Raw genomic sequence first — 144179 nt, forward strand, 5'->3', positions numbered from 1 at the left:
GTTTGATCGTGGCGTATGATTTTTTGGATGAATTGTTGAAGTCGATTGGCCAAAATTTTGTTGAGAAGTTTTGCATCAATGTTCATCAAAGATATGGGTCTATAGTTCTCTTTCTTTGATGAGTCCCTGCCTGGTTTTGGGATGAGGGTTATGATGGCTTCATAGATGTGTTCGGTAGTGAACTTTCTCTTTCAATTTCATTGAAGAGTTGGAGGAGTATTGATGTGAGCTCTGCTTTGAAGGCCTTGTAAAATTCCGCTGTAAAACCATCTGGTCCTGGACTTTTCTTAGCTGGGAGGTCTCTTATTGCTGTTTCTATTTCAATGCTTGATATGGGCCTGTTAAGATGGTTTAACTCATCTTGGTTTAGTTTTGGCATGTCAATATTTGCTAGGAAAAGGTCCATTTCTGTCAAGTTCTCAAACTTATTAGCATAAAGTTTTGAGAAGAATTCCCTTATAATGTTCTGAATCTTGGTTGTTTCCATGGTGATGTTTCCATTCTCATCTCTGAGTTTATTTATTTGGGTGTGTTCTCTTCTTTTTCTGATAAGATTTGCTAAGGGTCTGTCAATTTTGTTAATTTTTTCGAAGAATCAACTCTTTGTTTTGTTGATTCTTTCTATAGTTTTTTTTGAATTCTAATTCATTTAATTCTGATTTAATTTTAATTATTTCTTTCCGTCTACTGGATTGGGGTTTATCTTGCTGCTCTTTTTCAAGGAGGTTTAGATGTGTCATTAAATTGTTGGTTTCAGATCTCTCCAATTTGTTGATGTAGGAGCTCAGAGCTATAAACTTGCCTCTGAGTACTGCTTTTGCTGTGTCCCAGAGGAGCTGGTAATTTGTGTGTTCATTTTTGTTGAATAGCATGAACATTTGAATTTCCTTTTAATCTCTTCCATGACCCACTCGTGATTCAGCAGTGTGTTGTTCAGCCTCCATGTGTTACCGACTTTCTTTGGTGGCTTTTGGTGTTGAGTTCTAATTTTATTCCCTTGTGGTCAGAGAGAATGCAAGGTATAACTTCAATGTTTCTGAATTTAGACAAGTTTGCTTTGTGGCCTAAAATGTGGTCTATTTTAGAAACTTTCCATGTGCTGCTGAGAAAAACGTGTATTCTGATGCTGCTGGGTGAAATGTTCGGTAGATGTCTGTTAAATCTAGTTGATCTATGCAGCTGTTTAGATCTGTGGTTTCTCTGTTGAGTTTTTGCTGAGTTGATCTATCTAGTGGGGAGAGTGGTGTGTTAAAATCCCCAACAATTAATGTCTTTGGATCTATGTGGGATTTGAGGGAAAGTAGTGTTTCTTGGATAAATTTGGGTGCTCCATTGTTTGGCAAAAAATCAATAATTTTTTTTTTGGTTGGTTGTGGGGCTTGAACTCTGGGCCTGGGCGCTGTCCCTCAGGTCTTCAGCTCAAGGCGAGCGCTTTACCACTTGAGCTACAGTACCACTTCCGAACTGGAAGTGGTGCTGTGTCTTTTTTTTTTTAATCAAGAATTTTATTGCTAACCTTCCCCAAAACTACAGAGTATAGATCCTTTAGAAATGGAGAGTCTTAGACTGCAAAACAAGGAATGTAATGAGTCACCTTTGTTTTGTGTCACTCACCTCAGCTAAAATATTGACCCATCTAGGACCATCATGAGAGACAGACCCAGATCTCTTGGTATGTATCCAGCGACTAGGACCTAAAATTTTTGGTGTGTGCAGCACAGCTGAGAGGCCAGAAGTAGTTGTGGTGGCAGGAGAAGGGTGGATCAGTAGGACGCACAAGAACAATTTGGAGAGCAAGGAGCTGGTTGTGTTCTGATGTCTCTAGGTATTCATGCCACCTGTATCTGTACTATGAAGGAACAGAATGGGAATGAAAGAGGAGAGAATAGAAGGATGAGGCAGAGGAGAGGCATAGGGAGAGGCAGAGAGGGGGCACAACAAATAACCAGAGAAGGGAGGGGAAGAAGCAGTTACCGGAATGTAGGGTGAAGCTCACCACTCTGGGTTGATTTCATTCGAGTCTTCATTAGCAATATTCTAAATCACCAGCAGATGGCAATATTACCCCAGAAGAGGAAAGATTTTGTAGCTTTTTCCCTTCCCCCTACTTGATTTCCTTCTTGGAAAAAATGATGCTAAAATAACTCAGGATTTCTTTGATTTTTTTTTTTTTTGTCGGTCGTGAGGCCTGAACTCTGGGCCTGGGCACTGTCCCTAGCTCTTCAGCTCAAGGCTAGCACTCTACCACTTGAGTCACAGCAACACTTCCGGCTTTTTCTGCTTATGTGGTACCGAGGAATCGAATCCAGGGCCTCATGCATGCAAGGCAAGCACTCTACCACTGAGCCACCTTCCTAGCCCGAGAAGTAAAAGTTTTATGGTAAATTATGCCTGCGATTATCCAGAAGAAGCCACTGTGGATTTTTGCCTTTGAGTGACTAAGGCTCCTTCCATCTTGTACCATCAGTTACATGCTCATGAATGTATATGTACACTGTGGGGGTGTTTCAAATCACTGTTAAATAATTCTACAACGTTGATTTATATTATAACCTTCTTCCAGCTGTCTCTGCATTAATACTTCCTTCCCTAGATAGAATCTCCATCACTTGGAATCCTTGCCTGTGGTGATTCTGGGATTCTTACTCTCCACAGATATTTGGTACTCTTCATTCTTCCCTTCAGCTACAAAGCAGCTAGTCCAGAGAACTTTCAGGGATTATGTATGACAAAGACATGCCTTAAGAGGAAATCATGTAGGCACAACAGAACTTCTCAAGGTCCAAGTTCACCTAAATCACTAAGAACCCCAATTTGATAGGTCTGGAGATACCACATAACTTCTCAGGTAATATTGATGCTGTTGTTTCCATGTCTGTAGTTTAATTCTAAAACTACTGTTAATCTCAAGTAAGTTTAGGGAGGGAAATATCAATGTGAGAAGCAAATAATATGTAATTAGACAAGCCCTTTTCCTTTTCTAAACATTTCAGTAAAAGCCACTAGTTGGAGCCAAACAAGGTAGCTTTCCAATCAAAGTATTATGACAGCTAAATTCAACACACAATCTCCCCGCCCCCTTCGTGCTGGAGATCAAACTCAGGAACTTGCACATGCTAGGCAAGTAGTCTATCAATGTTAATTTCAATATTCTAATGGTTGTAGTTTCGTTGTTGGTGGTATTTTGTTCATAGGGCTTGAACTCTGGGCTTGGGCACTGTCCCTCAACAATTCAGCTCAAGGCTAGCGCTCTATCACTTGAGCCACAGCGCCACCTCCGGTTTTCTGGTGGTTTATTGGAGATAAGAGTCTCACGGACTTTCCTTCCCCAGCTGGCTTTGAACTGCGATCCTCAGATACTCAGCCTGCTGGGTATTGAGATTGAAGGATGGAGTCTTGAAAAGCAGCAACTTGGAGAACGGAGATGAATCTTGGCTAACTGGGCTCCGGCTTGCATCCATACTCACAGACCCTTGCTTTGCGCTCCCTCACTCTGATAACTCCCCATGAAGAAAAAGAATTGCTGAGTCCATCATCTAGGATTTCTTCCTTGTAGCCCACTTCAGAAGTCCCTGATCATGCTTGGCAAGCCTCTCCCAGTGGTCCATCTTCCCAACGTTGACTAGACCACAGATGCGTGCACAACCAAGAACTGTGCACGGGTCCAGACAAAGCCTGGAAGTAGAACTCTGCGGAGAAGCGGATCTCCAGCTGCCACCTTCTCTTGGACTTCGAGGAGTTCCTGGCAGAGGATTCTAAATTTTGACTTTGCTTTTTTCAGAACTTGTGAATACTGAAAGATGATGCTCCATTTAAAATGGGCTAAACACGACCACACCAAACTTAGAGCTTGTTTCTACACTGGGGGCCAAGGCTAAGCGCTGGGCCAATCAGGTGATGCGCCTCGCGGGGGGCGGGTCGAGGAGGGGGTGTGGCGACGTGTGGGCGGAGCCCTCACCGGCCGAACTGAGCAGGTGGGCGGGGAAGTGGGCGTGGAAAGCGTGCCTTCGCGCGTAGGGGGCGGGGCCTGCGCTTCACGTGTCCTGGGCGGGGCCGGGGTGGTGGTGGGGAGGCCTTGTCACTTCCGGCCGGTAGTTCTCGCCGGGTTCTCGCGTGCCAGCCAAGGCTCTGGAGTCTTCCCTCCTCTCTCCCAGCTTGGCGGCCGGACCGGTGAGATGACGGCGGAGGTGTTGCCAACTGCGAGGTGGCAGTACTGTGGAGAGCCCGAAGCGAGACGTAAAGCTGTACTGGGTAAAGATTGCGGAGCGGGTGCAGAGTTCCCCGAAACCCTTTTCCTCTTGATCTGCTGGGCACCTCGGCATTTCTCCCGCCCGGGGACAGCTGCCTTCTGCGGCCCAATCTAGGCCAGGACCCCTCCACCCCCCATGCCACCCTCACCCTTCAGTCCCAGCCTGAGGTGGGCCCTCCCCCCCCCCCCTCCCCCGGTCATCTCGCCGTCTTTCTGTCGCTACCTCCCAGCTGCCCAAGGACATCCCAGCCATCCCCTCATCCCCTCCTCCAAGCTGGGCCCAGGTCTCCCCCACCTGCCCATTTCTCTCTTCCCACTAAGCAGATTTCCTCTGCCTCCTTAGACCTAGACCAGATCTCTTCATTTGTTTAGACCAGCTCTTCCCCCGAATCCCTCCAACCCCCACCCTGTCTTCCCAACGGAACTAGACGTCAGGACCCGAGCTCCTTACCTTTCCAGCCTAAGCAATGATAGTCAAGTTACCCCCTGTGCTCTCTGGCTTCATCCTCTCTCATTTCACTGTCCGGCCGCACTCTTCCAGTCCGGTTCTCCAATGGGAAGCTGCAGAACCCAGGCAACATGCGCTTTACCTTGTACAACAACAACGATTCCGAAAACCCCAGAAAGAAGAATCAGCGGATTCTGGTAAGTGCTATTGCACTTACAGGTTGCCCTCACTCCTTAGGCCCCTGGGTGTGGATAGATGTGGGAGAACGTGAGTAGCTTAAAGGGACTTTGAAGAGCAGCAGTTTGGAATGTGGGGATAGGCCTCTTTGTGGTTCAGGATTCCTGGTGTAGTGATGACTTTCTCATTCATTTTTCACCATGCATTTATTGAAGAACCACTGTATACCTCTGCAGGAGGCTGCTAGAGGAACAAATGAGACCTGGCCTGGCTCTGGGAACTTCTACTGTAGAGTGGGGTTTATTAGCCTGGACACTATTGATGTTTTTAGTTGGATAACTCATTACTGTAGATGGCAGGCCTGTGCAATCTAGGATGTTTAGTAGCAGTTTTGGTCTCTAGCCACTAGATTCCAGTAGCACTGGAGTGGATTTTCATGGATTTGAGAACTCTTGCTTTTGAGAGGTGCATACTGGCTGCAAGTGACACTCATACAATACACAAAGCCCAGGGTCCTAGGAGATAAGAGTGCAGCAGCAAATGAGCTCAGTTGGAAGGAAAATCTCTGGTTGCCAGAAAACCTGCCTAGGAGAAGATACATTGGAGCTGAGCCCTGAAGGATGGGACAGGGTTTAAGAAATGAGGTTTGATGTTTTAAGTAAAGATAGTAAGGACAAATATAAGGGAAAATGTAAGCTCAGCTGTGGTTGGGCAGTGAGTCTGTCATTTTCACTGGTCCTGTGGATGTATGAAGAGCAGCCATGGGTGAGATCAAGAAGGGCTTGGACTTTGAGCCAAGAATATTGCCTGCAGAGTTTCTTTGTTGCATACCTGTAAGTGCTGAGAATGCAAGGCCTCTATCCAGTCCTGTGGTGCAGCCTTCCCCACCCCTATCCCCCAAGAACTTTGCATGCCAGTTAGAAGTGATCACTCTGTAGGACTTCCCTTTCACAGATTCTCTTGCCTTTCCCCAGAGATACCTCCCTGAGACTGTCTAGTGCTAATCCACTGTGGTCCTAAAGCTTCTGCAGATGGACAAAGGAGTACTTTTCAACATTGGTTGTAAATGGCATTGTCCTCCCTCTGCATTTTAGGCAGCTGAAACAGATAGACTTTCCTACGTTGGAAACAATTTTGGGACAGGAGCCCTCAAATGCAACACTCTGTGCAGGTAATGGTAGGGGAAGGGCCATGAAAAGAGTGATGGGAGGGGTAATAATGGAGGCATTGACATAACTGTTTTCAGTTAGGGGCAGTTGGAGAAGTCTAGGGAGGTTTACCAAGTCCCTGTGTTTCTAGACACAGAGGCTTTTTGACCAGCTTGTGAACGTGCCTAGAAAGTTTTACTTACTGAATTTTCTCATGACCTCATTTATTTGTAACATTATTCATTTGTTTTTTTACTTTTGCCAGTCCTAGGGCTTGAACTCAGAATCTGGGCACTGTCCTTGAGCTTTTGTGTTCAAGGCTAATCCTCTATCACTTTAGTTACAGCGCCACTTCCAGCTTTTTTTGTTATTGTTGTTGGTCGTGGGGCCTGAACTCAGCCTGGGCATTGTCCCTTAGCTCTTTAGCTCAAGGCTAGCACTCTATCACTTGAGCCACAGTGCCACTTCTGGCTTTTTCTGCTTATGTGGTGCTAAGGAATCGAACCCAGGGTCTCATGCATGCAAGGCAAGCACTCTACCACTGAGCCACTTCCCAGCCTGCTTCCAGCTTTTTTGAGTTGTTTATTAGAGATAAGAGTCTCACAGGGACTTTTCTGCCCTGGCTGGCTTTGAATGGTGATCCTCACATCTCAGCCTCCTGAGCAGCTAGGATTATAGGCGTGAGCTACCAGCACCCAGCCTCCATTATTTATTTATAGCTTATTCCCAAAAACAACTTTCTCCACTAATTTGAAATATACAATCTAATTGGTTAAAGCTTTCTTAAAGTTTGCCTTGGCACCAGCTATAAGAAAAGGAGTTGGAGCCAGGAGCCAGTGGCTCACCTCTGTAATCCTAGCTACTCAGGAGGCTGAGGTCTGAGCATCGTGGTTCAAAGCTAGCTAGCCGGGGCAGGAAAGTCCATGAGACTCTTATCTCCAATAAACCACTTGAAAACCGGAACTGGCGCTGTGGCTCAAGCAGTAGAGCGCTCGCCTTGAGCTGAAGAGCTCGCCTTGAGCTGAAGAGCTCGCCTTGAGCTGAAGAGCGCAAGGACAGTACCCAAGCCCAGAGTTCGAGCCCCATGACCGACAAAAACAAAACAAAAAACAAAAAAAAACAGAAAGAAAGAAAAGGAGTTGGTAGCATCAAAGGTTCTAGGTTAGGGAAGAGGATTCTAAAGTTTGTATCTAGCAGTGTCACTGATAATTACCACTTAGGGCAGCTCTACTCTTCACTGACCTGGTTTCCTCTGACCATGAAGACTGTACATTCTGAACAGTGTGTAACTCTGGGACTGATAAAATGTAGACAGGCAGAGAACTGATTAAGAGAGTTATTGTTATTTACAAACAAGTTGATGCATTCTTCAGGTGTATTGGGGCAGAAAGAAGGTAAACAGGAAAAAAGAAGATGTGAAAACAATATGTTTTCAATAATCTCTTGTGGAATTATTCCTTTTTAAAAATTTTTTTATTTAGACACTTTGTGGGAATTTTGAATAAGACCTCTGGCCAAATGGAAGTCTATGATGCTGAGTTGTTCAACATGCAGCCGCTTTTTGAAGGTATGTTCGAAGACTCACAGTCATATTGCATAGTTTGGGATGCTGGATAAGTTCACCTGAGTTTTTGATTTCTAAAACACATTTTGTGAGTATTATCTTTTGGCAAGTTTTTTTTTTTTTAAATTTTAGACTTTTTAAATTCAGCAAGCATTTATTGATGCTCTTCTATGTCCTGGCACCAAGCGCTAGGGGCTGTGAATGAAAAGTAAGCAAGATTGAAACAGATCCTGTCCTCACAGTGTTTGTAGATGTGGGATCAGAAACCAGCCTTTCCAGCAAGTTGAGCAGTGATCTGTGCAGAATGTTAGAGGGCATGTTTCATAAATTCTTTTCCATCAAAGGCCTTTTTTTGTGGGGGAAGGGGAGCTGCTGCAGTTTGAACTTAGGACCTTGCACTGGTTAGGCAGGGTCTCTACCACTTGAGCCATTCCCCATCCCTTTCTGCTTTAATTATTTGTTGAATAAGTTCCTGCAGTTTTGCTTAGACTGAACTGGAGATCCTATTTACACCTTTCACAGTGGTTTTCTACTGTGCCCAGTTTATATGTGGAAATGTAATCCCAAACCACAATCCTCCCAATCTCCATCTCTGAGCCACCATATATCTGCCCTCAAAAGCCTTCCTTAATTTTATTTATTTATTTATTGTCAGTCATGGGGCTTGAACTCTGAGCCTGAGCACTGTCCCTCAGTTCTTCAGCTCAAGGCTAGGGCTCTACCACTTGAACCACAGTGCCACTTCAGGTTTTCTGGTGGTTTATTGGAGATAAGAGTCTCACAGTCTTTATTGCCTAGGCTGGCTTTGAACCGCAATCCTTAGATCTCAGCCTCCTGAGCAGCTAGGATTACAGGCATGAGCCACTGATGGCCCGGCAGCCTTCCTTAATCTTTAACTGTTTTATTGGTAGAAGTTTTAGAATCTCTCCTAGGTTAAAGAAATGGTTGGTGAGAAGTTGTGTCTAATTTGGGGAAGGATCTATATTTTCTCTAATCCATTGGAAAAGGTTATATTGTTTTTGTTTTGTTATCCTAAAATGCTGAGGACTAGAAATCTTCTAAAAATGGTTTAAGTGTGAGGGTCATATTCAAGGGGCTCCTGTTTTCTAAATCTCTAAACTCAAACCCTTAATGATGCCCTCAGCCATTGAGAACCTTAGCAGGTAGGATGTGAGAGGAGGAAAGTTCACGATGATTGCTGCGAATCTGCTTTGTACGTTTAGAGACATCAGTTCAGACTTCATTCTCTCTAAGCAGTGATTTCCATACTTTTTGAGAATCTGATCAAAGCTTGGACATACTTCACCAAAACAGTATACATAGCTGGGCGCTGGTGGCTCAATCCTGTAATCCTAGCTACTCAGGAGGCTGAGATCTGAGGATCACAGTTCAAAGCCAACCCTAGCAGGAAAGTCTGTGAGACTCTTATCTCCAATAAACCACTAGAAAACTGGAAGTGGTGCTGTGGCTCAAGAGATAGAGCACAAGGACAGTGCCCAAGCCCAGAGTTCAAGCCCCACAACCAACCAAAAACAACAAAAAGAAAACAGTATACATGTCATATAAAAATAAATATTAAAGCTGTGTGCCAGTGGCTTATGGCTGTATACTAGCTACTCAGGAAATCTGAGGTTTGTGGTTTGAAGCCAGCCCACATATGAAAGTCTGTGAAACTCTTAGCTCCAATAAGCTACTCAAAATAGCTGGAAGTATTGCTGTGGCTCAAGTGGTAGAGCACTAGCCTTAAGCAAAAGAAGCTCAGGGATAGTGCTCAGGCCTAGAGTTCAAGCCCAGTGAAGGCCCCCCCCCCAAAAAAAAAAAAAAATTTTTTTTTTAAGCCAGGTACCAGTGACTCACACCTGTAATCCTAACTGCTCAGGAGGCTGAGATCTGAGGATCATGGTTTAAAGCCAGTCCAGGCAGGAAGGTCCATGGGACTTACTCTTTTTTTGTTTTGTTTATTTTTTATTTATTTATTTTTAATTTTTTTGGATCCGGTCGTGGGGCCTGAACTCTGGGCCTGTGCGCTGTCCCTCAGCGATTCAGCTCAAGGCTAGCGCTCTACCACTTGAGCCACAGCGCCACTTCCGGCTTTTTTCTTTTTGCTTATGTGGTGCTGAGGAATCGAACCCAGGGCCTCGAGCATGCAAGGCAAGCGCTCTACCACTGAGCCACCTTCCCAGCCCCAGGACTTACTCTTATCTCCAATAAACTATTTAGAAAAAGCTAGATGTGGCACTGTGGCTCAAGTGGTAGAGCACTAGCCTTGAACACAAGAAGACAGCTTCCAGACCCCAAGTTCAAGCCCCAGGACTGGCAAAAAAGAGAGAGAGACTTTACATGTATATTTAGAGAGCTCTTGAGTCTTGATGCCCAACTGTAAATTTCCAAGGGGTGTGTAGGCTCAAAGTTAATAATTCTCTGCTTTGAAATGTAGGAAGTGGGTTTCATATATTTATATACAGAAACAACAGAGAAGCTGGACACTGGTGACACACCTGTAAACCTTAGGAGACCAAGACTTGAGAATCAAGTTTGAAGTTAGCCCAGTCAGGAAAGCCCAGTCTGCTTCCTTCTGGGGAGTAGATAATGCCTTGGTAAATTCAGAGTGTATATTTACTTACCTTAGGCTCAGGGAAGTCCTGGAATAAAGAAATTGGTTTTTCTTAGACTAGCTGTTAAAACAGATGGAATGTTAAGCACTGTTAATAACATTTACAGACCTTACAGAGCTGGGCATAGTCCCAGCTACTTAAGAGGTAGAGGCAAGAGGATTAGTTGAGCCCAGGTCTTCAAAACTGGCCTGGACAACAGTGAGACCCCCATTTCAAAAAAAGAAAAAAAATGTAGGCTTTACAAACTTTTGCTATTTTTTTCTCTTTGTTTTTGTGTTCTGTGTTTCTATAGATGAATCATTTGAGAGTGTACCAGCTCTGGAGAGTCAGACCAGAAGTTTCAGAGAAAAGGTGAGTGTGACAGAATTAAGATGTGTGTTGAACCCAGGTCTCCCTAGCTGTTCTGGCTTAAGTGTGTGACCGTGGACAGTGCCGACTTGCAGGGGTCTCTGGAGAGGGCAGAGAGCAGCCCTGGTGCTCCTGGGCAGCCAAACGCAGCTGTGTGTCAGTGTCTGGAACCTATCCTCTTGGCTGCTGGAGATGTAGTCTACTGGTTTTTAGGATTTGGTCCAAATTTCAGGAAATACTGGTTTTGTCTGGAAGCTTGCATATTAAAACAAACTATACTGTATGTAGAAGGTTCTTCACAATGGTCATCTCACCCCAGGATGACAAATTGGTTAACTCTTCATTCATTGCTGCCTCAGGCACCATGGTAGAGAGGGGTGTGAGGGTGTTCTGGCTCCGAGGGAAAGCCAGTATCTATTGGCAATAATCTGTTTCAAGTATAGGATGGGAAGAGTACAGGTATAGGCACAGGATGGTAAGTTATGTGCCACAGATTTACTAACCCTAATTGTAGTCAGTTCTTCTCCTTTACTGCTGGAAAAGTTGTTGATACTGTCTATAAAGTAAGTTCATCAAATCTGTTACTGCCATCACCTGTGCTATGAGGTAGACTTGCGTGCCGTGTCTGATGGACAGGAGAGGTGATGGCCTCAGTGACTGTAACCAGGTTTGTGCCTTACACAGATGGATTCTTGCATTGAAGCCTTTGGAACCACCAAACAGAAGCGATCTCTAAACTCTAGGAGAATGAACAAAGTTGGTAGTGAATCTTTGAATCGTGCAGTAGCTAAAGCTGCAGAGAACATCATTGATACAAAGGGTGTGGATGGTAAGCAGCTGGAACTTGGGGTAAGAATGTGCCTAGGAAAAACAGCTTTGTCTTCCCTTGAGATTTTTTTTTTCCTATTTCACAGTTGGAAATGATGGGAGTTATAGCTGCCTGTAACTGCCCGAGGCAGGAGGATCAGTTGAGCCCAGGAGTTTAAGACCTTCTCGCAGAAGCATAAGAAATATCCAATAGGGTCCTGCCATCAGTGGCTTTATCATCAAGATGGGGAGACAGGCATGGGAACAGATATGTACAAACCTGTTCTCAGTGCAGGGTTACAGTCACAGGTCACAGAAGGCCTCACGTGTCTCTCAGTCCAAAGAGGCTTTGGTCAGAAAAGATTGCCCTGATAGTAATGGACCTGAGTGAGCCCCCAGAGGTGGCACTTCACTTTTGGGGCTGGTAGATATTTTCTTGGTTCTCAGCAGCTTGAGTACTTAATTGTGTTGTTTAAATGTGCTTTAAATCAAACATATTATAAAACCATTAGGAAAAGTTCATCTATTAAGAATGGAATTCTAGAAATTTTAAGGAAATCTTTCCATTTCTGATTACTATATTATTCCTGTTGGGTCTTTTAATACTTTGATAGTTTTGTGGGGGGTGGATGGGTACAGAATAATTATGTGAATAATTAGTTTATCCAATTTCTCTCAAAAATCTATTAAAAGTAAGGTGCTGGTGGCTCCTATCTGTACTACTAGCTGAGATCTGGAGGATCAAGGTTCGAAGCTGGCCTAAGTAGAAAAAGTTCGTGATACCCCATCTTTAATTAATCAGCTAACAGTGGGCTGGAGGTGTAGCTTAAGTGGTACAGGGCCAGGCAAGCAATCTGAGCCAGAGTACAAGGCTCTGAATTCAAACCTTAGTACAGGGGGGAAAACTTGGGATTAGTTTGGGGAGAACCTGTATCTTTACAATGTTGTGTGTTTCTCTCTGGGAACATAGAGATATGTCTTCCTATTTGTTTAGACATTTTTCTTCTTGAGACAAGGTGTCATTATGTAACCCAGCCTAGCCTTAGACTCCATCCTCTTGCCTCAGCCTCGCTGAGTACTAGTGTTGTTGGTATGTGCCATCACATGAAGCCAAACACATACTTCATGCCTAAGAAAATTTAAAACTCTTTGTTGAGTTTACTCTTAGGGACTAAAAGATAGATAAAGGCTATGGATGTAACTGATTGGTAGAGTGCTCACCTATACTGCACAAGGCCCTGGGTTGGATCTTCAGCACTCTTCCACCTCCTCTCCCCAAAAGAAAATTAATTGAGCTATATCACCAATCAACATTGGAACTTTCCTTTTTTCTTCTCCAATCCTGTGTATATTCATACTTATTACCTGGCTCTTCTTATAGAAAATATTATAGTTTTGTTGTGTTTCTTTTTTTTTTGGGGGGGGGGGGGGTCTGGTCATGGGGCCTGAACTCTGGGCCTGGGCGCTGTCCCTCAGCTCTTCAGCTAAGGCTAGCGCTCTACCACTTGAGCCACAGCGCCACTTCTGGCTTTTTTCTTTTGCTTATGTAGTGCTGAGGAATCAAACCCAGGCCTCAGGCATGCAAGGCAAGCGCTCTACCACTGAGCCACCTTCCCAGCCCCTAGTTTTTTTGTGTTTTTAAGACTCAGAATATGTGCAAAGGCTCTTGTAAGTTAAACCTTTAAAGGCTATTTTGAACATCTCTCTCTTGATTTTTTTTTTTTTTTTTTTGTGGTGCTAGGGATCAAACCCAGGGCTGCATACATATTAGGCAATCACTGAGTGACTATCTCTCACTATTTCTTTTTTTTCGGTGCGTCGTGGGGCCTGAACTCTGGGCCTGGGCGCTGTCCCTCAGCTCTTCAGCTCAAGGCTAGCGCTCTACCACTTGAGCCACAGTGCCACTTCCAGCTTTTTCTGCTTATGTGTTGCTGAGGAATCAAATCCAGGGCCTCATGCATGCAAGGCAAGCACTCTATCACTGAGCCAACTTCCCAGTTCCCTATCTTTCACTTTTAACTTGTCTGATGTTATACTGTAAATATCATCAGCACGTCTCTCTCTCTCTCCCAACTCTTATCGCAAGCTCCCAAGGAGAAGCATGCTCCTACCTTCTGTGCCTAGTAGTCTTAGAACAGTCGGCCTGACTAGCAGTTTAGGTCCCCTTGGCAGAAGTATTCAATCTTGAGGGGGTTCTGAACCATGTGTGATCTAACTGCCTTGGTTGCAAAGAATGTTGGGAAACCAGATACAACACACCATGACACTGACACAGTCTTCTCTTTATCGGAAGCTCTTGTTAGTGATGCCATTCAGGATGACTTACAAGATACCTCTGTGTACCTTCCTCCCTGCCATGAGGATGCAACCAAGCCTGAAGACGTGTATAAATTTGAAGACAGTATCCTTGTGCAGAAAAATCTGCCTTCATTCATAAGCTGTGGTGTGATCGTTAGCACCGCCAGACTCTGTGAAGGGGGGGAGGGGTCTGTGTCCTGTGGCCATCATAGAAATTTGTAAGCCTTTTGGGGCTGTTGCCAGGAGGCGGGTGAACAAGACCTCTTCACCAGCTGAGGGACATGCCCCTAGCATTCAAAGCCAGTGCATAGCCATGTGCCCAGTGAGGGTGTCTTAGCCTTGGAAGGGTCACTCTCCACAAATTATCAAATAAGACTTCTGACATAGCCAGTGCCCCAAGGTCTAGGGGAGGCTGAAGAATTGGAGCATAGAGCTTTATGCCTAACAGGTCTGGTTGGATAGAAAATGCCAGCAGCGGCTCTGATAAGGAAGGAGAGGCAAAACAGTTTAGGTAGGCAATGAGCTTTGGGCTAGGATCTAAAATTATTAGGGGCTTAGGGCCTCAGAGCTCTGTCTTGCTGAACTGTGCTCCCTCTCCTCTGCGAGCCTTAGCTCTCCTGTCTGCCACAAGGCCACCGCAAGGTGAGGTTTGGCTAGCTGGATATTTCCATTGTGCTTGAATTATGTTCTTGACCTGCAACTAGTTCTGTCCCCTGCGGAATATGAAGCTCTCAAGATCCCGTCAGAAACTTTCAGGAAAGTCACATCAGAGGAAATCCTGAAGATGATTGAAGACAACAGGTACTCCTATTTCAGCAGATGGCTACCTGCCACTGACTGCCACTGGGAAGGGAGGCTGGAAAATAGGAGTCAAATGTGAAGTAGGACCTTGGGTGGTAGGCAGTAAGGTTTGAACTCAGGGCCTCCTGCTTGTTAGGGAGGTACTCTGCCACTTGAGTTACAACCCTAGCCTTCTGTTCAGCCCTTAAAAATGAAGAAGCCAGTATTTTCTTGACCCTGGACTTTCAGGAGCTGTGGGTGGATTTAAGGGAGGGAGTTGGCTGGGTTCATGGAACCTGTAACTGGGCAGAGGGTAGAAAGGTCCTGTAGTTGAGCTGGGACCAGAGTTAGCTCTTGACCTCAGTGTCCTGTCCATGCTGATGCTCACCAGCAGTGCCCGAATGCTGGCCTGGGAAGACTGCCAGACACAGGGATTGCTTCTCTGTAGCAGTGTGCTAGGCAAGCTTTTCAGGTAATTTGTGTATTTTAAGAAATTCAGAGGGGCTGGGAAGGTGGCTCATTGGTAGAGCGCTTGCCTTGCATGTCTGAGGCCCTGGGTTAGATTCCTCAGCACCACATAAGCAAAGCGAAAAAAGCCGGAAGTGGCGCTGTGGCTCCAGTGGTAGGGCACTAGCCTTGAGCTGAAGAGCTGAGGGACAGTGCTCAGGCCCAGAGTTCAGGCCCCATGACCGGACCCCAAAAAAAAAAAAAAAAATTCAGAGCTGAACACCAGTGGCTCATGTCTATAATCCTAGCTACTCAGAAAGCTGAGATCTGAGTAAGGATCACAGTTCAAAGTCAGCCCAGGCAGGAAGGTCATGAGATCCAATTAATCACCAAAAAGCTGGAAGTGGAGCTTTGACTCAGGCAATAGAGCACTATCCTTGAGGAAAAAAAAAAAAAAACTGGTGCATGTGAGTATACAAACACACACATACAAAATCACAGATGATTCCCTTCTGCCCTCATTTACCCCTCCCACCCCCACTCTGGGCCTGGGCCCTGCCCCTGAGCTGCTTTTGCTCAAGGCTAGTGCTCTACTACTTGAGCCATAGCACTACTTCCTGCTTTTCTTGAGTAGTTCATTGGAGATTAGAGTCTCACAGATTTTCCAGGCCAGGCTAGCTTTGAACCACAATTTGAATTCTCAAATCTTAGCCTCCTGAGTATCTAGGATTACAGGCGTGAGCCACCAGCTCCCAACTCTAATTATTTTTTTGCCACTAAACCCTCTAAAACTCAAATGATGATGGGCTTTTTCTTTTTTGCTTCTGAATTTTGTTTTTGCTTTTGTTTTTAGTAAGTCCATTTGGGATAAAAAATGATCAACCCTAGATGGGCGCCTCAGTTTTTGTCTTGAAAGTTACTGATCAGTGATATCTAAAGTCTTAACAAAATCTTTCTAAAAATAAAATCTTTCTGGGCTGGGAAGGTGGCTCAATGGTAGAGTGCTTGCCTTGCATGCATGAGGCCCTGGGTTCGATTCCTCAGCACCACCTAAGCAGAAAAGCAGAAGTGGCGATGGGGCTCAAGTGGTAGAACGCTAGCCTTGAGCTGAAGAGCTGAGAGACAGCCCCCAGGCCCAGAGTTCAAGCCCCACAATTGACCAAAAAACAAAACAAAAAAAAAAAACAACCTTCCTTCCTTCCTTCCTTCCATCCTTTCTTCCTTTCTTCTCTCTCTCTCACCCTTGCTCCTTCTATCTCCCCTCCCCTCCCCCCCTTCCCTTCATCCTCCTCTCCCCCCTTTCCTTCTTTCTGCTATAAAATGGAGTTCACAGCTGGGCCTTGTTTAGTGTAGCTGTTGACTTAGGTTAAAGTACAGGAATGAGCTCTGGGTTGGGCATCTCAGAACTGAGTCCTCAAGCTCTGCCCTGGTGTACTGTGTACTGTTCCCCATCGGGGCCTCAGTTTTCCTGCCTGTAAAATGAGCTCATTAACAGATTTTTTTTTCTTGTGTGGCTAGGGGTTAATCGCAAGGGCCTCTTGCATGCTAGGCAAGCACTATACCACTAAGCTGCATACCCAGCCTATAAGATAATCTTGCAGAGACATTTTATCTCTTGAGTCCAGGACCTGATGGTAGAGAACAGTATATATAATAACACCAAACTGAGTGTCGGTGGCTCACACCTGTAATCCTAGCTACTCAGAGGCTGAGATCTGAGGATCGTGCTTCAAAGCTAGCCTGGGCAGGAAAGTCCAAGAGACTCTTATCTCCAATAAACCAATAGAACAAAACCGGAAGTTGCGCTGTGGCTCAAGCGGTAGAACACTCACCTTGAGCTGAAAAGCACAGGGACAGAGTTCAAGCCCCACAGTGATATAAAATAAATATATATCACCAAGCACTGGTGGCTCACACCTGTAAACCTAGCTGCTCAGGAAGCTGAGACCTGAGGATCTCCATTCAAAGCCAAAGGTCTTATTTCTAGTTAACTAGCAACTAGCAGAAGTGGACCTGTGGCTTAAATGGTAGAGTGCCATCCTTGAGCAAAAAAGCTAAGGGACAATGCTGAGGCCCTGAGTTTTAGCACTAGTCCAACACACAAAAAAATAGTAATAGCCAACACAGACTGAGCTGTCACTCTGTGCCCTCACTTGCACTATTCCAGATGCTTTACTTTCAATCTTTCAGTATCTTTTTTTGTGGGGGGAGAAGGAGGACTAATCCTAGAGTTTGAACTCAGGGCTTTGAGATTACTCAGTCTGTTTGCTGGCACTCTCTCACTTGAGCCATAGCTCCACTTCCAGTTTTTTGGTAGTTAATTGGAGATGAAATCTAGGACTTTTCTGCCTTGGGCTGGCTTTGAACTTTCATCCTGCAGATCTTAGCCTCCTGTGTAGCTAGGATTACAGGTGTGAGCCTGTAAAAAATGCTTACTGGCCCCAATTTATAGATGAAACCAGGGTATAGAGTTGTAAAGGAGGTTGTCCTAACCATTAAGTGGCAGAGAGGGGATTCAAATCCACATAGTCTGACTTTTAGAGACTGTTTTCCTCTACTGCAGAGGTCAGTAAATGAGCTCACGTGCTAAGTCTGGCCTGCTGCCTGTGACCAAAGTTTTTAAGTCAAATTTTATTTAAGCATAGCCTTGTTTGTGCATGTAAGTAATATGTGTGTGGCTGCTTTTGCACTGCAACACAGAATTGAGTCATTGTAGCAGGGACTGTATGGCCTATGGAGCCTAAATACTATCTGGCCCTCTACAGCCCCCACACTGAACTGTGGCCCTAGTGTTGTAAGGACTGTTGTGTGGGTGGCCCTTCATCAGCTGACATGTGTATGGGGTGGGATGCCTCTGTTCTCATTGGAGGAGTGTGAGCCCACGTACCCTGACACTTACTCTTTTTCCTCTCAGCCACTGCACCTTTGTCATAGAAGCGCTGAAGGCTTTGCCAGCAAATGAAGAGAGCCGAGATCGCCAGGCCCGATGCATATGGTTCCTAGATACCCTCCTCAAGTTTCGAACTCAGAAAGTAATAAAGCGGAAAAGTAAGCCCAAGATGTTCTGTTTAGGTTGTTTCCTCCTTATTTGTCTCTAGTTCTTAAAAGGGAAGAAAGTGGGATATATGTGTCCAAGTCTTGCTGTGCAGCAGCTGTGCTGGGGGATTTGCCAGATTCCTCTTCTGGGTCTGCCTGGCTCCCCTCTGCACCTCCCCCCCCCCCCCCCCCCCTTTTGTGCTGGTACTGAGGCTTGATCTCAGGGCCTTGAGCTTTTTCACTTGTCTTTTTCATTCAAGGATAGAGCTCTACTTCTTGAGCCACAGCACCACTTCTGGTTTTCTGGTGGTTGAGATAAGAGTCTCACAGACTTTCCTGCCTGGGCCTATTTGGTGTTTTATTTTTATTTACTTACCTTTTGGTGCCTGTACTGGGGTTTGAACTCATGGTCTTGTGTTCTTAGTTGACATTTTCACTCAGGGCTGGCACTCTATTACTTGAGCCACAATTCCACCTCTGGCTTTTTGCTGATTAATAGAAGAAGAATGAATCTCTCAGACTTTTTGGTCCAGGCTAGCTTTGACCTGTGATCATGAGATGTCTAGTCTCCTGAATAGCTAGGATTACAGTCATGAGCCACCAAAGCCTTGACCATGTTTGCATTTTTTAAAGTGTTCTTCTGAATCTTGAGCCCTCACCTGTCTAACCACATGGTTCTGGTCATTACGGCCATTGGCTTCTCTCTGCTCATGGATGAGGTAGGGACCTGATGACTTTTTTTTTTCTTTGTTTTTTTTTGTCTGTCATGGGGCTTGAACTCTGGGCTTGGGTACTATCCCTGTGCTCTTCAGCTCAAGGCGAGCGCTCTACTGCTTGAGCCACAGCGCCACTTCCAGTTTTCGAGTGGTTTATTGGAGATAAGAGTCTCACAGACTTTCCTGCCCGGGCTGGCTTTGAACCATGATCCTCAGATCTCAGCCTCCTAAGTAGCTAGGATTGTAGGCATGAGCCACCAGCGCCCGGCGGGACCTGATGACTTTTGAGAAAGTAATCAAATGTAATTTGTATTCTAGGTTTCCTGGGACCTGGAATTCCCCACATCATCTCCTCCAAACTGCTAAAGCAGTTCACCTGCTTGTCTTATAACAATGGCAGGTCAGGAGCTTTGTTAGGAGGGGTGGGGGAAGGGTTGGGGGGGGGGGAGGGGGTTGCCTGTGAAGGAGAAAGAAAGCAAGTGAGGGCTGGGCTCAGGTTCAGTTCCACACCCACAGAGATGCAGTGTAGGGATCACTATTTAGTGGCCTTCTGCTGTCTAGTCTACTGTCCCCTTTGAAAAGCTCACTTTCTCTTCAGGTCAGGGAAGCCTGGTACTTACTTCACTTCCTATACTTCTGAGGGGCCATTCTTGATGCCCCACAGAACTAGTGCTCTATAGAAAGGCAGTGTGCGGGGAAGGGCGTGCCAGTGTGGTGACTTGGGGAAGACCCTCAAATCATCCCTGGTCCTTCCTTGTAGCCATTTGTTTCCTGCTTCTGGGTGTACTTGAAAGCAGCAGCAGCTGAGTTTGGGCTGACTTGTTTCTTCTACCTCTGCTGAGCAGACAGACACAAACTCACCAGTGTGACATTACAACATCACCTAGGGAAAGTGGACACAGCTTTCTCCCTCCCACTGTGGGGAAATGCTGGCTTGACTTTTTTTTGTGTGCGTGTCAGTTATGGGGCTTGAACTCAGGGTCTGGGCATTCTCCGTGAGCCTCTTTGTGCTCAAAGCTAGTGCTCTACCACTTGAGTCACAGTGCCACTTCCTAGCTTGACTTCCTTGTGACTCAGGCCATAGAAGGAAAACAGGACATGTTGCTTGGGAAGATGTTAAACACAGTGGAAGCAGGCTTATTTTGCATGGTCCTATTTTGCTTTTGTAACATAATTTTCTTTGTATTGCCCCTGCCTGGTTTTGCAGTTTACAGAATTTAATCTCAAATTCCATGAAGGCGAAGATCACCGCATATGTTATCATTCTTGCCTTGCACATAAACAACTTCCAGATTGACCTGACAGTGTTACAGAGGGACTTAAGGCTCAACAAGAAAAGGTGAGCACAGCAGAGTGTATTGTTGGCACCACTGGTAGGGACTGGGAATAGTGCGGTGGGGTCATATGGGAAAAACTTGAGACAAATGACAATTTGCTATGTATGTATGAATGAATGAGTGGCTAGACATTTTAAGTGTCTTTATGGCACAGCACTAGTCACTCATCTCATTTATTTCTCTGTTCCAAAAAGTAATGTCCTTCCCAAGTCTCACAAACACAGGAGAGTCAGGCTTCAATCAGCCTTTGTAGAGTATTCTGTTCTTGAATAACTGAGACCCTCCTGATCTCTGAATTGTCACTGTGGAAGGAGATTCTCTGTGGTTCTCGAAGTATACCTAGGAGTGCAAGTGAGCCTACCTTTGGTTTAAGCCAGCAGAGCTCTCTCAGAGAGAAGGGACTTGAGGTGTTCAAGGCAGGGTAGAACTGATTGTCAAGGACACATTTGAACTTCACCGATGGGATGAGAAGAGCTGGAGAGGTGACCTGTCAGGGGGAAATTCAGAGGGTAACTGAGGGGCATCTGACACCCAAAGTCATAGATTGTGTTCCAAAAGAGCCAGGATAACACTTCTGTGTGCACTCCCACTGTTCTCAGTGGGACTGTTCCAGGGACTGACAGTGAGGTGGAAAATCCAAGTGAACAGCCACCAGCCAGTCATACTCTAGCAATGACTGAATCCTTGTTGTTTTTATCATATGGTTATAGATGGTAAAGATAGTTACTACTAGAAATCTCGAGAACCTGGTTTCTGTCACTGCATGGATATTTCCCAACATCAGCGCATTTAAATGGAATTGTTGAATGCCCTAGGGGAGGGGGGTGCACAGGGCCATCTTGTATGTCCCTTTGCAGAGGCTTTGCTCTGGCTGGCCACTTCCGGGATTCTGTTTTCATAACCTGGAGCACAAATGTGTGGCCCTCCTGCCAAGCTACAGCACACTGAGGAGTCCCTCTCTACGTTCGTTCTGTTTGTTTTTTCCTTAGGATGATTGAGATAGCAAAAGCCATGAGGCTGAAGATCTCCAAAAGCAAGTTACCTCTGGCAGACAGCATGGAGGAGCAGCATAGACTGGGTACTCTGTCCATCCCACTGCCTCCAGCCTATTTTTTGGAACACCAGTCAAAGAGGAAGAAAGTTATCTAGATGTGTACTTTCTGGGTGAAGCATTTGACCACCTTATAGCCGCTTAGCTCATTTCGATTTTTATTTTGTGCTGGTGCTGAGGACTCAGGGCCTAAGTGCTCTTCCTGAGCTTTTTATTCAAGGCTAGCACTCTACCACTTCAGCCTCCACCACACTTCTGGCATTTTGGTGGTTAATTGGAGATGAGTCTCACAGACGTTCTTGCTTGGGCTGGCTTGCTTTGAATCCTCAAATCTCACTCGGCTTCCTGAATAGCTAGGATTACAGGCATGAGCCACTGGCACTGGGCTCCTTCTATTTTTATATTTTTTTTAGTACTGGGGTTCTAATGCAGTGTTTCGTGCTCCTTGCAAGCACTGTACTATTTGAACTAGCCTCCAGCCCTTTTTTGTTAAGATAGAGTCTCATGCTTTTTGCTGAGGGGTGGCCGCGGACTGTGGTTCCCCTGTGTGTACTTACCACGTAGCTGGGTTTGTAAAATACTATACCCAGCTTGTTTGTTTGACATAGTGTCTTGTTTTTTGTCTAAGCCAGTCTCAAACCTTAGTCCTCCCCTGGTGAGATTATAGTAGCTAGATTACAGATATGTATCACCATGCATTGCTCCCATTCCACTTACATTTTTTTTTTTTTTGTCGGTCATGGGGCTTGAACTCTGAGCCTGGGCGCTGTCCCTCAGCTCTTCAGCTCAAGGTGAGCACTCTACCACTTGAGCCACAGCGCCACTTCCGGTTTTCTAGTGGTTTATTGGAGATAAGAGTCTCACGGACTTTCCTGCCCGGGCTGGCTTTGAACCACCATCCTCAGATCTCAGCCTCCTGAGTAGCTAGGATTACAGGCATGAGCCATCAGCGCCTGGCTCCACTTAAATTTTTAAAGGGGAAAAAGGACAGGCATGGTGATGGGTGCCTGTAATCCTGATGTGTGGAAGAGTTAAGGCAGGAGAATCATAAGTTTGAGACCAGCCTGAGATGTATAATAAGACTGTCTCAAAAAGAAAAAAAAAAGCCTAGCTTTGACATGGATATCAAGCCAGATGTCAGCACTCCAGACACACCTCCGTATGCAGAAGTATAAAGTGATGTTCAGATTGGACTTTATCTCCCTCCTTTGGTATTGACACAATTGTGAATGGCAGTTCTCACATTGGCTCATGTGTGGAGATTTGAAAGATGGGGTCTGGGGAACTCAAGGCAAAAGGTCCCCCAAGCTGATATCTAAATGAAACCTAACAGATGAAGGTTTATCATAGCAAGGTAGCTTCCAGCTTTACAAGGAGCTGTGGACTGCCATTTAACTGGCGTTGCCAAATAGCCAATGTTCTAGTTTGCTGTAATGAAGTGGTGCTAGATCAGGCAGTGATCATCCCAGTTTTTCTATCTGGCTGAGGCCACAGAAAAGGGTAGAGATCAGCCTAGTGGAGAGGACCAGAGATGAATATAGTGTGGAAAACATTGATCTTACCCAGTGTCTTTACCTGCTATTTGGATACAAGCCTTGCCAGAATGTCTTGACAATGAAATGTCTCATTCCTGAAGGCAGCTGTGAATAATGGCTTGTTCCTGATTGATTCTGTGAGCTAAGGGTTTAATGCATATGTATCCTGGCAGCAAATCTTGGTTCAAAACATCACAGAAGCCAGGCATTGGTGGCTTATGCCTATAATCCTAGCTACTCAGGAGGCTGAGATCTAAGGATTGCAGTTCAAAGCAAGCCCAGGCAAGAAAGTTCATGAGACTCTAATCTCCAGTTAACCACCAGAAAATGGAAAGTGGCACTGTGGCTCAAAGTAGAATGCTAGCCTTGAGTGAAAGAGCTCAGAGACAGAGCCCAAGCTCCAAGTTCAAGCCCCACAACCAAAAAAAAAGTACTTTTGCTGGGTGCTGGTAGCTTGGTAATAAGCAGTAGTCCTAATTCTGGAGATTTGGAGGATTATGGTTCAAAGCTAACCTGGGCAGAAAAAACAAAACAACCAGTAAAAAGCTAAATTGGAGACATGGCTCAAATGGTAGAACACCAGCTGAGCAAGCAGTTCAAGTAAGTACAAGGTCATTTTAAATTCTAGTAGTGGAAAAAAAAATAGATACATAGTGGAAAATATAACTCCAGACATGATGTGGAAGATATATAAGAAATTTGGAATAGCTCCCAAAAGACTCTTGCCCAGATGAAAGGGTCAAAGGAAGGCAAGCGTCCTCGGCTCAGGAGCAGGCTGCAGAGAGCTAAACCAATTTTCTATGAAGATTTCTTCAGAGACAGCTTACTGACGGGAATGTGGCTTATGTAGAGTGCTCATGAAAGCTGGGTCTGATCTGCAGCATTGTAGAAAAAACAAAACCCAACAAAGTAAACATACCCCCCACACACACCAAAAACAAATGGTATTAACTACTAGCTTCTCCAAGACACTATAGATTAGCAAAAGCTATAAGCCACTGAGTAACTAGTTGGGAAGATGTATAGATACGCTGAGGAGGAACTGTTACTGCTGGTCGTCACAGAGATGAGACAGGGAGGACTAGAGTGACAGACACAGCCTCTGAGAGATGTAACCCATATCATGAATTAGAGCCAGGGCTTGACAAGAGGCCCCTGGGATTTTCCCGTCCCTTACAGAGGAGACAGTAGCCAGGCCCCTGCATCTGATCAGGAAATGCCCAGACCAAAAAAAAGACACCCATTAAAAGTACCTTTTTTTAAAAATAAAGAATATAGAACTTTATTTTGGTTATTGAGATGTTCATAAGTACCTGGTTCACAGAAAAGTCATTTTTTACAAAATAACAAAGGCAGCATTTTATACAGCGACTCACATTGGGGCCACCAAGTGCAAAGGACAGTGCTGGGGATGGAGGGACCAGTGCTCGTGTCCAGAGTCTTCAGGGAGAAGCCAGTGTTCCTGGTTCCTGCGCTCCCACCCACCCAACACAGCAGCACCGAGGGCCTGGCAGAACCAGCCTGGGAAGCCATCAGGACCAGGATAGGACAGTGACCCCAACAGGCTGAGGAAGGCCCTGCATTAAAGGCTGAGCAGGAGGGAGATGATTGAGGCAGAGCTGGCCCTGCATCCAGCCCCCTTAGGCAGTAGGGTCCAAGCCCACCTGCTTCTGGAACATTCACAGTACAGGTTAGTAAAGTCCTTTGGGAGCTGGGTGCCTCACTCAGGCCACTAACCTTAACTCAGCTCTGGCCTGGGACTTAGGGACACAGTCAGATATGGCCCTACCTTCAGAGTTCACAGACAAGTGGGTGGGGCTGGGTATGGACCCAAATAGTTTTGAAACAAGGCAGAAAGTGCTCAGTGCCCTGAGGGAACAGAGGAAGGGCTGCTGAGGTTCAGAGGAGGAGACATGGCCCTTGGGAGCAAGGGGGAGAACCAGGTAGAGATGGCAGTGTCTGAGCTATCGCCTGCACACCAGGAGATGGCAGGGAAGGGCATGCCAGGATAGGGTAAGCTGAGCCAAGGCACAGAATAGGCAACATGATGGGGTGAGTAAAGGCAGGTGGTCACCCATAAGGATGTGGACAGCTGAAGACCCAGGCACCTTCATCTGGACAAACGAGCCAGGAGGGACAGCCGCTGTGTGTGCTCACAGGGGACCCTGTGGCAAACATGGAGCTAATGTCCCGAGCTTCTTGCATTTCCAAGCTAGCACCTGTCTACATACCTGAAGAAAGCCATCTTGTCACCTGCCAGTTTGTAGCACGTTCCCATGTCATCCCTGGGCAGCCTTTTAAGAGGGGCTCCTCTTCCGCTCACAAAGCTATGTCCAAGTCTATATCGTTCAGTGAGCCAAATGCAGCCATGGCTTCCAGAGGCAGTTAAGAGGCTGTGCAACCCCGGGAGGGAACCAAAGAGGGTTGGGTCCAGAATCTGAAGTCCACCTGTGTTTCCCTGGTTTGGTGTGTATAAAGCAAGGTTTCCTGTAACTGAAGAATCCTGACCTCAATAAAAGCTTCAGGGTGCTTTCCCAACTCTTCATAATCTCTAAATGCTGCGTGATGAGAAACCTCTAACTTCCGTTCCTTTTTCTCCTTGGAAAGTGCTTCCAAGTTCATTCCTGCTGAGGCTGGTCGATCTGAAGGGTCTAGAGATACGTTGGCCTGCTTTTCCAGGGGGGGGAGGTGGCGGTGATTAAGAGGGGAGGGCCTACAAGTCTTCTCAGGCACTACTTCCAGTCTGAGGGCCTTTGTTGGGTCTCCAACCCTACAGGATGGTGCAGAAGATGCTACGGTTGCTGTGGTATCCACCTTCCACACGGGCTGTGATCCTGGTTGCCATGGCCGCCACCTTCTGCCCACCGTGGGCTGCAGAAGGGCCCCTGAGAGAGTTTTCAAGATGAGGCCGTGCTGGGGGGTTCACCAGGCGCCATGTATCAGACCTGTGGGTGCAAGGAGGAGGCTGTAAAATTGGAGATCAAGAGCACCTGAGTTCCCCGCAATCATCTTTGCCTTATACTCACTGGGTCCTAGAGTTCCAATCTAGGTGGCTTTGTCTCCCAGGGTCGTGACAGCCCAGAGAGCTGGGGTGTGAGAAACTTAGAAACTACCTAAATGCCCAGTTGATGAATGGATAAACTGCCCTCCTCTATACATAAAAACTACTCAACAATAGAAGGAAATTTAGAATTTCCCTTTAGTTGGTGTGTGTGTGTGGATGTGTCTGTCTATCGCGCTCTCCAGTGCTAGGGACTACCTGGGAGCTGTTCCTGATCTTTTTTGCTCAAGGCTAGTGTTCTTATCACTTGAGACAGCTCCACTTTCAGCTTCTTGGTAGTTAATGGGAGATAAGAGTCTCCTGGACTGTCCTGCCCAGGCTGGCTTTAAACTGATCCTCAGATCTCAGCCTCCTGCAGAGCTAGGATAACAGGCACAGGCTACTAGCACCCAGTTCCATTTAGTTTTTTAATATTTTAAGATTCCTATTTTGAGTACAGTTCATAATGTAAATGGTATACCAGGAGAATACTACAAATAACTTAAGGAATAATAGAACATACCTATATGAGGTATGTCTAAACCTATCTACATGAGTATGTAAATACAGTGTGACAATCATTACTAGAAAATGGGATCCAGGACTGGTATGTGGCTCAAGTGGTAGAACACTTGCATAGCAAGTATAAGGCTCTGTGGTCTAATTCTCATACCACTAGAAAAAGACAAAGAATGGGGAGCCAGCAAAGATATTTGCTTTTGAATGGAATGGCCCTGGAGCTCTCTTTTAGGAAGGTCAGCTTGGCAGGATTAGGGGCAGCAAGGGCAGGGAGATCCATCAGGGAACAGACTCTTAACAATACTGCAGATGAGACATGACAGTAATAGTCACTACTTTACAGCAGTAGAGCAAGGCACTGACCAATGAAAACAGTTAAAACAGCTCTGCTGGTACTGCAGGTAGAGGGTAAGGACCAGACCTGAGTAGGGGAGGTCAGTGGGGAGGAGGTGCCAAATACAACCTTTGACCACAGCCCCGGGTATCCCCAAGTGACCAATCAAAAGGCTGAATATGTGAGGCCACTGTTCATGAAAGCATGTTTCATTTCAGCTCAGTTAAATTGAGTTGTTCCTACTGGTACTTATGCTTAGAATCCTGATAAATGGAGTTAATAGTTTAAATTGCTTCCTTCTGAGTCCAGTCTCCTCATTCTACAGATACTGAAACAAAACAACAGAACCTTGACTCAAACCTTTGTTATTTCAAGTACACGTCACTGCACATTTTGATTTACAGTTGTCCCCTGCTATATCGTGGTTCACTTATTACAGCTTCACAGTATCATGGGTTTTTGAAAAAATACATAAATAGTGACGCCTCACCTATCTCGGGAGCTACATTGTAGAGAACCCCCCCCAATAAGTGAACTATGAGTGAGGGATGACTAAGGCTGCTACTTCTCAGATTTTCACCTATCGTAGCAGTCTTTGGAATATAACTCTCGTCATAGGTGAGGGATCACTGTATTATGACTATCACTTTTTTGAGACGTTAAAAAGATGATTCTCTGATTAAATTGTGTGTGTGTGTGCGCACACACACACACACACACACGCACCAGTCTTGGGACTTGAACTCAGGGCCTGGGCACTGTCCTTAAGCTTCTATGCTGAAGGTTAGTACTCTACCACTTGAGCCAGAGCTCGACTGAGCTTCTTGGTGATCTATTTGAACTCAGGCTGGCTTCAAACTGTGATCCTCAGATCTCAGCCTCCTAAGTAGCTAGAACAGGCATGAGCCACTGGTATCCAGTAATTAAACGTTTAAAAAAATAATTTTCTACAACTGCATTTGTAGCACATTCCCATGTCATCCCTGGGCAATCTTTTAAGAGGGGTTCCTCTTGCGTTCACAAAGCTATGTCCAAGTCTATATTGTTCAATGAGCCAAGTGCAACTTTAGTTCTTTTGAAGAAAGTTTACTAAGTAAGGCTCAAAGATGTTATATATCTTGCCCACAATCACATAGCTAATGACAGAGCTGAGATGTGAAAGTACCTATCCTTGATTCTTTTTTGTTGTTGTTGTTGGTTGTGGGGCTTGAATTCAGGGCCTGGGTACTGTCCCTGAACTCTTGTGCTCAAGGCTAGCACTCTACCATTTTGAGCCACAGCTCTACTTCCAGTTTTTGGAGATAAGAGTCTCACGGACTTTCCTGCCTGGGCTGGCTTTGAACTGCAATCCTCAGATTTCAGCCTCTTGAGTAGCTACAAATACAGGCATGAGCCACGGGTGCCTGGATCATCCTTGATTCTTTTCCTCACAAGAAGTCAGGCACAAGTCCCCACCCAGACTTGGCCTGACACAAAGGGAAAGCTGGTAGGACTGTGGTGGGCATGCCAGAAGCTGCAATCTGTCAGCCTCAGCTGGCTTCCCAGTGACCTCACTGGTTTTCAAAATCTGGTTCAGGCAACCACAGAAACGTACTTTTTCTTGAAGACCAGGAACTTGTTGTTTTGCATGATGCATTCTCGGTTGTTTGTGATCTGCTGAAAGATGGTCTTGTTGTTCTTGCCCTGGAAGATAATGTTCTCTTGCACCAAGGCCTTGGCACGGCCCCGCACTGCGATGCCGTAGGCCCGGAATGAATGGATTCGGTTCTTTATTACCTAGGAGAAGCAGGCAGAATTTGTTATACCTCAGGAACCTACAGATGAGTCAGGGGCCAGACAAGTGAATTGAGGCTGGGAGGTCAGCACAGATCCAGAGAATCTCAATATAGGTTACCAAGAGCAGCCTGGCAGAGCCAGGAAGTGGTGGGCAAGCTGTAGCAGTTCAACATGGGTTAGTTTTTCCAGGAAGAAGGAACAATATGGAAAAGCCAGATGCCAGAAGTCAAGGCCCCTGAAAGCCCAAAGAAGCCACAGCGTGCCCCCTTCTGCTCCTCTGGGGTTCAGATGCAAAGTATGGGCCTCTTTTCTCCTTGCCCAAGTTGGTGGAATTTGATGCTCTAGAGCTAGAAAGAGCTCGTAAGCTTCACAATTCCACAAGGGGGTGGGAAACTGTATTATTTGGCTCAGCACTGAAACCCTAGCACCCAGTACACTGGCGTTGCAAAAAAGATGCTCTGAGCTCACATTCTGTGGGGGAGACATACAGGTGAAGAACGCATGGAGGTACTCATCAGGCAGGGTGGACACAAGCACATCCAAATGCAGAAAAGCAGCAGCACCTCGGACAGCTCAGGGCAATCAGGAAATCTTCCTGAATGCAACTAGTCCAGCTGTATGAAGTAGCACAGGAGCAGGGAGGACTCTGGATAGATAGGGGGTAGTATGTGCAGAAGCCCTGTGGCAAGAGTCCTCTCCCCACTTTGGATACACCATGAAGACACCCTAAGAGGCTCCCAACACCATGAAATCTAGGAGGTGACTGACATCCTCAATTCCTAGCATGCTGCTGCTGAACTCCTATTCATCCTTTAAGACCCTGTTTACATGTCCTCTCCTAGGTGAAGCCCAACCACATTTCCCAGGCTGGGTTCTGGCAGGAGGAATGGTGTTCCATGCAGTACTCAGAACTGATGGCAGGGCTGGGAAGTTGGCTCAGTGGTAGAGCGCTTGCTTTGCATGCCTGAGGCCCTGGGTTCGATTCCTCAGCACCACATAAGCAAAAAGAAAAAAGCCAGAAGTGGCGCTGTGGCTCAAGTGGTAAAGCGCTAGCCTTGAGCTGAAGAGCTGAAGGACAGCGCCCAGGCCCAGAGTTCAGGCCCTATGACTGGACCCAAAAAAAAAAAAAACAAAAACAGAACTGATGGCGCTGATCTTCAGCAGAGGGCCTGGGCCAGGGCTGGGCCTCTGCTGCCACCCTAGGTCACACACATGCACACTTACCTTAGTGTCAGATCTGGGCAGCAACTGCAGCCCACTGCCGCGGTTGCCAATGATGTCATTTTCAACGACAACAGTGCTCTCGCCCTTGGTGATGATTCCATGGCCCCTGTTGTCATAGATGCCATTGCCCCGGAGCTCCACCTTGCACTGGGTCTCCACCTTGACTCCACTCTGGCGGTTGCAGGAGATGCTGTTGTTGGCCACTCGGGTGAGCTGGCCACTCTGGGCCACAGAGATGCCTCTGTCCCCATTAGCATGGATCACATTGGAGATGACGTGCAGCACCTCACTGCTTTGGACATAGAGTCCCGAGGCTACAGGCAGAGGGGGTGATCACAAGGTCAGCCCTGACAACAGGAGTCAGGAACAGCCTTCTTTGGATGCTATATCACAGGACAGAGACCAGGAGGAAGAGGCAGTGACCTGCAGATCAGCCTTGGATGTCATCTTCCAGGCTGATGACAGAAAGTAGGAAGCCAGGGGGCATCGAGAACTTTCTGCTGCACTAGGACGTCCTCACCAAAGGTGGTCAGGGGCACAGGCTGGGAGAAGATTCCTTGGCTTCAATGGCCTGTCCTAGGCTCTCAACCCCACTGAAATGTCCCCTACCACCTATCTACTGTTTGTGCCTCCTGTGATGAGCAGCTCATTACCTCCTGCAGGCTCTGCCTGTTAGACAGGTGTCTGTCTTAGTTTTTTTCCCCATATGGATCTGGAACCTGTCTCATTATTTTGGAAAGTTTTCTTCATAAGGGAAATCCTATCATTTCCTATCATATGAAGCAATACATAATCTAAAAAGTGTAAACAGATGCTTTGCAACTATGTCTGCGTGGAATAAAGCAGTTATTACAAGGGCCCCTGACTCATCAGGGTAACTAGACCTGGGTGGGGAGGGAGATGAGGAGGGCCTGGAGAAGAATGGCTCTGCAGCTTTTATGTCGGCCTTCCACAGAAACAGGACTGGGGCAGTACTGGGAGGGGACAGTGTGGAAGACAAGGACTATGGAAGTAGTTTACACCAGGAGTCTGCAAGTTCAAATCTCAGTGTGATACCTGTCTGCTGCTTCCCCAGTGTGGCTGAGTGTGTTTTGCCTGTCCTACCCTAACAGCCCAGCTATATGGAGGAAACCTAGAACTAGGAGGGGATGGACCTCATTTCCCGTAGAGGTAGGCTGGAGCTGATGACTAGAATTTCCCTGCCTTCTGCCAATCCCAGAAGAAAGAGCTGCCCAGGGCCCAGAAAGTGATTTCTTTCTTCATTAGTAAATGACTCTGCTCCCCATAAAACATATCACTGAGAATGGGGAGAGGCCACAATTCAAAGAAGGAAAGGATAGAGGCATTCACAGATGGTCAGGAAGTTCAAGTTACCTTGAGATGTGTGGATGGGAGGAATTTTAAGCATGAGTAAAATAGGTAAGAAAAAGCTTAGAGAGGAAGTCAAGGAGCGTGGGTAGCAGATAAGAAGTAGCTGAGAGGCTGGAGGACCAAGCTGAGACCAGTCTGCAATCTAAGACAGGGAGGACCCCTCAAGGTTTGTCAGCAGGGGCTGATACACTCACCTCCATTGTGATTAATACTGTTAGACTCCACCAGAGCAATGGTGATGGGCCGGCACAGTGGGTCGTCCTCCTTCTCCAGCTCTGTCTCCCAGAGGATGGCATCCCCGTCCTCACTGAAGTTCTCCTGGGCCCCATGGCCTCCAGGAAACTCACTGATGCCGTCCTTCTGGCTGAACACAGCCACTCCATACAGGCCATTGTAGCTCACGTGATTGCTGGTGACGTGGGGTAGGCTGGATGACATCATCCAAACACCACAGCCCTTGTTAGCTGGGACAGTGAACAGAGCGGGTCACTGACACCCAGCCACGGCTGAGGCAGCACCCAGGGTCACCCTGAGAGGGGATGCAAAAGGGACTGGGACAAGTGAAGTCGTAGCGGTAGCTGTGGGCTTCTTCTTCATATGGGAGGGATGTCAACAAGCAGGCCAATCTCACAAGCTGTGAGAGCTGTCAAGCCACACTTTTGGATCAGAAGCACACAGGCTCATAGCGAAAGGGTCAAAGGTGTGCCAACACCACTCTGCAGGAGGATACCCTACCACTCTCCAGCTGGGACCTACAGCAGGTTATCCAGGATCTGTGCCTCAGTTTCCCCACCTTTCTATTGAGATTAAATGTACCTTTGTACCTTCTGAAGGCAGTCATGAGGATTAAATGTGACAATGCATAGGAAGAACCTAGCAGAGGTAGGCCTGGATAAACTGTCTATAATTATTATTGGAAACTTAATCTGGAAAGATCATGGCTTTGTCCCAAATATATACATCCAGATGGGATGTATGAGGATGAGGAATAGATAACCCTTCTGTTGGATGAGGAAAGGAGGAGGAATTGGATGCTTATGTGTTAGAATTTAACTGCAACACTTCTGCCTTTTGTTATTTTCCTTGGGGGGGGGGGATAAAGCTCTGCTGTGCTGAGTGAGCTCAGTGTGGATCATGAGGTGATGAGGGGGGTCTTCATGGTGAGAGGGTTTGCAACAACTCCACCTCTTCTCATGAAGTGTCTGAGGCCTAGAGAAGTTGGTGACTGGAAGTGGCGCTGTAGCTCAAGTGGTAGAGCGCTCGCCTTGAGCTGAAGAGCTGAGGGACAGCGCCCAGGCCCAGAGTTCAAAGCCCCACGACCGACAAAAAAAAAAAAAAAGAGAAGTTGGTGACCTTCTCAGGACCTACAAGCTAGCATGGAACCCAGGCTTCCTGCCTCACAGGTAGGGCTGGACCACAGGACCTGTCCCCTGGCACCCCTTCCCCGCCTGGAACCAGCTTCTCACCATAGATGGTGTTCCCCTCTATCAGTCCTTTGCCTTCATCTCCCACAACCACACCGTCTGAGTAGCCAAAGCAGATGAGGTTGCTCCTGAGGACCGGGATGGCTCCCCGGCGGATGTCCACACCTCCCCACTGATTCTCCCGGATGACATTTTCTATGGAGAGGCAGAAAGAAGGTCAGCACACCAAAGCTACCTCCGGCACTGTCAGGATTTGGACAGCTTGGAGAAAGGACATCGCAGAACAAGATGCCCATACTTCCTGCTTCTGGCACTTCGCATCCTGATGCAAGTCTGCTGGCTGATGTTTCAGACCCTCATCTGCTTTCTCTGGAGGAAAGGTTTGTGTCTGTCTTATGCATTCCCATGTCCCCAGTATCTTGTGGCCTTAAAATTGATGAGTAAGAAAAAACTGGCATTTAGAGCCCAAGGAAGAGTCCACAAGTTTATCCACAGCTTGGGAAGCTACCCTGACTGACCTTCCTGCTCTCCTCTCTCCTGGGAAGCCTCTCCTTTCCCGAGAGTGGGCTAAGAGTCACAGATCAGAAGGGTGGTCCTGGCACTGCTATCTCCAACACTGTGGCAGAGCGTACTCGGCCCCCTGGGCCTGGGCGCAATGACTCTGAGACCCTTGTGTTGGGCCCCTTCCTGCTCCGTGACGCTATCTCATGTTCTTTGCTCCAAACTCCCTATACTGTAGTCCCACCAGCTACCCCAGTCAAGCATGCCCGTCTACTCACACTGTTGGCCCTGTTCTTTTCTTAGGATTCATCCCATCTTTTAGGTTCTGGCTTGCATGTCATCTTCTGAGAAAGGCTTGCCTTGGGCCAGGCCTATAATCTCAGCTAAATAAGCAGGGTCTATAAGTAAGTCTAAGGCTTGCCATGGGTGCAAACATGAAACCATACCTGAGAAACCACTAAAGTAATATTGGGCAGGGAGTTCACAGGGTAGAGTGCCTGCCTAGCAAACACAAGGCCTTGAGTCCAGACTGACAACAAACAGAAAGAAAGGGATTAAGTAAAATGTCCCATAATAAAGATGTCTTGGGTATAACAAATGAATATGATATAAGAAGAAGCCAGGGAAGGCTTCTTTGAAGAGGTAACATTCAAGCTGATACCTCAAGGATGACCAGATTTCCAGAGCGAGTAGCAGCCCAGAGGAAGGATTCACACAGGTCATCAGGCCTCAGTGCTTCAGGGAGTGGTGTGAGCCACCCAGTGAGATGCCTCAGCACCTGGCCTGGTAAAGGCCGACACTCCTCTGTACTATGCTAGGCCCTCCTCATGGGAAACGTGGCCCATGTCCCTGAGAACCAGTCCCTAGTCACAGAAGGAGGCATGTGCTGGGTAAGGAGTGGTAGAAGGTGGTGGAGCGACCCGAGGGGACGGTGGTGTGGCTGTCAGTTATCTTCTGCTAGCTGTGGCTCTAGGGAATTCTCAACATACCTGTGATGAGGCCTTTGCCATTCTCGTTCACTGCTATGCCGGCTGCACGGCCCTTAAAGATGTGGTTCCCACTAAAATGGAAGGACACGACATAAAGGTGAGACCAGAGGACTATCATCATGCCCCAGGACTAACACATGTTCCAGTGTGCTATAAGCCAGGCACTTAGAAATCCTTAGCAGTTACGGGGGCAGCTTGACCAAAACTAAACTCTCAATTATGGGATGTAAGTATAACGAGACGTGACTCTCCGTGGCTTCTCTTACTGTCATCTACCTATATATACACCATTTAAACAGATGTTACCATGGTGTATGGTCACAGGTAAGTCTTGGTGGCAGGAAGAAATCCTAGGAGGCCGTGCTAAGCTTGCTTAGGAGTGATTAGTTATAACTCCAGCAGCAAATCGGGTTTGCCTCATTCATGCGGCTCAGGAGCCTCAGATGACTACTACTACTATTACTACTACTTCCCCTTCTTTCCTCCTCCTCCTCCTCTTCCTCCTCCTTCTCTTCCTCCTCCTCCTCCTCCTCTTCCTCCTCCTCCTCCTCTTCCTCTTCCTCCTCCTTCTTTTTGGCCAGTCCCTGGGGCTTAAACTCAGGGCCTGGATACTGTCCTTGAGCTTCTTTTGCTCAAGGCTAGCACTCTACCAGTTGAACCACAGGCCCTACTTCTGGCTTTTCTGTTTATATGGTATTAAGGAATCAAACCCAGGGCTTCATGCATGCTAGGCAAGCACTCTACCACTAAGCCACATTCCTAGCCCACTCTCAGACTTTTTTGTGTCCTCCCCTGAGGCCGCTGCCTCTTGTCACAAGCCTCATAGAAGGAAGGAAGCACAACCTGTCCTCTCTCACAGTGACTAGCCACATGTGAAAGACCATGTCACTGATCCGATGCTGATAGTCTTCACTCAAAGTTGGTTTTCCAGAACTTGCAAGGGACACCAGGACCACAAGTTATCTTTAACAGTGAACAGTATTTGCCTAGTACTAACAGAACAGGGTAAAAAACTGTGAGGTATCAAAATGGAAGAATATTCTGAAACTTTCCAGAGTGGTAAATACAAGTGCCATGCAACCACTTGGAAAATACTCTATGGACTACTGCAGAGGAAAACCACCTGAGAACATGCTTACTGCAGGTTAATTGCCAGCTATGGTCCTAAAGACAGGCACAACTGTGTGAGGCTTCAGCTCAAACCTTTATTAAAGATTCGCCATTATCTCAACAGAACCAACTCCACTGTCCTCAGCTTGGCTGACATAAGGCCATGTGTGTGGGGGTGGAAGGAGTATGCCCATGCCTGTACTTGAACTCAGGATCTCTCAATCTTGCTCAACATTTTTACTCACGGCTGATGCCACTTGATCATCTATCCCTCCAATTCTGGCTTTTTGCCAGTTAATTCAAGATAAGAATCTCACAAATTTGTCTAGTTGGGCTAGTTTTGAATGGTGATCCTCAGGTTTCAGCTTCCTAAGTAGCTAGGATTGTAGGGGCAAGCAATCTGTGCCCAGCCTCAAGCCTTCTTTTCTACCTTCATTTCCATTATGCTGCATGGCAGAGACGCTGCCACATGGGTATAAAAAGTCATCTTAAAGTCATCATAGAATCCAAGACTTTCAGGGACAGTTTCAATAAAAAAATATTCTATTCCCCCTCTACCCCCACCCCTCAAGCCACAGTAGACTGCTCACTCCTGGATCTGCTGGGCTCTACTTTGTTTGCTCATGTCATTTCTTTTCCTAGGAATGCCCACCTCCAATTTCATGAGAGTTTGAGTCTTCCCATGTTTGTTTTTTGTTGTTGTTGGTCATTGGGCTTGAACTCAGTGCCTGCGCTCTGTCCCTGAGCTCTTTTGTTCAAGTCTAGCATTCTACTACTTTGAGCCACAGTACTACTTCTGGTTTTCCGGTGGTTAATTAGAGATAAGACTCTCATGGACTTTCCGGCCCAGGCTGGCTTTCAACCGCAATCCTCAGATCTCAGCCTCCTGAGTAGCTATGATTACAGGTATGAGCCACCAGTGCCCAGCTTGCTTCCCATATTTCAAAGTTCAAATCCACCTCAGACACAAAGCTTTCCCATCCATATCCTCCTAGTCAGAATGATCTTCTTCTCCTGACATCACCTGATGGCGTCTGTCACACTCTGTCCCATATCATAACTGGTCTGGTAGATAGAGAACACTGTTCTTCTCACTACAGTTTAGATCACTATTGAGTCATAGCATGTTTTCAGAGGAAGCATGTGGATTTTAACATAGCATTCCAGGTGGCCACTCTCAACTGCCTGGGGTTGGCATGTGAGAGGAAATCCCGATTTTACTCCTGTCTTATGGTATTTCTGCACATGGATGTCTTCCAGGCTAAAATAAGCTCCTAGAGAGCAGAGACCACCCCTGTACCTTTGTCATCCCTGTTAAGAGTACGCAGTGGTTTGCTGAACAGAATGCCAACACACAGGTAATGCAAAAAGAAGGCAGAAGCACCAGAGCAGTTGTGTTATTAGGGTGGAATTAGAGTGTGAGGTCTCTGCTGAAATCTGTACAGCTGTGAACAAACGTATTTTCAAATGGAACATACACAGAGAGCCGGGAAATAGATGAGAACAAGGAGAAGTGATCATGGCACAGCCAGATAATCTGGGCACCTACCTTACAACTGGATTTCCATGGTACAGGATGTAAATGCCAGCCTCTTTATTTGAAAAGATTTGGTTGTTTCTGATGATGCCTTTCCCATTGCCAAGGACAACAATGCCAGAACGAAGGCCATGGTGGATCTGGTTACACTGCAAGTAGAAGTGAGACACTATGGAAGACAGGTCAGGCATGCTGGTGAGAAGCAGAAGGCTCCATCACTGTCCACATGCCTGGGCCAGGATGGACACTGTGGGGACCACACTGTCACATGGCTGTCCTCCTCTTCCTGAAAATGGGGGAATGACAATAGCCTTGCAGCTCCCTGGCATGGAAGAGGGCACTGGGTAGGTGAGGCTTTTTTCTTTAAGTTGGGAACTTTTCCTTTCTCTACATTTGCATGGCCAGTCAAGAGAGGACAGGCAAGGAAGAACAACCCTGAGTCAGACCATCTGCATTCAAATCCCACGTGTCACCAGCCACATGGAGTTGGGCAAGGTTTTTAACCTCTTTGTTCCCAATACCTGTACCTGTAAATGGGGGCAGTCACTGCCTATTTCCCATGGGTGAAGGATAATTAGGTAAACATGTACAAAGGGCTTCGTAAAGTATCTGGCTTACTGGGGGAGGGTCTTATTTTATCCAAGACCTATAATTACCCTATTTCTAGAAATCTGACTCTGAGGAAATGGTGGTCTCTCATGCCCCCTGTCACACAGTTTAAGCTTTTAAGCAGGCTTACACTGGTGTAACAGCAAGCTAAATACACCCTTACAGGCCCACGAGACAAATAATCTTCAGGACAAAATACCCTGTGTGTCCTCCTTATAGGAAGAATGGGCTAACTAGGTAGGGTTTCATTTTGATTTTAAGACCAAATGTCTTTTAGGGAAGACATCATGTCTTTATTGTTTTATTTTGGGGCAGTACTGGGGTTTGAACTCAGCATTTCACACTTGCTAAGCAGGCAGTCTACCACTTGATCCACACTTCCAGCCCTTTGTGCTACAAGTTAGGATTTCACATTTTTGCTAGGGGCAAATTCCAAGGGGAAAAAATCTCAGACTCACTCTTTCTTCTGCCTCGTAAGGAACTGGGATTACAAGCATGAGCCACTGCACTCAACCCTGTATGTTGATTCTTATGGTACTTAAAACCAACCACATATCAGGGCTGAAGGAGGGCCCTGTGAAATTTCCCTGTCCACCTCCTCTTTAATGATGGGAAGACCATAGGAAGTAATGGGAAGACCATAGAAAGTGACTTGCCCACAGTCATTATTAATGTATGGAAGAGAAAGTCATGAGGACACAAAAAAGGGCAAGATTCACTTATAAACTGGAAGTACATAAATTCAAGATGGCAGCCTTTTTTTTCTTTTCTTTCTTTCTTTCCTTTTTCTTTTTTCTTTTTTTTTTTTGCCAGTCTTGGGGCTTGAACTCAGGGCTAGAACTATCCCTGAGCTTCTCTGTGCTCAAGGCTAGTGCTCTACCACTTGAACCACAGCCCCACTTCTGGCCTTTTCTGTTTGTGGTACTTAGGAATCAAATCCAGGGCTTCATGCATGCTAGGCAAGAACTCTCTACCACTAAGCCACATTCCCAGCCCAAGATGGCAACCTTAATGGAGCCATCCTGAAGAAGGAAAGAAGATAGGAAAAAGTACCAGAATGAGTGGGTTGGACCGTTTCCGAATGTCAACACCAGCTTCCGCATTGTGGTAAATGTTGTTGCCTGCGATCAAGCCTCCTCCCTCCAAGCGAAGAAAAATGCCTGACGCTCGACAGCGATAAATGTCGTTCCTGAGCATGACAATCTAAGTGGACAAGGGAAAGTCATTTATTTTGCTGTCACGGTTTTGTTAGCAACCAATGGGGGAACACTTGAGACCTTACCATCTGGTAAAGTTCACCTCCAGTTCACCCACAGGTGAGAAGGGAACCTCTGTGGCATCTACCTTCCCATTGTGTGCTCCAGAGCACAGGGTCTCTCCACACAGCCTGGCAGAGCACCCTATGGGCTCATTACCAACCAGTCTCCTGTTGAGGCTTTACCAAAACCCAGACTGAAGCTTGGCCCTGAGCCCAGGCCACATAACTGAAGGATGGATGGAAAGGATGCTTACAGAAATGGGTTCTGGGGACCTTAAACTTCATGCACTGGGGTTGCATGAAGACTTCACAGGGGATCAAAGATGCAGCTATTTTTAGTGGATCCAGATTCAGATCTATCCCTTCCACTTAGGATAGATCTTTTCTAAAGCTCACCTGTCCCGGCAAATACCAAGCACACGGGAACTCTTCTCCCTCCCATCATTCTTCCACTTAAAAAACCAAGGCCGGGCTGGGAAGGTGGCTCAGTGGTAGAGTGCTTGCCTTGCCTACATGAAGCCCTGGGTTCAATTCCTCAACACCACATAAACAGAAAAAGCTGGAGTGGTGCTGTGGCTTGAGTGGTACAGTGCTAGCCTTGAGCTGAAGAACTGAGGGACAGCACCCAGGCCCAGAGTTCAAGCCCCATGACTTACAAAAAAAGAAAAAGAAAAAAGAAACCAAGGCCAATTCTTTAGCTGTTTTTGTTTGTTTTTGAAGGGGGTGGGGAGGGAGGCTTGGGAATCAAGCTATGACTTGTGTATTCTAGGCAAGCACTTTACCACTGAGCTATAATCCTAGCCCTTCTTCTTTCTTCTTCTTCTTCTCTTTTTTTTCCTGTTTTTGAGACAGGATTTCACTATGTAACTCAGTCTGGGTTCAACCTTGTCATCCTCCTGGCCTGTCATTCAAGTGCTAGGATTACAGGCATGCTCTACCAAGCCTGGCTGAAAATATTCTTTATTCTTTTTTCCTTTCGTGGTCCTGCGACTTGAACTCAGGGTGCTGTCATTGGGCTTCTTCTGCTCAAGAGCCACAGCACCACTTCTGGCTTTTTCTGAGTAGTTTATTGGAGATAAAAGAGTCTCACGGATTTTCCTTCTCAAGCTGGCTTCGAACATGATGCTCAGATCTCAGCCTCCTGTGTAGCTAGGATTACAGGCCTGAACCATTGGAGCCTGGCTTGAAAAGCCATATTCTAAATAATTATGCAAGGAGGAAAGTGTGGTCCCTGAGGGCTTAAAGCAGATTCTTCCATCAGGGTATCCTTCCTTCCCTGCCCATTACCCTTTTATTTGACCTTTTCTTTTCTGTTTATAGCACAATCTTAAGAGTAACACTACCTAAAAATCCCTTTTGGAAGTGGGCTGGGTAATATGGAAATAAAATGTAACTGTTACTAACTATTCTAGAAGCCTGTAAGATCCACATTTGACATCTGCACCGTGCCCTTTAGTTTCCTGAATACTTCTGCCAACACCATGGCACCAGGCCCTCAGCCCCAGTGAGAAAAGGCCAGACAGGAATGCTCACGTCCTCTGCCAGAAGCAGAGGTAATGTTCACAGCAACAGAGAACCAAAGTGCTGTGCCAAGCTCTCTTCTGTAAGGCTTGTCTTTCCCTTCAGAGCCCTCCTTCCTGGTACCAATCATTAGTGGAATTGCAGTTTGTCTTGCCATACCCAGAATGCCTGCCCAGAGCCAAGGTGCTAATCACATCTCTGGGTTGCTCTTAACATAAGGTCCACCTTTCCAGGCCCCGGGCGAGGTAGTACCTGCTCACTTTTTGTTGCTTCATCTTTCAACCTGTCCCCACTAACACAGGTGAAAGCAGCACTACAACCAAGCCCAGCACAGGACGTTCCTGCTGCTGGAATGGCTCACTGCATATATTGTGGGTCCCCTTTCCATCACATAGGGCCCATTTTCCCTGGGCCTCTACTTATTTACTCAGCACAGACAGCAGTTCTTCTCAAAAGCCTTCTCAGCTATACCACTTGAACCTGAGGTGAAACAGTGATCATGTCTCCATGAATCTTGTCTTATTTCTTCTACTAGGACATGCACAGCATGTCTGAGAAGCAGCATAGTGAATACACAGTCCTGAGCTCTAGAACACTATTCTCCCTCAAACTTTCTGTGTGACCCTGAGTAAGATACCTTCCCTCTTTGGGCCTCTGTTTCCTTTTCTATGAAATGGGAAGAATAATTTCTATCCTGTCCGAGTCAGATGATGAACATAAAGCAAAGTGTTAATAAGCTTTAAAAATTATTTTTAAAATGCCAGGCACCAGTAGCTCCAGTCTATAATCCTTGCTACTCAGGAGGCTGAGATTTGAGCATTGTGGTGCAAAACCAGCCTAGGCAGGAAAATCTGTAAGACTCTCATCTCCAATTAAGCACCAAAAAAGCCAGAAATGGCTCAAGTGGTAAAACACTAGCCTTGAGCAAAGAAGCTCAGGAACAGTACCCAGGCTCTGAATTCAAGCCCCTAGTATCAGTACACACACACACACACAGACACACACAAGCAAAATGCTACTCAGGAGGATCAAGAGCTGAAGACAAGCCTGGGCAAAGTTAGCAAGGCTCTTAAGCAAACAAAATATAAACAAAGGATTTGAGGGGCTTAGTTCAAGTGGTAGAGCACTTACTAGGCACGTGTCAGGTCCTAGGTTCCAACCCCTACTATAACAACACACACACACACACACACACACACACACACACACACACACACACACACACACACACACACACCCAAAACATCCTATGACACCCTCTCTATCTATAAATCTCAGGAGCCCTCTTAACAGCTAACCATCATGCTCCAGGTGACCCAGGGATGCCTGGGTCTTCTATTATGTCCACGATTAGAACAGTACCTTGCTGTTATGTATACACCGCACTGCATAAGTCAGGTTGCGGAAGATGTTTCCTTCCATCTTGGCCCGGCCATAGGAGCAGACAAAGACGCCTCCTTTCCCGTCCCGGAAGAGGCACTTGCGGATGAGGCAGCCCTGCACGGAGCTGGCCAGTGCCATGGCCTCCTTGTCCTTCTGTAGCTCCTGCTGCAGTGAGTTCAGCACCAGGCAGCTGGGTAGCTGAATGGAGGCTCCTGGCAGTGGTGGGCCTAAAAAGGAACCTCCCAGGACAGGACGTGGGCCCTGTACCTGGTAGGACAGTCTGTACGTGAGCTGTTCTTCATCCTCCTCCTCACCCTCACCGCTGGGACTCAGGCCTCCATCGCTGCTGTCTGGGGTCTGGGCCACCCTTTCCGCATCGCTGCCCACTTCAGCCTCCTGGGAACTAGCCTTGGAGCTCGGCTTTGGGGAGCTGGAGGCTGGGCTGGTGGGGCTTTGGCTGCCCTCAATGACAATATCACAAGTCCTTGGGCTCCAGGCCTGGTCGCGGCTCTCCAGGTCCAGGGACATTAAAAAGTCCGTGTCCTCTTTGGGGATCAAGCTGGGAGAGGATCTGACAAGCCCCAGCAGATACTTATAGGCCCAGTTCTTATCTGCTGATGGGTGACCCTCAACTGTCACCGAGTTGTTTTCACTGCCCACAAATTCACAATTTTCCAGGACACACAAGGGCACATTGTGCAGGAAAACGTGGGTGTTTTTGAAGATGCAAAACTTCACCTGGCAGGTCCCGGGGCCATGGACTTGGATGTGTCCATTCTCAAAATTGCAGTTGTCAAACTGGACATGACCTGAAGTGGTCTGGGAAGAAGAGAAGACACCATGAGAGAGGTAATTTTTTTCTTTTATGACCTCCTAAGACTTGAACTCAGGGTTTGGGCACTCATTCACTGTCCCTGAGCTTTTTTTTTTTTTTTTGGTTCAAGGCTGGTGTTCTACCACACCTCTACTTCAGGCTTTTTTGGGTAGTTTATTGGAGATAAGAGTCTCATGAATTTTCCTTCCCTGACTGGCACTGAACCATGATCCTCAGATCTAAGCCTTCTAAGTAGAAAGGATTACAGGCATGAGCCACTGGCACTTGGCTGAGAGCTAACCTTTGTGTGCTGTCAGCACTCAAGCTGCTCTTAAAGGAGGGCAGGGCAGGAAAGCTCACATGTTCCACTGATTTTCTGCCCTACTCCACAGGGTATGGGAGTCAGCTGGTGCCCAAAGGAACTGGGGAGAAGTGGGAGCTACCTGACCTGCTATGAAATGCTTGATGACAATGCATTCCTTTCCAGAACATGGGTGGGAGGAGATATAGCAGCTGATGCTGGGTGAAATGGAACTGACACACATTCACACAGGAAAGAGGTGGAGCAGGAGTCACTCAGGGGAAGCCATGTGGTTGGGAACACTTCAGATTTTCTTTTTTCTTTTCCTTTTTTTTTTTGCTTTTAAATGATCAACTTTATTCTTAGAGCCAACCTGAATGGGTATTAACAACCCCATCACTTCAAACTATTGGAAGAATTATTTATTCCTTCTTACATGTATCAAAACTGAATGAGTTCTCAGTTACAAAGGAGGATTTAGTTTTTGTACCTCTTTGTAAGTCTCTGAGACAAATTAATCAAAGATGCATACAAGAGCTACGGATTTTTACAAACACAATTAGGTGGGATATGAGCTGGATTTTACCAAGCCTTCAAAAGGGTTGTGTGTGTGTGTGTGTGTGTGTGCGTGCGCGCGTGCATACGCGCGTGCCTGTGATGTCCCCACTCAGTCACTGGGTTCTAGCAAGAACGGGTTAAATCATGTGCAGAAATGTCTCTAGCTCTCACCCTTGCAAAGTGCTTTCACTTTATGCATGTTTTCTCTTGGCCCACAGTCCTGTGTCTTCCAGGAGCCTGCTGCCCCAGCCCACCACAGAGCTAGCTGCCTGAACTCGGACTGGCCCATGCAGAATGTGATTGCAGGCATAGGGGAGACAGGCTAAGCCAAGAGGCGACAGGCAGTCCTAAAGGTATGGGGAGAGTCCACTCTATCCAACTACTGGTATGCAGTGGAGACACAGCAAAAGATAGCAGGCTGCATCCTGAAGAGAGGAGGTGAGGGATGCTGCCATGGCCATTAAGCAGTGGTTAAGAGCACAGGCTCTGGGGAGGACCATATGGGAGAGACTTGACCTTTATCTTCTCAAGGGCACTCTCCAGTATAAATTACCTCATCTATCTAAGCCTCAGTTTCCTAGTCTGCAGCATGAGGTTTACTAATTAATAAAGCATAAAACTCAGATAGACACTAGTGGCTCATGTCTAAAATCCTAGCTACTTGGAAGGCTGAGACTGGAAGATCACAGATCAAAGCCAGTTCTGGCAGAAAAGTGCAAGACCCTTCTTTAGTCCATTGCTGGGCACAGTGAGGTGTGCTTGTCATCCTAAGCTCCATGGGAGGCTGAGACTGGTGAGAGCCCAAGCCCAGGCAGAAAAGCCCTTTAGACTCCATCTCAGTGCAGAGAAACTACATATAGTGAAGCATACTGTCATGTCATTCCATAAATGACAGGAAACAAACCTCTATCTCAAAAATTACCAATAGGAAGTAGAGCTGGAGATAACGGCTCAGTAGTAGAGGCTCTGAGTTCAAATCCCAGTGGCACCAGAAAAGAAAAAGCACAGAATGTAGTGCCAGGAATAAAGTTTGTACTCAGTCAAAGTTAGCTATTATTTCCAAGGTCACAGACACAAGGAACAGAGAGCTCCTAAGAGACTGGGGATGGGGAAGCACTAAATTCATAATTTATCTGGGTCTCTTGGATTTAGCCTAAGTGAAAGACAAGCTTTGAATGACCCAATTGCTCAACATTCCTGAAAAAAAATTTCTAGATTCCACACAAATTCAATCAGATGCACTTGAACCATAAAATGAGCATCTTACAATCCTATTTAATAATCTGAGCACATTTATTCCTGGAAGAGTTTTTTTAATATTCTCTAGTTATGAGTTCTCTTGAAAGCTTCTTCCTAAAGCTCCACTCCTTTTGGCCTAAGTTCTTCCTTATAGCTAACCTACCTTTTTCTTGCTGACACTTCAGTCCATGTTCTCTTTCCTTGATCCTGTCTAAGGATAAAGGCCAGATCTCTGGAGATACAGAGCCACTGCTAGGATTTTCCTCCCAAATCACTGACAACTGCTATGAAATTACACTGGCCTTCTTTCCCCCACAAGGTCATCCTACGGCCATGTGCCTTTTTAAGTTAGAAGACAGTTGTGGATTGAGCACAAATATATGCCAAATACTACACCAGATGGAGAGTCACAAAGATGCCTCAGGCCAGGTCCCTCCCTTCAGGAGCTACAGCTGTGCTTTTGAGGGGAAGCAGACTCAAATGCACATATTACTCTAAGTAAATGTATTATAAAGGGTCTGGAATACTTTTCTGTTTTTGAGAAATGAAGTCTCCTAGGTCTGTAGCAAGAAAAAAAAAAGCTCATTCATCCTTCTAATACATATTCTACATAAAATGCAGGCTTTTAAGTTTCAGAGGAAACCAGCACGATGTAATTTTTAAGTGCTTAGATCAGAAGGCCTGAATTTGAGCTCTAACACCACTAATTACCTATCTGAAAAGGTTACTTAGCATTGCTCTCCCTTAGTGCCCCTCACCTGCACAATAGGGACTCCACTTGTACTTTGTTCACTAAAGTTCATTGAGGGGATCAAATGAGGTCACAGATGGGAAGCCATCTAGATTATAAACACCTTACTAAATCTGAGACCCTGACACACACATCACTTGCTCTTATTGAGCCTTGTTCTCCTCACTTATACCATCAGACATTACTACTACGCATCTCAGGCAGTGAGTGGTAGAAAGAAATAATGAGAAAACATCTGTAAGGCACATGCCTGGCACACATTAAGTGATCACAAATAACTGGTGGTAAGATGTTCGTTGCAAACCTAAGTTGTTATTGGAAGTAATAGTGGCAATGTGATTTTTCCTGAACAGGCACATAGTCCAAATACTGCAGTCAGTTTCTGGTCAATTAGAAGCTCTAGATTTTTCTGTCAGGATCTACCAATGCCTTGATTACATGCTTACTTCTGAACACATCTGCTCTGTGTTCATGAAAGGACTGGCTTTCCTTATGCACTCTCCAGGCACCTCTGAGAAGTAGTTAATCTCAGAAGAACACTTGTCTTCTTCAAACCCACATGGGGTGGGGCTCACATGCTGAAGACACTTCTTTGCACAGCCTCCTGTCTCCCTGGTTACCTCTTTCAGCAGCCAGTGTGTTTTACTGGGAGCTGCATGCTCCCAGAACCTAGACCCCAATGATATGTACTATCTATAGCTCCAGTCAGTCCAGTTAGGGAGGAGAGAGGTATTAATAATTTTGGCCCCAACGCCATGACTTACTTGCTAAAACAGGGTTTTGTTTTGCCAGTTCTGGGGCTTTTTCCTCTCAAGCTGGGGCTCTACCACTTGAACCACACCTCCACTTCCAGCTTTTTACTGGTTAATTGGAGATAAGAGTCTCTCAGATTTGTCTGCTTGGACAGTCAGATCTCAGACTTCAGCCTCCTGAATATCTAGGATTACAGGTGTGAGCCACTGACGCATTAACACAGCTTTGACAGGAGTAAAGCGCAGTTTCAAACTCTACTGATCCCTATGGCTATTTCTCAACTCGTTGCCTCAGAGGAGTGTGTATATAGAAATAACCACTAAACTCTCAATGCCCACCAAACAAGGGAACCCAAGAAGAGAAGCCAAGCTCCTGGGCTCAGGCTTGGAAGGCACTTTCTTGATGGTGGACACTCACCTTATACATGATGGGTGAGAACCAGGCTGGCATGAAGACCAGGTTGCACAGGCGTGTGGTTGAGCAGTGCTGGTCAATGCTGGCTAGTAGGGCCACCTCACCCAACTTCCCCTGGCCCACAATCTCCACGGGTACCTTCAGGATGATTTCACCTTGTTCTTCGTACACACCCGGGAATAGTACAATTCGGTCATACAGGCTGGCCATGGCCAAGGCACTACCCAGGCTGTCAAACTCATGGCCTGGACCAACACTGAGCGTACGTCGCTCCTTTCTCCTACGGAACAGAGAAAAGCAGACAGAGGATTCCAAATCCAGGGCATTCTTGGTCCAGGTCTTGGAGGCAAGGTAATGCTGCTTGAAAGCTTCTCGCCAAGACTCAGGCTCCACATCAGGCTGGTTAGGCCAGTTGGGGTGGCGGCACTCGGTGCAACCCAGACATAGTTGTCTCCAGCGAGTACTGTCGAGACTGAGAATCAGTTCATACCAGGCCCTGCAAACCAGGCTGCAGCGGCCCAGGTCAGGAAGGTGCAGGTAGGCTAAGATCATACGCCACAGCTCCAGTGGGAGGCCGCCAGCCTCCATGGTTTCCTGGGAGAAAGACACAAAACAGGATTCTGTCTATCCTGCTTGCTTACCATCACCTGTCTACAAATGCCCACCACCTCCTGATCCCAAAGATGAATAAACAAACAAGGCTCAACCAATCAGAGCACTCGATCCCCTCAATCAGCTACTTTCAGATTTTTCTGCCTGGCATGAATAGGGAAGGCTCTTTTCTCTTTGGTCAGATACTCTAAGGATAGAATCCCAGAACTCCTGGCAGCCAGGTTTCCTACCTTTTGATATGAGAGCCAAGTAGAAGGGAGATAAAAATGAAAAGATAAAAAGTGATCCTGTGTGTATATGCTCTGGAAGTACTGAGTTCTGATGCTTCTAGATGTCGTGGAATCTACTCAGGAGGGATTCATAGCTCACTTTTGAGCCCACTTTTAGCTGTGATGGTTCTAGAGTCTAGATTGATTGTGCTTGACTCCCTAGAGACTATTACCATATCAGTATGAACGCAAACTGAGTGTCTGTCTCTCCTCATTCCTAGATAAGTAACTGCTACTGTTCCCCAGTGGGGTAGTCCCGGAAAGAGTTCATGGGTTTTAGTTCTGGCTCGCTACTTGTCACTGATGTAATCCTAGTGCTTCTAAACATCTACTAGGCTGGCTGCCCAGCCATCTGCCTCCTTGTTGTCTCTGGAAAATAGCATTCCCACTAGTAACTATTTATACCACATGATTTATATAGAGGGAGGGCTTCCTGAAGTTGTGTGCATTGAAAAAACAGATACTCCAACCTATGGACTGCAAGTGATTGGTTACAATGGATTCCAGTGGGCTACGGAGACCTTATCCTGGTACTATTCGAGTACCAGGCTGGCTTCCTTCCTGAATAATGGGGAATGAATGCTTCTTTCAAAAACTATAAACTCAGGAATAGTTAATAGTGATCACTTTCCCCTGGGAGAAGAGCAGAAACTGATTTACACTAGGAGAAGATTGAATCAGACACACAGAATAAGAGAATAGGGAACAAGTAAGTGGTGTCCCAGTTTCTCAGCAGGTCAAAGCCCTAGTCTACTCTTACATTCAGCTTTCTCTTTGCCTTTTGAGTACTATCAAACTCTGTAGTCTTATAATAATAAATCTTCCTTTTGGCATAAACTGGTTACATACATTTTCTGTTCTCTATACCTGGTTAAAATTCATTTAAGTTTCTGGAGTGCTGAAGACCAAACTCAGGGCTTCATATATTCTAGGCCAATGCTCTACCACTAAGCAACATCTCTAGCTCCCTGTCATTTAAGATAATCAATTTCCCAAACCTAAAACACAAGAAGGTTGAGTAAGATGCCCCAGAGAACTTCTAAGTCGGAAGCCCTACAGAACTACAAAAACAGAGTGGACTCTAACCCTCTTCAGGGCTTTAGCTTTCCTCTGTTTTATGCCAACAGAGTTCATACTTACCAATTACCTAAGCCCAAGAAAGCTACATATCTGGAATGTGCTCAGCTTCCTCAAGACTGAGGTGGCTTTAACTCACAGACTAGTAATATAGACTGGGCAAGTAGATGGACTGATTCCTTCCTTCCTTCCTTCCTTCCTTCCTTCCTTCCTTCCTACCTTCCTTCCTTCCTTCCTTCCTTCTTCCTTTCTTGGTACTAGGCTTGAACTCAGGGCCTGGGGCTTGCTAGACGCTCTCTCAGGTACCGGGTATTTTTTTGTTGTTGTAATAGGCATCCAAGTGAGATTTTAATCAGTCCTCTGCTGTACGGGAGGCCAGACTTGGTCTCCTGAGTGCTGGGATCACAGGTGTATACCCCTGTGCCTGGACTTCTTTTTTAAGCTATACTTTTTCAATCTTTTAAAGAGAGAAATGTTCTTTGTCTTATTATTTTGGTGGTAACAGAGATTGAACTCAAGGCCTCATGCATGAGCACACACTCAGCCACTAGAGGCATCTGAGAAAAAAATGCTGTTTTTTTTTTTTTTTAACCATTCTCTACCTATTCTGTAGCTGAGCAATCACATCCCTTCTCTGGCTTTTTAACTACTACTGTAAATTCATGGCTACAAAGCCTGAATTTCCAGCCTCAAGTGTCTTTTGATGCCCCACAAGAACATACCCAATTGTCTGTTGGGCATCTCTACTTAGATGTTCCATAGCTATCCAAAAAACATGCCCAAAATGAACTAACTTCCACTTTAGGCCATGACAGAATAACTAGAAATACGATCTCCCCCTTGCCATACACAACTGCAGAGCTGGACAAATAAAGTAAATGCTCAAGAGCTCACTTAGGCAGTGAGTGTCATCAATGTCCAGGCTGTTATCCTGGGGGCACTTCTTTATGGTGGAAAATGGAGATGGAGGCAAAGAGGAATGTCATGTCCCTGAACAGGCAGACTGGAGTTGTGTGTTATAGAAAAGGCTGGCTTTGTCAGGAAAGGGACCTGAACTGACAGAGCAGGAGGCCTACTCGGCATGGGGCAGTCTCTTGGCTGAAGGCAGGGTGGGCAACACGCACAGGGCAAGACTTCATTAGCCTTAGTAGAGATTGCCCACTATGAGGCTAAGAACTAAAAGGTGGTATTAAGAAGTCACACAGAGCTAAAAGATAAAGGAATTCCAGCCCAGACAATATGGTGGTTCACACTAAGATTCAAACAGGATGTTTAGTCTACTTCAAATCGTTAGACTAAAAGCAAGTCTGACAGGAACAAAAGGGTATGCCAGTAGTTTTAACTGCCTACTAGAGTGGAATTTAACATTCTTTAAAAAAAAAAAAAAACAGAAAAAGAATATAATCCTAACTATGTAAGAGTTGGAGATGGGAGGATCTCAGCTCTAGGTCAGCCCCAGTAAAAGTCAGACTTGCAAACATGAGCATGGTGGTTTACACCTGTAATGCCAGGTAGTTAGAAGGTGAAAGTAGGAAGATCATAGTCTGAGGTTCCCTGGGGCAAACAGTGCAAGACCCTATCTGGAAAATAAACTAAAGCAAAAAAGGACTGGAGGCATGGCCCAAGTGGTAGAATGGTAGCAATAGACCCTGAGTTCTAGCTGCCAAAAAATATAGAACATACATTCTCAACACCTCTGCCTTAAGACAGCATGTTACTATCATAAGAAAATTAGAGCCTGGGCGGGGGGGTGGAGTGGGGATGGGAGGGGTGTGGGAGGGGGGTGGGAGATGGGAAGGGATGGGAAGGGGAAACAAAGGAGGAGGCAACAATGCTTGATAAGAAATGTACTCATTATCTTGCCCATGTAATTGTAACCCTCTGTACAGTATTTTCACAACAAAAAAAAAAAGAAAATTAGAGCCTCATATATACCCTCAAGTGAGTTTTGACAAAGGATTAGTACAATATAATAAAGGTTTTCAGCAAAAAAAATCTTGATATTCTCAAGTAACGAGTTGATAGCCATGTGGAAAAAAATGAACTTTGATTCATACCTCATACCATATACAAAAACTAACTCAACACTGACTGTAGACCTCAACATAGAAGTCTAGAATTTCTAGAGGAAAATATAGGAGATGTATTTCCAACTTCAGGATAGGCAAATGTTTCTTGGAACACAAAAGTCCACCTTACACAGTGACCTCCAGGTTGGAGGGGCAGGAGAACGCTATCCCATGGAGGTCCTTGGGGCAAGCTGGGAAACTGGGATGCTGGTGGCTGCCAGGGCCCACCCAAGAGGGACACAGCCAGGACACATTCTCCAATAGTGTTTTTAAGGAGTCAAATCCACGTGGGCGTTTTGTTTCTCTTTCTGAGAATGTAACTTGAAACACTACAGAGTCCTATAGTGTATCTGCAAACGCTGTACAGTTTTATATACATTCACAATGTACTTTTGCCTTCTAGATAATTTATTTTGTAACACATTACTGCACAGTTGTAAATAACTTATGCACTATAGCATCACTTTCAGTTATGTGTAAAGAAATAATTAAAATGTTCTTTGTAAAAAAAAAGCATTACTCAAAACAGATAACATTGATACATTGGTTTTATTGAAATTAAAAATATTCCTCCTTTCGTTCCTTCGTTTCTTCCCTCCCTTCTTCCTTCCCTTCCCCTGCTCTCTTTCTCTCTCTCTTTTGCTGGTAAACTGAGGCTTTGATCTCAGGATCTCATGCTCTCACCTGGCCTTTTCTGCTCCAGTATGGTGTTCTACCACTTGATCCACATCTCCACTTCTGACATTTCACTGACTAATTGGAGAAAGGACTCTCTCCTATTAGTCTTCCCTCACTGGCTTTAAGATAGCCTCTTGAGTAGCTAGGGTAACAGATGTGAGACACTGGTGCCTGGAGAAATAAAAAAGTTTCTGCTGATCAAACATCATTAAGAAAATGAAAAGAAAGCCAGGTATGGTGTTAAATGCCTGTAATCACCAGGCATAGGCTCATGCCCGTAATCCTAGCTACTCAGGAAGCTAAAATCTGAGGAAGCCAGCCTGGGCAGGAAGGTCCATGGGACTCTTAATCTCCAATAAATTACTCAGAAAAAGCCAGAAGTGGTACTGTGGCTCAAGTGGTAGAGCACTAGCCTTGAGCACAAAGAGGCTCAGGGATAGCACCCAGGCCTCCAGGACTGGGAGAGAGAGAGAGAGAGAGAGAGAGAGAGAGAGAGAGAGAGAAGAAAAAAGTAATCCCAGCTACTGGGGAGGCTGATGAGGAAGGATCACTTGAGCCCAGGAGTTCAAGACCAGCCTGGGCAACACAGAGAGACTTCATCTCATACAAATAAATAAAACAAAATTTTAAAAAGACAAGTGATGGCCCAGCACCAGTGGCTCACGCCTGTAATCCTAGCTACTCAGGAGGCTGAGATCTGAGGATCGAGGTTCAAATTCAGCCCGGGCAGGAAAGTCCATAAGACTCTTATCTCCAATTAACCACCAGAAAACCGGAAGTGGTGCTGTGGCTCAAGTGGCAGAGCGCTAGCCTTGAGCTGAAAACTTGGGACAGCACCCAAGCCAAGAGTTCAAGCCCCATGACTGACAAAGAGAAAAAAAAGACAAATGATGGAACAGTAGAAATATCTGTTGCATATGTATGCATGACAAAGGGCTTGTGTCTAGAATATTAAGAAATTCTGCATTCAGTAACAAAAAACAATAAAATAGGCAAAAGACTTGAATATCACTAAAGAAGAAAAACAGGCAATATGTTCATGAAACTCCAAATCATTTTTTTTTGTTGTTGTTCTGGTGCTGGTCCTGGGAATTGAATTTAGGACTTTGAGCTTTTGCTAGGCTTTCTTGCTCATGGCTGGTACTGTAGCATTTGACTCACATATCTAGTCCAGGATTCTGTTGGTTAGCTGGAGACAGAAGCTCACAGACTTTTCTGTTGAGCTATCTCTGAACTGGAATCCTCCAAGGTCTCAGACTCCACAACATCTAGGATTACAGGCATGAGCCACTAGCTCCCAGTTTTCTACACAGATTACATTTTATGTTTAAGCCTACAACCCAATTCTGAGTTGACGAGGTAACTAGGGCTTGAACACAGGGCCTTACATTCTTGCTCACAGCTGGCACTCTACTACATGTTCAGTTTGGCATTTTGCTGGTTGATTGAAAATGGAATCTAGCAGACTTTTCCATCCATACTGGCTTCAAATGGAGATTCTCTAGGACTTGGGGCTCCAGAGTCACTATGATTACAAATGTAATCCGCTGGTGCCCAGCTTGAGTTAATTTTGATGAAGGCATAAAGGTTTAAAGTTCATTCATATATGTATGTGTGTGTGTGTGTGTGTTTACATTATTACAGATACTTATTTCTACTGGCTTGGTTTTTTAAAGCCTACTTAGTGGGCCTCTTGTCTCCTCTACTAGGCTGGCAGTTTCTTTTGGATAGAGATGAGGTACTTTTCTCTTTGAGGACTCAATACTTGTTGACTTCTTTTCTGGTCCAACTGTTCAGGACACAGAAAATATAAGGACAACAAAATAAAATTTTAAAAAGGAAATACAGAGACAGCATTCTTTCCTGTAGTTGCTAAGGTTTCTCAATATCAGGCTCTAGACTAGGGCTCTGATTTTTCCCCCTGGCTATCATTGTCTCACACAATGATTTTAGTTAAGTGATAATTTATTACTTATAGTTAGCCAAACTCCCTGGAAGACACAACAGGTCAGTAGCACTTCTGGCAAGCTGAAATTAACCCTTTCATGTCTGATTCTCACATAACTCCATTTTCTCTCCTAACTTCATAGATAGATAGATACATACATACATAGACAGACAAATCTATACCTATATTGTTGTTGTTGTTGGTTGCAGGCTTAAACTCAGGGTCTGGGCGCTACCCCTGAGGCTTTTTGTGCTCAAGGCTAGTGCTCTACCACTAGAGCCAGGCCACCACTTCCAGTTTAGAGTGGTTAAGGAGATGAGTCTCATGGGGACTCTTCTGCCCAGCCTGGCTTCAAACCTCAATCCTCAGATCTCAGCCTCCTGAGTAGCTAGGTTTATAGGTATTAGCCACCAGCACCCGGCAACCTCATTCATATGTATAAATATATATATATATATGTATATATATATATATATGTTTAAAAAATTTTTATTGTAAAGATGCTGTACAGAGGAGTTACAGTTACATGAGTAAGGTAATGAGTACATGTCTTGTTGAGCATTGTTACCGCTAACCTCATATATTTTTTGTACTTCATAACTCTCCCAAATTTTATCCCACACTTTCCCCAAGACTTTGCTTTGCTCTGCCTCTAATTACTCTTTTCGTAATTCAAATGCTGATTTGTCCCATTATATGGTCACTTGCATGATGAAGGAGTTCTGACACCAGGGGTCACTAAATGGGGTCAGGTACAGTTCAGCTCCAGTAAGCTTCTCTCCACCAACTACAATCAGCTCTCTATATCTGTAGGTTCTGTATCCATGGATTCAACTAACTACATTGAAGACATTCATGCAGATTTTTCCTTGTAAATTTCCTAAACAACATAGTATAACAATTATTTACATTGCATTTACATTGTATTAGAATTATAAGTACTCCAGAGATGATTTAAAGTACAGGAAAGGATGTGTGTGAGTGATATGCAAATACTATACCATGTGGGCACAGTAGATTTTAGTATGGTGGGAGGAGAGAAGCTAGAACAATTTCCTGCAGATACTGAGGGTCAGTCACATGTTCTTGGTTTCCCTCGTTTATGAAATTAAAAAAAATGTTATTTGCTGTACATAAGGTCTTACTAATCTATATGTACACCTGTGAATTCAGAGGCTTTATGTAGTCTATTCCTTCTAGCTCACAACCTTGACAGAGTTCACTTAAGCTAGTGGGCTCAGGCCCTGCCATAACATAGTATGGGTATAGCTTATATTGCTTTCTAAATTTTTCTATCTCTGTGTGTACGTGCACACAGGTGTATGCGTGCACACGTTTGTTAGTCCTGGGGCTTGAACTCAGGGCCTGAGTATTGTCCCTGAGCTTTTGTTGCTCCAGGTTAGTATTCTGCCACTTGAATCACAGCTCTACTAATAGATTTTTGGTGGTTAATTGTTAATATAAAGAATCTCACAGTCTTTTCCTGCCTGGGCTAGCTTTGAGCTTCAATTCTCAGATCTTAGCCTCCAGAGTAGCTAGGGTTATAGGCATGAGTCACCAGCACTCAACTCTATCTTCATAAAACAGAAGCTCATTTACAAGACTTTTCTAGCTGTCCTTGTTTTACGTTTTTCCTTATCATCTGGTGATTTCAACTTAAAATCACTAGAACTCCATTAATCCCATTTTAATATTTTCCCATTTCAAAGTATGCAAAATATCTATTAACTAAATATTTCTCCCCAGAGGCTGAGCTCATCTTGGCCAGGACCAACTGCAGCATCTGGAAAGAATTTTTTGATGCTCACTGAGAGCTTTGTCTTACTTTTTAGACCCCTTGTCCTCTTGGTCCTCAAGTCCTCCTTTCTGATTTGTCAGAAACTATGTGCTATTCTTTCAGGGAACATCCTACACCATCAACTTTCTAAGATACCTTTTCCATAACACCCCTTCCTTTTATAGGACAGCTCTGACAGGTGTTCAGAAATGAATGAAGAAACCCTAATCTATACAGCTTGGGAACAGTCCTTTACAGGTCTGTCCATGAGGGTCCTCCCTCAGTCTGATGTTAATATTCCATTTGTCAGGAGGATGAAGAAGAGACTAGTCCACAACTACCCAAGTGACTACCACCAACCCTGACAACTGTAGCCTGCCTTCTGCCAATTTGAGCCTGGCTTACTGTACAACAGTGTTTGACCTAGACAACCTGTTGGTTGGCCCAGTGACATCCCACAGCACCCAGCACTGCCAATTATTGTCCCAGATGAGTTTCTCATAGTTACTGCAGCCTGTTAATAAGGAAGATTCTAAACCATAATTCAGTTATAGAGAATACCCAATAAACCACCTCATATGTAGCATAAAATATATGCTTACTAAAACTGCTCTTTTCCCTTTTTCTTTTTTGGTAGTGCTAGGATCTGAACTCAGAACTTTGGGTACATGCCCTACCACTTCAGTCATGCTTACAGTCCATTTCCCCTTATTATTATTACTATTATTATTTTACTAACAGTTTTAGTTAAATGAACAAGCAAAGCTGAATTTCTATCAAGCCTCTAACTACATTTTAGGTGAAGTATTAATGTTTTTTTGAATTTCTAAAAAATTTAAAGGACCCCTCTCCCCCCATGAGATTACTGCATCAACCTAGAAATTTCTACATAGAAATTCTTTTTTTTTTTTTGGTTGGTCATGGGGCTTGAACTCTGGGCCTAGGTGATGTCTTTGTGCTCTTCAGCTCAAGGCAAGCGCTCTACCACTTGAGCCACAGCACCACTTCCAGTTTTCTGGTGGTTAATTGGAGATAGGAGTCTTCACAGATTTTCCTGCCCAGGCTGGCTTTGAATCATGATCCTTAGATCTCAGCCTCCTGAGTAGTTAGGATTATAGGCATGAGCCACTGGCCCCCGGCTCAGAAATTCTTTTTTTTTTTTTTTTTTTTTTGTGTCTGGTTGTGGGGCCTGAACTCTGGGCTTGGGCTCTGTCCCTCAGCTCTTCAGCCCAAGGCTAGCGCTCTACCACTTGAGCCACAGTGCCACTTCCGGCTTTTTTCTTTTTGCTTATGTGGTGCTGAGGAATCGAACCCAGGGCCTCAGGCATGCAAGGCAAGCGCTCTACCACTGAGCCACCTTCCCAGCCCCCGGCTCAGAAATTCTTAAAGTCCTAATATGTGTAAGAAATTGGAGCAAAAAAATCCCTTTTACCCTCAGTTCATTCATTTTACAAACACAGACCTATGGACTTGGGCAGTGGGAACACCAGATGAGAAAAGACAAAAGTCTACCAGGTGATAGTAAATCAAGACAGCTCTTAACAACATGGGAGATAAAGAATCAAGCACCACTGTGTAATTAAAGTATATGGAGTTCAAAAGGCACCACTGTGTAATTAAAGTATATGGAGTTCAAAAGGAAAAAGAGTCTTGGAGCAAGACTTGGTAGGACTTCCTACAGCAGCGGTTCCAATAGTATTGACCATCTACCTAAGAATCATCAGGGCTTGTCCCTAGGTCCGCTTCAGGCCTCCAGGAGCAGAAACCCATTATGTGCATTTTTAACAGGCTCCTAGAATTTTGATTAAAAAACCATACCCATACCAGGATATGGACTCTTCAATAAATGGTCCTCCTCCTCAGCTTCAACCCTTTCAGTGATGTGTCCAACCCTGTACCTTGCAGACTGACAACCTCAGTCAGTTTGTCAGTCTTCCAAAGTGAATTGCCTGTGAAAGGTAATTACAACTGGAGGAGGCCATGAGAAGAGGCCTTCGAAATGGCATTAATAGCTATATAAGGACTAAAGACTTGAGCTAGCCTACTACTGTCCTGCCATGTGATACATCTGCCATATTATGTTGTGGCAAGAAAGCCCTCACTAGATGCCAGACAGATGTTGGTGCCACACTTTCCTCTGAGACAGAATTCGCTTAAACTCAGGGCCTGGGCACTGTCCCTAAGCTCTTTTGTTCAAGGTTAATACTCTGCCACTTTGAGCCACAGCACCACTTCCAGTTTTCTCAGACATTCCTGCCTAGGCTGGCTTTGAACCATGATCCTCAGATCTCAGCCTCCTGAATAGCTAAGGATTACAGGAGTGAATCACCAGTGACTAGCTTTAAAAAAAAAAAAAAAAAAATTATCGAGTCTCAAGTACTGTTATAGAAATGGACAACAAAGACAACTCCTGACACAGAAACTCCTGGGCTTTAGTCATCTTGGGATTGTAAGAAATATACCAGCAATTGGAAGCAAATAGTCTAGCAGCTGGCCTCTTAGGGGAAACAGGATATCCCAGTGAGCCAGTTTTCATCCTTCACACTTGCTTTCTTCCAGATTTGCCTGTGTCCCCAGCTCCAGGGGTCTGAATCTAAATGAGGCCAACAATTCTTCCTGCAGGCTCCTCCTTGAGCTCAGATGAGAATTCCCTTTCATTCAAACTTCAAATTGCCCATTGTTCCATTTGGCTTTATTTACTGTGTCTATGCAGTAATCCACAGGGATGCAGGCAACAACAGGGATTTCTATAACCAGGTAACACTTTTTCTAAAATGTATTCTCCAAGTTTTGCCTTTCCTTTTTGCCACTGGGACCTCTGAGGGTGGAATGAAGACTCCCCAAGTGTTCCCTAGGGCCTGGGCACCTAGGGTGTGACGCTTGTGAAGAACTGGAAAAACAACATTTGGGACGGTAGGGGGAGCAGGTGCTAGGTGAGCTCCCAGCTATGTGGCTCCTCCTCACATTCCCACTGCAGTAGCCACATGACTACCTGGTGGTCTCCAATCTCCTGGGACAGGCAGACACCTGAGGTGGGGAGCTCCACAAGACTTGGTTGCTTCCTAGCTCTATGACAGGTAGCAAGTCCTTTTACCTTGTTGAGCTGACTTCCTGGCCTCTGAACTCAGGCTAACAATGGCTCCTGCTAGGGAGTTCTCTAAAGGAAAAAACCAAACCAAACAAAACAAAAAGGCCAGGCACTGGTGCTCACACCTGTAATCCTAACTACTCAGGAGGTTAAGATCTGAGGATCGAGGTTCAAAGCCAGCCTGAGAAAGAAAGTCTGTGAGACTCTTATCTCCAATAAACTACTCAGAAAACCAGAAGTGGCACTGTGGCTCAAGTAGTAGAGTGCTAGCCGTGAGCTGAAGAGCACAGGGAAAGCGCCAAGGCCCAGAGTTCAAGCCCCACGACTGACCAAAAAAAAGGTCATATATTCAATAAGTATTTGTCACTTACTATGTGCCAGGTACTGTTCCAAGTTCTGAAAAGCAGTAAACAAGAATAAGTCCAACCTTCAGTTGAACAAATGGGATTGCATTAAACTGCAGGGCTTCTGAATAGCAAAGGACATAGCAAGCAAGATAAATAGAAAAGCCCACAGATTGGAAGAAGACCTCCACTAGCCATAAAACAGACAAGGACCTCATATCTAAAATATACTTAGAAGTCAAAAAATTAAATCACCCAAAAACAAATCCTCAAAGAAATAAGCACCCCATTAGTTAGTGGGTTAATGACTTAAAAGAGAGACTTCTCTGAAGAGGAAATAAGAATGGCCAATGGACACATGAAGAAATGCTCAACTTCTCTGGCCATAAAAGAAATGCAAATCAAAACAACATTGAGATTTTTACCTCACCCCAGTTAGAGTGGCTATAATCAAGAAATCTAATAATAACAGATGCTGACGGAGATGTGGCCAAAAAGGAAACACTACGACACTGTTGGTGGGAGTGTAAACTTGTTCAACTACTCTGGAAAGCAGTATGAAGGTTCCTCAAAAGACTAAACAGAGCTAGGACCCAGCAATCCCACTTTTGGGCATTTACTCAAAGGACCAGAAACAAGGCTACACTAAAGCTACCAGCACAACTATGTTTACTGCAGCATTATTCACCATAACTAAGATAGGGATCCAACCCAGATGCCCCTCAGTAGATGAATGGGTCAAGAAGCTGTAATACATATATAAATATATAATATGTTATATATAATATATATTAATATATAGTATATTATATATACATACACACACACACACACACACACACACACACACACAATGGAATTCTACACTTCCATCAGAAAGAATGACACTGCTCCATTTGTAAGGAAATGGAAGGATCTGGAAAAAATCGTATTAAGTGAAGTAAGCTAGACCCAAAGAAACACAGCTCCCATGGTTTTCTTCATTTGTAATAATTAGTATACATCTAGGATAATCTTAGCAGATGAACAGAATAGCTCAACAACTATGTACATATGACCATATAAGATGATGCTAAGCGAAATGAACTCCAAGGCATGGACACAAGAGGTTTTTCTTTATTGTTGTTGTGTTTTTTTTTAAGGTGGGATAATTTTTTCTTTATTGTGAAAATACCGTACAGAGGGGTTACAATTACATGGGCAAGATAATGAGTACATTTCTTATCAAGCATTGTTGCCTCCGCCTTTGTTTCCCCTTCCCATCCCTTCCTATCCCCCCCCCCCCGTCCCCCCTCCCTCCCATTGTTGTATTTGATGTACTACATGGTTCATTTTTTTTTTTTTTTTGGTCAGTCGTGGGGCTTGAACTCTGGGCCTGGGCGCTCTCCCTGAGCTCTTCAGCTCAAGGCAAGCGTTCTACCACTTGAGCCACAGCGCCACTTATGGTTTTCTGGTGGTTTATTGGAGATAGGAGTCTCTCGGTCTCTCCTGCCTAGGATGGCTTTGAACCGCGATCCTCAGATCTCAGCCTCCTGAGTAGCTAGGATTACAGGCGTGGGCCACCAGTGCCCAGCTCATTTTTTTGTGTGTGTCTTTTTCCCCCCTATGCTTTATCCCCTGTTGTGACGGCATTTGATTTTGGTACCCTGGGTATTGTTTATATGTTTACCTGAATTAGGGAAGGGAAGGGGAACAAAAAAATGGTGAGACAAAAGACAAAGGGGGAACCAATGCAACAGGGATACTCACAAGACAGTATGTTGGAGATGATCTGTGCAAACTGGAAGGGGAGGAAAGTGGGAGAAAAATGAGGGAGGGGGGTAACAAATTCCACAAGAAATGTACTTACTACCTTACTCATGTAACTGTAACCCCTATGTACATCACCTTGACAATAAAATTTAAATTTAAATTAAAAAAAGAATAAGTCCACCCTTTAGAGACAGACAACAATTAAAGATGAATGTAAGTGCTATGAAGAAAATGGAATCAGGCTAAAGGGTATGTGCACACACATATCTGGGTATCTTAGGGATTATCTATCTATGGAAGGTCTCTGGGGAAGTGACATTTGAACACAGACTGGAAAGATCTACCCAGTCATGGCAAATCACTAGTGACAAAGTGAAAAAAGAAAAGAGTCTGCCAGTCCAACATCCACAGAGCATGCGCTGGGAAAGGACTCATCAAGGAGTAAGTGGGAGTGACCATCCTTGGAACCCTTATGGAACTGTCCACATGGAAAGCACTGATACAAACATTCCTGGCACTGCCTACCATCCACTGCCTCTGAGGAAGGTGGTCCCGCTGAGCTTTGAATATTCCTGAAGAGCCTGCTGCTGGGAGCTGGGCTGTCAAAATGTCAAAGGTCAGCAGGGGAAACCCTTGGTATCACTAGTGCTCAGAGAGGACTCTATGGACACAGATTTGAGAGTTGTTTGCTGTAGGGCATAACAGGAAGCTCTTTCTTTGCTCTTCCATAAAATCACTAATAGCATCTTCTTACCTCATAAATGCTTTTGTGAAGGTAGATTTTTTTTTTTCCTGTGTGTGCTAGTCCTGGAGCTTGAACTCAGGGCCTGGGCACTGTGTCTGAGCTTCTTTTGCTCAAGGCTAGCTAGCATTCTATCACTTGAGCCACAGCTCTACTTCTGGCTTTTTGGTAATTAATTCAAGATAAGAGTCTCACAAATTTTCCTGCACGGGCTGGCTTCAAACTATGATCCTCATATCTCAGTCTCCTGAATAGCTAGGATTACAGGTATGAGCCACCAGCACCTTCTGTGTAATGACTTTGTGAGGTAAGTAAAGAGGACAAAAGGAAAACAAGTTACACTGCTGGGATGAACCATGTAACAGCAAAATAGTAGACACAGATCAGAGCAGTCAGCTGACACCATGCCTGAACACCTACTACCAGGAACCTTAAACATGTCCTTTGCCCTCTATATACTGTCTGTCTCCCCTGAGTTACATGTAAATTTAGAAGAAGAAATACAGTACCACTGTTTTGTGTTATACTTGCCCCATAGTAGGTGTTCATCCCTTAGTGAATGGATCATTGTGAATGGTACACTGTGAGTGACTGGTACACTGACACCACTGGGATTAGTCAAATCATTAGCTGCCTATTCCCTATGGCCACATAGAACCTGTGGAATAGGAAAGTAAATGAACTCAAGTCTATAAGCAATACTTGCTATGTAAAAGACCATTTTGGGAATCAGATAATGACAGAACCTGATCACAAGTCTAGTAGGAGACAAAGATAGATCTACAAAACAAAGACAAAACCAAACATACAAACCAACTCCCCATCCCTCCAAACCAAACCAAACCAAATAACAACAACAACTCCCAATAACAAAATCAAATAAAACAGTCCAAGGGGGAAAAGTACGTAGTGTCTTAAAAGAAGGACAGCCCATATAAAGAATTAAAATGTTAGCCAGGCTAGCTACTTAGGAGGATGAGGTCTGAGGATCACAGTTCAAAGCCAACCTGGTCAAGAAACTCTGTGAGATTCTCATCTCCAAAAACCACTAGAAATCCAGAAGTGGCACTGTGGCTCAAGTGGTAGAGCGCTTGCTTTGAGCTGAAGAGCGCAGGGACAATGCCCAGGCCCAGAGTTCAAGCCCCACAACCAACCAAAAAAAGAATTAAAATGTTCCAGGCAGTGGCACATACCTAAGTCATAGCTACTTGGAAGACAGAGGTGGGAGGATTGTGGCCTGAGGCCAGCTGGGGCAAAACTTAGCAAGAACCTAGCTCAAAAACAAACAGAAAATGGTGGTTCATATTTGTAATCCTAGTTATTTAGGAGTGGAAGGCAGGAGGATTGAGGTCTGAAGCTGGCCTGGGAAAAAAGACAAAACACAATTTGAAAAACAAAATAAGCAAAAGCACTAAAAGCATGGTGAATGGTAGAGAAACTGCCCAGCAGTCAATCCCCAGTTCAATCCCAGTACCAAGTACAAGAGAGTTCAAGGACAGTCTGAGTGACCATAGCAAGAAGCTGTGGAACGAAGGAAGGAAGGAAGGAAGGAAGGAAGGAAGGAAGGAAGGAAGGAAGGGAGGGAGGGAGGGAGGGAGGGAGGGAGGGAGGGAGGGAGGGAGGGAGGGAGGGAGGGAGGGAGGGGAAGGGACAGAAGGGAAGGAAAAGAAGGAAGGGAAGGAAGAAAGAAAGAAAGAGAGAGAAAGAAAGAGAAAGGGGGAAGGAGGGAGGGAGGGAGGGAAGGAAGGAAGAAGGAAGGAAGGAAGGAAGGAAAAATGTGACTTGCAGGTAGGGAAATCATTCAATTATAGAACAGAAGGCAAGGAAAAAAGGAAAGCAGGCACATTTACTGGGCACTAAATTTAAAAGACACTTTTCTACTAACTAGACATATTGAAAATGAACTATACAACTTGCAGGTGGGGATAGGAGGGAAAAACTGGGAGAACAGGCCAAAAAGAAATGTATTTTTTACCTGACTTATATAACTGACTTATATAACTGTAACTGTACTATACCCCTTTATAATAACAATTTAAAATTTTAAAAATCAAAGAAGATATCTTTCTGTATCATTTCACTTCATTTTCTCAATATGACTTCAAAAAGAGCTTCCCAGGTACTCAAAACTCCGTAGAAACACAAAATCCTTGGCACTACCCTACACCTACTGGAGCAGGAGTGGCATTTTAACAAGATCACCAGGGAACTTGTTCGTACCCTAAGTGTTGAGAGGCAATGACTAAAAGCCGTCTTGTCTTTTATTTTACTGGTGAAGGCAATAAGCCTGAGAGGGCTTAAGTGACAAGGGACTTACCCCAAGTCACTGTGCTGGAGAAAAGAGTAGAGCCACTGAAGCTAGACCTGGCCCCAAGGACTGACTTTTCACCACTAAGCTTCAAGGGCAAATGGGCATCTAAGCCTGATTCTAAGATGTGGGTAGGACTGTGACATTCAGGGAAAGGAGGGAAATAAAGAGGCAGAGGAGCCAATGTTAGCAAAACCCTGGAAAGGGGGATTCCAGGGGGGTTTAGAAAACTGGCTGCAGCTCTAGGAGCCTGAGAGGGTATGAGAAAGAGCAGTTGGTTCACAAAGGCTCCCTAAGCCAAGAATAGAGTTGCTAGTTAATTTGGTGGGCAGTAGAAGTTGCTACTGGTCACTGTAGAAAGGGTTCTCCCCTTCATGCTAAAATGTCTCAGATCAGAAGAACTGAGCTTCAAAATCTAGTTTGGTATAAGCTTCTCCTTCCCCCATTCATCTTCAAGGTGAGTCACTAATTCTTGTTTTAATGGCCAAAGGCTAGGTAGTAAAAAAAAAAAAAAAAAAGGTATTTGCTTCCTACCTAGAGGCTCTTAGCATCAACACAGCTGGTTTTGCAAAACTAAGCAGCAGCTTAGTTTTTCATTAAGCAGCAGTTTAGTTTTTCATTAAAAGGGGTTAGGGGGATCTACAGCAGCTCAGAACCCAATTTAGCACCAACAGAGAAAAAAAAAGATTTTTCCCAACATAGTGTAATTAAGTATAAACTTTATTGATGGAGTAACTGTAATAGGCTAATGATTGAAATCTTCAAACCAAAGTAGATATATCTATTCTATAGATTTTAGTTTAAAACTATTTTGAAGTCCTAGAAAGTAAAATATGACCACAAAGAGCCCTGCACCCACACCCACACCCACACCTATACATATCCACATCCTGTAGAAAACAAGACAAATGCAAAACTGAAGATGACAGAGTTCTCAGTTGGGCTTTTCTCCATTTCTCCAAACCTCAGCTCTTCCTAAGCCTGAGAACAACCAGCTGTTTCTTATTTTTAGCTTTGAAACTGGACACCAGAAGACCAAACAATGTATACTGATGGGAGCCCAGTGCTTTCAAGCCATAAGCACACTCTCTGCCTCTTTGAAGGAAAAGCTTGTTTACTGAGACTCATCTGGCAGGAAGTACAGAGCAGGGACTCCTAATCACTGACCTTTAGGCCTGATTCTCACACAAATTCAATAGGCAAGGAAGGCCACTATAAGGGCATGCTATATGCAGGTGACTCTGTATACGCCACCTCAATGAGCACTAAAAACAACCCAGAATATTGTGGAAGTCACATTCGCAGAGCCTAGCCTCTCTGCTTGCTTCCTCAGTTTCTACTGGTTAGTTAGCAGTACAGCTGGGCTTCCTAACCCAGTCTGAGTCCAAACCCGTCTGACTCCCAGTTCACTTCTTGGAATACTGGGTTCCCACTTCCTAGCCTGAACATCACACACACACACACACACACACACACACACACACACACATCTATCTGTATGCATACACACTCATAGATCATGAAAAGAATGAGGTCAGTCCAACAATTATTATGCACTAGAGTACCACACAATGTTGGAGTTGGACTGACAAGAAATCATGGCCCCAAAATTTACTACCTTAGGTGAGAACCTAGGAAAATCCAAGTACCTCAACTGGCAAGTGGATTGTCACCACCTAGTATAGCGACGAGAACCTCGATCGATGGATTTCCCAAATTCTTGCCTCCTACCCAGCCACTAATTGCTTCTAGTCACTCTCTTTAATCATTCTCAGCTCAGGCTGAGAAATCCACACATAGTAATTGCTACTTTACTGGTGACATTACACACTGAATGGAGTCTGACTGTCTCTGCCTGTGCTTCCTCATCTATAAAAATGAGGGTAATGCTACCTCAGAGGAGTTGTTAGAAGTAAAGGAGAGAAAGGCAGGGAAACAGTTAACAAGGAGCCTGACACATAGTAAACCCACAGTAAAGGGTTATGGATTCCCTCTTTTTTTTACCTGCCAACCTTCCCCCCGGCCCCTCTTTTGTTGGTTGTAGGGCCTGAACTCTGGGCCTGGGCACTGTCCCTCAGCTCTTCAACTCAAGGCTAGCACTCTACCACTTGAGCTGCAGTGCCACTTCTGGCTTTTTCTGCTTATGTGGTACTGAGGAATAGAACCTAGGGCCTCATGAATGCAAAGCAAGCACTCTACCACTGAGCCACCTTCCCAGCCCCTATACTATTCTTCCCTTTCCCTAGATCTTTTTTCTCTTGCTCTGCATCACATTTTGAACAAACCTTTTCTGCATGCTACAACAATAATGAATTGTTTTAACCAGTTAAGACTTTTAACTGGGAAGAAGGAATAAAAGGGTGATGAGGAGGTGATCATTGCCCACCCTCCTGGCCCACAAATACATGGCACACCCCTAGGTTAAATAGTAGGTGTTGAGAATTTTCTTTTTTTTTTTGGTGCCAGTCCTGGAGCTTGAACTCAGGGTTTGCACACTGTCCCTGAGCTGCTTTTTGCTCAGGGCTAACATTATACTACTTGACCCTCAGCTCCACTTCTAGCTTTTTTATAGTTAATTGGAAATATCAGTCATACAGATGGGCTGGCTTTGAACCAAGATCCTCAGATCTTAGCCTCCTAGTAGCTAGGATTATAGGTGTGAGCCACTGGTTTCCAGCCTGTTGAGTATTCTTTACTGTAATGGAGCCAACTAGATCTGCAACTCCTAACCATCCAATTACACACAGAATACAAAATCTGGTTATTCAGAATAGGATGACTAGAAAGCACTGACAGCAAATTTACCCAGGTGGACACTGCCCTCAAGTTTGGAACATCTGTTCTAGGAAGTCTTTCATTGCAAGTGCAAATAAGGGAGGGCTTAATACCACATATATGTGGTCTGCTAAGGATGATAGGATCTTATGGAAATCAGGGGTAGGACCTAAGTCAAGCTGGGTCTTCCAGAATCAGAATGGAAGTCTGGATCCACAGCACCCCTAAGGCCCTTAGCAGCTAGAGTCTATGGGTCTTCAGTCATTTTATGTCTGGGCCACCCTGCGCAGACCCGCTCCACTCTCCTCTTGCCTGAACTGTACCCTAATTTTTTCCAGTGCTAGGCTTCAAACTAAGGGCCTTAGACATGCTAGGCAATTGCTCTATTAATAAGCTATACTCCTAGCCCTTGCCCCTGAGCTTCTTTGTTCAAGGCTAGCACTTTTACCACTAGAGCACAACACCACTTCCAACTTTTTCTGAGTAGTTTATTGGAGATAAGGGTCTTACGGACTTTCCTGCCCAAGGCTGGTTTTGAACCTCAATCCTCCGATCTCAGCCTCCTGTGAAGCTAGCATTACAGATGTGAGCCACACATCTGTGGAGAACAATTCTGATGTTCCTCTCAAATTTTCTTCACTGGCTAGTACATCCACCTCCCAGATACAAATATTAGTTGACAACTAACATCTATCCCTTCCCCAGAAAACTGCTACCCACCTGAGTCTGTCCCTCTTTCCTGTCTCCTCATCTGCGAATTTCTTTCCATGTCAAGTCCTGAAGTGTTCTAAAACATTGCCATTTAAGAGAGTGAGACAGAGTGGGGCTGAAGATGTAGTCCAGTGGCTGTATACCACTTTGCACTTCCCAAGCGCTGCAAAAAAAAGCCCAACCCTAACAAATAGGCAAAAAAAGACTGAAACCAGTAGTGTATAAAAGAGGCTATCCAATCAACTAATAAAAAAAAAGTGCTCAAAGCGAGGCATCCATGGCTCAGGCCTAAAAATCCTTGCTATCCTAATCCTCAGGAAGCTGAGATCTGAGGATCATGGTTCAAAGCTAGCCCAGGCAGGAAAGTCTATGAGACTCTTATCTACAATTAACCTCCCCCCCCCCCCCAAAAAAAAGCTGGAAGTGGTACTATGGCTCAAAACAGCAGAGCACTAGCCTTGAGGATAAAAGCTCAGAGACAGTACCCAAGCCTTGAGGACTGGCCAACAAAAAAAGTGTTTAACCTCAGTAGTAACCAAGGAAATAAAATTAAAGCCACAGGAGAGCTATCATGACATATTCACAAGAACAGTTAAAATTGAAGCTGACAGCTGGGTGTTCGTGGGCTATAATCCTAGCTACTCAGAAGGCTGAGATCTGAGGCTCATGGTTTAAAGCCTGTACAGGCATACTTAAGATTCGTCACCAATAAATCAACAAAAAGCTGGAAGTGGAGTTGTAGCTCAAGTAGTAGAGTGCCAATCATGAAGGAAAAAGCTGAACAAGAGAGCAAAGACATGAGTGCAATACACATACACACACACACAATATAAATAAATAATACAAACTAACAAAATCAATTATTTGCAAGTGAGTTTGAATACTGCTGGTAGGAAATAATTTAGCACAATAACCAAAATAACTGTCTGGTATATCTATAAATTTATAGTTACCTACTCATAAATCATTGTTAGCAATGAACATGAGGATATTATAGGAATATATGTCAGAAACAACAAAATGAGTAAAAGAAGTAAAACACAAACTGTGATCAGTATGATTCTATATGTATAAAGTCACACTAGCAGAACTCCAAACTATACTTTCTGGATGCAAATCCAGGAAGAGCAGAGATGATTATCTCAAAAGTCAAGACAGTGGTTTCTCAGAAAAAAAAGGTTATGATTTAGATAAAGTATTGCATAGACAGTGGCAAACTTCCATTTCTTTTTCGTGTATGTGTGTGTGTATTGAGGGCTTAGGCACTGTTCTTTACCTTTATTTGCTCAAGACTAGCATTCTACCACTTAAACCATTTCTGGCTTTTTGGTGGTTACTTGGAGATAAGTCTCAGATTTTCCGCTGGCATCCTCCTGAGTAGTTAGGATTAGTTTTTGTTTTGTTTTGCTTTGCTTTGCTGTGTGTGTGTGTAAACTGGGAAGCTAAGGGAACCCCTCACCCATTCTCCAGTGATAGAACCAATTTACCAAAGGGACTTGGGTTAAGCTTAGAAAAATATATTGAACCCTCAAACCCTAAAAAAAAGTGAAAACAGTCAAATGTCTTGAGTACTCTAAGGTGACCCCAGGACAGCAGGGGAAACCAGTCCAGAGACAGGCTCAAAAAAAGGCTCAGCATGCAGTACTTTGGGTAGCGTGGCCAAGCATGTGAGCAGAAGCTTAGAAAAGCTCTAACACGGGAGTCCAAGCAAGGGATCATGCTGGCAGGGACCACACACATTCTTGGACAGTGTAGGACAGCTCTTTAGCAATGAAACCATGTAGCTGTGTCAGAAATAATGATGTGGATGCACTGTTGTTCTTTCCTGTCCATAATGAGGGTATAACTGACACCACTGGACTGTCTACACCCCCAGAGGGCTTAGAATTCTTAGCACACAGGGCATTAGAGGGCTTGGGAGATTCATTGGGGTGGGGGTGGGGGTAAATGTGACTGCATTAGAACCTGACTTGTGAAATAAGACATAGAAGTTAAACATCTAGCCTGGTGCTGGTGGCTCACGCCTGTAATCTTAGGTATTCAGAAGGTATTCAGAGGATCACGGTTCAAAGCCAGCCCGGGCAGGAATGTCTGTGAGACTCCAATAAACCACTAGAAAACCAGAAGTGACGCTATGGCTCAAATGGTAGAGCACTTGCCTTGAGCTGAAGAGCTAAGCAACAGACCCATGTCCAGAGTTTAAGCCCCACAACCGACCAAAAAAAAAAAAAAGTTAACCATCTAACTGAATTAGACAAAAATCTTAACCAAATGCTGCTCTATCCTTTTATATATCCAGTACTTCAGATGAGTGGAAAAATAATAAATCACTAAATTAACAGAGGGTTACGAAGGAAATCAGCAGGCATTTCAATCCAAGCCCAGGAGCGACTTAAGAGGTTCACTCATTAAAGCAAACTGACAGAACAGAATGGTTGAGTCTGATTGGGGTATTTTATATGTATGCATGGAAATGACTCTAAAACTCCCTTGTACAACTAATATATGTTAATACCAAAAACCTTTTTAAAAATGCTGTTGTACCATCTATGATTTCTCTGTGACAGGACCATCAAAGAAATATATTTCTCTCACACATCCTTTGAAAAGCAATGTCTTTGTTGCCCAGGCTACTACCATTCCTGCCTCTGAGATCATTTCTGACACGATTGCTTACACCTTTCCATAGGCCCACCGATCTGCCCCTTGTGTACAGTAATACCCTGTCTCATGTCCCCCAAGGACTGGGCGGTCCCTCAGGCCAAGGTCTCTATGTTTGTATATTCTCATTCCTCTAGGCCCTGTCACCAATGCATGTTTATTGAAGCAAAAAGTGGAAGGAAGGAATGAAAAAGGAAAAGGAAAATGTGTCTGCTCAAGAGCTGGGAAAGAACAGGAAACAGACCATTACCAGAAAGCAGAATCCCTTGGACTGGTTGGTGACTGCCTTGCATTGCTTAATAAGCTACTTGTGCTATCGTGAAAATACAATTCCCCTGATAACCATGGAAACCAGCATGAAGACTTTAGGCTGGGAACTCTCTTTTTAGAAACCTAAAAAAAAAATAAAAATAAAAAAGATAAGAGGCCTGAAATCAGAAAGACAAAGGAATCCAAGTGTTCTAGGCCAGAAGGAAATCCTTTCCTAAAAACTGTGACAAAACAATATTTTATTCCAGTCTCTTAAAATCTTACCAGACTTCCCCAAAGCTGGAGAAAACTATGAGGGATCATGAAATAATTCAGACTTCTAGTGTCCTTTGGTCCCTTGGGGCCAGCTGCTATGAGGCAAGCTCACTGGGAGCTGGAACTTATTGTTATTATAAAACATACTGAGAACTAGCAGAGGGAAATATATTTCCATATGATTTTATATAACTCCAAACTAGCATAGGTAGCTATGGAAACAACAAGAGACCATTGTCTTGTTCACATCTCTACACCCAGCCCTTAGTGGGTGTAAAATCCATAATGGATATTCTTCAAATACTTGTTGAATAAATGTAGAATTGAGGAATGAAGTTAGATCAAAGAGAAAGCATGGTGCCTGGCCAACATTCTGTTGGGTCCTGAGAAAAATCCAAGTCCTGTTCTCATTCTAGGTCCAGTTTCTCTATTTGCAGGAGACAGCTGGGCTACATGGTTTCCTAGTCATGACAGTCAATCACTGTGATGTGCTTTTTACGGTGGCAGCACATGCCTGGCAGGTTTCTTTCCCCTCCCAGGGAATCTGATACCCATCTGCTCAAGTAAATTAATGTTCCCATCCTGCCTGGCTGATTTGGTGGGAACAACAGGTTCACATGCCAATGTAAAACAGCAGGCACAGGGGCAGGGGCCCAGAGCCGGAAAAGGGGGTTTTAGGATCACATACACAGTAACTGAATATGATGTTCTACTAAAAATCCCTCTCCTGGAGCCCTCCATAGCTTACTATTTTAATAATACTTATATAAATAGCACTATCTTTGGGGCCTTCTAGGCCCGCACTGGGCTAAACCATTTACACTTAATCCTCACAGGAATCTATGAGCGAAGTACTATTATTATCTACTTTTAAGAGCCCAGGAATGGATGTGGCTCAAGGTCACATGGTTAGTAAGTGGTAGAACTGCAACTTGAATCCAGGGCTGACTGTTTCAGGAGTGCTAGCTCTTCAAGTGGTTTTCCTATCTTCCCTGAACAAGGCAGGGGAGATGTTCCTTTTTCAATGATAGAGAGACCAAATCTCCAAGAGGGTAACACAAAATACAGAAGACCAGACTTATTCTTGCATCCTAGGTGACGGCTCTGCCCATCCCCAGTTCGATTCTTTCTCTTGCACTTTTGACACACTCATGAACCTGGAGATGGAGGCAACTGCGGAGGTACCTGCTCCGGGCCAAGCGGTTTAACAAACACGGAAGGCGAGGCACAGCTCTTCCTGGGAGGAGGGCGGCTCCAGGTGGCGCGGGCTGCCTCGGGCATCCCTTCATGGTTTCGCTAGGCCCTGGGTTTCCAGTGCCCGATCACGTGCACAAGCTCGGCCCAGCCAGGGCAGCACCCCGCCGTCCATCGGGAGAAGCACCCAGGGAAGCAGCGCCGACCCCCCTCTTCCCCCGCTCTGGATGGGGCATCCCGAGCCTGAGCATGCAGTTGCAGCCAGCGCCTCTTACCTCGGAGGGAGCCTTGGGCCCGCGGTGCCCTGGAAGCCGCCCCCCGCCGACGCCGGAGCCGCCGGAGCCGCAGCGCAGCTCGAGGACTGCGGCGCGCGTCCAGGAGCGGGCGGGCGGAGGAGCGGGCGGACCTGCGCGCCGAGCCCCGCCCGGGGACAGCTGCCGGCTGCTCCCACGGGCTCCGCGGTCACGTGACGCGGGGGAGCGGCGGGGGGAGCTGGTGCCGGGAGGCTCCAGACCACCCCGGCCCAGAGCAGTCTGCAGGCAGCGAGGGCCCAAGAGGGGAGCCGGCGGACGGGGCTCAGGCTCGGACCGTGGGGCCTCGGAAGGGGCAGAAATAGAATCTGTGGGCGGAAACTGCCGGGAGGTGCGCAAAGGGGTCAGCGCGAAGATTCTCGGACCAGTTACCTAACAGCGCGCGGCGCCGCCTCAGGAAGTGCACGCCGGGCAGGGGCCACGCACTGAAGGCGCGGGTGACCCGCCAGGGAGCACGTATTCCCTCAGTTGTATGTACAGCACGTGGCACAATGCATGCCAGAGCCAGTGTATTGTTAGCTGCTGCTGCTGCTGCTGCTGCTACTATTATGGGCAGAAGAGAAAAAAGTTTGTTAAGGTTTTTGTTGTTCTTGTTGTCGGTGGTGGGGCTTGAACTCAGGGCCTGGGCGCTGTCCCTGAGCTCTTTTGCTCAAGGCTGGCGCTCTACCACCTTGAGCCACAGCACCACTTCCGCTTTTTGTTGTTTGTAGAGGTTAGTTGGGGAAGGGGCTCTCATTCTGGGCTGGCTTTGAACCTTGATCTTCAGATCTAAGCCTCCTGAGTGGCTAGCATTACAGGCGTGAGCCACCCGTGCCCAGCAGGTTTGTTGTAAAATTATTTGGTGGAGGCCTGGGATGTACCTCGGTGGCAAAGCGCTTGCCTAGCAAGTGCTATGTCCTGTATTAATCCTAATACCAAAAAAGAAACAACAAATTCGTTGGTTGAGAAGTTAGTCACTAATCAAATAACCATTTAAGTCACACCACCTTCTAGCTTTTTTGGTGTTTAACAGATGATAAAATTGTCTCAAGGACTTTTCTTCAGGTCTGGCTTCCAACCGAGATCCTCAGATCTCAGCCTCAAGAGTAGCTAAGATCAGGTGTGAGCCACTGGGGCCTGGCTTCTTTTTCCATTTTTTATATTCTTAGTTTATTAAAAGGGTTCAACCTAGAAGTAGAAACCAGGAAGCAACTAACAATGTAAGAATCCCTCCATTTAAATGCTGTTACCGTGCCCAGGAGACCCAAAAAGGGCTAAGGCTACCTAAAATTGCTCTCTCCTTTCCAATGGTAAAATCTTGGCTCTACTAGGTAAACCAGTAAAGACTATAGAGCAGAAATTGTCCCTAAGTTTAGGGTATACTTCCAGACATCTCCCTATTTTAGAATACTTAGTAACAGCTTTCCAGAACCAGAGTTTAAAGGTGAGGTAGTATAAGATGACTGTGTATTCTCCCAGCTCACAAGAAAAAAGGAAGTAGGTAACAGCTTTAACTCCCATTTCCTACAGGGGAAGCAAGGAATGTTTTTTTCTTTAACCTTGTTAGACTAAAATAAACTAGAGCTTCTAAATCTCCAAAAGCTGAGCTGCTCCCAACCTAGCGCCATCTATCTTGAGCCTAGTGTACCACAAACTTCAGTTCTTTGTTGGATATGCCAAGAAACTGGGATTTCAGCTCCTCCACCATCCACTGGTAACACAGCATCAAGCTATGACCCCAGCTCTTAATGTTGGTGTTTTTTTTTTTTAATAAATGGGAAAATAAGCCTATCTAGATCTAAAGACAATTTATTTTTAAGACACAAAGTTGCCAGATAAGTAAAAAGACCATGCTTAAATCAAATCAGAACAAGAATGAACTCACACTACCATAAACTTGATGATTTAGCTTATTAGCCAAGGCTATCACATGTTTAATCCTTTGAAAAGTGCCCCATTGTATGAAACCAGCAGTCTGGATATGATTGTCAATAAGCAATTAAAATCCCAAGTTCCTGGATTTGTGCTGGCCAACATTGTTTTGGCATTTCTGACACAGCGAAGACTTTCAAAGGAGTACAACAGCAGCTTTTACCAGACCGTGCTATCTATCTTTCTGGTTAGTGGCATCACATGCCACATTAGAAGTCTCATTTACTTTTATATAAGAATTTAAATATAAGAATATTTACAAACAGACTATTTCTCCCTTCTTTCTCCCCAGTTTGTCCCACATATGTCTCTATCCTACCACTTGCTGTTGACTCTCTTTTCTCCAAAGACTAGTGTGCTTGCTTGTCTTTGTCCCTTTGCACAGTCGGTACTTGTCAGATTGAGCATGCACAATCTCCCCAGCCATGTAAATCTGCTTTATAGAAAAAAATTAGGCTTACAAAGAATGATTTGTCTGGATTCACTGTGGTCAGCATCTGTCATTCTTCCTGGCTGCCCAGGATCTGAACTTGCTATATTTGGGAAGTCTGCATTCAGAGCTTGGGAGGAATAGCATGCCTTTCACTGCAGAAGTAGAAATTCCAGATATTCTGCTTTTGCATGGTTCCAATACTCCCAGACTCACCTGAGAGCATATATACAACCTAAGTCTAGAATAGTTCTCTTTGGGGACCATGGCAAGTGAAGCAAGTTGAGTTCTCAACGTGACTGCTGTGAAGTGTCAAGGTAGAGTTCTCAGCCTTTGGCTTTAGCAAATAAGTGGTGGCACCAAGTGGAGGTGGTATCTTCTTTGCTCCTGGTCTGTAAAGTTACAGTTGCCTAGTTTCCCAGCCTACTTCTCTAGGCTTTCTGTTGATGCTGAAATTATGATCTTGGTTTTTTGTTTGCCAACCCTGGGGCTTGAATTTGGGGTCTGGGCACTGTCCCTGAGTCTCTTTGTGTTTAAGACTAGCGCTCTACCACTTGAGCCACAGCAGCACTTCTGGCCTTTTCTGCCCAGATTGGCTTGGAACTGTGATCCTCAGACCTGTTTCCTGAGTGGCTAGTATTAAAGGCATGAGCCACCAGCATCCAGCTTATCATTTTAATACTTTTCCCCTTGAAACTGCCAAATTGGATTTTGATGTTTGCAACTGAAATATGTGACTCATATATTCACATAGTAAAAGCTAAAGCTCTATAACTCAGGGCTCACAAATCTCTGCATTCCAACAACTATTTTTATATTACGTATCAATGGCCCTAAATCACTGTTCACTAGATTTATATGTCAGCTGATTAATGAGCATTTCAAGTAACAACATGGTGAGCAGATGCCAGCAGAACACTCAGTTTCAAATATAACAGTATCATGGACATCTGCTTATGCCATTTAAAAAATCTTTTTTCATTTTTGGCCTCCATAGATATAAGTGGAAAATGAAAATACTAACGCAACTGCAAAACAGATGAAAACTATCAGACATGTTTAAAGCCAATCTTTAGCCTTAGTAGGATGATTATTGGACTAAAACCTGCTGTTTTCAATTTATTTTTGTAGTGCTGGAGCTAGAACCTAGGGTCTGAAGCATACTAGGTAAGTGTTCTACCACTGAGCTCAGTCATAGCTGTATTTTAATTCTGAAGGAAAGAAACAATGTAAGATCATGATTCATAACTATGAAAATATTTCATCATATACTGTTTTTCTTCTATAATTTTACCATCCTGAATGTATCCAGTCTCCTCTGATCTTGGAAGCTAACCAGGGTCAGGCAGATTAGTATATACATGGGAGATCTGTATTTAAAAGAAGTGATTTTGTGAACATTTTAATGGCTCAGTAGCAATATTATCAACTTTTTAAGTGTTACTTGTTTTGTGAACTCATACTAAAGTAGGCAATTGGCACCACATATGCCATACACATATGCCAATACATAGTACTGCCATAGCATATAAGTAACAACGTATCTTCTGAGAGGTCCATAATTTATTTTTATTTTTTTTTTTGGCCAGTCATGGGGCTAGAACTCAGGGCCTGGGCACTGTCCCTGAGCTTCTTTTGCTCAAGGCTAGTACTCTACCACTTGAGCCACAGTGCAACTTCTGGCTTTTTCTGTATATGTGGTACTGAGAAATCGAACCATTCGTGCATGCTGGCATGAAAGCACTCTTCCAGTAAGCCACATTCCCAGCCCCTAAAAACAGATACCATTTTTTTTTTGGGGGGGGGGGGCGTGGGGTATAATTTAGCCTTTAAAAGAAAACATGGGTTATTGAGGGTTCTTCTATAGAATTTGGAACTGCAGTATACAAGCTAACCAGTAGAGGTCAGAACAGGATGTTTGAGATTAATGAAAATACACTAAATAGAAAAGTTTCTCAAAGTACTGAAGTTTTCTTGTTCTAATAAACTTCATTTCTAAGTCCACTGGCTTCTTCCTCAAACTTTTTTTATTACAGTACTGAGGTTTGAACTCAGGGCCTTGCACTTGTTAGGCTGACATTCTACTATTTTTTTTTTTTTTGGTCCAGTCGTGGGGCCTGAACTCTGGGCCTAGGTGCTGTCCCTCAGCTCTTCAGCTCAAGGCTAGCGCTCTACCACTTGAGCCACAGTGCCACTTCCCGCTTTTTTTTTTCTTTTTGCTTATATGGTGCTTAGGAATCGAACCCAGGGCCTCATGCATGCAAGGCAAGTGCTCTACCGCTGAGCCACCTTCCCAGCCCCATTCTACTATTCTTTATCTGACAAGTTATTATTCGTTGAAATATTACTTGCTATCTCTAAGGGAGCCTTCCTTGATTCCTCCCAAAAACCAGGTCCAGGTTCCTCTTTACCATAGTCTCACAGCTACTTGCACTTGACTCTAGTAGCAGTTTAAATAATGAAGTAATGCACAGTGAAGATGTAATGTCTGACTCTTCTGTGAGATAGTAGTAATTTAAGCCTCTAAGTACAGCACAATGACAATTCACCTGTATATCTTCCTCACCACCCCTTCCTATCACAGTACTATCTGTCCCATCACTGTCATTGAATACTTGCAAACATGAAGACCTCCAAAGAGTAAACTGGGAATGCCTCTGATACCTAGAAAATAGACTGCATTCACAAAGTCAGTATTTTTCCCCTTCAATTTACCTGTCATCTATCCAGTTCCTTCTTTGAAAAGATGTTACAAGAGACTACTTGTACTTGTATTCAAGTAGGTTTCAGGACTAGGGGAAAAGACGATTACTTTGGAGTGGGACCCGATACAGGGTATTCATATTCCTTTCTAGTTAAGGGCCTCTTCTGCACCCCTGTTCACCTTGGCCACACTGGCAGTGAGTTCAGAAAGGAATTTTCCTTCTTGACTTTCCAAACATTTACTCTATTCTGTCTTCTAGAATAATTACTTGAACAGGACAATCTTTTTTGTCTGTAATAACACCTCTCAAATGCTTAGTACCTGCCTGCCTTCTCCAGGCTAAACATGTCTCATCTCTTCAATCATTACTCCAGCAGCAGATTCTACACACCACTCCACACCCCTCCTCCCCCCCAGGCCCAGCATTCTAAATGCTCAACTTTCTTCAAGCATAGCAGATAGCAGACCTGGGGACTTCAATGCTGTAATTTTACTAATGAAACTTAAGAATTGCTTTCATTCTTTGTTGTTGTTGTTTTTTTGGGGGGAGGGGGCAGTCCTGTGGCTTGAACTATGGTCCTATGCACTGTCCCTGAGCTTCTTTTGCTCAGGACTAGTGAGTGCTCTACAACTTGTACCACAGTGCCACTCACTTCCAGCTTTTTCTGAGTAGGTTATTGGAGTTAAGAGTCTCACAGACTTTTCTGCCCAGGCTGGCTTCAAACCACAATCCTAATATCTCAGCCTTTGAGTAGCTAGGATTACAGGCATGAACCACTGACACCCAGCTTCATTCATACCTTTTTATCTCTTAAAACAATCATCACAGAAGTATCAAAACAGAACGACTTTTAGGTAAACTAATTTACCAGTAATTCACACATCTTGAGCCAATGAAATCACCTGAATGCTTCTAAGTAACAGATTTTTGTAGTGATTCTAATTCAATAGGTCTTTTGTTACAAAGCTCTCCAGGTGATCTGGTGTGAAAATGGTTTTGGAAAGTACTGCTGCATGTGACAGCCGACACTGCCTTATGTAACTGTAACAATAGCGGTGCTCTTTCCCCCACTTATGTATTTCCTGTGGCAGAGCCTACCACCATAGGGTACCAGGTCTGAAAATCTCAACCCTCCCTAGGTTGCACTCTTGATTCTTAGGTATATGATATCTGACCCCTATTAATTAAAAAAAAAAAAAAGTGAATATATACACAATGGAATTCTATGCCTCCATCAGAAAGAATGGCATTGCCCCATTTGTTAGGAAATGGAAAGACTTGGAAAAAATTATATTAAGCGAAGTAAGCCAGGCCCAAAGAAACATAGGCCCCATGGTTTCCCTTATTTGCAATATCTAGTATATGTATGAGTCAAGCGGAAAAGGTCAGATAATGTGATGTTAGGAAAATGAACCCTTAGATATGTATTTTAATGTTTTTTTCTTCCATGCATGTGTTTCTAACGCATTTATAAGATTATTTCTTTGTTGCTTTGTATGTCCCTCCCCCACAGTATAACCCCTGCTTTCACTATATTTGAAAAAAAAAAAAGTGAACCAGGAAGCTATTTCAACTTTTGCCAGACTGGCCTGGCAAAATATGAGAGATCCTATTTCGAAAATAACTAAAGCAAAAAGGGCTAGAGGAGTGGCTCCAATGGTATAGCATCTGCCTCGTAAACACAGACCAAGTTCAACACCCCCCCCCCCATATTGTTTAAAAAAGAAAATAAGTTACATGCACAAAGTTACATTCACTTCAGGGTCCTTTTTCTAAAACAAAAACAAAATAAAAAACAAAAACAAAACAGCAAGGTCCCAGTGCCTCATGCCTATAATCCTAGCTACTCAGGAGGCTCAGATCTAAGTATCATGGTTCGAAGCTAGCCTAGGCAGCAAAGTCCATGAAACCCATCTTCAATTAACCACCACAAAAGTGGAAGGGGAGCTGTGGCTCACGCAGTGAAGCTCTAACCTTGAGGGAAAAAAAGTTCAGAGACAGCACCCAGGCCCTGAGTTCAAGCCTCAGGCTGGGGGTGGTGGGGGGCAGAGAAACACACATGGGTCAGTAATAAAAAATAAAGTATTTTATCATGTCATTTACACATAGAACTGGGAAGAAGCAAATCAAGGAAGTATTTCTTTTTTTTTGGGTCCGGTCGTGGGGCCTGAACTCTGGGCCTGGGAGCTGTCCCTCAGCTCTTCAGCTCAAGGCTAGCGCTCTACCACTTGAGCCACAGCACCACTTCCGGCTTTTTTCTTTTTTGCTTATGTGGTGCTGAGGAATCGAACCCAGTGCCTCAAGTATGCAAGGCAAGCGCTCTACCACTGAGCCACCTTCTCAGCCCTCAAGGAAGTATTTCTGAGACCTACTTGTCTAGGGCAGAGTTCCTGGGTTCCCTCTAGCCCTCCTCTGCTACACTCTGTAAACCTAGGGAATGGGAAACACTCTTGTTTCTTCTTTAAGTCTGATACGCTTAAGGAGGAAAACAGGTTGAAAGAAATAACATTACATGCTTTCAAAACAGGAGGATATAAGTATATCACTCCCCCTTTTACTAGTGGAAGTACTCAGCCGCTCCCTCCCCCTTACTCCTGCAAAGAGAAAAAAGCCCCTCATCAACAACAGATGTAAGCTCCATTGATGGAACACTGACCCAAGGACAGCTTCACCATCAGAAGGGAACACTGCACCTTTAAGAAGCCTTACAGAGGAAAACCAAAGTTAAGAATTGCTGTTATGGGGACAAACAACAGTAGGAAGCTCCCAAACACAAGTGAGATTGAGATTAAAGATGTTGTAGTGTCTGGTGGCATACAACTATAATCCCAGCATTCAGGAGGCTGAGGAAGGAGGCTCCTTAAAGGCCAGCCTGGACTACACTATGAGTCTTTGTCTTCTAAACAAACAACTGAAGCATAACATACATTATGAAAAATGCATGCAAGTATACAGCTTTCTGGATCGTCACAAACTGAAATATCCCATAATTTATAAAGGATTTGGCAAAACCTCATTCAGATGTCATTTAAGCAAAAACCAGAAAGCAAGGCACCAAGAGAACATTCCACACAAAGGAAACCAGAAACAGCAGCTGAGGAAATGTAAGAGGAAAATTAGGAAAGTGACCATTAAGCCCTGCCAACAGATTGGATGGATCAGCATTAACCCTGCCACAGCAGTCTCAGATTGGGGAGCATAAAGCCTTACTGGAGCAGGTCCAAAAAATAATGACAAAAGAACTGAGGCAGTTAACTACAGAGCAGGGGAAGATGGCAGATGGGAGAGGAGATAGGATCTAGGGCTATTCTGGATGTTGTAGGAAACCACCCAGACCCCAGCTTTACACTAGGGTAGCCCATCCTCCAGCAGCTGCGGGTGTTGGCTGCTATGTCCCTTCTGGAAACTGCCTGCAGGTGAAGAAAGATGCCTCCCCTAAATCATGTCCATCCCTAGCAGTCATATCCAATGAGCAGTCTGTACAGGGGTTCAAAGGCCTGCTTCCTCGTCTTGATTCTTGTTGTATCAGTATCAACAATGGCCACAAGATGGACTAAAACTGCTTTTGCAAATAGGATAACTTACTACTTCAGTTTTCCTAGGACTGAGTGATTTCCAAGGATTTGCAGTGCTAATCTTGGGATAGTTCTAAAGTGTGGGCACCCCTTATCACAGGTATAAGACAGTTCAACTTCTCTGCCAAACTTTCTTTTTTGGTGCTGGTCCTGGGGTTTGAACTCTGAGCCTAGGTGCAGTCCCTGAGCTTCTTTGCTCAAGGATATGTTACCACTTGAGCCACAGCTCCACTTCCAGTTTGTTTGTTTTTAATGCTTCATTGGAGATGAGTCTCGTGGACTTTCTTGCTTAGGGTGGTTTTGAATCTCAATTCCCAGATTTGAGCCTCCTGAGTAACTATGATTATAGGCCTGAGCCACCAGGAAACTTGTTTCATTCAGTCACAGTAAGCGCCACATCCACTTACTGATGTATCTTTGTCTGCTTTTCCATTACAGCTGGAGAGTTGGCAGAGCTGAGATCATTCAAGGTGAAAAGATTGTTATTTTTCATTTGCCCCTTAACAGAAAGTTTGCCAATCCCTGCATTTGTGGCTTCTTTATGACCTAAACTGCATGTGGAACTTGTAAAGTGATCATGTTAGAGCAAAAGAGGTAAAATGTCCAGATGATTTCCTTTGTCTACTGTCTCACTAGATCTTACAGGTAGAGAAATACTTAAGAAAAGCAGAAAAGATGTGATTTTTGTACTTATCCTTCACTCTACATGCAGGCTCAAGTTTAACCATGGAAGTACTGAAGATATTAACTGTAATATGAACTTATTTCATAGAACTACAAAGAGCAATGTAGAAGTAGTGGACGTGACTACATTTCTACCTCTCATGGTGACAGACTGGTCATGACAGAAACAGACACGTATGATGCTCATCAGCTACCCTTGGCTGTCTGCCTGTGTTGATAATTTTTAATGTACTGGTCCTTGACAGAAAAAAAAAGGTCCCTGTCCTGCCAAGGATTACCATGCTATCCTATAGTATCTGAAAATAAAAAACTTTATGCAATGAATGCCACTACAAATCACCTTTACATGGTAACCATTAATAACACTGACCAAATGTTAAGCAACAATGCTAACTTCTCTACTTGCATTTTCTCACTCCTTTAGTATTTCAAAGGAGATGATTCTATTAATATCCTAAGCCTTCAGTTAAAAAATAAAGAGATTTAGCCAGACACCAGTGGCTCACTCCTATAATCCTAGCTACTCAAGAGGCTGAGATCTGAGGATCACGGTTTGAAGCCAACCCAGGGAGGAAAAGTCTGTGAGACTCTTATCTCCAATTAATCACAGAAAAAGCTGGTAGTAGTGCTGTGGCTCAAGTGGTAGAGTGTTAGCCTTGAATAAAAAGGAGCTCAGGGACAGTGCCTAAGCCCTAAACTCAAGCCCCATAACTGGCAAAATAAAATAAAATAAAAAGATAGAGACACATTCACTTGATTGAAAGCTACCTATTGCATAAGTATTAGAGTTAGGACTCAAAAATCACATGTTTATCACCTTTAGAGGTAGAAATAAATATAAATTACTAAAGCAAATGAGAATCATGTGGCTAAAAAACTACATGTGGTCTGGGTAAAGACAGTGGATTAGCCGGGCACCGGTAGCTCTCGCCTGTAATCCTAGCTACTCAGGAGGTTGAGATCTGAGGATCACGGTTCAAAGCTAGCCCAGGCAGGAAAGTCTGTGAGACTCTTTATTTTATTTTATTTTTTTTTTTGGTCGGTCGTGGGGCTTGAACTCTGGGCCTGGGCGCTGTCCCTCAGCTCTTCAGCTCAAGGCGAGCGCTCTACCACTTGAGCTACAGCGCCACTTCCGGTTTTCTGGTGGTTTATTGGAGATAGGAGTCTCACGGTCTCTCCTGCCCGGGCTGGCTTTGAACCGCGATCCTCAGATCTCAGCCTCCTGAGTAGCTAGGATTACAGGCGTGAGCCACCAGCCCCCGGCTGTGAGACTCTTATCTCCAATAAACCACTAGAAAACCGGAAGTGGTGCTGTGGTTCAAACGGTAGAGTGCTCACCTTGAGCTAAAGAGCGCAGGGACTGCGCCCAAGCCCAGAGTTCAAGCCCCATGACCGACCAGAAAAAAAATAAAAGGACAGTGGATTAAGTATATGTAGCCATGTCCACGTCTTCCTGAAACTCCATTAAATGACAATAAAAAGCTTTTTCTAAGGTAAAAACAGAAAAGATGGAAGAAGTTAAAATGTAGAAAGCAAGAAAACTGAATATAGAAGGTAAAGCCAAAACAAAAACAATCCCACATTACAGAATTCCAAAAAGGCCCAGGAAATGGCAACTTCATGTGTGTCTGGAAGTAGTGAAGGAGACATGAGAATAGTTTAAAGTTTAAGTATTAGATGCTCTCTGCATCCCTATACATACATCTAATCAAATTACTTTTTTTCTTTTTGGTAGATCATGGGGCTTGAACTCTGGGTCTGGGCGTTGTCCCTCAGCTCTTCAGCTCAAGGCTAGTACTCTACTTGAGCCACAGTGCCACTTCTCGTTTTCTGGTGATTTACTGGAGATAAGAATCTCACAGACTTTCCTATCTGGGCTGGCTTTGAACCTCGATCCTTAGATCTCAGCCTTCTGGGTTTCTAGGATCACAGGCATGAGCCACTGGTGCCTGGCATTACCATCCTTTCTTAACCCCCTATTCCAGTTCCAAACCCAAGATATCTCCCAGGTGAGACAAGTGCTCTACTTCTTGAGTCATGCTCCCAGACCTTTTATATTTTGTTCTAAGAGTCTTGCTAATTTTGCCTAGGCTGTCCTGCAACTTGTGATTCTTCTGCCTCTGCTTCCTGAAGAGCTAGGATTAATGGTATGTGGCACAACACTTGGCTTAGAGTTTATTTTCTGAAAAGGAAAAAGTAAAGGCCTCTGGGTTGAAGGATGTTGAAAAGTTTGAGCTAGAGTACAATACTTAAAATGCAGAGACTCAGTGAGCAAACAGTGAATACTGAAACACACACAGAGGCCTACCTTAGGTCTCACAAAACCCTCTTCTCTCATTGCCAGGATTCTGGGAGTAGTGAAACAGCAGGGCTAACTTTTTTACTTCCATTTTCTCGCTCACTCCTTATAATGTTTTGAAGCAAAGCCTCATTCTTTACTTAGGAGACTCAAGTATTCACTGAGGAATAACCAGCTCAATAGGAAATACCTAAAGACCTGGACATTGAAGTTTTCCCAATTAAATGGCTCAGTAGATTAACTTTCAGCAAAGCCCAGCACCAACAAGTTCCGCCCACTCATAGCCTCTATTTTTTTAGACCCTTTTTAAAATACTATGAGCAGACAACCAAGAATAACGAGATACTATACCCAAGGGAAGCATGTAAAAATTGACCAAAGTAATTATAGATAAGACAAATTATGGAGGAAAAGGAACTTCAAAAGTTGTGTTATTCTATAGAGAGAAAAGGAAAAAGAGGAAATTATCTAATTTCTGGGAACTAAAGGACACATCTCTAAGCTTAAACAGATTTAACAAATGTTCAGCACAGTGAATTAAAATAAACATACAGCAAACTATGCCATCATGAACAGTAAGAAAACTAGAAAAAAAAAAGATCCTTGATCCTCAGGGAGAAAAAAAAATTTAGGTCCCACAAGATGAGGAATTAGAATGGTTTGGCAATGAATTCTGCCTTAGAATTCTGAAAACTAAAGCTATTTAATCTAAAAAGTTTTTATTCAGCACACCTTCAATCAGAAAAGAAATACAGTCATTTTTAGATCAGAAAGGTCTTAAATTTGTCTCCTATATTATCTTTCCCAGAAATGTGCTGGAAAAAGGGCCCCATCAAAACAAGGGAATATACTAAGAGAAAACAGCCAATGAGATCCAACATGGACAACAGGAAAAAGGAATCCCAGGGAGAGTTACCAGATTATAACTCTTAAATTGGGCAGGCAAGAAAGCTCTTAGCCCAGACTGGGCCAGGTGAGAAGGCTCCAGGAAAGACTTACTAAGGAAAATGAAAGAGAATATCCAATGAAACTCAATGTGCAATTTAGTGTTAAACATTTAAGTGGTAAAAAGTTTAGTGGCAAGTCCACAGAAAAAGCCTACAAAAACCGAAAAGGTAGCAGGGCACCAGTGGCTCACGCCTGTAATCCTAGCTACTCAGGAGACTGAGATCTGAGGATCGTGGTTCAAAGCCAGCCCAGGCAAGGAAAGTCTGTGAAACTCTTATCTCCAATAACCACCAGAAAACCAGAAGTGGCACTGTAGCTCAAGTGGTAGAGCACTGGCCTTGAGCTGAAGAGCTGAGGGACAGAGCTCAGGCCCAGAGTTCAAGCCCCATGACTAACAAAAAACAACAACAAAAAAAAACCAAAAAGGTATATAGGAAAGAAAACGAACAGTAGAGTCCTGATGATACTAGTATAATCAGAATCAGATTACACTGTACTGGAGGAAGAAATAACAAGAAATATATGCATGATGAACATAGACAAAAATAAAAACAAAAAAAACCCCAAAAGCCTAAGCCTTGATAAACCAAGAAGTAAGCAATATCTAAAACAGAACAATAATGAAGTAACAGTAACATCACATTATTAACACATACACAATTAGCTAAAATGAGGTGACTGTAATTGCCTCTGGGGAAAGATTACCCCTTTCTGCTAACAAATATATTTTTTTCCAACAACTATTTGACTTAAAAACACAGCACCTTTTCTTTGTTATTATACATATTCAAAACTAAGCAAAAATGCTGCCTTTCATGAAGACTGCTTGCCAATAAAACACAATGTCACTTTATCCTCATGTCCAAAACAAGAGCAACTCCACTTAATACTGTGATAATCACAACATTATAATAGTTACACTTAGGATTGGGATAGTTGGTTTTCAGAAAACAGTAGAAAAAGAGAAATAAAAACCCAGGTTTTCTCAATTGGTATGTTTATTCAAAATAAAGAACTGATGACCGGTCCTGTGCTTAAATGTCACTGTGGTTGTTTGCTGATTTCTGTAAAACATAACTAATTGTAGAAGACTCTTCACAAATATACTCTGGACACAAAAATGTAAACAGAAATGACTGTGCTATTTCAGACATATTCCCCTTACAATTAACACTTGCTAGAAAGTGGAGTTTGATGTTATTTATCATTACACCAACACTCCCAGAAGCCAAATACCACAGGCATAAGGGCACATGATAACCACAAGACATTTCAAACTTTCCAAATAGTTTTATGTTTTAACTGCAAAGATCAGTTACCATAGTCAACTTGTTCTGAACAAGAAGATTTTTTTATGTCCATTCATTCAATCAGAGTCTCTTACACCTTTCTGGGCTTATTCATTTGCAGACAGGAGGACAAACTGTAGTCAGGTTCTTCATATCATGCAGTCACGGTTGACACCCAAGTCTTCATATGCTGTCCAATTTCTTTAAGATAAATGGAGCTGAAAGAAAAACACAAAATTAGTTTTCACTCCTATTATAGATTAGTCCTAACACTGGGAGGTGGGGGACCTTATAAGTTTAATTCAAGTTTTGAAAACAATTTCCAATGGTTCTCATCCTCTACCTATTCAACACAGCTAAACAAACTCATTGCCCTTCAAACAACAGCTTCCAGCTATGTGGGAGGCAGTAGTAGGAAGAATGGATTCTCAAACCTAGCAAGGGCAAAAATCCTAGACCATATCTGAGAGCAAACAAAAGGAAATAGGGCTTAGGTGTATGACGCTCAAGTGGCAGAGCAGGCCTGACAAGCACAAGGCCCTGAGTTCAATCCTCAGTAACACAACCACAGCAAAGGCAAACAAGAAACAGCTAATTTACAAGCAGTTTGTAAGGGGGAAAAAAAAAGGTAAAATTGAGGACAATTTGGTTGTTTTTTTCATACCCACCAGCACCCTCTCCTGGGGAAGCAGAGCAATACAGTGAATGAGTACACAGGGAAAGCACTTAGGGGAGACGTCAGCCTCAGTCAGCTCTAGTTTAGATCCAAACCATGTTTTCTACAGCATGATCTTGGCATGGCCTTGGAACACCTGAATCATCCCTAACCCTCCATGCAGACAAGCCAACAAAGTATGATTGGAGTAATTAGAAGGATATTAGAATGAGGAGAGATGGGCAAATCATTTCTGAAACAGATCAGTAAAACTAAGAGAACTGACCTGCTTCCTGCTCATAACCTCAATGTCTTGCATTTGAAATTGAGCTCTCATTTGCAAAGTGGATGCAAAGAATCTTAAGCCCTTGCTGTGTAGCAAGTTCTAGGCTAGCCTTGAATTTGTGATCCTCATGAGTGGAATTACAAGCATTAACACTACACACAGTTGAGTTTTGTAAATTATTTGCCTTCTTTTTTTTTTTTATTTGGGTCCCATCGTGGGGCCTGAACTCTGGGCCTGGGCGCTGTCCCTCAGCTCTTCAGCTCAAGGCTAGCACTCTACCACTTGAGCCACAGCGCCACTTCCGGCTTTTTTCTTATGTGGTGCTGAGGAATCGAACCCAGGGCCTCTAGCATGCAAGGCAAGTGCTCTACCACTGAGCCACCTTCCCAGCCCATTATTTGCATTCTTAAACTCTGACAGCTTTCCTAATGGCAGGGAATCCCATGGAGGTGGACAGAAATAATTGACAATGGTTAAGGATTAAATGCCCCCCATACATTGCTATGACCAGAACCAATGCAAAAGAATAGTATTTTTTACTTTTTTGACGTGTTTGTATATATAAAGATATAAATGTAGTTACTAACTCATAAGGTTTCTGCTATAGAAACAAATTATTTAGATTTGAATTTCTGTGAGGATTAAATGAGTTAATATGTTCAAAGTATGACTGGCATTTGATAACTAATAACCAAGTATTCATTGGGTTGTTTGTTTTTTGGTGGGTCGAGGGCCTGAACTCTGGGCGTGGGCCCTGTGCCCCTCACTTCTTCAGCTCAAACCTGGCGCTCCACCACTTGAGCCACAGCTCCACTTCTGGCTTTTTTCTGCTTATGTGGTGCTGAGGAATGAAATCCAGGGCCTCATGCATGCAAGGCAAGCACTCTACCATTGAGCCGTTTTCCCAGCCCTGTTTTTTTTTGTTTTTTAAAAGATACTCAGGTTCAGTTCTAAGCTAGCCTGGGAAGGCAAATTCGAGACTCTTTTATCTCCAATATTCCCCACTAACCAGAAAAGGGCTGGAAGTGGAGGTGTGGCTCAAGTGGTAGAGTGCTAGCCTTGAGTGGAAAAAGAGGGTAAAAGTCTTGAGTTCAAACCCCAGTACCGAAAAACAAAAAAAAAAAACGAGAAATTTAAGCTTACAGACCCCTATCTTTTCCTTCTCATTCCTCGAGGTGGGGTGGAGGGGAGCAACCACTTTCCTCTGTACAGATGAACAGAACGGTAGCAAAAAACCTGGGATTTCGAAAGTCAGTGCAGAGGATGGGAGGCTAGCACTGGGTGAAAGGCTTGGAATTCCTCCTCATTCACTGAATAGCTGAACGACCTTGGGCCAGGCCTTTTCCCTACTTTGAAGCTGTTCATCGCTGGTCTGCAAAACCGGGGCGATGTTCTGGAGATGACCTCCAAAAGCTCCTTAAACTCGGATGCTCTTTAGCAATGGCGAGCCGGGAAGAAGAGCCGGGAAGGCTGGTCCACCCCGTGCACGTCCTACCCACAGCGCCGAAGCCCGCCGCCCGCGAGGTGCGCGTGAACCCGGCGACGGATCGCATCTCCGGGCTCCGCCCCCGCTGCGCGCCCTCCCCTAGGCCGCGCCCCTCGCCACGCCCCTCGGCGCCGGCCACCGGGCCGCGTGCGGGCCGGGCCCGAGGCGCACGCGCGGGCCGGGCCCGAGGCGCACGCGCGGGCCGGGCCCGAGGCGCACGCGCGGGCCGGGCCCGAGGCGCACGCGCGGGCCGGGCCCGAGGCGCACGCGCGGGCCGGGCCCGAGGCGCACGCGCGGGCCGGGCCCGAGGCGCACGCGCGGGCCGGGCTAGGCGGTCTCCCGGCCACAGCCCGGAGGACACTCACTGACTCGCAGCAGGGCCACGTAGATGAGGAAGTTCCGTATGGAGGAGAGCACATCCTCGCGCATCTTCCGTTTCATCTCCTCCGGGTCCAGTTTCGGCGCGAGACCCTCGATCCGGAACATCGCGACTCCGCTCAGCCGCTCCCAGACGCTGCGAGCACCTCTCCTCCGCCGTGGCCGCTCCGCAGCCGGAATTGGATCCCACACCACTTCCGGTTTCCGCCTCTCAGTTCCGCGCGCGGCTACGGGAACCTGCGAGGCACCATGCTCACCCTAGCAGAGCGGATCTGAAGGGTGGCCTGAAGGGGGCGCCAGCAAACAGCAGAGGGATTTTTATTTTCCTCCCTCCCTCCCTCCCTCCTTCCCTCCTTCCCTTCCTCCCTTCTTCCTTCCTTCCTTCCTTTTTTTTTTTTTTTAAACCATGCTGAACTGAACTCAGTATGACAGAAAGGAAAAAAACAAACCCGCTAGGCAGGGAATAGGCTGGTGTTCCCCTATTTGAGCCAGCAAAGCCAGACTGCAAGTTGTTTTAGGTGTGTGGAGGGTTTGTGTGTGTGTGTGTGCACATAAGTACCATCAAAAATAGTAATAGCTAAAATTGGTTTACTACTTAATATAATCCTCCTTATTCCTGTGTTAAAACCATCATTTCCTAGATTAAAAAACTGAAACACAGACATCTTTAAAACGGTATCTTACCCAGATGTGCTTTAAAATGTTTCAGGTCAGGATAGAAAACGAACGATGAGGAAGAGAGATAAAACAGCAAAATACTTTTAAAACAACTTAAGCGTTTTATTTTATATATTTACTTTGGAGGTGCTAGGGGTTGAACCCAGGGCCTCACACATTGTAGAAAAGTGTTCTACTACTGAGCCACATCCCCAGCATGATATTCTATTTCAGTTAATTCTTTTTAATTATTGAGAATATTTAGAAATTACAATTATAAGGTAAAAGACAAAGATTGCCAAGTGCTGATGGTTCACATCTGTAATCGTAGCTACTCAGGAGGCTAAGAGGACCACAATTCAAAGCCAACCTAGGCAGGAAAGTCTGTAGGGGACTTTAATCTTCAATTAGCCACCAAAAACCAGAAGTGGAGCAATGGCTCGAGTGGTAGAGCAGCAGTCTTGAGCAAAAAAGCTAGGAAACAGTGCCCAGGCCCTGAGTTCAAACTCAAGCATTGACACGCGTGCACGCGCGCACACACACACACACACAGAGGCAAAGATGGTGAAACTCTCCCACATCCACACAACTACTAAATGGCAGGATAGTTTTATACCTCGTTACACCTGTGAAACACCAGAGACAAGAGTTTTAAACATTTTCTGTGTTATTATTTCTCATTTCTGGAGTTAATTGATTCTTACAAATTATAATGTAGATCTAGTAGTATAGCATGGGTAATTTAAAATCCGATCAGTATTTTAAAGGTGAGAAGAGGAAGGTTCAGAAATCAAGTGTACTCTCTAAAGTTCTTCCATTAGTAGACATGCAGAGATAGAGTTCTAATGCAGATAATTGTAATAATCAAGGTGAATTCTCTTTCTCCTGCAACCAACTGCTTCACTGATAGTCTTTAATAGATAGTCTTCAAGATGGATATCCTGAGTCAGAAGGTAGGAGTTTAAAGCTATCAGCTTTTCTGTCACAGAATCATCAAAACATTGTTAATAGGCTGTTGCTATCATAATTTATGAATGGCCATATATAATTCTCAGACATGAACCAGATGACGTGAGCTGCTTATATAATTCACTACCAGAATGTTCCTTCTTGATGGCACATAGCATGGCAAAAATGAATTTACTGTGTGAACAACTGCTTATTGTAAGCATTGCCACCCATCTTTCTGGTTGGCAGAGTGCAACACACTGGAGTGAGAATAAGAACCCATCTCCCTTATTCAAGCTTTAATAACCTTTTGCATCTATAATTCATGTAATGGAATAGCAGAGACTGCTCTGGAGTGGGAGGGGCTGACTCCCAAGAAACAGCCTCCAGCCAACCAGAGTGAGTATTTAGGAAATTGACAGTGGTGTTGGAAAGCTGCAGGGTCTGTGGAAAGAACTTGGAGACTGGAGATAGACCTCCTAGCTCTAACATCACTACTCCTTGTTTTTACTACAACTTTTACTACAACTTTACTTTTATTGTAAAGGGAGGACATAAAATGAGAAACTCTTTAAAGTCTCTTCCAGTTTTTAACCATCTGTGCATTTTAAAATTCTAATTGTATCACCTAGAATGAATATCAAAATATCACAAATGGTCCAATATGCAAACTTCCAGTCTGTATGGGTTTCCAGTGGCAGGAAGAATACAGCAGTGAGGAGAGCTCAGCTCATCCAGTTTTTCCAAAAGAGATTGGGAAGAAGTGAGTTCTGATTGGATAATTCCAACGATGTATAACCGCCCCCTGCCCCAGTGTTGACCTAGTTTAAGTGAGCAGTTCACATATAGAGCTTCCATAATTATTCTTTACTGAGATGCTTTTGAGTAACTTGGCTGGCTTCATAGAAAACCAAAGATGGGGAAATTAGCCAATAATAAACAGATTTTAACACCTGAATTTTATTTAAACCAATGAAACTAAAGAAAAAGTGCCAACTGCCAGTGCAAATGACTGGCTTGTTAAAAGGCAATATTATTCTTGTAACAATCCCTTAGAAAGGTCTGCTGCTTGTTGCTTTTAGTGACAGAGGAAGGTGATAGGAATACAGAGCAGCTGTTTTGTTCTGGATTCTTGGTCTCCCTCTGGTATGGCTCCTCTAATAGTAATAGAGAAAATTTATTCAAAGAGATTAGGTTCCTTTTAAAAAAGGTATTTATTATTTGATATCAGTGGTGCTTTGTCCAATTACAGTAGGTTTAGGTGAGCAAATCAGGAAGATTTTCCTGAGCAATTTTTCTCAAGGCTAGCATTCTACCACCACTCCACTTCTGGCTTTTTGGTGGGTAATTGGAGATAAGAATCTCTCAGACTTTCCTGTACAGTCTAGCTTTGAACTGTGATGCTCAGATCTCTTAAGCAGTATTACAGGCATGATCCAGATAAACCTGGCATAAGAAAATATTCTTTAGAAAGGCAACATTGGATCAAACCACTTCAAATCTTAGATCCACACCCCCCTACACACACCCTTTTTTCTTCCTTGGGATGATGACAGGTTTGGGTTTACTCTTTAAAGTCCTCTGTAATTCTTAAATGCCATAATTCTGCGCTTATCTTTCCTGTTCTCTTTTGAAGTAAAAGCTAGTGGCAGAGGATTTACTGTGATTCGCCATGAAAGGCAAACTTTTTTGAAAGAGTACACACATAATTTAATATTGATATTTGTATTATTTGGTCTGATCACAAGAGGAAATAGCAGCTGAGGTCATAGCCTGTCTTGTGTTCCATTTAGATCCCAGGAGGGATTTCAGAATCATTTCCTTTGCCTGAACTACTTCCAGATTAAACGGTATGCAAACATTCAGAATGTGCAACCTACCCACGAGAGGATTTGGTGTCTTAGTTTCTATCACTGGGGAGGAATTTACATTGCCTGGTCAGAGATGGATGATTCATGATTGAGAAATAAATTCCATAAAATTACAAGAACTTTGTGTTTTCTAATTTACAGAAAGAGGTAGACCGTGTATTGAACAGTTCAATCCTAACACTTAACAGATGGGGAAACTGAGGCAGGGAGGGAAGCTTGTTAGGAACAAAGGGACCCAGAACTCTCTGGGCTCTCAGTTCAGCAATCCTGTCTCTACCTTTCCCCATCATATCTTGCTGCTTTTGATACTTTATAGTGAATATTCTCATTAATCTCCCCTCAAGCAGAGTGACTTTTGCTCCTCAGGAGGCTGAGATCTGAGGATTATAGTTCAAATCTAGCTCTGACAGGAAATTCTGTGAAACTCTTAGCTTCAACTGACTACTAAAAAGCCAGAAGTGGAGCTGTGTCCCAAGTGATAGAGCACAAAAGCTCAGGGATAGTACTCAGGTTCTGAGTTCAAGCCCCAGGACCAGCACATATACACAACACACACACACACACACACACACACACACACACACACACACACACACATTCTCTCCTCAAATATAAGGATGGGGAAATGAGGTGCTGTGCATCTCCAGTTTAAGAGAAACAGGATAAAGTGTGGTTACTACTCATTAACTGGCTGAGGGCCACCCTTCTCTTCATATTTCCACACCCATCATGATTAGTTAGTCTGGACAGTGTCATTATCCAGGTCACACCTGCCCTTCCTCTTGCCTTTGGGACAAGAATATGACCTGGAATTCCCAAAATAAACTTGACTTTGAAGCCCACTTACGACCCAAAATGAATGAAACCAAGGTGAGAACGGGGAAAGAACTCTTGGTCTCTGAATGGGGGTTCCTCTGTGGAGATGCTAATTCTCACTTAGTTGACTGGATAACTTATTTCCAGAAATTACTGCTTGTGGGTCAGGTATTCCCCTTCCTGTTAAATGGAACAAGTATTGTTGGTAGCTTTTTGTTTGATTGATTGTTTTACTACAACGTGATTAGCATTCATGTGTGTCCCATTTTAGTTAGGTCTTTTTTTCTTTCCTTCCTTCCTTCCTTCCTCGTTCCTTTCTTTCCTTCTTTCTTTCTTTCTTTCTTCCTTTCTTCCTTTCTTCCTTTCTTTCTTTCTTCCTTTCTTTCTTTCTGCCTTCCTAGGGATTGAACTCAGGGCTTGTTCCTTTGCTTTTTTGCTCAAGGATGGCACTCTAGTACTTGAGTCAAAGCTCCACTTGCAGCTTTTTGGTGGATAACTGGACACAAGAGTCTATGAACCTTCCTGCTCAGGCTGGCTTCAAACTGATTTTCAGTCTACTGAGTAACAAGGATTACAGGCATGAGCAACTGCTCCTGATGGTTGCTTTTTTCTTCTTCTTTTTCTTTTCTCCTCCTCCTCCTCTCTCCTTCTCCTTTTCTTCTTCCCCCCCTCCTCCCCTCTCCTTCTCCTCCTTCCCCCCTCTCCTTTTCTTCTTCCTTCTGCTCTGGGGCTTGAGCTCCCAAGTATCTTGCTCATAGCTGGCCCTCTACCACTAGAGCTATGACTCCCATTCTGGTATTTGCTGGTTGCTTCTAGATAGTCTTGTGGATTTGTCTGCTCAGGCTGGCCTCAAGCTGTGATAGTCAGATCTCAGCCTCTGGTGTAGGTAGGCTTATAAGTGTGAGCAACTGGCATTTCTAAAAAACCATTATATTTTATTTATTCTCTTGCTACAACATCTGCTCAGGCCATCCACTGATTGATCTTCTTTATTCTGTCTGCAGAGTGCCTTTAATATTTTGCAATTGGAGTGATATTTCTAAATATAACTTTTGTAGTGTCAGTATCTTGTATAAAATTAATTTTTCTTTTGCTCTCAGAAAAATTTCCAAATGCTGGGCTGGGAAGTTGGCTCAGTGGTAGAGTGCTTGCCTTGCATGCATGAGGCCTTGGGTTCGATTCCTTAGCACCACATAAGCAGAAAAAAAAAGCCGGAAGTGGCGCTGTGGCTCAAGTAGTAGAGCACTAGCCTTGAGCTGAAGAGCTGAGGGACAGCGCCCAAGCCCAGAGTTCAGGCCCCACGACCGGACCCCCCCACCCCAAAAAAAATAAAAATTTCCAAATGCTTTGGCCCTGTTTAGAATACCTTGTATTGATCAGATCTCCAGCTTCCTCGCTGACATCATTGCTTTCCACTTTTTAAAAAAGCTGGGGCTGGGAAGGTGGCTTGCCTTGCATGCATTAGGCCCTGGGTTCAATTCCTCAGCACCACATAAGCAGAAAAAGCTGGAAGTGGCACTGTGGCTCAAGTGGTAGAGTGCTAGCCTTGAGCTGAAGAGCTGAAGGACAGTGCCCAGGCCCAGAGTTCAGGCCCCATGACTGACAAAAAAAATAAAAAAATAAATAAATCTAGTACCTCTTTTTCACCCTCTATCACTTTTTTCCCAACCAATCCCCCATCCCTATTTCTGTTTCCTGTTCCCTGAACGCACCAACATTTTGCTCTGGGTCTTTGTACATAATTTCTTCTGATTAAAAATTCTTTCCCCCTGGCTTCATCTGACTGTCTCGTAGTATCAGTGGAATCATCTTAGAATTCAAAATGTCTCATTTCCTTTTATAATAGCGATGAGCAAGAGTTGACTTTTTATTTATTTACTTTTTGTGCTGGTTATAGGGTTTGTACTCAAGGCCTGGGTACTCTCCCAGAGCTTCATTTGCTCAAGGCTAGCACTCTACCACTTAAGCCACAACTCCACTTGCAGCTCTTTATTTTGGGTAGTTTATTAGAGGTAAGAGTCTCATGGACTTTTCTGCCCAGGCTGGGTTTGAACCTTGATCCTCAAATCTCAGCCTCCTGAATATCTAGGATTATAGTCTTGAACCACCAGTGCCCAGCTAACATAGACTTTTTAAATATAACAATTGGTTTTCTTCATATAGGATGTTTATTCTAGGGCATAGGTTTATACCGTAGTCCTACCTACTTGGGAGCCAGAAACAGGAAGATCTCAGTTCAAGGCCAAGTAGGCAAAGTTAGCACATAAGATCTACTGAAAAACAAACTAAAAGCAATGACTTTTAGTAGTAAAACTCAAGTGGTAGGACTCTTGCCTAACAAGTGGGAGATCTTGAGTTCAATTTTCAGAACCTCAAAATAAATCAGATAAATAGAATGTTCATGCTGAGAACACTTGGGTAAAGAGCATGTGGGATTCCCTGTACTATCTTTGCCATAATCTTCAACCACTGTAAATAGAAAAATCTTTGAAAAAGTTTATACTAGCTCTCCTGTTTTGGCTTAGCTGTTATATGTAGAAGACTTGTGACTACTTCTGTTCAGAACACTTAGCATAACATCTTACCATTTTCTGTGTGTTGGTTTCCTCCACTGAACAATGAAAGGACTCTTGTCTTCTCATTTTCATATCCCTGAAGCTAACAAGTGCCTAGTAAGAACTCCTTGTGGTCTCCTAAGCAAACATTTGCTGTTAAATAAGTTGATATTAGAGGATAGTACCAAAGCTCTTGTGGTAGGGTAACCTGAAATTGTAGTGGGGGAGACATTAAAATTCTTGGAGGTTATGAGCAGTCTGCTTGTGTGTCAGTGTCATGGATTTGGCAGATATACAGTGATGGACACACTTGAACATCAAGCCCATTTGTACACACTGTTTATGTTCCCAAGAGAGCCACATGACACTTGTTCCTTTGCAGGTAAAGAACCCCAGGCTGGGTTAGTTCACTCCAGGTAAGCCTCACTGGCTGCCAGCCCATCCCAGGAGGGTGTGGACAGTGTGTTGAGTGTATGAAATCCAACTAGGGCAGACAGCAAAAGAACCGGTTGGAAGAAGGACACCTCACAGAGATGAATCTCCAGTTTGGCAATTCTATTTATAGGTTTTGAATTAATGAGCTGTGTAACTTTGGCCAAGTGGCTGTCTCTTTGTAGGCTCCAGAGTTTGTAAAATGAGGGATTCGATTGGCTGGTCTCTTATGCTCCTTCCAGGACTGATGCTTGACGACCAGCGTGAGGACTGTGGACAGCAGTGGAAGGAAGCAGGTAAGTGTACACTGGGAGTGCAGGACAGCTGAACAGTGGTTCCAGAGCAGCAGAAGTCTTCAGCAAAAAGAAACCAAGCAAGGGTTTATTTATTCAAGTCATCCCAGAAGCAGAGAGCTCCAGGGCACAATAGCTTACCATGGTGTCTTAAGGTTCTCACTCAAGCCTAGCAGAAGAAAATCTTTCCAAGGATTAATCCCCAGGATTGGATAAGGTGAATTGGCAGGGTAATTTTCCCTTAATAAAATGACCACATTGGTGGAAAGGTGGTTTGTTGTTGTTGTTATTGTTACTAGCTGGGAGTTTTGACTATTGTCTTTGCTCTGCCTGGAGCTTGGCTGGAGGCGGTGTGATATAGCAACAACATAAAGTTACTGAACTGTTGAGGTTGTAAATTGGAATGATTTGACATTGGAGGCTATGAACTATCAAGTTGTAGAAATTCATTTAATAGTTTAAAACTATTACAGCTACCAGTCCTATCTTATTATATTGTAGCGTTATCTATTATATTTTAATATTTTATTTTAATAATAATTTTATATTATTTTAATAATAAAATTATTATTATTATTATTTGCAATGCTAGGGATCAAACCTAGGGCCTGGCACAAGCTAGGCAAATGTTCTATCCTAGCCCCAGGTTGTAGAAATTTAGAACTATCTTAGTCAAATTAAAAACCCATTTTCTTTTATCTTAATTGGCCTTTATAAATATATTGAAGAATCCTTGGGAAGCACAAAGAAAAGAATGTATTTGCTTCATTGAATAAATATGTCATAACCGATCAATACTAGTTAAGAAGGTATAGTATTTGGTGGAGAATTTAGGATGAGTAGAGAAGAAAAGTAATTGTTAAAAATTAGAGAAAGATTCTTTCTGATATTGTTTATAAATATTAGAATCTTTGAGGAGTGAGCAGAAATGTCCATTTTAGTCCTTGAAAGAAATGGAAATATGTAGATGTAAGCTTTTCACAGGTACACAGGGTGGCTCAGTGAGACTCCTTTTAACTTTGGTTCTTCTGTGTTGATTCTTCCTCCTTACATACATAGCTACCTGATGATTTACATAGGTTCAGAGAAGGCAGCACTGAGGTGGGCCAGGGAGCAAAGACAAGATAAATTCTGAGAGATGAAGGAACTATTTAGAACCAGGAAGAATTAGAGGAAATGGGCTCAACTTGAGAAACATCCAGGAAGAGGAACCCAAACACAATAATCCATTAGGATTTAGTCTGTGCTAGACATGTTCTAAATCATTGAATATAATTTACACCATAACACTCAGAAGCAAGTTGTATTGCTTCCATTTTACAAATGGAATGCTCAGATGGTGATAAGTTGGTACAGTGGAGATATAGATCCAGCCTATTCAGCTTCACTGTTGTTGCTATTAATCACTATGTCATGGTACATTTATGACCTTTCAAGGTTGTCTATGACTCTAATTCTGTTTTCAGCAACCAGCCTGGGACTGGAAAGGTAAAAGGATTTGTTGAATGTTCCTGATCTGAATAGAACACAGTAGTCTCAGCTCCTGCCCAAACCTAATACTTAGAGTCTGTTGGAGGCTCCAGTTGGCTCAGGATGGTACTTGGGAGACACAGAATGCTAGCCAGGCCCTGAGGGCTGGTGGCAGAAGCTAAGTCCAAGCAGCTTATAGGTAACTATGGACAGTATTCCCCTTAACTGAGTACTGAGTCCTCCCAGGGAGGAGGAAGATGAGGAAACAGCTTGATCATTCTGTAACATACACTGAGAACTCACTGTATACCAGCACCTGTGCTGGGCAGGACCACTGCAAGCATAGAATTAAAGTGGGCCCATTCTGTGCCCTACAAGCACCCCATGCTAATATGAGATGGGCTGCTTGTCAGAATTCTGGAAATTTCCTTTGGATCCTGTCCTGGTTTGTATGGCAGACAAGACTGATTCTAGACCCAATTGTCACTGTAAGTAGAATTTGAAAACTTCAGCTCACTGAGAGCAGAGAGGTTGTAAAACTTTCAGACCCTTGGATGAACTTTCTGGAGCATAAGAATGTCAGGGTGAAGGCTGCAGCAAGGCTGGGTAAAATGCAAAAAGGCCTTCTCTGGCTAGAGAGATTATTAGATGAGAGGAGGCAGAAGGAAAGAAAGAAATGTACTCTTATATTCATGAACACTGAGATCTATTTATCCCTGTAGAAGAGGGCATTTATTTTATGATTTGTCATGGAATTTTCTTTTGGGTCAGGATTCTTCAGCAATGATGAAATTTTGGTAGGCTAGGGGCTTATTTGGTGATGTTGGATTTGTCTATGTGATTTAGTTCATGCTTATCGTATTGTTGAATTATTTATATTGCTTTGCTTCAACCTCTAAGCCATTGCAGTTTGAGTAAATAAACTTTATAGTCATGCTTCCCACAAACAAAAAAAAACCCTGTATTTTTCTGGCAGGTCTGAGTTCTAAATTTTAAAAGTTATAAGATGTTGGGGTTGAAATGCTTCTTGCAAACTTTTCCCACTGCCATCACCATACCTGTGCATGAACGAAACTCTTTCCTTTATACACTTAGATTGTCAGGAGACATAGAAAACTCAACTTAATAAATATATCTGGGTGTATGGCTCACTCCTGTAATGCTAGCCACTCCAGAGGAAGAGATCAGAAGGACTATGGTTGAAGGCCAGCCTTCAAAAAATTAGCAAGATTTCATCTCAACCAATAATCCAGCTGTATGCCTGTTATCCCAGCTGCTTGGCAAATGTAAATAGTAGGATCATGGTCTAGGCTGACCAGCAACAGACTGAGACTGTATCTGAAAAATAACTACAGCCAAAAGATAGAGATAGAGCACCTGTCTAATGGGTGCAAGACCCTGAGTTCACCACCACCACCCCCTCAAAAAAAGTTAATAAACAGATACAGGGAATGAATTCATTAAGTTCTTGTCTCAAATCCACTTTAAGGATTCAGTTGGAACTTTTACTTCTTAGGTCTTTTAGGTCTCCACCTGAAATTCCAGGCTACATAGCCCAGCACTGGGCAGAAGCAGGGTGCAAATAAGAAACCACAGATTAAGAAGACCTTCAACCCTCACATATCCTGCTAGGCTATGGTATGCCAAGATATTTTCTCTTCTAACTCCTGGGAAAAAAGAAGAGTTATTTTTCACATGGAGCCACAATTCAAAGGAAAGTAACCATGAATGAAATTAAAACTTAACAAAGAATTAGGGAGAAGGAATGAAATTGGTGCTTCCTGAAGCTTCATTGAACAATGACCTCCTCATTAGCAGTAATTGGTTGAGTGTATGTAGCTTTGTTTAAAGATGGAAGATAAAGGATTCCAAAGAGCTCTTCTTTGCTTTACTGACCCTTTACTCTCTGTGCCTCCCTCAGTAGTAAGTCCATCTGCTGGTCTGTGTTGTATTGCTCTGGCTAAATTCTCCAGATAGGGTCTGACTGCATGTGACCTTTCTGATCCATTTATAACAGAAGCATTTTGGGGCTGTTTGAACCACATCAGCACCTTTTTCTTTTGGAGCAGATGGAAATTAGGAGGACTTATTATTAGACCATTTTTCAGCATTAGGCCTGTCATAGAGCTAGGAATGAGAATTATAGGGTCAAGGACTGATAGTCAAAATTCAAAGAGATGTAAAATTAATGAGAAACCCCATCGTTTAGGTCTTGATGTTAGACTCTCATTGCTTCATAGATCTAGACATATGAAATAAAATGACATCAGCATAAAACAGCCAAAGATCACTAAATAAATGAATAGGAGATAGCAAGAGTGTATTTCTTCAAGGAAAGTTCCTCTGAGAACTCAGATCCAGGTCATGGATCAGCTAAGCTTGTAGCCCTCAATAACATAACATATATAGCTAACAAAATATAACCAGAGTCCCTTCCAATATTTCATTCCATTTAAATGTCCTGTCCTGTGTCACAAATAGGCTGAGAAATGTCTCTTAGAGGGATCTTGCTTGCATTCAGTTTTTCCTGGTAAACTTCCTCTATCTCCACATGAAGCCCTCTCCAACTCATGGAATATATTCTGGCTCAATGAAATTTCCTGCTGATTATTTAAGAAATTTGACGTAGTCTCCCTACAAAGACTGTCAAGTGACAGTGAAATGTTAAACTCCATTGGGTTTGAAACAAATTTCAAAGACACTGCCATGGCTGGAAACTTTATTTTCTTTTGTAAATCATTTATGGGAACTGACATCAGAAACAACTTATTTATCTTGAGGGCAACTGTACTCATAACTTTAGAAACACTCATTAAAGCCAGGCACTGGTTGGCACCTGTAATCCTAGCTACTCAGAAGACTGAGATCCAGAGGATTGCAGCTCAAAGCTGCAGGGAGCAGAAAAGACCATGAGGCTCCATCTCCAAACTAACCAACAAAAAGCCAGGCTGTGGCTATGTCTTCAGCTGAGCAAGAAAGCTGAGCAAGGCTCTGAGTTCAAACCTTACTACCAATAAGAAGTACTTATTGAGAGTATTTAAATTTTAATAAAAATAGTAGCTAAAATATACTCTGGGCCTATTATATGCTAGGCCCTGCCTGCTCTGAGAGCTTTGCAAGTGTGGTTGAATTTAATCTTCTCAATAATTATTGTGATGTAAGTATTATTATATTATTATCTCAATTTCACAGATAAATATTATTATGCCAACCTTTGCTCCTGAATTCCTGACCAATCATCCATCCTATCTTTCAACATCTCTGGATGTTGAGCATCTCAAGTGTAAGCTATAAAAAACTTGGCTCCTAATATTTCCTACCTCTAACAACCTGTACCCTAGTCTTCTTCATCTCAGGTAATGGCAACTCCAGTTCCCTGACATCCCATCTCCAACCTGGTCAGCCAATCTTGTTGCTCTGCCTTTAAGCCATTTATAGAATCCATCACTTTTCACCCCTCCACAGCTCCTACCTTGAATCAGCTCCCCTTCCCTCTCACCTTGAGGATCACAATAACTTTCATCTGCCCTCATGCCTTTCCGATCTCTCCTCCTTGTGGTAAAGTACAAGCTTGTTAAAATATAAGCTCACAACCTTCCGGGGCGTCCCATCTGACTCAGAGGGAACTTGGAGCCTCACAATGGGACATAGCCTCAACAGGGAACAGCTTCTTCTTTGACTTCATCTCTTACTTCTTAGCCTCCCCTATTGGCTCCAGCAACTCTGGCTTCCTGGCTCTTCTTCAGTTAAGTCCAGCCTGCTTCTGCTTTAAAGTCATAACCCCTACCATTCCCTCCCCCTGCAATGCTTTCTCCACCACCATACCCTTTGGGTTTGTATCTGCCTCTCTCTGAGATCTTGACTCCAATATGATTCCCCAGAAAAGCCACACATTATTTAGTTGTAGCTTCCCCAGCAGCCCCTGTGATCCTTCCTCTGTTTTACTTTTCCCAACACTTGTCACTACTAAGAATGCTATGCATTTTTCTTACTTATTTTTTTTGGTGCTGGGACTAGGATTTGAACTAAGAGATATATGCTCTCACGTGATCTATTCTCTCAAGGCTAATGCTCTACCTCTTGAGCCATAACTCCACTTAGGGATTTTTGATAATTAATTGTTGATGTCTTTCAGATTTTTCTTCCCAGGTTGGCTTCTAACCTTGATCCTCAGATCTCAGCCTCCTGAATGCCTAGGATTACAGGCATGAGCCACCAGTGTCTGACGTATTTAATTGCCTGGCTCCCTCCAATAGAATATGAGCTCCATAACAGCAGGGTTTTTTCTTTCTTTTTTCTTGTTTCCTTTCTCCTTTCTTTCTCTTTGCCTTCCTTCTTTCCTTCCTTCTTGACAAAATTGATTTCAGTTCATGGTTTCTGAGGTTTCAATCCATTATGGTAGGGTGTGTTTCATTTCTTTAATGCAAGTGGCCTGAGATCCAGCACCTAATAGTAAAATACTCAAGAGACTCAGTGTTTTGAATATCTGAATAAATGAGTAAATGAGGATTGTGACTTACTTGACTATGAAATATTTCAGAGTCAAGTAGATACATTAAATTGTAAAGCTAAGTTGCAAGCCCAGAGACTTTGATTCCCAAATTAGCTTTAATCATTACATTATAGATAGATAGATAGTAGATAGATAGATGCCCAGGCATGTGGCTTTTACATGTGATTTATATTTTAGTGCTTTCTAAAAAATGATGGTGACATTTCAGTCACTGTCTCATGACAGTGACATGACTTTCAAAAATGAATCTTTTTTTTGCAAATTTTTTATTGTGATTAAGTGATTACATAATTTCACGGATTCCAAAGTATTGTGGGATAGTGAATGCTTAGTTAAGGCCACAAACACATTCTAACTTTCATGGGGCAAATTGTCTATCATGGTCTATAAAATTTATGAGTTGTATGAGCTTTGCGATACAGTTATTTCTTCCACACTGGGTGATATGTACATTTATTTTGTTTTGCATAGCATCAAGCTGTTCCCTCTTTCCCACTTGTTCCCTCCCTCCCATTGCTGCAGTTGAGTTGCTTAGTTCGTTTTGATCAATGTCCAGTGCAGCTAATGGGTCCTGTTTTTCCCTGATTCCCTCTAGTTCTGTGTCATCCTCCTGGTTTCCCTCCAGTGTGCACATATATTCCATATATGTGATCAGCAGCATGGGATTATTTAGTAGTGATTCGACCAGATGAGTGGAGGCCCTTAGTTTCTCAAGTCTTGTTAACTTTGTCTTATTACCTTACGTTGTGGCTCAAGTGGTAGAGCACTCACCTTGAGCTGAAGAGCTGAGGGACAATGCTCAGGCCCAGAGTTCAAGCCCTAGAGCTGAGGATTTGTCTATAAGGGCCTCACTCAAAGCCTCATGCTTGCTAGGCATACAGTCTACCAATTGAACTACAGTCGAATCCCCTTTTGCTTTACTTATTTTTCAAATGGGGCCTCATTTTTTTTTTTTTTTTTTGCTAGGGGCCAGCCCTGGACATGATTTTCCTACGTATGCCTTCCATGTCAATGGAATTACAGCATGCATCACCATGTGGAACTCATTTGTTGACTTAGAGCCTTGCCAACTTTTTGCCCAGACTGGTTTCAAACCTTAGTCCTCAGATGTCATCCTTCTGAGCTGTTACAATTGCAAGCATCAGCTGTCAGCACCCAACTGACTTAAAATTTTGATTTTTTTCTTTCTTTTTATTCTTGTCGGTCGTGGGGCTTGAAACTCTGGTCCTGGGCACTGTCTCTGAGGTCTTCAGCTCAAGGCTAGCGCTTTACCATTTGAGCTACAGCACCACTTCCTGTTTTCTGGTGGTTTATTGGAGATAAGAGTCTCATGGACTTTCCTGCCCAGGCTGGCTTTGAACTGCGATCCTCAGATCTCAGCCTCCTGAGTAGCTAGGATTACAGGTGTGAGCCATCGGTGCCTGGCTTTAAATTTGTTTTTTATAACATCTATACTATTTACTTTCTTATCCATTTTTCTCTCTCTCTGTCTTTCTCTCTCTGTCTTTCTGTTTCTCTCTGTTTCTCTCTGTGTCTCTCTCTGGTTCTCTCTCTCTCTCTCTCTCTCTCTCATCGGTCATGGGGCTTGAATTCTGGGCCTGGATACTGTCCCTCTGCTCTTTAGCTCAAGGCTAGAGCTCTACTCCTTGAGCCAGTGCTACTTCTGGCCTTTTCTGTTTATGTCGTGCTGAGGAATAGAACCCAGGGCCTCATGCATGGGAGGCAAGCATTCTACCACTAAGCCACCTTCCCAGCCCCCTTCTAACTCTTTTTATGAGGTATAGTGTTCTATATCTCAGCTCTTTTCATTTCTCCTATCTTATATCTTAGATATGGTGTCATATATTGCTAGGTAAGCAGGCACTCTACCATTTAGCCATACCTTCAGCTCATTCTTTTTTTTAATTAAGAATGATTATTATATTCAATTTTGAGCATATAGAATTTTTTTCAACCAGTCACTATTGACAGATGTTAAAGTTGCTTCAGATCTTTTGTTGTTGTAGTATACATTTTTTAAAAATATGGAATACTTCACAAATTTGCGTGCCATCCTTGTGCAGGGGCCATGCTAATCTTCTCTGTATCATTCCAACTTTAGTATACCAAAGTGAACACAATGTAGAACTTCTGACTCTCACACTATGATGGATAAGATCACATAGGTCACCTCAGCAATTGTGTGTGTGTGCACACGTTCGTGCATGCACTCATGTGTACACCTGTGTGCCAGTTCTGGGGCTTGAACTCAGGGCCTGAGCTTTAGTGCTCAAGGCTAGCACTCTAACTACTTGAGCAAAGCTCCACTTCCAATTTTTACTTTAGTAAATAATTTTGTAGTTACTATCTTTGTGCAAACATCATTTCACCCATGTACTGAATCCTCTTTGAAGCATCCTTCTGAAAGTGGACATTCTTGGTCAAAGGTGTATTCATTTCTAACACTGCTAGTTCTTGCCAAATTTCCCTCCATGGCCTTTATACCAATTTACATTCTCATTAGCAATGCATGTGAAAAATTAGTTCTTAGCCTTGAGTTTACAGACCTTGAAATTATATGTAATCTTTCACTCACAGGTGCATTTATATTTTCTTCTGGGAAAAACCCATGTGGCTGTCACTACAGTCCCTTGAGAGACTCAAAAAATCTCCCCAAATATTAAAAGCTATTGCTTGGAAGACTCCTCACACTTGAAAATCCAATATAAAGTAGGCCTTTATTCAAATTATAAATGATTTTGAAATGATTCTTTGCTTTTCAAAAGGAATCTCCGAAAATGTCTTTTGTATGTACAATACAATGAAATTGGACAGATCAAACACATGCACATTTATTTTCGTAGACTCTTTCCAACCCAGGTGTATCAGTTCTAAGAGGATTCACAGTAAATCCTTCTACAATAAAAACCTATGTGTAATGAAAAGATACCTAAGCCTCCAGCTAACACTGTTCTTATTTCAAATACTAATATCAAACCTATATACATAGCTTTGGGCTATTATATGTTAAATATGTATCTAGGAACATTTCTGACATATTTCAGTACTCAAAGCCTAATACAGGGTTGGCACTCAGTAAGTCCTCAATGTCTGACTTCTGCTTGCCTTTCTCCCTTGACCTCTCACCTCAGAATGCACAGCATTTCACAGGTCGGATAATAATGAGGTTGGACCCAGAGTGCTTCTCTCAGCTGCTTCTCAGCTGGTCCAAAGACCAGTCTGGATCTTGGCTCTGGAGACTTCAAGACTTCAATATTACAGTTTTCTCCTTCACTCAGGCCACAGCATCTATGCAAAAATACACTTAGGCCCTTATTTTCTATTACATTTAGAAAGCATGGAAACTGACCTATGTCCCAAGCATGTTCTGTGCATTAACCAGTAAAGTCTAATTAATTGTGAAGTAAACATTAATTATTATTATTGCTGGGTTCCTGCTTTGCATAGAGAACCTGCTTGGACAGTGGCTGTCTGTGGTAGTTTTAACACCCTACCAACTTAATGAGAGGTGTGTCTGTCTTTGAAGTGTTCTAGGAGTACTTAAAAGTATTTTTAAAATACTTTTCCTCACTCTAGAAAGATATCTTGTTTGCAATTTACTGCAGAGAATCTGGCCGCTGTTCTTTTTCTTTTTCTTTTCTTTTCTTTTTGTTGGTCATGGGGCTTGATCTCTGGGGCTGGGCGCTGTCCCTCAGCTCTTCAGCTCAAGGCTAGTGCTCTACCACTTGAGCCACAGCACCACTTCTGGTTTTCTGAGTGGCCTCATGGACTTTCCTGCCCCGGCTGGCTTTGAACTGCATCCTCAGATCTCAGCCTCCTGGAGTAGCTAGGATTACAGGCGTGAGCCACTGGTGTCCGGCGAGGATTTTTTTCTTATTTTTCAAAAAACATATTGATTGATTACATAGTATAACATCCCGGATCCAAAAGAGACTCCAAGATTTTCAGTTAAAGGAGCCAGTAAGTTTATTACAGCCGTGAGGGGACCGCTTCCTACTACTGGGAAAGTAGAGAACGGCCCTGAGCTGAGGGGAGGATGGGTTTTATAGGGGTAGGTTACATAGAGTTACATAGACCAGTCATGTAAGGGAGGTTTGGCACATTTTCACTGGTTATGGTTAACTGACCTTTAAATTCATTTGTTCCTTATGGTAAAGATCATATGCAATAATGTGCAATAGGCTGCCCATAGTGGGACCACTCGGTGGTGGTCTTCAATTGGAGGACAGTGATGGTGTCACCCGTGGGCTTAAGGCCTTGCTACTGAGGCAAGCCTGCAAGTTACAGAAGCAAAACATAGCCTTGAGTCACAAAAACATAGGCAAAACATAATCTTGACTTGGTCAGCATGACTGATAGTATCAATGCTGCTATCGATACTATTACAGAAATGATTTTTATTATAAGCTCCTGACTAATACAAAAACTCAGTGCAGCTGGTGATAAGCCTCAAGGCTGTCAATAGCCTTCGGCAAAGCTGCCAGCTTGGTAAACTTAAATGAGGGACAGATGTTCTTTTGCTTTTTAACAAGGATGGAAAAGAGGCTAAGGCTTACTATTGGTCAGCCTTTGCCTGGGGTTTTTCTTTACCAAGAGGTTTTGACCTTTATCAATAATTTTGTTCTGCTTTCTAATTTCACATTTTTGTTTGGTTTTTTTTAACTGTATTTTTTTTGTCTTTTCTTTTTTGGTACTGGGGATCGAACCCAGGACGTTGCACTTGTTAGGCAAGCGCTTTGCCACTGAGCTACATCCCAGCCTAATTTCACATTTTTGTTCTCATGGATATCCTTCTTTTCCAAGGGAAAAGGGGCTCAGAGGAGCGAGCAAATTTCCAACAGCAGGAGGGACTGAAGCCAGACAATAGGGGGAACTTTCTGCTAGTGAATAGCAACTCAGATATTATACATAGCATGTGCAGGAATTTCCCTAAGCGGTAGAAGAACACAAATGTGGACTGGGCACTGTACTCTTAAAGAGCTTTTGGAATAAGACACAAAATCCATCCAACCATGCATCCATCCATCTACCCAACATCCATCCATCCATTCACCCCATCCAACCATTCATCCATCTATCTGGCATCTATCCATCCATCCAACATACATTCACCCATTCATCCTTCCAATGAATATATATTGAACATCTATTAATAACCAACATAGCAATGGGGAAATAGCAGTTAATAAAGCAAGGGGTTTTTGCATCATGTAAGTGATAGATACGATTAAAATAATCATTACAGCATGAAGTTAATGTTATCCTTGAGAATGAAATTAGAAAAGTTAATATGAAACATCTATTGGCTAATGGGATGTAATTAGAACTAGGAACACTTAAATGCAACAAATCATATCGTACTTTGATGACTGTTTGTGTAAACAGAATAGTCTGCTTGGAGCTAGAAAATAGAGCCAGAAGAATTTAGAATTATTTGAAGCTAGGATTGAAGATAAGACAGCGGACCAGGTACTGAGGATACCTGGAGAACATTCAACTTACATATTCTCAAGAACCTTCTCTTGGCTAACTCCTACTTACCTTCAAGTTCTAATTTAATGTAATTTTCCCAGGAAAACCTCTCTGTCCTCTTACTATTTGTTCTGTACTTCTTCATGGCTCCTTACAGCAGCTGTAATTGATCATTTATTTAGTGTCTGTCTTCCCTACTAGACTCAAGGATAGAGGAAGCCCTGTCCATCTTTTCATTATTGCATCCCATTGTCTGGCAGATAGAGTTTCTCAGTAAATACTTATTAAATGACTGAATAATAATGAAAGTTAATCTAAAAATCTCTTTTTCATGCTTTTGTCTCCTCCTCCTCCTCCTCCCTCCTCCTCCTCCTCCTCCTCCTCCTCTTCCTCCTCTTCCTCCTCCTTCTCCTCCACCTCTTCTTCTTCTTCTTCTTCTTCTTCTTCTTCTTCTTCTTCTTCTTCTTCTTCTTCTTCTTCTTCTTCTTCTTCTTCTTCTTCTTCTTCTTCTTCTTCTTCTTCTTCTTCTTCTTCTTCTTCCTCTCCTCCTCTTCTTCTTCCCTTTCCCCATTCTCTTCCCTTTCTCCTTCTCCTTCCCCTCCCCTTTCTCCTCTTCTTTTCTCTTCTTGTGGTACTGGAGATTGAACCCAAGGCCTTGCACTTGTGTTCTACCACTTGAACTATACACTCAACCCAAATCTTATAATCATAGAAAAATATGGAACAAATATTACTTCTGAAAAAGATTTCCCTAAAAGTGAACAGTGCTCTGAGCTTGGGGTGGTGGCTCCTAGCTACTTGGAGAGAAGTTAGGGGATAACAGTTTGAGACCAGGCCCAACGTAATAATTTGTGAGACTTTAGTCTGAACAATAGCTGCGTACGGTGACTCTTGCCTGTTAGTTTCAACATAGGAAAGCACAAATCAGAGGAGCTGACTAGACTAGACTATCCCAGGCATAAAGGTAATTCCACACCCACCTTGAAAAACCAAAAACAAAGTATAAAGGGCCAGAGGCATCGCTCAAGTGGTAGAGTGCCTGCCTAGCAAACACTAGCCCTGAGTTTAAGTCCTAGTAACACACACACATACACAGAGCAGGCAGAGGTCTTTTATTTCTTTATGACATATTCTAGAACAGGATAGGAAAGCAAGAGAGCAGGAAATGAGCTTCTGCAATGGAACAGGAATTATGGATGTTGTTATGGAAAAGAGGGCACCTAGCCTGAGTCTTAAATCAAAGTTGGGATGTTTGGCAAGTGAGACTAAAAAGAGTAGAGGAGGAATATGAGTCTAGGCAGAGATGGACAACGTGACAAAGATACCAGGTTCAAAATTTGGAATATGTGCAGATAAACAAGGTAGATTAACACAGGAAAGGCAGGCTGGACCCCCAGTGAGAGACATAAAGTAGATTTGCTCATTGGCTGATAAGCCTTGTCACAGAGGGAATCCCAGCATTGCATGGCAGGGGTTGTGGTCATGGTGGTGGTGGTGGTGATGGTGGTGGTGGTGGTGGTGGTGATGGTGGTGGTGGTGGTGGTGATGGTGGTGGTGGTGGTGGTGGTGGTGGTGGCAGTTCTTCTGTCATATTCCAAAAGGAATTGTGTGGACAATGATAAAGGCACTGTATTTCTTCAGAAAGAGGCTGACTGGAATGTTTCCCAAAAGGCTTTCACCAAAGGTCATACCATAGTACACTCACAGGGTCTAGGTGCTGGCTCTTTGCCCATGAAACTCAAAATTCTGATTGCTCAGCACTCAGTAGTAGGCCCAAGCTCTCAAGGCTACTGCATATAACAAGGACAGCATCTTATTAATTTATTAGGAACATTAGAATTGCCAAAGATATTAATTGCCCAAGTCTTAGTAGCATTCTAGCTCTGTAGGTAAGCCACAAGTCCTATGATCACCTTATTAGGATCAAGTATCATTGAACTCACACTATGAAATATAAGTGCCAAAGAATGCCCAGAGCCAATGGCTAATGTATTCATTTCCTGTAGGTGGATCTACAGCTATGGTTTGAGAAGCGAAACTATAATTAGGTTGCTTGATAAATTTGGAGTTGAAACAAGAAGAAAACATCAAAAGGATGTTTAGAGGCATCTGGCCTAGACCTCTATAATAGGAAGATGCTTGTGGCCATAATTAGCTCAGTCACAGTCTTCAATACCTCCTTAATTTAGCATCTCTTCTGGATGGCATTGGATGAGCAATGTCAAAGTTTGCTTGTCCGACCTCCTTCTCTCATGCTTTCATGGTAAGTCTATCTTCTGACAGTGCTTTCCTTCCTTAGATATCCTTTTAGATTTCATCAAGTTTCTTGGGTCTGAGAACTACTCTGTATCTTTAAGGCATCCTTGCAGCTCCCTGCTCTACTCCATTATGTGTTGATTGATGTCCTAGTTTAACTCCCAGGATAATTTTATTTCTAATTCTTTCACATCACTCCCTTTTGCTAGTAGAACAGTGGCACAAAGGGACTTTACAGCCTTGAGATTCTGGGATCTCCTAAGCCCCCAGATGACTTAGAATATCATATGTAGTATTGTCAGAATTTCTCAAAGTAGATAAAGCCACAGTGATTATAACCTCTTCCATCGCATGCATGTGTTTCTTTATCATCAAAACACACAATTTACAGCTGTTCTTTTTTTCCCATCATCTTGAGAACTTATGTGGCAAAAATAAGCACGGATCCGAGTTGCTTCCGGTCACAGTCTTGATTCCAAGACATTTTCTGCTGCATGTCATGAAAAAGAAGAGTTTTCCTTTTAAGCGCCCCCTCTTTGCCCCCCCGCTACATTGAAAAGGAAGATGGCACTAGTATTGAATTTATCCACTTGAAGGTCAAATGCAGAAGTTGTATGTTAAGGCTTAGCGTGAAAGACATGACTGAAAATGTTTACACTGGAAGTAGAGTTTGATCTGAAGAAGTGCCCAGTCCTGTCCCTATCTCCAGGAGAGACAGAACAAGGGGCGTAGACAGACCTCAGAAGGAAGCACTGGCATCTGTGAACACAGGGTCAGAAAAAGAATGATTTGTTGTCCCTGAGATATGCTGTCATCAAGCATCAGGGAACAAAGGGTTGAGTGACTGATTTTCAGACTCAGGAATGTTTTCCTCTAGCCACATCTGGATGTGGGAGATCTTCTTGCCCTTCACTTTCTCTTCCCCACTGCTCCTAGACATGGATCCTTACTGAACACCTGCACTGTGCCAGATTAGGACTAGGTACCTTATTTTGTTTATAATAAACTTGGAGATCATATGATCTCTATCCTACATTCAGGATATTGAAAGCTTTAGAGGTTAAGTCACTGATAGATGATGAAATGGCTTTCTCGGGCAGGGCTGCAAAACTTCAAATCTTCCTATTGTGACATGTTGACCCTCAATATCTTCACGTCTCAGGCTGATATGTCACAATTTAGATTCCTTTGATCTCTAGTCATTCTGGCTAGAGTAATGAGCTTGAGAGACATTCTGGAATCAAAAAGATAAAGAGAGTCTTGTATTCAGTATATGCAGTAGCCAGACTGTCTGGATTCAAATTCAAGCTCTACTATGGACCCTCTGAATGATGTGGAGTATTATCTTTTCTGTATGAGTTTCCTCACTCAAAAAAATGGGGACAATAATATTTACTTTATAAGGGAGGGAGTTCTAATTAAATAATTATTATAAATGAAGTGTTTAGAGGAGTATGTAGCACATTGTAAGTGCTCAGTAAAGTGAGCCTTCATTTTTGATTCAATGAAAGTCATATCTTCCCCTGATCAACTCTAGAAAACTCTGCAGCCTCATTAATTCCATAATTCACTGGGTCTGGAATTTATGGCTTGGGCATTGTCCCTTAGCTTTTTAGTTCAAAGCTCTACTATTTGAACCACAACTCTACTGGCTTTTTGGAGATATGAGTCTCAGGGATTTTCTTGCCCACTGCTGGCTTCAAACAGCAATCCTTAGATCTCAGTCTCCTGAGTAGGTAGGATTACAGGTATGATCCACCTCTGCATATTATTGAGACGAATTGCTTTCTAAGTGGGTCATCTTAATCATTATAAAAGTTCCCTCCTGGTATAATATCAAACCTCATCTGGTTATACCATATAGGTGGTCCCTACAATTGGTCACTGTTACACTTTCTTCCACCCCTTTCTAGAAATACCTGCCTAGAGAGACTACAAGTTTAGTTTAGTTTTTTTACAAAGTTGCCTTGTTGTGAAAACTAGAAGTTCTTTGTCTTTGGAACTTCCCACAAGAGCCCATTCTTTGCATGCTTTGGAGCTTAGCAGGCTCCAGATTCCTCTCAGCCAGTGATATTCCAGATGACTGAGCTAGCAGGACAGGGTAGGGCAGCTCCAGCTGACTCCAGAAAGGAAATGAAGTATGTCAGCACAGATGACTGCAGACCAATTAAGGCTGTACATGAGGTAAAGAAGAATTGAGAATAAAGTGCTACCACTCTGAGGTGCCACATAAACACCAGACAATAAGTGACTGGCACTTTGGTGACAGAGTTCAAACAAAAAGAAGAAAACATTTGTAAAATATAAATTCATACTTTCAAATTGTGGCTTTAATATAATTCAATTTCACAAATAAATAAAGATGTCTATGTCCAAGTCAAATAAGTAAAGTGATCGATGACTGTTCTTTCTACTTGGATTACTTCATTCACCCCCTAACTGTTCTCCCTGTTCATAATCCATGCAAAACAAATTTGGCCACTTAAATTTGTCCCACTTAAAAATGCTTCTTACCAGGCACCAGTTGCTCACACTACTCAGGAGGCTGAGATCTAAGAATTGCAGTTCAAAGCCAGCTTAGGCAGGAAACTCCATGAAATTCTTATTTCTAATTAACCAGCAAAAAGCTGGAAGTGGAGGTGTGGGTAAAGTATCAGCCTTGAAGAAAACAAGTAAGGACAGTGTCTAGGCCCTGAATTCAAACCTTACTACCAGCAGGAAAAAAATATTCCCACTTGGGGCTGGGAAGGTGGCTCAGTGGTAGAGTGCTTGCCTTGCATGCATGAGGCCCTGGGTTTGAGTCCTCAGCCCCACATAAGCAGGAAAAGCCAGAAGTAGCACTGTGGCTCAAGTGGTAGAGTGCTAGCCTTGCGCTGAAGAGCTGAGGGACAGTGCCCAGGCCCAGAGATTAGGCTCCATGATCGGAAAAAAAAAAAAATCCCACTCTCTACCTATTAAGTACAACTATCTTACTAATATGTGTGTGTGTGTGTGTGTGTGTGTGTGTGTGTGTGTGTGTGTGTGTATAATGTATATATAGATATAATATTTTGGCCATTCTTGGGGCTTGAACTCAGGGCTTGGGTACTGTCCCTGAGCTTCTTTTGCTCAAGGCTAACAGTTTACCATTTGAGCCACAGTGACACTTGTGGCCTTTTCTGTTTATGTGGTTCTGAAGAATTGAACCTAGGGCTTCATGCATGCTAGGCAAGCACTCTACCACTAAGCCACATTCCCAGTCCATATCTTACTAATATTTAAACCCTCATAGATTAGTCCAAATTATTCTTTGCAGGTTTTTCTTTAGTTCCACCCTCTTTCTTTCACCACATATTTTATAGGGAAGTCTTATAGGACTTTCTACATTTCCTTTATATTGTCTTGTTCTTTCTCTTTCTTTGCTTGTTCTCAATGTGTTCTGAAGCATCCCATTGCAAGTTTCTTGTTTAGTCTGACTAGAGAATCTTACTCAAAGTTCATCTCCAGTGCTACTTCTTTTCTAAAGCATTCTATGATATTCCTTTGCTAAAGGGCTGCCATGTTTTCCTCCATAGCATCTGGTTCATCCATGCTTGTGTGGCATAGTTTTGTCCCTAATTTCTCGAGGAGTTGTTGTGACTGATTTTTGTCATTTTCCTCTTGCACAGCACAGCCTAGCACAATATTTGTAGGAAGTTAATGATGCTAAATGGAATGCAGGGGATGAACCCATCTTACACTGACTAATACATGCCAAAATGTCATGAGGATTCTTATGACAGAGCTTCACGGTGGAATATAATCTAGGCTGAAATGGGAATACAATGTATGCCACACAGGAAATACTACAAAAGGTTTATTTTCCTCAGATAAACTTTCCCTGACACCTACTCTGTGACATGTCTCTGGTATCCATGTCCTCATGGCGCCACTCACAATCCACTATTACAATCGAATGTTTACATTTATTCAGCTATTTCTTTATTTTCTTTTTTAATGTTATTACAAAGGTGATGTACACAGTGGTTACAGTTACATAAGTCAGGTAATGAGTACATTTCTTTTTGGACAATTTCACCCCTTCTCTCGCTCTCAGTTTCTCCTTTCCTGTCCCTACATATAAATTGTGTACTTCATTTCCGATGTAGTGTCTAGTTAGTACCACTGCTGCATTTGTTTACCCTTTGTCCCTCATTTCTGTGCCCCACCTTACACTCCAAAGACAGATAAACAAACAAGACAAAAAGAAAAGAAAACAACCACAAAAATCTTTCTTCTTTCCATTTCCTGGAATTCATTTCGATAACATTATTTTATATGATTAGAGGAACATAGGAATTGTGCCTTTGTGTTTCTCCTTGAGTATCTTTCTTTGGTCTCACTCTGTGTGAATGCCTATAGTCCTATATAATTTATTGTGTCCTGGTGTAGATATAGCTTCCACATATGAGATAGAACATGGGTTGTTTGTCTCTCTGAGATTGTCTTACCTCACTTAATTTGTTCTGGTCCATGCATTTTCCTGAAAAATGACATAGTACATAGAACATTTCTTTATTTTCTTATGTAGAGATATAGTCTCGCTCTGTTTCTCGGGATGGCCTTGAACTGCTTAGCTCAAGTAATCCTCCTGCCTCAGCCTTTGGAGTTAATGGGACTACAGCTACCAGGACCAGCTAATTTTAAGATGGTTTGTCACTTATCTTCCAGACTAGAAAATCCTTGAAGGGAGTGATCAAGCCTTAATCCCTGTTACACTCCTAGTTCACAGGTGGTCAGCAAATATTTGTAGGAGAAAAAGTAAGAAGGTAAAGGGAGAAAAAAAAACCTGTCTATGTAGAGATGGGGCACAAAAATTGCAGAGAAGCTTAATCCAAGGAAGTGTGGTCATCTGTGGAGACCCTGCCGTATTGTCTTGGGAGTTACATACAATTTTTTTGTAGGTGCTAATGACACTGGATAAACTGGGGATGTGGAGGGAAATCCCAATATTCCCAGGTCTACTTGTCATCTTTCACCCTCCATGTCCTGGGACCAGTGCAGTAATACATTCATTCCTCACTGGGAAATAATGAGGAGGTAGCTGGCAACTACTCTCAGTCCTTACTCTCTAACTGAGCATTGTTGTGATTGCTGGAAGTTTCACTAACACCAAGACCAGTCAAATGGCTGATATAGGTAAAGATATCTCTTAGCTGGGTGCAAGTGGTTCATGCCTATAATCCTAACTCCTTAAAAGGCTGAGATCTGAAGATTGCAGTTCAAAGCCAGCCAGGACAGGAAAGTCTTATCTCCAAGTAACCACCAAAAAGCTATAGGAATAGCTCGGGATGTTGGGGTGTCACATAGGAATAAGGACTCCAGCTTCAAAAGAACTCAGCAAGGCAAAATTTACTTCTGCAAGAGGGTACACCATTGGCCAAACACCTGGCAAGCCAGCACACAGAGCAGTTAGGCTGCTCCCTTTTTATCCCTAACCCAGTAGACCCTGCTCCTGTGCTTACACTGGCTGAGCTCAGGTTCACAATCTGCAAAGCAATGTGGTTTAATTAACAGGCTGTAATTAAAATTAAAGGAAAATTCTAGCACAATGTCTTAATTAAAGTGCTCAAGAAAAGGATATATGTAACTAAAATGTAATTAACAAAGGCCAAGCCACCTGGCCAAAGCAGGAACTTTTCATAAGAACAATTCTCTCAAGATTATCAGAAAGGAAGCAGACTACTTTGATAGAAAAGATGCTTTTCGCCAAAACTGTAGCTCAAGTGATAGAGTGCTAGCCTTGAGCAAAAACACTTGGGGCAGTGTCAGTGATCAAGCCCAGGATCAACACAAACCCACAAAAAAGATGACTCTTTAACAAAAACCAAAGGCCTCCAGATGAAGCTAGAATTTCATTTGCCCCCTTCACCTCTATACCAAGAGGCAGAATTAGGAGTGGAACACTCATTATTCTGGGCCTCCAGGTCAGACCATTAGCACAAAGTGGAATCAACAGAGGTTTTGGCATTATTCACTGGGAGCCAGACACAATCAGCAGTTTGCTATTTGTGAGGAATATGACTTGAGGCAAGTGTCCTCATCATAGAGGCTTGTTTCCCCTCGGGTATAAGATGAGAATAGTTTCTTCTTCACAGGACTGTTCTGAGGATTAAATAACATGTCCCATAAATATCTTGGTCCAGCACTAGACATAAAGAAATCTCTAAGTAAATGGGAGCTATCGATCATCATGATTATTTAAAAAACTATTTGGGATAATTATTCAAGGGCTTGGCAAAGTAGACAGCTGTTATGTGATATTTTAGAAATTCTGTTAGGTGTTTCAGTTGTCTGGCAGGGCAGACTTAGAGCACTTAATATTCCTTTCAACACCGTTTTTATTGTATCCTTTTCATGTGTTTGTGTTTAAATGCGTACGGCAGTTAGGTTGTGCTTTTAGCAATAATGAAATTATCTGCTCACCCCTGCTTATCCTCGGCTTGTTTTCTACCATCCCAAGCCCTTTGTACAAGCAGCACAAGTATCTTCTTTCCTATAATATTTTAGTGCCTGTATTCGCAATAGCCACTTTGAAGAAGCCAATTCACAATGCACAGCTTTCAATGCCTTGGGCTGTAAAAAACAAAACAAAACAAAATCCTCCTATACTTGAAAGATGATTTGACATCTAATATTTTCATTATTTACTGTAGTTTTACATTTATTTTTTCTTTCTTTAATTTGCTGTTTATCCATTTTACTATAAAGAATGAACACATTTTTTACAGGCATCTAAGAGGATAGCCAGAAGTTTGTATGGAGAAGAAAAAGGGGGAACAGAGAGGAAACTACTAACTTTTCATATATAGAATATGATAGCAGGCAGGTGGAGAGAAAGAGGAGGAAACAGGATGTAGTGAACAGGAAAGGATACCAGTAATTGTTACCGGAATAAATGTTCATTTTAACAAGGTGTTAGGAAGTTCCCACAAAAAATCAAGACACTCAGAGGAAGTTATCAAAAGTGGTTACAATACTATTTCATACTTGCCCACACTAAAAGTCAAAAGACAGGACAAGCAGGGGCTTTTGAAGATTTCTTTGGAGGGAGAAGCTGGTATGCTAAATGTGACTCCTGACCTTAGGGACAAAGAATGTGTGGGTGCCTTTAATCACCTCAACTGGATCCCTCAAGACAACCTGTGTTGCTTGCACTTGAGGCCCAGGGAGAGGACTGGTCTGACTTCCTCCCCCATGATTTACCAAAAAAGAGCAGAGCCAGTTTAGGTGTTGGCAGCAGAGCCAAGGAGAGATGCTGATGCTCAGGCATTGGTGGACATTCCCAGATTTTGTTCATGCAAAGAAAGCTCCCAGGAGCAACTCTGGTCCCTGCAAGGGAGACAACTTACATCCATCTAAGGGGGAGAGAACAGGCCTTAGTAGAGGGAAAGCTGGATGCAGGGGAAGGGGATTTGTAGGCCCTGGGGAGTACACTCTTGTTCTGGTTGGGTTTGGCAGGTCAGAGACAGTCAGGGTTGGGGTGAGGCAGTCTCTGGAGAGCTCAGTATGGTACCAGGTAAGCCCTACACCCATTTTGTTTCAGACTACCATTAGGCCTAAAGGATGTGATAGCATCTCACCAGGGTCCCAATCACACAGGTCCTTTCTGTCGTCCTTCCCCATTTAGCAAAATGGCAGTGTAAAGACTTGAAGAGAAGATTCAGTTTCCCTCTTGTGGCAAGTCCCTTGGATAGGTTTTAGAAGTTGTGGTTACTATATGGATGTGGCTGTTTTAATTTACCAAATTGAAACTATGTCTATATTGATATTTTAAAAATAATTTTTGTGGTGTGGGTACTGGAGATTAAATTTATTATCTTGTCCTTGTCTAGCAAATGTTCTACCATTTGAACAAAAACCCTAGTTGTTTTGCTAGGCAGATGCTCTACCTCTTTTTTTTTTTTTGTCAGTTATGGGGTTTGAACTCTGAGCCTGGGCCCTCTCCCTCAGCTCTTCAACTCAAGGCGAGTGCTCTACCACTTGGGCTACAGCGCCACTTCCAGTTTTCTTGTGGTTAATTGGAGATAAGAGTCTCACAGACTTTCCTGCCTGGGCTGGCTTTGAACTGTGATCCTCAGATCTCAGCCTCCTGAGTAGCTAGGATTACAGGTATGAGCCACTGGCGTACAGCTGCTCTACCTCTTTAGCCACACCTCTAGACCCTTTTTGGATTGGTTGTTTTCAAAGTAGCGTCTTGGTTTTTGCTCAGGCCATTCTGGACTGCAATCTTCCTACTTGTGGATGTTGTAAGGGATGACCACTATATGCCATTACACACCCAGACATTCGTTGAGCTGCAGTCTCATAAACTTTTATACTGGATCTGTCTTCAAACCATGATCCTCCCCCTCAATCTCTGATTCTAGAGTAGCTAGGATTACAAGACTTGAGCTACTATGCCCAGCTTTAGTTTGTCTAAAGGTCTTATGCTAATTTTGCCTGACTATGTGGTCTTGAGCCACAATCCTCCAATCTCCACCTCCCAAGTAGCTGGAATTATCCATGTATGCCACTATGCCTTGCTATAATAATTGAGTCTTACAGTGAAACGTTTAATTACTTAGGAGTTATCAGTAAAGACCAGGGGTATGGTGAAGTTTATTCTAGAGCAAATTCTAGTTTTTTTTCCCTAGAGCAAAATGGTGTGTGTGTGTGTGTGTGTGTGTGTGTGTGTGTGTTCTTTTAAGAAAAGAGTGCTTTCATTATAGTCCATGAGCTTCAGTTGTTCAGGCTATTGGGTACAGAATGAATAAGTGGTGGGATGGATAAGTGAATGAATAAGTGACGATTTGAGTTAGGGGTAGTGGTTCAAATGTAGGGCTTTTAAATTCTTCTTGCAGCATAGAATTGAACTGAGACACTTATACATGCTAAGCATGCATTCCGTGACTGAGCTAAACCTCCCCCCCTTAGGGCTTTTAAAAATTGAATTCTAACATTTTGTTCCCTTTGGAAGGTATGTAGTTGTAGGTGGCAGATTATTTTGAGGCTTTTAGCTATATTAAGGTCCTGCGCTAAAATTACCACTACCACCCTGCCTACTTTCTGCTACCTGAAAAGCTACAGAAAGCAAAGAATGCTTCCTGCATCTATCTTTTATTTGCTAAGCTCATAATGTGTGTGTGTGTGTGTGTGTGTGTGTGTGTGTGTGTGTGTGTGTGTGTGTTGTGTTGGGGCTTGAATTCAGGGTTTGGGCACTTTCTTTTAGCTTTTTCACTCAAGGCTTGCCCTCTGCCACTTGAAGCCACACCTCAATTTCTGGCTTTTTGCTGGTTAATTGGAGATAAGAGTCTCATAGGCTTTCTTGTTCTGGCTCGCTTCAAGCTATGAATCTCAGATCTCAGCCTCCTGAGTAGCTAGGATTACAGGCATGAGCCACCAGTGCCTGGCTGAAAGAAGCATTTTTAAATGGGACAATTATGTGACTAAATTTTGTTTTGCACAAATTGTGATTGAGTAAAGAAACAGGGAAGCCAGGCACTGGTGGCTCATGACTGCAATCCTAGCAATTCAAAGCCAGCTTATGCAGGAAAAGCCATGAGACTCTGATTGTTAACCACAAGAAAACCAAAAGTGGTTCTCTGTGGCTCAGAGTGGTAGAGTGCTAGCAAGCACCCAGGCCCTGAGTTCAAGCCCCATGACCAACAAAAAAAGAAAAAGAAAAGAAAAGAAAAAGGGAGAACAGTTAAGGGATGATTGAAGTAATCCAGGTAGAAAAGGACACTTATCATTCTCGACATAGACACATTTATTTATTCATGAAATTAAGCTATAATAAATCTACAACTTTAGAGTTTGAATTTATATTTTGCAGATATTTTCTTCTTTTTGTTTGAACTCTATATAAATGCATATCCTTAACCTTGGACTTCCCAAGTTTTTGGCATATAATTTGGTAAGCATATTCAAATCAAAGCACTCTGACTTTGAAGTACCTGAATAGCTACTTAATTTTCTTTCCTTCCTTCCTTCCTTCCTTCCTTTCTTTCTTTCTTTCTTTCTTTCTTCCTTCCTTCCTTCCTTCCTTCCTTCCTTCCTTCCTTCCTTCCTTCCTTTCTTTCTTTCTTTCTTTCTTTCTTTCTTTCTTTCTTTCTTTCTTTCTTTCTTTCTTTCTTTCTTTCTTTCTTTCTTCTCTTGCTATGTAGCCCTTGTCTTTAACTCAAGATCCTCCTATTTCAGCTTCTCAAGTGTTGGGATAATAGGTATACCTCACTATGCTTAGCTATCATTGTTCTTTAATAGCTGCAAATAATGACAACAGACATATAAATTCTTATTAAAGCGTTACCTGCACAGATTCTTCTGCTGCCCTTATCAAATTATCTCATTAGAACTAGAACTTTTGGAGCATCTCAAGGCAACTCCCACAATCAGACAAACACACTTTTAAAACCCAAAGGTCTAATCCCTTCCTTTTCCTTTTGTTTAGTGTCACCTGTCCAGAAGTATTTTTGCTTCAGATTCTATTAGTCCTATCTTGCAACTGAAGCAGAAACTTCAGGCTGTCCTGAGCTTGTGTGTGTGAGAGAGAGGGGGTGGGTGGGGAATAATAAGAAACAGCTGTCCTTAGATTAATGTCATCATCCCTGTTATGATTCAGCCTTCAGCTTGTGGCAGCAATTGTGTATTAGATAAATGTCTTTCTAAATTCAATCACTCCAAAATAAATACATTGCAGTAGCCTCATTACATAAACTAGGATGCGAGGAAAGGATGGGACTGACTGATAGGAAATGAGGAAAGTAGAATATTTCCTAGCTGCATGTATCCATTTGCTCTTCAGAAACCTCTGCTAGGCCCTTGCTGGGCTTTAGCACATTTTGTTTTAAAAATTGCTTCTATGTATGGTGCTGCTTTCCTCAAAAGAAGTTTCTTTTGGGGGGGTGGGGGGAGTCGGTCATGGGCTTGAAATCTGGGCCTGGGTGCTGAGCTTTTCAGCTCGTGGCGAGCACTCTACCACTTGAGCCACAGTGCCACTTTTGGTTTTCTGGTGGTTTATTGGAGATACTGTCTCACAGATGTTCCTGCCCGGGCTGGCTTTGAACTGCAATCAATCCTTAATCTCAGCCTCCTGAGTAGCTAGGATTGAGCCACCAGCGCCCAGAAAAAAAAAAGATTCCTTAATGACATATCATAAAATAATATGTATTCATATATTTGGCATCTATACTGCTTGTTCAGTAGATAGTCAAGTATTTTAAGCCCCCTGACAAGACACTGTGTTAGTTGCTGATAGGATGAGAAGTTGGATTCATCCAATGCATATAAGTAAGACCTATTCTGCATTGTGTCCCATGTTTGCTATTGGAGGAACCACCCTGAACCAGACAGCCTGTGGCTAGGAAAAGTGCTTGGCAGGGGGTACAGGATAGGATGAATTCATAGTTATGTCCAGACAGGTTCCACTCACTAAAGTGCCACAGAAAGCAACAAGAACAGATCAATGAGAAAATAAAAGAGAAAGTAATTGTCTCTAAAGAAATAGAAAATCTGCTGGCAGGAGACAGTATTTTGGCTGTACCTTGGTCTGTGAATAGTTTCAAAGCAATGACAATTCTAGGCTAAGAAAACAGTGTGAATAAAAAAATGAAGATCACATGTTTTGATGTGGAATTATGGGACTAGAGATCCCCTAAACACTTAGGGAAGTAGTATATGTACAAAGTAATATGATTGTGTACAACACGCACACATACACACACTCGCTATGTACTGGGCACTTGGGAGCTACTGCAAGAATGATGGAGTCAGAATCAAAATGAGGAAATTCACTCCAGAGCAGGCTGTGAAGACAACTGATTGAAGGTGGGAGGTTCTAGAAGCAGGTGGTAGACCATCAGAAAGGTTCAGGCAGGGATAAACAGGGTCGAAGGTGGGATCCTGGCCAATAAGCACTGGAGAAACAAACACTCATTGTTAAAAGGGGGAACCAGTGCATTTGTGACTGTGTGTGCTTTAGTCTCACTGTGGTCCTTTAGGTATTAGTATTACCTTATGGATGAGGGCTAAGAAGGAGTGGTGGATGTGTTTCAGTGTTCTAGCAGAGTAATGAAGTCATTGCTTGCAAAAGTATGGGTGAGGTAAGGAGCCAAAAAGCTCCTGAAGCATCTGGAGACAAATGAGAGTAGAAAGTTGGTAATCTCTGAGGAGGAAGGGGCAGAGAGAGTATTGCCAGTTTCCAGTGAGAGCTGGACCAAGCAGGAGGGCCATCCAGCAGGCTCTGAGGTCTAAGAGGCAAGGAAGGGGAGCAAGAAAGAGATAACTCTACCTGAATTAGTTTTTGGCCATTTATATCCTGCTAGTTCCTTTCATTTGTCAAACTCACCTGACATAGTGATGTGTAATGGAGGTGTCCAAATGGGCAAATATGTGTATATATGTGTATGTGAGAGAGAGAAAGAGAGAGAGAGACAGAGAGAGATAGAGAGAGACGGAGTGGGGAGAGAGAGAGTGAGGGAAGGGAAGGCAAATAAATGTAGACTAACCAATATAGCATGCCTAATTACATCAGATTTTAGGTATTAATACCTGGAGCTTCTTAAATCATAGGTATTTCAGACAGAATGGCTTCCCTTGAAACCCAATTCCAGTATAATCATATCATCATTATAGAGGCCAGTAATAAAATCTGAATAATGAAAGTTCAAGGTCAAGCCTGATATTTAACCATTGAATCTGTTTATCTGTAGAATGATGATATTAATTCTTGCTGTTTCTAATCTGTAAGGTTATTGTGAATATAAAGTGAGGTGGAGGATACAAAATTATTTTTTTAATTAATTTTTGGTGTAGTCACTAAAAGGAAAAGGCTGGAAGCATGGTTCCATTCTTGTTCTTCAGTTCTCTACCCTACTGGCACAGGGTTTGACCTAGAAGGCTGTTCAGACAACGGTTATGGAATTTGAGTAACTTGAAGTGAATTCTCAATGCATACCTCTTTGTTGTGTGGTTCATGAGAGAGGCAGAGAGAGCAAAGGAGCAGCAGTAAGGTAAAGAAGAGTTCTTTGCCTGAATCCTTTTTTCTTCCATCTTTAAATAAAACAACGTAATAAACTCAACCAATTACTGCTAATGAGGAGGTTATTATTCAATTATGCTTCATGAAGCACCAATTTCATTCCTTCTCCCTATTTCTTTGTAAGTTTCTAATTTGATTTAATCAAGTTTTTGGCTCTGGGACTTTTTAGCCTCCTCAATCACTCTATCCTCTAACAATGTCGGGGGGGAAGAAAACAAACAAAAAACTAAGACCCCCTCTAGATTAAAATAGGTAAGACATATTTAATTTGGCTTAGCAAGGAAAGTAATTCATACGTTTTTAGAATAGGACATCGTGAGCTTCGACCAGATATCCAAGGTGTGAACATGAACATTTCCTTTCCTGGCCTAGAATGACTGAAGACATTGTAGTTTTCAGTAGGTAACAGTTGGAAAGATGAACAGCTCCTTCAATGATGTTGAAATCTCTAAATCCCATGTGTGAAGAGACTCAGCTCTTGTATTGTAATTACCTTGGTCTGATCCTCAGGGATAGCCCTACTTGAGATAGTAGACTGGTTCCATCTTTAATACCAATAATTTTGCTTCAGAATTAAGAGCTCTAAGTTTTACAAGGTATGCTAGATGAAATAGAAGCAGAGAGGTCTCTGCTGGGAAGATTTTTTTTTTTCCTGGTCAGTTGTGGGGCTTGAACTCAGGGCCTAGGTGCTGTCCCTGACCTTTTATGCTCAAGGCTAGTGCTCTACCACTTGAACCACAGATCTACTTCTGGCTTTTTTGAGTGGTAAGCCTCAGGGCTTGCCTGGGCTGGCTTCAAACTGTGTTCCTCAGACCTCAACCTCCTGAGTTGCTAGGTTGCCACTGGCACCTGGCTGGGAAGGCTTTTGAGGAAAGTCTTGTTTACTGCCTGTTTCTGTAAGCTTATGGAAAATCCTACACTCCCAGGGAGTCTGTCTTATTTTCTGCTCCCAGATATTAGTATAAACAGACAGAGCTCACCAAGGACCCAATTCTCTTGAACACTGGACAGTTCTTAAGTATGCAAAGGGAGTCAGCTGATCACAGACATGCCCCAGGGTTCTGCTGATATAATTACTTTCAATTACTTCCAGAACCCACAACCTGGAAAAATACATATAAGGAGCTGCAGGAACTGCACGGTGATGGGTCTGGAGAGGAGAGAAGTGGGATGGTCGGGGTGAAGGTGGAATCATGATGTCCATTCCTCCAGGGTTATCTCAAGGAGTGGTATGAGGCATCTTCTCTAGAGAGGGTACTTCCCTGAGTCCATAACCTTGCCCCTCTTTGCCCAGAGTGCTTCCTCCCCTCAGTAGCTGGGTGATGCTGAGCAGTAGCAGGAGCGGGATGGACCCTTGTTGAAAGCGTTAAATATAAGCCTCGCCACACACCTGTGATTCAGAATCTTTGGGGTTTGGGGCTCGGCAATCAGTAGTTTAGTAAGGCTTCTGGGGACTCATGCACACTTTGTAGTTTGAGAAGCACTGGGTCCGAGTACAAGTATTGCTTTACAGGTGCTAATAGGTTTCTTTTTATTCTCTTCTGTGTAATAAAGATCCACAGAGAATTGAGAGTGAATACTCATTGCCAGTTCCTCTGCCTTATAAATCATCTTTGCTAGCTTGATTTTCCAATATGCCACAAGGGTTGTCACCTTCAGCTCCCATAGCCCTGCCAAAGCCCTCTCCCCTTTTGCAGTCCAGCCCATGCCACTTACCTCATGCTGGGTTGTAGAATTTTCCTCTTCTACTTTCCTAGTTCAACAACTATGTTATATCCCGCAAACACCTCCTTCCTTTCCCTTTCTTCTTCTATCTCTACTTTTTTCAATTTCTGCAATAATAGCCCTTCTGACGAAATTTTATTTCTTGTTTTTATGCCTAACACCATCCCGTGTCACTGTTTAGGTATGTCTGGGGAGTGAAGGTCGTCTTCCTTTATCTCTAGCCATTGCTTGGGTTTTCTTGTTTTTAAATAGTTATTCATGTATAGGTTCTTCTTAAAAATAATTTTATTATTATTATAAAGGTAATGTACAGAAAGGTTACAGTTATGTAAGTCAAGTAAAGAGTGGGTTTTCTTTTTAAGTAGCTAATTTTCCTTCCTCATGCTTTCCCCCAGAATGCGATTATTCCTAATCTCTTTAGTTTTAGGATGCCAAGTGGGAAAGACACAAATTCAGATGCTATGTCAAAACTGTGAGATTTTGACTAGGAACATCTATGCTTCGTGATGGCTCCAAAGTAATATAATTCTGGGAAGTATTCTGGTAATTAATTCTGGGAAGAATGGGAGGTTTCTATGAGTTATCAGCAGGTCCAATCAGGCTTGAATTTAGCTCAAGCCAACCAATATTTATCAAGTGCCTACACAATGAGTAGGATATATATCAGGAACAGGAACATAACTTAAAACAGTGGTACAGCTGGGCGCTGCCGATGGCTCATGCCTGTATTCCTAGCTACTCAGGAGGCTGAGATCTGAAGATTGTGGTTTAAAGCCAGCCCGGGCATGAAAATCCGTGAAACTCTTATCTCCAATAAACCACCAGAAAAATGGAAGTGGTGCTGTAGTTCAAGTGGTAGAGTGCTAGGCTTGAGCTGAAGAGCTGAGGGACAGCGCTCAGGCCCAGAGTTCAAGCCCCACAACCGACAAAAACAAACAAAAAACAGTGGTACAGCTAAAGGCAGGACAAAGTTCAGTCAAAAAGGAAAATTCAATCTGAGCACTGATGGCTCACACCTGTAATCCTAGCTCCTCAGGATGCTGAAATCAGAGGATCATAGTTCAAAGACAGCCAGGTCAAGAAAGTCCATGAGACTCTTACATCCAAATAACAAGCAAAAAGCTACAAGTGGAGCCTGTGGCTCAAGTGATAGAGTTCCAGAACCAAAAAATAAGAGGAAAACGCAGTATTGGTAAAGCTCTTTCTATACATAGCAGATTCCTAAGAAAATGTGAGCTAAATGAGGTTCATAAGCCTGTGCTTATGTCTTTCACCTAGTTTCTGTTGGTTAGGCTTTCCTGAGGAAGCTGGTACAACAGCTTGAGTATTGAGGCTGTGCCTACCAGTTCTTCCTGTTCTACTGGACTTCCTTCTGCTTCTGTGATAATGGATGGAGCAGGGTAGTGTTTTACTGGAAAATGTGAAGGAGACACTTGGATTCAGGACAAAAGGAAACTCATAAACTTATTATTCCTTGGGGAAATCGTACTGTAAATTGATCTGAAGAATGTAGACCTAGAAAAAGGAATAGCAGAAGAGAGTGGAAGAAGAAGAAGAAATCAAGTTTTAAAAGCAAATGGATAATAGCTTAGATGGGATGGGTGTTTTTCGTTAATAAGCTTAATGATCCAAGAAATGTTACTTGATTATTAGAAACTGTAATTATAGTTTAACTATTACACAACAATTAGGTACAAGGTTCACATATCTCTTCTTTCTGGTTTGGCAGCTAATATGGCTACTTTTAGGGGAGGTGTCTTGATATAGTGTAGGAAGAAGGACCTTATCATCTTTCTTACCACCTTATTGTAAGATTGTTGGCAAGCTCCAGCTTTTTCTCCATAAATGAATAGTTTAGATCAGCTCCTTGCTTCTAAATGTATGGCTCCAAGCCAGTACCATTAGCAGTATCTAGGAACTTGTTAGAAATATAAACTCTACTTCATCAGCAACTCAGAGATGAGGCCCAGCAATCTTTCTTTTAAAAAGTCCTTTAGATAATTCTGACACACACTTAAGTTTGAGAGACACTGGACTAGTTATTCTGTACACCTATAATTAACGCATGCACAAAACAGGGTGGCAGATTTTGGGACTCTGGGTCATTGATTTTTCAGTTGCTGGAATGAGGTTGGAGTGAGGGCTGTTCTATATGGAGTAGAATGAAGTATAACCCCCATCCTTTCCTTCTTCCAGTACTAAATGATCCCTTGTAGGCACACTAAGTGCATGCCCAGTGAATTAGCAATGAAGGGCCTCTACCAACATTATTTTTGTTTGGAAAACATTTAATATCTGAGGTTTTCCAAAAATCATTAAAGTAATTCTCATAGGAAATGTTAGAATTTCATCAAACCTCTCGATATGTAGTGTATAGTTTAGTGGGGTTTTAAAAATGGAAATTCTTAGGGTGGAAACGGGGACATCATGGGTGCTAGATAACTTTTTCAGAGTCTAAGTTATGTGGAGTGTTCTCCATCTTGCCTTGCCTTTCTCCTTGCTTTCTTAGTTTGTTAAAGCTTCTATAACAAGATACCACAGACTGGATGACTTTAAATGATCAAAATATGCTGGGCACTGATGAGTCATATCTGTAATCTAAGCTCCTCAAGAAGCTGAAATCTGGAAGATTGTAGTTTGAGACCAGCCTACACAGAAAAATCCATGAGACTCTATCTCCAAAATAACTAGCTAAAAGCCTGACTACAGGCCTAGCTCACATATAAAGCACCACTGGAACAAGTATGAATTCTTGAGTTAAAACCCTGGTACAAGAAAGAAAGGAAGGAAGACAGAAAGGAAGGAAGGAAGGGAGGAAGGAAGGAAAGAAGGAAAGAAAAGAAGGAAGGTAGGAAGGAAGGAATAGAGATGGAAGGAGGGAGGAGGAAGGGAAGAAATGGAGGAAGAGAGAAGAAATGTACTCATTACCTTGTTCATGTAATTGTAACCGCTCTGTACAGTATTTTCACAATAAAAAACTTTTTTTTTTTAAAAAAAGACAGAAAGTAAAGAAAGAAAAAGGAAGGATGGAGGGAGGGAGAAGGAATAAAAGTAAGAAAAAGAAAAGGGGAGAGAGGGAGGAAAGGAGAAAGAAACAGAGGGAGGCAAAAGGGATGAAGGAATGAAGAGGAGGAAGGTATTATACATGTTTTTGGAAATTGGAAATCAGTGATTAGTGTACCAGCATGGTGGAGTTTCAGTGAAATCTTCCAGGTTTCAGACTGCTGTGTTTTCCACATACTGGAGTGCTGTGTCTCTCCATGTAGAGAGAGCTGACCTCTTCATGCTTTTATGAAGGCAGTAAGTCCATTTATAAGATCCTACCTTCAGGAGCTAATCGTCTGCCCAAGCCCTACCTCCTAATACCATCTCATGCAATTACACTTCAACAAATGACTTTTGAGTGGACACAGCCCCTCTGAGCAATTACTAAACTTCACCATCTGTAAGAAACACAGCTATTTTACTTCTGAGTTTGAGATATGTCTTCCAACTGATGCTGCCTTAGATACAACAAATATGGTATATTGTTGACACGGTCAATGTTCCTTAGAGACTATTCCATATCAAATGTCATACCTGTTTCTTAAGTCTAAAACCCTGTATACAATCCTTGAGTCTGAAAAGTTCATCATGGGAAGTGTGCATTATGGTTTAGGCAGAAAGTAACTAGCTGGTTCTTTGCTGAGCTCTCATGGTGCTGGTAGCCCTTGTATTGGTCAACACTAGGTATAAACGGAATCCTCTGGTCAGAATGACAACTTATAAGCAATGATTCACATTCTGGAAGACTGTGGAGTGAGCGGAACAGTCCTTAGGTTTACATCCTAACCTTAAAAAGGTCACATTCTAGCAGATATGACACTAACGTTAAAAAAATTGCAATGTAATGTTATTCTAAGTGCTGTAATAGTGACAAATAGAAACTTCTACAGAAGGGAGAGATTAAATATATCAAGATATAATGGGTGTAACTTCGTGGAGAGGTGACATTACCTGCATCTTGAAGAAGAGGAGGTCATTGAGTGGAAAGAGGCACAGTTAAAGTGAATTATATGATATAAAAAGTATACCTTAATAAAAGTTGACTTAAAGAATCAAAAAAGGAACATGCTTAGATGCTAAACTATGAAGTATATTTGAGAAATGACAAAGAAATATTTGTGGCCCACAATGAGGCTGCTTGTGTGACTGATGAAAAATGAAGCAGGAGGGTTTGGATGACAGTTGTGTTTGTCATACTAAGTTTAATTGGTAAGGAAAAAAAAGTAATAGAAAACAGTAGAAAATAGATACTTGAAGTCAACAGGATAGACCATGAAGTGGTAGGATTTTTTGTGATTAATGAAAAAGAGTTGTCATCACTTTGCACTAAAAGTAACTCAAATATTCTTGATCGTCCAAGAAGAAAAGATTCACATAATGAGTTAGATAGCTTTAATAACTAATAAAGGGAAGCTAATCAATTTGTCAGAGGAGACTTATTATTGTCTTAGCACTAAACTCTAAAGAGAATCCAATGTGCTCTTTGATATAGAGGTCACTGAACAACATAGTTTAGAATAATAGTTTCACGAATTTCACATTTCTTCATATTAATTTTTTTCTTTTCTTTTTTTTGTCATTGGGCTTGAACTCTGGAAAGTCTGCGAGACTCTTATCTCCAATAAACCACTAGAAAACCGGAAGTGGCACTATGGCTCCAGCAGTAGAGGGCTGCCTTGAGCTGAAGAGTGCAGGGACAGCACCCAGGCACAGAGTTCAAGCCCCAAGACCGACAAAAAAAAAGAAAAGAAAAAAGAAAAACAAGAGAAAGGGAGGACGGAGGGGAGGAAGAGAGGAAGGGAGGAAAGGAAGAAGAAAGAGAAGGAAGGAAAGAAGGAAGGAAGCAAGGAAGGAACGAAGGAAAAAGAAAGAAAGAGAGAAAAGAAAGAAGACAATTAAAATAGATGATTATACTAGTGTCTAGTGTTTTTGTACACACAGAAATGTGTACAAACATAGCCTATTTACCATAAAAACTGAGATCATTTAATAGATCAATTTGAACACACATTTTTGTTTTGTGTTTTGCTTTTGCCAATCATGGGGCTTGAACTCTGGGCCTGGGTGTGGTCCCTCAGCTCTTCAGCTCAAGGCTAGTGCTCTACCACTTGAGCCAGTTTTCTGGTGGTTAATTGGAGATAAGAGTCTCATGGACTTTCCTGCCTGTACTGGCTTTGAACTGTGGTCCTCAGATCTCAGCCTCCTGAGTAGCTAGTATTACAGGCGTGAGCCACCAGCACTTGGCTGAACATACGTTTAAACTTAAAACATTTTAGCAACATTCTTCCATGTCATGATTTTTCTACAATAGTTTCTATTATATCATTTATAGAGCATACCATCAGTTAACAATATCCTTTGCTGAGCCTGAATTCATTTTTCATGGCTGTTTATATCTTTTTCTTCTGTATGTAGGAGTCCTTTGAATATCTTCTACAGTGTTAAGTTTATAATTTGCTTTAGTTTTTGTGGTTATAAATTGCTCTCATTTTTGTTTGCCATGGAAGATTGTGTGTGAGTGTGCATGTGCACTCATGCACGCATGCCAGCCCTGGGGCTTGAACTCAGAGCTTGGGCATTGTCACTTAGCTTTTTTGCTCAAGGCTAACATTCTACCCCTTGAGCTTCAGCTCCACTTCCGGTGGTTAATGGGAGATAAGAATTTTGCAGACTTAAAAAATAAAAAGAAATAATCAACCTTTTAGGTTGGAGGCATGGCTTCATTGGTAGAGTGCTATAGAACCAATGAATGAAAGTAGCTGCAGATACCGAGTTCAAGAACTGATCTTGGACCTCAAAAGGAGAAAGAAAGAAAGAAAGAAAGAAAGAAAGGAAGGAAGGAAGAAAGAAAGAAAGAAAGAAAGAAAGAAAGAAAGAAAGAAAGAAGGGAAGGAGGGAGGGAGGGAGGGAGGGAGGGAGGGAGGGAGGGAGGGAGAGAAGAAAGAAAGAAAAGAAAGAAAGAAAGAAAGAATGAAAGAAAGGAAGGAAGGAAAGAAGGAAGGAAGGAAAGAAAGAAAGAAAGGAAGGAAGGAAGAAAGAAAGAACAAAAGAAAGAAAGAAGGGAGGGAAGGAGGGAGGAAGGAAGGGAGGGAAAGGAAGGAAGGAAGAAAGAGAAAGAAGGGAGGGAGGGAGGCAGGAGAGGAAGGAAGAGAGAGGGGGGAGGGAGGGAGGGAGGGTGGGAGGGAGGGAGAGAGGGAGGGAGGGGGGGGGGAGAAGTTTCAAAGACTTTCCTACCTGGGTTGGCTTACAAACTGCAATCCTCAGATCTCGGCCTCTTGAGTAGTTAAGATTCCAGGCCTGTGCCAGCAGCACCCGGCTTCATGGAACGTTTTTATTTCTAACTCATTTATATGCAATAGCTTTGCTGGGTAGAGTAATCTAGATTGTCAATTATTTCCCTTAAACACTTGAAATATATCTTTCTACTCCTTCTTTTCCGTTAAGGTTCATGTTGAGAAGTCGACTGCTATTATAATGCACTTGCCTGTATAGGTAACTTGGTGTTTCTCCCTTGCAGCTTTCCATATTCATTACTTGTTCTCTCTACTTAATGTTTGAATTAGAATGTGTCATTGAGAAGTTTTATTCTGATCTTGTCTGTTTGGAGTCTTAATGGCCTCCTATACTGGGATGGGCATCGCTCTCTCAAAATCTAGAGATTTTTCTGCCATTACTTTATTGAATATGTTTTTTACATTTTTAGGTTTCATCACTTCTCATTCTGTGCACATAATTAATAAGATTGGTTTTCTAGTAAAATTTCAGAGTTCTTGCTTATTCCACTTGTATTTCCTTATTCTTTTTTCTATATCTTTACCTGCCAGTCCTGGAGCTTGACCTCGGGGCTTGTGTGCTGTCCCTAAGCCTTTTTGCACCATTTGAGCCACAAGGCCAATTCCAGTCTTCTGGTGGTTTATTGAAGATAAGAGTTGCACAGACTTTCCTGCCTGGGCTGGCTTTGAAATCATGATCCTCAGATCTCAGCCTCCCAAGAAGCTAGGATTACAGGCATGAGCCACTGGTGCCTGACTTTTGTCTGTTGTTGTTTTAATTACACCTATGTTTCCTTCAAGTCCTAATATTCTATTATCCATTTGATGTAGCCTGTTGGAGAGGCTTTCAACGGAATTTGTTTAACTTAAGGACCTTTTCATTTCTAGAACTTCAAATTTGTTCTCTCCCACCTCCACCCCCCACCTAGGATTTTTATATCATTATAGAATTCACCTTTCATATCTTGCATTGCTTTTATCAGTAAGATGCATTTCTTTTTTTGGGGGGAGGGGTCCGGTTGTGGAGCCTAAACTCTGGGCCTGGGCACTGTCCCTCAGCTCTTCAGCTCAAGGCTAGCGCTCTACCAATTGAGGCACAGCGCCACTTCCGGTTTTTTCTTTTTGCTTATGTGGTGCTGAGGAATCAAACCCAGGGCCTCATGCATGCAAAGCAAGCGCTCTACCACTGAGCCACCTTTCCAGCCCAGTAAGATGCATTTCTTATACAAATTCTTGAACAAATGGTTGGGTCCTGTTTTTTTTTTTTTTTTAATCCAATTCATCTTATATTTTTTATTAGAAAGCCTATTATTATTATTTCATTTAACTGCTTACTTGTATAATCCTTGAATTTATTTGGTTGCTTATTTGTATCTCATTGGGTTTACTTGTATCTCTTTGATTTTATTTAGCTATTTATATGTATTGTTTTAGTTTTGTTGAGGTGTTTATACATGTCTTCTCTCATTTCACTAATAATTTTTCTTTTTTGGTTAAACTAGGTTTTGAACCTAGGTTTTCATGCTTACTAGACAGGCACTGTACCACTCCTCCCCATCTTTTTTTTTTTTTTTGGTTGTGGAGCCTGAACTCGGCCTGGGCACTATCCCTCAGCTCTTCAGCTAAAGGTGAGTACTCTACCACTTGAGCCACAGTGCCACTTCTGGTTTTCTAAGTGGTTTATTGGAGATAAGAATCTCATGGAGTTTCCTCCCTGGGCTGGCTTTGAACTGTGATCCTCAGATCTCAGCCTCCTGAGTAACTAGGATTACAGGTGTGAGCCACTGACGCCTGGCTTCCTCCCCATGTTTTTGCTTCGTTTTATTTTTGTGGCACTAGGGATTGAACTCAGAGCCTTTTCCCAACTAAACAGGTGCTCTACCACTTAATCCACTCTCTAAACCATTTTTGTGTTGGTGACTTTTTTGTAGGTTGTGGGGCTTGAACTTAGGGAATGGGTGCTGTCCCTGAGCCTCTTGAGTGCTCTACCACTTGAGCCACAGCATCACTTCCAGTTTATGAGTGGTTAATTGGAGATAAGAGTCTTAAGGAGACTTTTCTGCCCAGAGTGGCTTCGAACTGTGGTCCTCTGATCTCAGCCTCCTGAGTAGCTAGGATTATAGGCATGAGCCACTGGCCCAGGCTGTGTTGGTGACTTTTGAAACAGGATGTTGCTTTATGCCTTGCCTGGCTCAGACTATAGTCTCCCATTTGTGCTTCCCCTAGTTGCTGGGGATGATAGCGACATATGCCTCTGTGCCTAGCCATTGTGCTTCCTTTGTAGCTGGGATATTGTGCATGCACTACCACACCCAGCCATTGGTTGATATGGAAAGTCTTGAACTGATATGGAGTGTTTTGCCCAGGCTGGCCTAAAACAGCTATCCTCTCATCTGTCTCCCAAGTAACTAAGATTACAGATGTGAATCACTGAGGCCCAGCTTGTTAATCATTTTTGTTGTTGTTGTTGTTGGTTGTAGGGCTTGAACTCTGGGCCTGGGCGCTGCCCCTGTGTTTTTCAGCTCCAGGCAAGCACTCTACCTCTTGAGCCACAGCGTCACTTCTGGTTTTTTATTGGAGATCAGAGTCTCACGGACTTTTCTGCCTGGGCTGGCTTTGAACTGTGATCCTCAGATCTCAGCCTCCTGAGTAGCTAGGATTACAGGCGTGAGCCACCGGCACCCGGCTCATTAATCATTTTTATCATCATTCTTTTGCATTCAGAATTTGAGATCTCATTCTCTTTACTATGATTCAGATTCTTTGTTGTCTTCTCGTTGCCTCTTTGAGGTGTCATGTTGCATTTCTTACCACATCTTGTGTGTTTCTAGTTGAGGTTTGCTCATGTGTCATCAATATGTGGTTGAGGGTCTTCATCACCTAACTTATTTCTGTTGAATTATTTTCTATGTCCTGGGAGAACTAGGTAGTGTCAGGGTTGATTTCTCATTCTCAGTGTGGAAATTTTTGCCTGAGCCAAACTTAAACCTCAGTTTTCCCAGTCTCAGCCTACTAATTAGCTAGAATTACACATGTGAGCCACTGCACCTAGCTTTCAATGTTTTTTTTTTTTTAATTTGTATTTCCTTTATAGCTAATAATACATTTCTTGAAGTAATTACTGGTCATTTGTACTTTTGAGGAGTTTTTGTTCAAATCAATTACCCATTTATTAATTGATTATTTGTTCTTTTGGAGTTTATTTTTTGAGCTCTTTATATCCTTTGGATATTAATCCTCCACCTGATGAATAGCTGACAAAGACTTTCTCCTTTTACTTTGATTCTGATAATTGCCTCATTTAATGTGAAGAAACTTTTAATTTGATGCAATCACTCTTGGTCCTATTTCCTGATCAATTAGAATGCTATTCAGAAAACCATTAGCTATGCCCATACATTCAAGCATTTTCTGTTTTCCTGTAGCAGTCTCAATGTTTCTTTATTATTATTATTAATTTACTTTATTGTTATTTAGTGTACAGATATACAGAGGGATTTCAAAGGAAATGAACATACATTACAATCAGTCCAGGCCTCTGTGGCCTAGAAAGTACTCTGATAGTGAGAGGGAGGTGGCTATCCACCTGCTGACCAGAGATGTTCAAGAATGGATCCCATTTTAGTTAACTTCTCTTAGTTATACATCTGTTTGATTCCAGACAAAGTTATCTGGTCTTAGGACTCAGGGCATAAAGTCTAGGATGCCACCTGCTGCAGCCCCATGGGAAGTGTTGAAGTGTCTTCTATATCTGTGCCCTATTTGTTATTCAAAGTGGAAAGAGAAAAAGACCTTTGTTCCTTGCTTGATAACAATTCTACAAGTTCCCCCACTTAGTAAGGTCTTAGAGCTCCCAGGAGAGAGCTCTACTACCAATGGTTACACTGTGTTCCAGCACCCCTACTATGATAAGTTTTCTTGGTCTTCAAGGTCTTTCCTGACTTTCCCAGACCCAGCCCTCCTGACTCAAAGTAACCTCTCTGTCATTTGAAATCCCCAAGAAGTTCTTCAGTTCTCTCACTTCATAGCTCCCAGGCAAAACAAACTTTACCTGCCAGTATTAAGTATTGAGATCCCAACTCAGTATTTGGGTCCTACTAATTTAGCAGTTGTTTGAGAAAACAATGCATATACACTGGAAATGTTATAGTGTTAGTTCCTTTTTAAGTAACCACAATTGTTTACTAATGGAATATATGTGCCAGTTAGTGCAACACAACTGTGTGTGATTGAGTGTAATTGGGTCCTGCCACTTTCACTGCCTGCTCTGTGTTGGTTTTATGGTTGGGTTTTGTTGTTGTTTGTTGATGCTGGTCCTGGGGCTTGAAATGAAGGCTTAGGTCCTTCCCTGAGCTTTTTTGTTCGAGGTTAGCTCTCTACCACTTATGACATATCTCCACTTCTGGAATTTTGGTGGCTAATTGGAGAGAGGAGTCTTACTGACTTCCCTGCCTAGGGTAGCTTCAAACCACTATCCTCAGACCTCAGCCTCTTGAGCATGAGCCACTGGCACCCAGTTTCTGTGTTGGTTTTTTGCACAGTTCTTGCTTTTTACCATAGCAACTAATGAAAGCTCAGTTTTGCAAAGATACAGTGGTATAGAGAAAAATATAACATGATCCAATGTCAAAACTTCAAACTAATTGGCACTTGTGGCTCATAGCTATACTCCTAGCTACTTAGGAGGCTAAGCTCTGAGGATCATGAGTTGAAACCAGCCTAGGCAGGAAAGTCTAGGAGACTTTTATCTTCAGTTAACCACCAAAAAGCTGGAACTGGAGATATGGCTCAAGTGATAGGGCACCAGCCTTGAGAGAGAAAAAAAATAAGGAACAGAGCCTAGGCACTGGGTTCAAGCCCCAGTACTGGCGTGCACGTGCGCACACACACACACACACACACACGCACACACACAAAGAGGAAACAAAACTTTGGACTACCTGGAGCTATCAGTTCATACATATCTAATATATTTTGAAACTCACCATTTTCCCTTGGCATTTCATGGCTCCCCATAATTTGGCCCTAGCACTGCTCAGTTCCTCTGATGACAGTGTATTCTACCTTCTATGACGGTTGTTTGAAAGCTTATTACCTATTAGAGCCTTTTGAAGGTCAGCACCTTGTCTGATCCATCTAAATCTCAGCAACATAATACTAGGCATACTTAACCAGCACTTCCCAGGGCCAGAATATCCACTGTATGAGCTGGATGATTACTAAGCCCATGTACTTCTCAGGACCTTTGTCTACATCACCTTAGCACAGTGTTCTGCAGATAAGCTCCTGAATACATTTGTTTTTACTTAATTGAAGCCATACTTTGATTCAGGCCAGAAAAACAGAGCAATGCATAGGACTTAATCAGGCCACATAGATGTCTTCATACATGGAGCTGGAGGCTAGGCTCAGCAAGGAGTTAAGCATAGTTCTCCTTTTTTTTGGGGGGGGGGCGGGTCCGGTCATGGGGCCTGAACTCTGGACCTGGGCACTGTCCCTCAGCTCTTCAGCTCAAGGCTAGCACTCTACCACTTGAGCCACAGCGCACTTCTGGCTTTTTTTTCTTTTTGCTTATGTGGTGCTGAGGAATCAAACCCAGGGCCTCAGGCATGCAAGGCAAGCACTCTACCACTGAGCCACCTTCCCAGCCCCATAGTTCTCCTTTTAACCTTTGACTTAAGTGAGTAATTTAGCTTTGTTTCTCTCCTTTGCAAAGTGGGATGACAATGTCTCTCTCAAGAAGAGTGTTATGTGGGTCAAATGAGATATTGTCTATATGAGGGCTTTGAAGGACATCAAAATGGAGTACCTTGGTGTGCCTCAAAAGATTATGGTTCAGGTATGGCTTATGCAAATACGATTAATGAAACATACCCTATTCTGCTTTCTCCCTGATGAGGCTAAGGGAGGTGGGTGAGACTAAACAGAAGACAGTTGTGGGGAAGGCAAGGGTTTCTAGCAGTATTTCTGTTTCCCAAGTGACCATTCTCTAGGCTTAGACTAAGATTCCCTGTGGAATTCCGTTAATGGACAAATTAGTATCTGTTGACAAAGTACCATATGCTCTGAAATGTTCTCCCTAGTAAGCTTCAAGGGAAATGGCAAGAATTCCTGGTCCATTATAGGATATCTGCCATGATTTTAGCTGACTCCCAGATCTCATAGGCTCTGGAAAGTCTTGAGCCCCCAACTACACGAAGATACACAGGACACTGTTTATTTAAGGACAGAAAGTCTGTAAAGGTAGGTTATCCTAAGAGTAGGCTCCTAAGAGTATCTTTTTAAAAAAAAATTGTTTATTTGTTTTGTTTTAATTTTATTTTTTTTTTGTGAACACACTGTACAGAGGGGTTACAATTACATGGGCAGGATGTTTATTTGTTTTTTTAATTATTTTATTGTTATTATCAAGGTGATATACAGAGGGGATACAGTTAATAAGTCAGGTGATAAGTACATTTCTTTCTGGACAATGTCACCCATTTTTTCACTCTATCTCAGTTGTATAGTTCTATAGTTATATAGTTCATTTCCAATACAGTGTGTAGGGAATATTCCTTTCTTTTTTGAAAGGAGAAAAAAAAAGTTTTGGTTATTTTGTGAACACTTGCTGTTTGGTTTCAAACTAGTCAGCATAGATTATATATATATATATATATATATATATATATATATAATTGATCAGGCGCTCTATTGTGAAAATATATCTTTATGGTTATTAATAAGTAGATTTTTCATAACTCAAGATGCTCTATTCATGTAAGCCTTAGAATTTTCCTTGCAATAAGTATTATCTCTTTTGATAACAATAAAAATGTGGAAAAAGAAAAGAAGAAAGACCTAAGTTCCGCACATTGTGAAAAGAACAGCAACAAATTATGGCAAAGATCTCAGTTTCAAAATGTATAATAGCTGCTAGATTGAGTAATCACGACACCTCAGGGCCTGTGCAAAGTGTTTTGTCATTATTACTTCATTTAGTCCTCACAATAGTCTCCAGGGTTAGTATTATCTCTGTGTTATGATGAGAAAATTGAGAGGTACTTTAGTTGTCAAAGGCTAAAGCAGGGATTCAAGCTATGTATGGTCCAAGAGGTCTCATCCTTTCCAGAACATTTCTCTGATTCAAAGAACAGGCTGAAATACAGCATCACAGAGCACAGCACATAGTAACAAAATAAAGCCTTGTTTTAAAGAAAATCTAAGCCATCCTCTGCCTCCCTGGCCTACACTGAGGATAAGAAAAAAATGCCTCCTAGACTCTCATGTCTGGAGTCTCTCCATTTTCCATGTTCTCAGAATTTAGGAGTGGAAAGGAACATTTTAGCTGGAAGGGGTTGAGATTAGCATCAGTCCATTATTCTCCATTTTCCCTGTTCAAGTTTGCCCACTTTTTTTTTTTTTGGTCAATTATGGGGCTTGATCTCTGAGCCTGGGCACTGTCCCCCAGCTTTTCAGCTCAAGGAGAGTGCTCTACCACTTGAGCCACAGTGCCACTTCCAGTTTTCTCAATGGTTTTTATTGGAGATAAGAGTCTCACAGACTTTCCTGTCTGGGCTGGCTTTGAACTGCGATCCTTAGATCTCAACCTCCCGAGTAGCTAGAATTATAGGCGTGAGCCACTGGTGCCCGGCAAGTTTACCACTTTAATACCTATCTTTGACATTGCATTTCTGTTTAGTAGAATTTAGTTAAATAAAGGAGTCTGCTCTTCTGTTTTCCAAAGTTAGAAGAAGGCTATAAAATCCAACTGTGTTTCATAGATGAGAATACTCAGCAGACAGCATAAAATCACCCAGAAAGGAGGACAGAGGTAATTAAAATAATAATCTAAGGAGATATGTTCCAAAAGTCATTATAGTCTGTGACTTAATGGGATGGTAGTAGAACCAGGTTTAAATCCTGAAATTCTGACTCAATTGCCTACTAGTTAGGTAATTGTGTGTGTGTGTGTGTGTGTGTGTGTGTGTGTGTGTGTGTGTGTGTGTGTGTGTGTGAGCGCATGCACATGCGTGCGCGTATGCCAGTACTGGGAATTGTACTGTGACCTGGGCACTGTCCCTTAGCTTTTTTGGTCAAGGCTGGCATCTACTACTTGAGCCACATCTCTACTTCTGGCTTTTTCATGGTTAATTGGAGATGAGTTTTATGGACTTTTCTGCCCATGCTGCCTTTGAACCACAATCCTCAGATCCCAGTCTCCTGAGTAGCTAGCTAGGTAATCTTGAGCACATTATTTAACCTTGCTGAATCTCTCCATCCACAAAATGTATTCCATAATGCCTTATGGAAATACTGGACCTTTTGAGATAATTAATAATATTTTTAAACTATGTAGCATATTGTAGGGGCTTCTCATAGCTTCTTCATAGCTTCTCATAGGCTATTCTTTGCCTGGGGGCTCTGTCTTTCCTCTCCCTTCAGGCAGCTAACTTGGGCTCTTTAGAATTCTACGTTTGTCGGCTGGGAAGGTGGCTCAGTGGTAGAGTGCTTGCCTTGCATGCATGAGGCCCTGGGTTCGATTCCTTAGCACCACATATGCAAAAAAAGCCGCAAGTGGCACTGTGGGTCAAGTGGTAGAGCGCTAGCCTTGAGCTGAAGAGCTGAGGGACAGCACCCAGGCCCAGAGTTCAGGCTCCACAACTGGCAAAAAAAAAAAAACAAAAAAAAAAAACTAGAATTCTACATTTGTATACAAGCTCTTCTACTTACCAGTTGAATGACCTTGGTGACATTAGCCTTAGTTTCCTCATCTATAAAATAGAGATGCTAATTATATATTTCACTGGATTATTAAAATGAGATAAACTGCATAGGATAATGCCTTCGAATATTAGGTCTCAATCCAATTTAACAAGTACAGTTTTTAGGTTGAACAAAATAATTTTGGAGGACTTTCTTTACTCCATAATTAAGCTCACTGTATGTATTTTTTATGCTTGGAATTCAGGAATTGAAAAATCAAGAACCATTCTGCCAATTTTTTATCTTTTAATTGGCATATTTAGATCATTTATACTTAATATAATTATTAAAATGTTAAGACTTAATTCTACCATTCCATTATTTATTTTGTTTGCTCTCCCACTTTTCATTCCTGTCTCTTTTTTTCCCCTGCCTTCCTGTGAATTGCTTGAACTTATCATTTGATTTACCTATAGTGGCTTATTGATGTTGATACTTTACCACTTTGAGTGAAACAGAAACATTATTTGCATTTAGGTCCCTCTATCCTATTTCCTTTAAATATACAATTTATTAAATAGTACCTTTACATACATTAAGAATGCTATCTGACAATGTTATAATTTTGTTTCTACCATCAAACATAATTTTTTAATTGCTCATTTTTTTACACTTTCTATTATTCATCCTTCGTTGCAGATATTTCAAGTTTCCTTTTATTGTTTTCTTTCTGTTCAAAGAATTTCCTATAGTCATCCTTTCAAGGTACGTCTGCTGGCCACAAATTCTTAGGGTTTTTCCATCTTAGTTTCTGCCTTCATTCCTAAAGTTAATTTTTGATGTAGAATTTTGAGTTGATACTGATTTTCTTTCAACAGTCAAAACGTATCTTATCACTTTCTTCTGGGCATGATTTCTCTGAGCATTCCACTGTCATTTGAAGTAGAGCTTCCTTATAAATCATGTGCCATTTCTCTCCATTTTCAAGGGTTTTTTGTTTACTATTTTTTTCATTAGAGTGTATTAATTATACCAAGGGTTTTTACTGAGATACATGCATGTAATGTACTTTGACCAATTATGATAACTTGGCGTGAATTTCTTTGACTTTAAACCGTTTGGAATTTGATCAGCTTGTTCAATCTTGTGGTCTTCTGTTTAATTTGGGGGAATTTCAACAATTCTTTTGGACATATGTTCTCATTATGTAGACTAGGTGGCCTTATACTTGTGATCCTCTTGCCTCAACCTCTTAAGTCCTGGGATTACAAGTATGAACCACCACCACCTGGCTATTTCTTTGTTGTTGTTCAGTTATGCCTATTGATCAGTCATTGGGCTCACTGATTTTACCCTTTTCCACACTACAATGGAGTCTCTTAACTGAGTTTTTGGTTTCAATTACTGAACTTCCCAGTTCTATAATGTCTATTTGGATCCTTTTTTTTTTTTTTCAGTTGGTCATGGGGCTTGAACTCCGGGCCTGGGCGCTGTCCCTCAGCTCTTCAGCTCAAGGCTAGCACCACTTGAGCCACAGTACACACTTCTGGTTTTCTGGTGGTTTATTGCAGATCTAAGTCTCATGGACTTTCCTGCCTGGGCTGGCTTAGAACTATGCTCAGATCTCAGCCTCCTGAGTTGCTAGGATTACAGGTATGAGCCACCAGCACCCGGTTTCTATTTGGATCTTAACTGGTTATAGGGAATTCATAATTGCTTGTTTACTAGTGGTTAATTTAAAACCTAGTCAGATAATTCCAACACTTATAAAATATTCATTTGGGGTCTGTGGGGCATGGCTCAAATGGTAGAACATTTGCATACCAAATATAAGCCTTGAGTTCAAACCCAGTACCACTAATAAATAAACAAGTTCACTTTTGGCATTTATTGATTATCTTTGCTCATCCAAAGTAACATTTGCTGAGCAACAGTGGCTCACGCCTGTAATCCTAGCTACTTAGGCGGCTGAGATCTGAGGATTGTGGTTTAAAGCCAGCCCAGGCAGAAAGTCCACGAGACTATTATCTCCAATAAACTACTCAGAAAAATCCAGAAGTGGCAATCTGGCTCAAGTTGTAGAGTACTAGCCTTAAGGCTCAGGGACAGCTTCCAGGACCTGAGTTCAAGCCCCAGGACTGGAAAGAAAACTGGTATGAAAATGGATCCTAGTGATTTGAATATAATGCTATAAGAGTCTGGATATTACCTGAATCTGTATTTTAGCAACTGACAGTGTACTACTGCTAAAAGAAGAGAATTACCACATTATCACTAGGTGGGAAGGAAGGTCCAGGTTCCCCACTCAGCTTCTGCTGACACCATCCGGTGTGATGTGGGGGTGTATCTTGTTACAGAGGGCAGGAGTGGAAGTATCCCCATTGGCCAGGAGAAGAGGAATGGTGGAGGAAAGTTGTATGTCATCCCCCTAACCTCCTAGTAGGAGGTGTTGTCACAAAGATTTTTATCTTGTTAGGCCTTCCCTTCCCATCTCTTTGGCTGCACAGGTATTTTATGGTTAGAATTTTTAGCTGTATTGCTATTTTAGCAGAAAGAAATATACCCCCTCATCTTGTCTTGAACTGGAAGTCCTAGGTATGTGTTTTTAAATGTATGTCGTGTGACATAAATGAAGTTTTTATCTTGTGTTTGAAGTTTTTCAATGTCCATACATTTTTCTTCTTTTATTTTGTGTTTTGCTTCCTTGTTAATGTTTGTTTCACTTGGTTTTCTAGAGATTTCCTTCATAATTTTTAACCTTTTCATTCATAATTTCCATTTCTTTTTCTGTGTGGCTTAGCACTGAAGGGTAGCTCTCCCTTTTCATCTTTCAGATCATTAAGTTAGTTTTCAGGGGTATTTATTCTGTTTTTCACTTCTACAATCACAATGTTTAATTTTTAAATTATTTTATGTTATTATTCATTCATTCAATGACTCTCTCTCTCTTTTTTTTTTTTTTGTCAGTCATGGGGCCTGAACTCTGGGTCTGGGCGCTGTCCCTCAGCTCTTCAGCTCAAGAGTAACACTCTACCACTGAGCCACAGCATCACCTCTGGCTTTTTCTGCTTATATGGTGCTGAGGGATCGAACCCAGGGACTCATGCATGCAAGGCAAGCACTCTACACCTTCCCAGCCCCTCATTTATTTTTTACTATATACTTTTTATTGTAAAGATACTGTACAGAGGGGTTACAGTTACATGAGTAAGGTAATGAGTACATTTCCTATTGAGCAGTTCCCCCCTCCTCTGTTTTTCCCCTACCATCTCTCCTTTCCCACCTCCCTAACTCCGGCCTCCCCCCTCAAGTTGTAAAGTTCTTTTTCAACATAGTGTCTTGTACATCTCATTGGTACAATGGGTCAACCCGTTTCCTTGTTTCAGCATTTTGTTATTTCCCTTCCTCTCCTCAAATTAGAAAAATGTATAAACAAGATGCAGGGCACCAGAATCAAATACAGTGAAAACAGGGGTTATACCATAGGGTAAAAACATACAAGAGAAACAAAAAAATCACATAGTACATTAAGAATACATTAAAAACAACAGTGACAAAGATAAAAATCTCTTGTGTCCCTATCTTGGGTTTTATTTTGGTTAGTATCATCTTATATGGTCATATGTACATAGTTTTGACCTTTTCTGCTTGTCCTAGACATATACTAGTTATTGCAAATAAGGGAAAACATGGGACCAATGTTTCTTTGGGCCTGGATTACTTCACTTAATATAATTTTTTTTCCAAGTCTTTCCATTTCCTAACAAATGGGGCAATGTCATTCTTTCTGATGGAGACATAGAATTCCATTCTATATATATATATATTTTTTTTGATCCATTCATCTACTGAGGGGCATCTGGCTTTGGTCCCATATCTTAGCTATGGTGAATAACACTGCGTCAATCACCCATTTATTTTGTGAGACAGAGTCTACCTATGTATCCCAAGCTGGCCTTGAACTCAGGATTGTCCTACCTCTGCCCTCCCAAGTGCTAGGATTAGAAGCATGGCCACTATAACAGATTGAAATATTTACATTTTAAAATGAATTATTTGACTTTCAAAATCCATTTACTTCATTCTGATCATTTCATTACAACCTCTGCTTAAATCTCCTAAATTTCTTATTTAAAAAATATACTTCTATGACATGATGATTCTCTCCTCTAGTTATACAGCTTGAAGCTCAACTCCTCTGTGATCTCTGATCTGCTTTGACTACTTGTATTAGCACTGGAACAGACTGGGTAGTTATGAGCCACCTCTACTCTACCTCTTGGTAGTGGTAGTTCACTGGTCATGAGAAGAAATACTTCTTCAACAGTGGTCTAATAGGAAGCCCCGCTTGCTGACTGGATCCACTGGGCTAAGATGCAGTGACCTCTACGCAAGGACACACAGTTGAGGAGCTAAGCAGGAGTTAAAACTCACTTGAACTATGTACTCTGGTGCAGCCTTATATGTGCCCACAAGAAAGGAACATTATTTCCTCATGTTTACAAAGGCATTTTACTGTGGGTGTCTTTTTCTATCTACATAAAGATACTTTGAGGGCCAGTAGTGGCTCTAGAAAAGATAGTTTGGCCCAACTGTGACATTATCCTGTGCAGAGACAGCCTTAGTAGAATCAGAGGATTTTTTCTCCCAGAGTTCTATACAAAATGGACAGAAGCCATGTTTTTCTCACCTGCAAATGGATCCAGCCTCAGATTGGGTCAGCTGAGTGGTTCAGGTTGCAGCCCCCAACACTGAAAGCTTTCATTGCAAATTCACCAATGAATCAGGTCAGCTTCCAGGCTCCTAGGCTGTGGTTTACCTTACTATGTTAGATAGTGTGGCAAAGACAGCACTCTTCAATGTTCCTGAAGTGGCTCTCTCTCCATGGATCATCCAAGCTATAGACCTTCATGTCCTACGCCCTTTATTCACTGTCCCACAATTTGAACCATCTCAGAAGGGAGCTGGGTGAAGAAGTTATTGCCAGAAAGGTGCAGATTTCTATCTACAGACAATAACTGAATAATCATCCTAAGGTGATGTAGGAATTTTCCATAAATTGGTTTGATTCTAATCTTGATCCCACCAAAGATAGGACTCTTCGATGCAGAGAAGCCTGTATTTGAATATCATCTGACGGCTCTGTGACTATGTAGGTCATATGACATCTCAGACTTTGTCTTACTTCCTTCATCTGCAAAATACGGATCTTACTGTTTGCCCTGGATAACTTGAGGAGATGGTAAGAGAATGAAATGAAAAGAATTCTTTGCCTGACTTGTGTAACTAACTCTAAGTTTTCATGAAAGACTAAGGGAGGTGAAGAAAGTCATTCTGGAGATGGTGGCACCTGTCCATGGAGCTGTGGAGAGAACAGTGGTGTGATGTAGAGGTTACCCCGTGGATTCAGAGCAGAAGCTATCTTGTGGTAACCGGACCAAATGTAGTCCAACGGCAAGACCAGGGTAGAGTTTGCATTCCTTCAGAAGCTGATCTCCCAAAAGCTGAGCCAAGAGAATTACATAGAGATAAATAAGAAAAGGTAAAGGATTCTAAAGCCACCCCCTATATATTAAAAAGCTATCCCCAAAAGGCTGAAACATTTATTATTTAAAGAATGAAACAAATTCAGAAGGAGACAGGAAGACTTTGATTGTTTTT

General features: G+C 43.0%; 3 protein-coding genes, 1 non-coding gene and 1 pseudogene across 4 annotated transcripts; 1 reads left to right on the forward strand and 4 right to left on the reverse strand.

Annotated features, from left to right (window-relative positions):
• Positions 1-4094: 4094 nt before the first annotated feature.
• Polr1e (RNA polymerase I subunit E) lies at positions 4095-25225 on the forward strand. The gene is made up of 13 exons (XM_042696498.1): positions 4095-4251; positions 4791-4894; positions 5969-6045; positions 7504-7589; positions 10494-10552; positions 11234-11378; positions 13650-13757; positions 14359-14455; positions 17796-17929; positions 18952-19033; positions 19841-19972; positions 20960-21119; positions 25164-25225. The coding sequence occupies exons 1-12, from the start codon at positions 4176-4178 to the stop codon at positions 21117-21119; spliced, it is 1260 nt and encodes a 419-aa protein (XP_042552432.1). The 5' UTR covers positions 4095-4175; the 3' UTR covers positions 25164-25225.
• On the reverse strand, positions 23820-70825 carry Fbxo10 (F-box protein 10). The gene is made up of 11 exons (XM_042696487.1): positions 70788-70825; positions 45986-46576; positions 41132-41971; positions 38044-38193; positions 36394-36530; positions 33735-33805; positions 32287-32439; positions 31015-31284; positions 29450-29763; positions 28044-28225; positions 23820-25501 (listed from the first exon to the last, which is right to left on the reverse strand). The coding sequence occupies exons 2-11, from the start codon at positions 46568-46570 to the stop codon at positions 25327-25329; spliced, it is 2877 nt and encodes a 958-aa protein (XP_042552421.1). The 5' UTR covers positions 46571-46576; positions 70788-70825; the 3' UTR covers positions 23820-25326.
• On the reverse strand, positions 42689-42806 carry LOC122124396 (annotated as a pseudogene).
• A 13530-nt stretch (positions 70826-84355) lies between the features above and the next one.
• On the reverse strand, positions 84356-87656 carry Tomm5 (translocase of outer mitochondrial membrane 5). The gene is made up of 2 exons (XM_042696044.1): positions 87457-87656; positions 84356-84882 (listed from the first exon to the last, which is right to left on the reverse strand). Exons 1-2 carry the CDS (start codon positions 87575-87577, stop codon positions 84848-84850), a joined length of 156 nt encoding a protein of 51 aa, XP_042551978.1. The 5' UTR covers positions 87578-87656; the 3' UTR covers positions 84356-84847.
• Positions 87657-103042: 15386 nt separating this feature from the next.
• Positions 103043-103146, reverse strand: LOC122124278. The gene has a single exon (XR_006150516.1). It is a non-coding gene; the product is annotated as a U6 spliceosomal RNA (small nuclear RNA).
• Positions 103147-144179: the final 41033 nt, after the last annotated feature.

Source organism: Dipodomys spectabilis, unplaced genomic scaffold, assembly GCF_019054845.1.
Source record: "Dipodomys spectabilis isolate Male_0828 unplaced genomic scaffold, ASM1905484v1 ptg000006l, whole genome shotgun sequence".
Classification (NCBI taxonomy): Eukaryota; Metazoa; Chordata; class Mammalia; order Rodentia; family Heteromyidae; genus Dipodomys; species Dipodomys spectabilis.

Coding starts and splice junctions, on each gene's coding strand:
- Polr1e (XM_042696498.1), top strand. CDS start 4,176: ATGACGGCGGAGGTGTTGCCAACTGCGAGGTGGCAGTACTGTGGAGAG. Junction 7,590..10,493: donor CATGCAGCCGCTTTTTGAAG/GTATGTTCGAAG, acceptor GTGTTTCTATAG/ATGAATCATTTGAGAGTGTA. Junction 19,973..20,959: donor TTAAGGCTCAACAAGAAAAG/GTGAGCACAGCA, acceptor TTTTTTCCTTAG/GATGATTGAGATAGCAAAAG.
- Fbxo10 (XM_042696487.1), bottom strand. CDS start 46,570: ATGGAGGCTGGCGGCCTCCCACTGGAGCTGTGGCGTATGATCTTAGCC. Junction 41,972..45,985: donor TCTCACCCATCATGTATAAG/GTGAGTGTCCAC, acceptor TCTTCTTCCCAG/ACCACTTCAGGTCATGTCCA. Junction 31,285..32,286: donor AGAGGGGAACACCATCTATG/GTGAGAAGCTGG, acceptor TCACTGTCCCAG/CTAACAAGGGCTGTGGTGTT.
- Tomm5 (XM_042696044.1), bottom strand. CDS start 87,577: ATGTTCCGGATCGAGGGTCTCGCGCCGAAACTGGACCCGGAGGAGATG. Junction 84,883..87,456: donor CGTGGCCCTGCTGCGAGTCA/GTGAGTGTCCTC, acceptor TTTTTCTTTCAG/CTCCATTTATCTTAAAGAAA.